Here is a 144,179-nt window from a genome sequence, read left to right as displayed (position 1 = left end):
AAGAGTAGTGCTTCTAATGTCAAAACCAATAGCACATTTATAGTAAGAGTAGTGCTTCTAATGTCATAATTGCGTTGTTAATTAAAGGTAGACTCAGCAATATGACGTAACCATACCAAGGCCCTACACACAAAAAAAAACGGTACGACGCAAATGTGGCTAACAACGTCTGTGACTCCCTATTTCCTACAACGTGCACTACTTTTGACCGGAGTTTACATTTTAACATTAGCATTTTAGTCATTTGGCAGACGCTCTTATCCAGAACGACTAACCATTTTCGTACTTGTTTTTTGTTTTTTCGTACAGGTCCCTCCCGTACGGAACCCATATGGCTCAGTTTTAAAAAATAGTACAATATATAGTGAATAGGATGCCGTCGGGGACGCAGCCATTATTTTCTACCGACAGCCATTGTTTTAGGGTCCTTTTTACCTAATGAGCTTCTAGGATGTATTATGAATAATGGATAACGTACCGTGTTCTATTTGTCTTTCTATCTGGGGGACGCATAACTAATTTAATTACTTTTTGAAGAGACCGGACCCAAGTAATACAATTGCATTTCATAAAACACCCTGAATACTAAGACTGTCACGGCATCTGGCGATCTAATCTGTGACACCGTGGTCTGTGCTTTGAGTGATATTAAAGGCCTTGGTGGTCTAACAGTGAGTAGAATGGTGGGCCCCTGTAGGTGATCTTGGCTGTGTGCGAGTGACCTACAGTAGCATGCATGACCCATTTGTGCCAAAGCAAATAGCAACGCGTCACATCCATCTTTGGACCAGCATATATATTATCACCCGGCAGTCACCTTAAAGTGACCTTTGCTCAGGCTCTCACTTCATCAATATGTTGACTGCATACCAAATAGCACCCTATTCCCTATGTAGTGCTCTACTTTTAACCAATGCCCTATGCGCTCTGGTCAACAGTAGTGCACTACCTAGGGAATAAGGTGCTATTTGGGACGCAAAATCCCTGCGACAGCCAGGAATAGAGCTTTTACACCCAATGTGAAGTCATTCTGAGAGAGTTGTCAGAAGAGCTATAATTTGTGATAAGTTCAGTTACACAACAGGAATTCTTTATTAAAAGGTTAACAAATTCATGGGGAGACCGGTTAGTAACTGGTTTCAATAATGCAAATTTACCAATGTGAGCAAAATGTTTGAATTAAAAGACTTTAAAGTACCATTAAATGACCTGTTCTTGTGGACGATGTTTATAGTGATGTATACGTGTCAATATGACGCTACAGATAAAACAGCTTAATGCTCTGAAGATAGTAGATCTCCAGAAAGATGACGTCACTACATCGAAGATTATGGATCTACTGACAAGATGTCTCTCCGCCCTAACAATAGAAGTTGTTTGTCCACAAAGCGGCACGGCGAGGATGTCTATCTCCCGCCTATCCTTTCTTTGGATTGGTGGATACATATCATTATTGTAATCATTTTTTTATAATATTCTATGAGGGTTGTTGACATTAACCGCTGGTATTAAATAGAGAGAGATGGAATGCTACTAGCCTCATGTCATGAATATGCATAGCCGTTTCTCAAAGTTGCCGGGATGTCACATGTCCTACTTATTTTTTTATTTCACTTGTCAAGTCAGTTAAGAACAAATTTCTATTTGCAATGACGGCCTACCCAGGCCAAACCCTAACCCGGAAGATGCTGGTTCAATTGTGCACCACCCTATGGGACTCCCAATCCCAGCCGGTTGTGATACAGCCTGGAATCGAACCACTGAGACGCAGTGCCTTAAACCACTCGGGCGTAGCGGGTGCAACAATTTAAGCATTACGAAACTTCTATTAGATCAAATAAACCTCACGTAGCAAATGAATCATACATTTTTTTGTAGTTGACCAAATTCAACACTCTCTTATTGACCTCTGTACAAAAACTCCTTGCTTGGTGGAAGAAACAACAAAAAACACCACCTGCTGGATGGAGTTGGGCCTCTCTCTTCCTCTTCCTCTCCGACCACATGATGCTTTGCTATCCTGCCAACATCTGTCACTACACAATCAATCAAATGTGTTTCTGAAGCCTTCTACTTCAGCCGATGTCACAAAGTGCTATACAGAAACCCAGCCTAAAACCCCAAACAGCAAGCAATGCAGATGTAGAAGCACGGTGGCTAGGAAAAACTCCCCTAGAAAGGCCAGAACCTAGGAAGAAACCTAGAGAGGAACCAGGCTCTGAGTCCTCTTCTGGCTGTGACGGGTGGAGATTATAACAGCACATGGCCAAGATGTTCAAACGTTCACAGATGACCAGCAGGGTCAAATTATTAATAATCACAGTAGTTGTAGAGGGTGCAACAGGTCAGCACCTCAGGAGTAAATGTCAGTTGGCTTTTCATAACCGATCATTCAGTTAGAGACAGCAGGTGCAGTAGAGAGAGAGCGTCGAAAACAGCAGGTCCGGGACAAGGTAGCACGTCCGGTGAACAGGTCAGGGTTCCATAGCCACAGGCAGAACAGTTGAAACTGGAGCAGCAGCACGACCAGGTGGACTGGGGACAGCAAGGAGTCATCAGGCCAGATAGTCCTGAGGCATTGTCCTAGGACTCAGGTCCTCCGAGAGAAGAGAAAGGTAAAGAGAGAGAGAGGGAGAATTAGAGGAAGCATACATAAATTCACACAGGACACCGGATAAGACAGGAGAATCACTTCTCCAAGTCAATGCAGTGCAACAGCACTCTGTGTAAACCTTCCATGGTTGTAGCTATGCTAGTACTACAAGTATTTTGCCTTGTTTTTTGTTTTGTTTTTCGCAGCACATGCAGGCGGCGAGGTGAAGGGAGCTCATTTGAATTTGAACCCAAGCCAGGGGGAATTTGATGGGCAGAGACATCCAAACACACTAATGCAGTGTGATAGGTGAGCTTCCAGCAAGATGGGATATGAAGTGGCGTATAAATAACTTATGAGCTCACAGACGCCCAGAGTCTCTCCTATCTTGACATGCACCGGAGCGAACATCTAATACATATTCCCACATATATGCAGACCACGTATTTGAACAAACAGAAAACCACTACGCTGTGTTAGTAGTGCTAATTCACATTCAGTGAGTTTTTTTTTTTTTACATAAGTCTGCATTTCTAAATACATTGGTGTAAACTTATTGTATTGTACATTCTCTGGCCACTCATTGTCTCCACGTGATCTCTGTGTGGTTGTCTGGCTACACATTGTCTCCATGTGATCTCTCTGTGGTTGTCTGGCTACACATTGTCTCCATGTGATCTCTCTGTGGTTGTCTGGCTACACATTGTCTACACGTGATCTCTGTGTGGTTGTCTGGCTACACATTGTCTACACGTGATCTCTGTGTAGTTGTCTGGCTACACATTGTCTCCATATGATCTATGTGTAGTTGTCTGGCTACACATTGTCTACACGTGATCTCTGTGTGGTTGTCTGGCTACACATTGTCTACACGTGATCTCTCTGTGGTTGTCTGGCTACACATTGTCTACACGTGATCTCTCTGTGGTTGTCTGGCTACTCATTGTCTCCATGTGATCTCTCTGTGGTTGTCTGGCTACACATTGTCTACACGTGATCTCTGTGTAGTTGTCTGGCTACACATTGTCTACACGTGATCTCTCTGTGGTTGTCTGGCTACACATTGTCTACACGTGATCTCTGTGTGGTTGTCTGGCTACACATTGTCTACACGTGATCTCTCTGTGGTTGTCTGGCTACACATTGTCTACATGTGATCTCTCTGTGGTTGTCTGGCTACACATTGTCTACACGTGATCTCTGTGTAGTTGTCTGGCTACACATTGTCTACACGTGATCTCTGTGTGGTTGTCTGGCTACACATTGTCTCCATGTGATCTCTGTGTAGTTGTCTGGCTACACATTGTCTACACGTGATCTCTGTGTGGTTGTCTGGCTACACATTGTCTGTGATCATGTGATCTCTGTGTAGTTGTCTGGCTACACATTGTCTACATCGATCTCTGTGTCTGGCTACATGTGATGATCTCTGTGTGGTTGTCTGGCTACACATTGTCTCCATGTGATCTCTGTGTGGTTGTCTGGCTACACATTGTCTCCATGTGATCTCTGTAGTTGTCTGGCTACACATTGTCTCCATGTGATCTCTGTGTGGTTGTCTGGCTACACATTGTCTCCATGTGATCTCTGTGTAGTTGTCTGGCTACACATTGTCTCCATGTGATCTCTGTGTGGTTGTCTGGCTACACATTGTCTCCATGTGATCTCTGTGTAGTTGTCTGGCTACTCATTGTCTCCATGTGATCTCTGTGTGGTTGTCTGGCTACACATTGTCTCCATGTGATCTCTGTGTGGTTGTCTGGCTACACATTGTCTCCATGTGATCTCTGTGTAGTTGTCTGGCTACTCATTGTCTCCATGTGATCTCTGTGTGGTTGTCTGGCTACACATTGTCTCCATGTGATCTCTGTGTGGTTGTCTGGCTACTCATTGTCTCCATGTGATCTCTGTGTGGTTGTCTGGCTACACATTGTCTCCATGTGATCTATGTGTAGTTGTCTGGCTACTCATTGTCTCCATGTGATCTCTGTGTGGTTGTCTGGCTACTCATTGTCTCCATGTGATCTCTGTGTGGTTGTCTGGCTACTCATTGTCTCCATGTGATCTCTGTGTGGTTGTCTGGCTACTCATTGTCTCCATGTGATCTCTGTGTGGTTGTCTGGCTACTCATTGTCTCCATGTGATCTCTGTGTGGTTGTCTGGCTACTCATTGTCTCCATGTGATCTCTGTGTGGTTGTCGGGCTACTCACCTCTTCCCCTTCTTTCTCGTTCTAGGGCTTCCCCTCCTCTCTCTTTTTAGGGCTTCCCCTCCTTTCTCTTTCTAGGGCTTCCCCTCCTCTCTCTTTCTAGGACTTCCCCTCCTCTCTCTTTCTAGGGATTCCCCTCCTCTCTCTTTCTAGGGCTTCCCCTCCTCTCTCTTTCTAGGGCTTCCCCTCCTCTCTCTTTCTAGGGCTTCCCCTCCTCTCTCTTTCTAGGACATCCCCTCCTCTCTCTTTCTAGGGCTTCCCCTCCTCTCTCTTTCTAGGGCTTCCCCACTCTCTGGCTAACAGTGGGAATCAAAGACTGAGCTCATAGATGTCAAATAAACCATGTGATCTGAAGAGAATGGGGTGTATAAGGGCATGAAACGGGAAGCCCTGGAAGGAGAGAGGAGGGGAAGAGACGGAAAGAGAGAGGAGGGGAAGAGACGGAAAGAGAGAGGAGAGGAAGAGACGGAAAGAGAGAGGAGAGGAAGAGACGGAAAGAGAGAGGAGAGGAAGAGACGGAAAGAGAGAGGAGAGGAAGAGACAGAAAGAGAGAGGAGAGGAAGAGACGGAAAGAGAGAGGAGAGGAAGAGACGGAAAGAGAGATGAGAGGAAGAGACGGAAAGAGAGAGGAGAGGAAGAGACGGAAAGAGAGAGGAGAGGAAGAGACGGAAAGAGAGAGGAGAGGAAGAGACGGAAAGAGAGATGAGAGGAAGAGACGGAAAGAGAGAGGAGAGGAAGAGACGGAAAGAGAGATGAGAGGAAGAGTAAAGTAAAATAAAGAAGGACGAGAGAAGTAGAGGCAGTGATGAGAGAGATATAGAGCAAGGGGCAAGGTGAGTGGGGTATGATAAAACACACAGGGACACACAGGAAAGAGAAAAATCTGTAAGAGGGAGGGACAGAGAGAGAATAGAAATAAGAGAAAAACGAAGGGAAAAAATAAAGAAGGATGGCGAGAATAAAATAGTGTGTGTGTGTGTGAGAGAGAGAGAGTGAGAGACAAAGAGACAGAGAATGACTCTAAAGGACGTGTCAATTCATAGACAAACACCCCACTCCCGCACTGGACAGAGGACCACCCCAGAGACCCTCACCAGACCATCACACCACCAAGGAGCCCCAGGCCCCCTCAATGCCACACCAGACCCAGCGCACCCCCAGGCCCCCTCACTGCCACACCAGACCCAGCACACCCCCCAGGCCCCAGGACCAGCAAGCTACCAGAGGACACGCAGACCCAGCTAAAACTATAATTGAGTGTGTCATTGAACCAAATGCACTTCATGGCAGGTGTGGGGTCCACTTGCAAAACAAGATTTCCCCAATGGGACAAACACCCCAATGAAACCCTGCATGCAAAGTTCTGAAAGATTCCCCTACATACAGAGGAAAACTACAAAGAATGCATAGAGGGGCAGAATTAAGCCTATATCCACTAATAATAAAAACTCATGAAAGGGCGATTACGTTTTGGAAACATAAATACATAAAACTCATATCATTACCAAGCCCTGCAATGCCAAAAGCTGAGCAAAGAAAAGAGTCTCCTCATCCAGCTGGTCCTGGGGCAGAGTTCACAAACCCGTTCTACTAACACACTGAAGCCTAACACACAGAACATTCAATCAATCAGAATAAAAACCAAATTACAACACAGTTAAACAAAACTATATTACCTATTAGGAAGCACAAGCACAAAGCAAAATGCAGTGCTAGCTGGCCCTAAATCGACAGTACACCAATGGCAAACTATTTGGCCATGGCTACTGATCCAAGACCCTAGAAAAACCTTGACAAAGTACAAGCTCAGTGAGCAGAGCCTTGCTGGGTAGACATAGGAAAACCTGGCTCCCTGTAGAGGAAAGGCTGTGCAACCACTGCACCAAGCAGAACCCGAGACGGAGCTGCATTTCCTGACAAAATGTAAAAAATACAAAACAATTAGAGAGAGTCATTTTCCAAAGGTTTCAAAGACCTCTCTGATGAGGATAGGCTACCCGTCCTGTTGGGGGAGGACGCAGAGAGCTGTGGGTTGGCAGCGCACTACAGAAAGAGACAAAGAGAGAGAGATACAAAGAGAGAGAGAGAGGAGGAGATGGAGAGAGGCGGGGGGAGAGTGGAAATAAATCTGGAGAAGGAGGGAAAGAAGGATGAGAAGAATGAAAGAAAGACAGAGAAAAAAAGAGGGAGAATGGGATGATGATGGCCACAGGGCCCCCAGCAGAGATCAGTAGCTTTTCATGCTTCATTAGTTTTCAGTCCATTATGAGGAATATTTATCATACTCTCTCTACTCCCGGTTACTTTACAAAGCCACCTGATAAAAATAAGTATCTGACTTCAACATGGAACTAATCCTGGTTGATATTCAGTTGGATAATTTAATAAGTAGGCTTTGATGTTACCGATGGCAACTGTGTGGACCCTCTAGCATTACTGCATAGTTCAGAGATGGAAGGCTTTGACATGGATCGTAGTCAGACAATGACAGGAAGGATATTATGGTTTCTCTAATGAAAGGCGTCATTTCTTTCATCAATCCATGTCACAAAGGGACTGAGCTTTTCTGTTCATCGTGTGTGTGTGTGTGTGTGTGTGTGTGTGTGTGTGTGTGCGTGCGTGTGTGTGTGTGTGTGTGTGTGTGTGTGTGTGTGTGTGTGTGTGTGTGTGTGTGTGCGTGTGTGTGCGTGTGTGGGTGTGTGTGTGGTGTGTGTGTGTGTGTGTGTGTGTGTGTGTGTGTGTGTGTGTGTGTGTGTGCGTGCGTGCGTGCATGTGTGCGTGCGTGTGTGTGTGGGTGCGTGTATACATGTGTGTTCCCTGATAGAAAATTATAATCTTGTCTTTTCACATGTAAATAAATATGTTCACATGTGAAATGTCAAAAGACAACATTGCCGCCACAAACTACTACATGAAGCAATGAGCAGGAATCAAAACACATCTCATGTTTTAATCATCTAAAAGCCTCTGTTACTGTCTCCCCTGGATGGTTAGCAAATTCATCCACCAAATAAATCATCATGACATCATTTGCTTCTGTCCCCATTGATCTATATGATGTAGTGGGACATACTGTAGATGAAGAGACATCATTTGTTCATAGACACATGTATGAGCAGCAATATAACATTTATAACAGTCATAACAGTTATTTATAATTTAATTTATTTTCCCTCTGAGTAGGCTACCATTGCATATTAGAATTGGCATTGTTATACATCGCTCTGGATAAGAGCATTTGCTAAATGACTGAAATGTCAATGTAATGAGCATGTATAACAGTTCTAAGCAACAATGTTTATTAGTGAGCTTATACAACACCTAGCTATCCCATGAAGAGATGTGAAACTCTTGGTGTAATATTCCTTCGAAAGAGATCATGTCCCAGGGACATCTTAGGGACTAATGCTCCGTCACGTTTCAGAGACATCTTAGGGCCTGATGCTCCATCACGTCTCAGGGACATCTTAGGGATAATGGACTGATGTTCAGGGACATCTTAGGGACTGATGTTCCATCACGTCTCAGGGACATCTTAGGGACTGATATTCCGTCACGTCTCAGGGACATCTTAGGGACTGATGTTCCATCGTGTCCCAGAGACATCTTAGGGACTGATGCTCTGTCACGTCTCAGGGACATCTCAGGTACATCTTAGGGACTGATATTCCGTCACGTCTCAGGGACATCTTAGAGACCGATATTCCCATGTCAGGAATTGAGTGTTTGACAGTTCGAAAATAAGTAGTAATTAAATCGTACTTTTTCTCTTTTTACCTCCTTTTTTCTCCCCAATTTCGTAGTATCCAATTGGTAGTTACAGTCTTGTCTTGCAGCAACTCCCATAAGGACTCGGGAGAGACGAAGGTCGAGAGCCATGCGTCCTCCAAAACACAACCAAGCCACACTGCTTCTTGACACAATGCCCATGCAACCCGGAAGCCAGCCGCACCAATGTGTCGGAGGAAACACTGTACACCTGGCGACCTGGTCAGCTTGCAATGCCCCCTCGCCACAGGAGTCGCTGGTGCGCGATGAGACAAGGATGCCGACCAAACCCTCCCTAACCCGGATGACGCTGGGCCAATTGTGCGCCGCCCCATTGGCCTCCCGGTCGCAGCCGGCTGGACTCGAACCCAGGATCTCTGGTGGCACAGCTAGCACTGCGATGTAGTGCCTTGGAACACTGCGCCACCCGTGAGTTTTTCTCTACTTTTTATGTATATTTTATGATGATGAGGATTTTAAGTGTATTCACACAGGGACAGGCAACTTTGGTGCGGTTTGGGGTTTGGGTCCACAAATGTCAATTGATGGATCTGGCAAATTCTGAGCCATTCAGGTGCACATCATGTATTCAGGTAAACAAAAGTACCATGTAATATGTGATATTATCCTATGTAAACATCCTACAGTCCCATTTCCCCCCATAGGGCCCTATAGAGCCACATTTACCCCCATGGAGCCCCATAGAACCGCCTGGAGCTACATTTCCCCCAAAGAGCCCTATAGAGACCCATTTCCCCCATAGAGCCCCATAAATTCCCATTCCCACCTAGAGTCCAAATTGTCCCCCATAGAGTCCCATTTCCCCCATAGAGCCCCATAGAGTCCCATTCCCCATAGAGTCCACATTTCCCCCATGGAGTCCCATTTCCCCCTAGAGTCCCATTTCCCACCCCTTAGAGTCCCATTTCCCCCATAGAGTCCCATTTCCTTCCACAGAGTCCCACAGAGGCCCATAGAGTACCATTTCCCCCATAGAGCCCCATTTCTCCCCCTAGAGTCCAATCCCCCAGAGTCCCATTTCCCCCATAGAGTCCCACCAAGCCCCATAGAGTCCCATTTCCCCCCATAGAGTCCCATTTCCTCCAATAGAGCCCAATTGAGCTCCATTTTCCCCAATAAACCCACATAGAGCCCTATTGTCTCTGAGGTCAAGTTCATGTACCGTTGCACCTCCTCCTTTCCCATAGCTGTTCCCATAGAGATGGAAAAGAATAGGAGAAAGTATGACAGAAAGAGAGAGAAGGTGAGAAAGAGTAACCAATGTTACTCACAACATTCCCTCTTCGAGTCGCTCTTACTTTTATTATGTGGGTCTTATTATGGGGGTTGGATTGAAGATGGTTTAGGGCAACAGGGGCGAGTTTCAGGGGTCAGGGTTGTGGAGATAATGGGGCGAGAGGTAATCCATGTTCTGAGGACCAGATTTGGGTGTCGGGAACAGATACCCTCTGTCACGTTCTGACCTTTATTTCCTTTGTTTTGTCGTTATTTAGTATGGTCAGGGCGTGAGTTGGGGTGGTCAGTCTATGTTTGTTTTTCTATGATTTTAGGATTTCTATGTTTCGGCCTAGTATGGTTCTCAATCAGAGGCAGGTGTCATTAGTTTTCTCTGATTGAGAATCGTACTTAGGTAGCCTGGGTTTCACTGTTTGTTGGTGGGTGTTTGTTTCAGTGTCTGTGTTTGTTCACCACACGGTACCGGTTTCGGTTTCGGTTATTCATGTTACGTTTATTGTTTTTGTATTTTAGTGTTCAGTTTGTCTTTAAAATAAACATCATGAACACGTACCATGCCGCATCTTGGTCCGATCCATGCTATACACCTCCTCTTCCGACGAAGAGGAGGAAAACCTTTACACTCTTTATCCAATGTGAAAGTGGTAGAGATGAAATGTTCAGACAGTGGCAAGTCACGTAGAGGGCAAGTGTCTTCCTAATAACTGTGTGCAGTGTTCCTGAGTAATAGCCAGGAGAGTTCCATGTGTGGAAAACTCTTAGATTGAGGTTGCTTTCAATCTCTCCCTTGTTCAGCAGTGTAGTGTGTTGGGTTAGAGTGGACTACATTTCCCAGATGACACATGTCTTTATTAAACCTTTATTTTACTAGGCAAGTCAGTTAAGAACAAATTCTTATTTACAATGACAGCCTAGGAAGAGTGGGTTAACTGCCTGTTCAGGGGTAGAACGACAGCTTGGGGATTCGATCTAGCGACCGGTTACTGGCCCAAAGCTCTAATCGCTAGGCTACCGGCCACCCTAAATATGGTAACAGACAGAGGTGGTAGGTCAGGGTGGTAACAGACAGGGTTGGTAGGTCAATGTTACAGGGTGGTAACAGACAGGGCTAGTAGGTCAATGTTACAGGGTGGTAGGTCAATGTTACAGGGTGGTAACAGACAGGGGTGGTAGGTCAATGTTACAGGGTGGTAACAGACAGGGGTGGTAGGTCAATGTTACAGGGTGGTAACATACAGGGGTGGTAGGTCAATGTTACAGGGTGGTAACAGACAGGGCTAGAAGTTAAATGTTACAGGGTGGTAACAGACAGGGTGGTATGTCAATGTTACAGGGTGGTAACAGACAGGGGTGGTAGGTCAATGTTACAGGGTGGTAACAGACAGGGGTGGTAGGTCAATGTTACAGGGTGGTAACAGTTGTATTGCACCATACTCAAGCAAGTGGTGTTCATTTTTAAGTATGAATTATGAAGTATGAAACCAATATGATTCCAGGTCCCAGTATGGCTAAACAGAAATCAGTACCATGGAAAGCCTCATCATATTTAGCTTACGTTGATTGGACTAATTCATTTTTGGTATCTTTTAGTTTTCACTGTATTAGACTAAGAATAGATGATTTGGTGATGTTGAAATGTTGAGGTTGAAATGATGCTGCAATAGTGGAGGCAGTTCATGTTTTCTTTGCGACATGCAGTAACTCTCCGTGGTTCTAAATCAATAGTTGTTTAGTAAGCCCAAAAACGTCAGAATCATTAACTTGCTTGACCATACTATAGGTAATGTAAATGGAAAAGATGGAGCCGGAGGAGATGGCAGCTGTCTTATCGGCTCTTAACCAACCATGTTATGTTGCTGCTACCATCTCTTACGACTGAAAAAGAGCTTCTGGACATCAGAACTGCGATTACTCACCTCAGATTAAACAAATATTTTTTCTTCAATGTCGGATGGGAGGGAAATACTACAGATACCCGACCAGGCCCAGATCACCGTCATTCGCTGGAGGAGATCAGGGTGCCTTGTGAAGGCAGGTGACGAGTGACTAATCTGCCTTTGCCTTCCATCCTGCTAGCTAACATTCAATCGCTGGAAAATAAATGGGACGAACTGAAAGCATGGGACACTAAAAACTGTAATATCTTATGTTTCACCGAGTCGTGGCTGAACGACGACATTAAGAACATACAGCTGGTGGGTTATACACTCTATCGACAGGATATAACAACAGCCTCTGGTAAGACACGGGGTGGGGGCCTATGCATATATGTAAACAACAGCTGGTGCACGATATCTAAGGAAGATTCAACATTTTGCTTGCCTGAAATTGAACATCTCATGATAAGCTGTAGAGTTTTCATCTGTATTTTTTGTAGCTGTCTACATACCACAACAGACTGATGCTGGCACTAAAACTGCACTCAATGAGCTGTATTCCGCCATAAGCAAACAGGAAAACGCTCATCCAGAGGCGGCACTCCTAGTGGCTGGGAACTTTATTGCAGGGAAACTTAAATCAGTTTTACCTCATTTCTATCAGCATGCTAAATGTACAACCAGAGGGAAAAAAATTCTAGACCACACACAGAGCAAAGCTCTCCCTCGCCCTCCATTTGGAAAATCTGACCATAACTCTATCCTCCTGATTCATACCTACAAGCAAAAATTAAAGCAGGAAGCACCAGTGACTCGGTCTATAAAAAAGTGGTCAGATGAAGCAGATGCTAAACTACAGGACTGTTTTTCTAGCACAGACTGGAATATGTTCCAGGATTCTTCCGATGGCATTGAGGAGTACACCACATCAGTCACTGGCTTTATCAATAAGAGCATCGAGGACGTCGTCCCCACATAGACCATACTTACATACCCCAACCAGAAGCCATGGATTACAGGCAACATTCGCAACAAGCTAAAGGGTAGAGATGCCGCTTTCAAGGAGTGGGACTCTAACCCGGAGGCTTATAAGAAACCCTGCTATGCCCTCCGACGGACCATCAAACAGGCAAAGCGTCAATACAGGCCTAAGTTTGAATCAAACTACACCGGCTCTGACGCTCGTCGGATGTGGCAGGGCTTGCAAACTATTACACACTACAAAGGGAAGCACAGCCGAGAGCTGCCCAGTGACACAAGCCTACCAGATGAGCTAAATAACTTCTATGCTCGCTTCGAGGCAAGTAACACTGAAACATGCATGAGAGCATCACCTGTTCTGGACGACTGCGTGATCACGCTCTCCGCAGCTGATGTGGGTAAGACCTTTAACAGGTCAACATTCACAAGACCGCAGGGCCAGATGGATTACCAGGATGTGTACTCCGAGCAAGTAACACTGAAACATGCATGAGAGCACCAGTTGTTCTGGAAGACTGTGATCATGGTCTCCGCAGCCGATGTGAGTACGACTTTCAAACAGCTCAACATTCACAAGGCCGCAGGGCCAGACGGATTACCAGGACGTGTGGCAAGTGTCTTCACTGACATTTTCAACCTCTCCCGGTCTGAGTCGCTAATATCAACATGTTTCAAGCAGACCACCATAGTCCCTGTGCCCAAGAACACTAAGGTAACCTGCCTAAATGAGTACCGACCTGTAGCACTCACGCCTGTTGCCACGAAATGCTTTGAAAGGTTGGTCATGGTTCACATCAACACCATTATCCCAGAAACCCTAGACCCACTCCAATTTGCATACCGCACCAACAGATCCACACCTGGACAAAAGGAGCACCTATGTGAGAATGCTATTCATTGACAACAGCTCAGCGTTCAACACCATTGTGCCCTCAAAGCTTATCACTAAGCTAAGGACCCTAGGACTAAACACCTCCCCCTGCAACTGGATCCTGGACTTCCTGACGGGCCGCCCCCAGGTGGTAAGGGTAGCCAACAACACATCCGCCATGGTGATCCTCAACCCAGGGGCCCCTCAGGGCTGCGTGCTCAGTCCCCTTCTGTACTCCCTGTTCAATCATGACTGCACAGCCAGGCACGACTCCAACATCATCATAAATTTAGCTGATGACACAACAATGATGAGACAGCCTATATGGAGGAGGTCAGAGACCTGACCGTATGGTGCCAGGACAACAACCTCTCCCTCAACGTGATCAAGACAAAGGAGATGATTGTGGACTACAGGCAAAGGAGCAACGAGCACGCCCCCATTCTCATCGACGTGGCTGCAGTGTTGCAGATTGAGAGTTTCAAGTTCCTTGGTGTCCACATCACCAACAAACTATCATGGTCCAAGCACACCAAGACAGTCGTGAAGAGGGCACGACAAAACCTATTCCCCCTCGAGAAGATTTGGCATGGGTCCTCAGATCCTCAAAAGGTTTTACAGCTGCACCATCGAGAGCATCCTGACTGGTTGCATCACTGCCTGGTATGGGAACTGCTCAGTCTCCGACTGCAAGGCACTACAGAGGGTAGTGCGTATGGCCCAGTACATCACAGGGGCCAACATCACAGGGGCCAAGCTTCCTGCCATCCAGGACCTCTATACCAGGCGGTCAGAGAAAGGCCCTAAAAATTGTCAAAGACTCCAGCCACCCAAGTCATAGACTGTTCTCTCTGCTACTGCACGGCAATGCTGTGCCGGAGCGCCAAGTCTAGGTCCAAGAGGCTTCTAAAACAGCTTCTACCCCCAAGCCATAAGACTCCTGAACAGGTAAACAAATGGCTACCCAGACTATTTGCATCCCCCCTCCCCCTTTTACGCTGCTGCTACTCTCTGTTATTATAGTCACTTTAATAACTATACCTACATGTACATATTACCTCAATTACCTCGGCACCGGTGCCCCCGCACATTGACTCTGTACCCGTACCCCCTGTATATAGACTAGCTATTGTTATTTACTGCTGCTCTTTAATTAGATGTTATTCTTATCTATTACTTTTTTTAGGTACTTCCTTAAAACTGCGTTGTTGGTTAAGGGCTTGTAAGTAAGCATTTCACTGTACCGTCTGCACCTGTTGAATTCGGCGCATTTGACAAATAACATTTGATTTGATGTAACTGTTTGTTCCATGCAATATGCTTTGTGGACTTCTCCGGTTTTGTGATGAAACAAAGGTGTGGTTGAATTTATTCTGCCACTGTGTCTTCTTAACGTCTCGGGCCTTAGGCCAATATATCACAGTCACAAGGCATATGAACTAACAGGTTATAGAGCAAACAACACAATTATCACAACAGATTGTAATATGGCTTTTATTTCTGGATTGGCATCCCGGTGATTTTATCAACTGGAAATCTGTCCATGTTTGTGGGAAGCCTGACTTAATTTGTCATCCATCCACTGCGAGGGATTGATTCTGTAAAATGGAGTAAGGCTTTGTGTATATCCACTGTTGTTTGTGTGGGGCGTACTCTCACTTCTGATGGATCTGCAGTGCTCTCAAGGCCCACAGTGGGAACGTGATGGACACAACATTATTTTAGTGTAGTTCAGGGGGGGGATAACCATAATGTGGTCCGAATTTTTTAAATATCTTGAACCTAAAAGGGTTCTCGGCTGTCTCAATAGAGACAAGTAGAAGCCCTTTGAGTTCCAGGTAAAGCCCTTTCCACAGAGGGATCTACCTGGAAGCCAAAAGGGTTCTCCCTGGAATCAAAAAGGGTTATACCTGGAACCAAAAAGGGTTTTCCTATGGGGACAGCTGAAGAATCCTTTTAGAACCCTTTTTTCTAAGAGTGTAGTAACTTGTCCCAATAAATTAGCAAATCAGTTTTATGGAATTCTAAATTGAATCCATGTCTGATGTGAATACATTAGAAACTCCAACTCCTATTCCAGTCTGAGGTCTTACAATGAGATATACAGTGCCTTCGGAAAGTATTCAGACCCCTTGACTTTAAAAAAATATATATGTACGTTACAGCCTTATTCTAAAAATTTGATTTAAAAAATAATAATCTCAACAATCTACACACAATGCCCCATCATGACAAAGCGAAAACTGGTTCTTAGAAATGTTTGCTCGTTTATTAAAAATAAGAAACTGAAATATAACATTTACATAATTATTCAGACCCTTTACTCAGTACTTTGTTGAAAGCACCTTTGGCAGCGATTACATCCTCGAGTCTTCTTGGGCATGTTGCTACAAGCTTGGCACACCTGTATTTGTGGAGTTTCTCCCATTCTTCTCTGCAGATCCACTCAAGATCTGTCAGGTTGGATGGGGAGAGTTGCTGGACAGCTATTTCAGGTCTCTCCAGAGATGTTCAATCGGGTTCAAGCCTGGGCAGTGGGTGGGCCCCTCAAGAGCATTCAGAGAATTCTCCTGCTTTGTCTTAGCTGTGTGCTTAGGGTCGTGAAAGTGAACCTTCACCCCAGCCTGAGGTCCTGAGCGCTCTGGAGCAGGTTTTCATCAAGGATCTCTCTCTATACTTTGCTCAGTTCCAAGTAGAACCCTTTTGGGTTCCAGGCAAAACCCTTTCCACAGAGTGTTCTACATGGAACCCCATATGTGGTAGTATATTCAATACCACTGTAATGAATATATTAACACTGTATTGAATAAGCCACACAGGGCTAGACATGAGAAAAAAGGGGAATTGCACACAGTTCGCTGGGTAGTAGGTAAACTTCATTCATCACAGTCAGTGGCATAGGTAAATTAATTAAAGGTAAGTTATTCTTACCTATTATACCCGACAGACACAGAGAATACATCATGGGGAAATGACTTCTGTTGAAACTGCTATTTCACATTTTTAAATTACATTTTTAGCAGACGCTCTTATCCAGAGTAGTAGTTACTATTTAGAGAGAAACAGTTACCATTTTCTAGAGAAGTAGTTTCCATGTAATTTATCCTTTTGGATTTATATTTATTTTGGTCTAAATTAGTGATTGGGTCAAAGTTGTTGGAACTGTTTCGAGAGTAAAATAGTTAAAAACGCAGCACTGAAATTACTATGGCTATTATTATTGTTCAGAGTAATTTTCAATTAAAGATCATAAAAAGGCACAAAGACAACGTACTAATGTGCGTTGATATTAGTTTTTGCTTCATCTGTGGGTTCTCTTGTGTTGTGTCGCCATCTACTGGTACATGGAAACAACTGTACATTCAAAGCAGAAGTAGTTACGTTATCGTGTACAGCATGTATGTATGTACAGTGCATTAGGAAACTATTCAGACCCCTTCCTTTTTCCCACATTTTGTTACGTTACAGCCTTATTCAAAAATGTATTAAATGTATTGTTTTCCTCATCAATCTACACAAAATGCCCCATAATGACAAAGCTAGATTTTAGAATTAAAAATATATATATACACATTAAAAAAATACCTTATTGACATAAGTATTCAGACCATTTGCTATGAGACTCGAAATTGAGGTCAGATACATCCTGTTTCCATTGATCATCCTTGAGATGTTTCTACAACTTGATTGGAGTCCACCTGCGGTAAATTCAATTGATTGGACATGATTTGGAAAGGCACACATCTGTCTATATAAGGTCTCACAGTTGACAGTCCATGTCAGAGCTAAAACCAAGCCATGAGGTTGAAGCAATCATCTGTAGCGCTCCGAGACAGGATTCTGTCGAGGCACAGATCTGGGGAAGGGCACCAAAACATTTCTGCAGCATTGAAGGTCCCCAAAAACATAGTGGCCTCCATCATTCTTAAATGGAGAAGTTGGGAACTACCAAGACTCTTCCTAGAGCTGGCTGCCTGACCAAACTGAGCAATTGGGGAGAAGAGCCTTGGTCAGGGAGGTGACCAATAACCTGATGGTCACTCTGACAAAGCTCCAGAGTTCCTCTGTGGAGATGGGAGAACCTTCCAGAAAGACAACCATCTCTGCAGCACTCAACCAATGAGACTTTTATGGTAGAGTGGCCAGACGGAAGCCACTCCTCAGTAAAAGGCACATGACAGCCCGCTTGGAGTTAGCCAAAAGATACCTAAAGGACTCTCAGACCATGAGAAACAAGATTCTCTGGTCTGATGAAACCAAGACTGAACTCTTTGGCCTGAACGCCAAGTGTCACGTCTGGAGGAAACCTGGCGCCATCCCTATGGTGAAGTATGGTGGTGGAAGCATCATGCTCTGGGGATGTTTTTCAGAGGCAGGGACTGGGAGACAAGTCAGGATCGAGGGAAAGATGAATGGAGCAAAGTACAGAGAGATCCTTGATGAACACGCCCAAGAAGACACAATGCTGTAATCGCTGCCAAAGGTGCTTCAACAAAGTACTGAGTAAAGGGTATGAATACTTATGTAAATGTGAAATTTCATTATGGGGTATTTTGTGTAGAACGATGAGGGGGAAAAAACAATTTATTCCATTTTAGAATAAGGCTGTAACGTAACAAAATGTGGAAAAAGTCAAGGGGTCTGAATACTTTCTGAATGCATGTATGTATGTATGTATGTATGTATGTATGTATGTATGTATGTATGTATGTATGTATAGCATGTATGTTTGTGTAAAACCGTTATGATTGTTAGGTAGAATAGGGAATCGTGTTAGATTAGATAGGTACAACTCAACTTAAATTATCATAAATAAATAACAAATAAATAAAAAAACAAGGACATACAATACTGCAATGTTTGTGAATAAGCATTTAGAAATGGATAATAATGTATAAAGCATATTCAGGAGATTTGCTAAACTTGGTGCATTCAAGAGACTTTGTTAACAAATGCTGTATAGCTTCAAATCATGTTTTTTTAAAGAAATGTTGCTCTCATGGTGTCAATACAAATATAGAAGTGTTATTATGAAATTACATTTGCTCTATAGTTTCCATTGTATTGCTCATTCACTGATAATATCAAATCATCGCATCCTTCAGCAACATTTACAAAACAATTGAGCCTTTTAAGTAGGTGGCATGTAGACTAGCGTTTAAGAGCGTTGGGCTAGTAATCAGGAGTGGCTGCTTTTAATCCCCGAGCCGATTTAGTGGAAAATCTATCAATGTGCCCTTGAGCAAGGCCCTTAAACCTACTTGCTCCTGTAAGTTCCTCTGGAGAAGAATGACTGAAAATGTGTTCTTATTTAAATGTGACACATGGAGCTTTGTACAAGCATTTCGCTACACTCGCATTAACATCTGCTAACCATGTGTATGTGACAAATAAAATTTGATTTGATGATTTATTTGATTTGACATATAGCAATTCATAGTGTGTACACTAGATGGACATGTTGCTCTTTTCTAGGGCTATAACGTTTCAAGAATACTGTAAGCAGCTGTAAACTTCCCAATACACTTTTGCTGTCTATCACCCATTCTTCCAGAAACTCGTATTCAACTGCATGGCTGAATGTCCGGTTATACCCTAGATGTACAGTGTTTATATCATGACAGAGTTACCATACTGGTGACCTCGGAACAGCGAGCTGCAATAAACCACATGCGCAAACCTCCAGAGCTTTGCTGATTTTGTAATCATTTCCATCTCTAAATAAAAGTGTCTTTCATCACGATTCTTCTTCGATGAGTTTGCTGGCAAACACAGTCAACGCTCAACTTCTCCTACCTTCTTCCTGCTACAAGTTCCTGAGGCTTTTTTATTACGAAAACACATATACGCTGCTTTATGAATAAGCCACTCCCCTCTTATAGCTGCAATACATAACTATTTGGGCAAGCCGCAAATACACATAGAAATATTTGTTATAGATCTGTCGTTCTCATTGAAAGCAAGTCTAAGGTTTAGATGGTACAATGATTCTCTACACTATACTTGCTTGTTTTGTCAAGTAAACTGAAATTAGGCAAACTATTCGAATTTTAGCAACCAGGAAATGGCGCAGCGATTTCTGCATAGTGCATCTTTAAGTTGAATGCATAGTGCATCTTTATTTTGCATGTTTCAAAGAGTTTGCTATAACTGTATTCACTTCCTGGTTGAGAAAATGTTTTTCTTTCCGCAAAGTGCGTTTACTATCAGTAAGAGAAGCCTGCTGGGTCGTTGTATGTCACAATGCTCTGACAAAAGTGCTGCACTGAATTTACAAGCAGGGTTTTACCCCTTACCACTGAAAAAAATCTACTATAAATAAGAGTGGGGATTGAAATCAAGTGACCGACAATAGTTCAGAAAAGATTTATGATATACAAAATATGTAAATAACACTTAAATCCAATCCAGTATTCCAATTACTTTAAAGGGATATTTCACCCCTAAAAATATATATGTTTAAACGTATTATCGACTGAATGCACCACTATTACAATTGTTCGTGTTTTTCTTGGTATTTTATAAGGATCCCCATTAGTTGTTGTGATAGCAGCAGCTACTTTTCCTGGGGTCCCACACAAAACATGAAACATGATACAGAACATGAATAGATAAGAACAGCTAAAAAGACAGATCTACATACATTTACAAGTAAAAAATATAACTAAAAGATTCTGCACTGACTCAATACTGAGAAAAAAAATATCAAGAGAGACCTACTATTCTAGGCCTACATTTATCGTTTCAATGTTGATAATTTAAATGTACAGTCAGTAGCATCTATCAGTACATACACACAACATAATTAGGTCGAATAAGTGAGAGGTGTTCTGTGAGGTGTTGCTTTATCTGGGGGGGGTTGCTGTTCACTTGAGCTATTTGAGATGGAAGGGAGTTCTATATAATAATGTATGTTTCCTTTCATTCGTTCTGGATTTGGGGACTGTGAAAAGACCCCTGGCGTCATGTCTGGTGGGGTAAGTGTCAGTGTCAGTGCTGTGTAGACTATTCAAACCATTTGGAATTTTCAGCAAATAAATGTTTCTTTAAAAAAAAAAAAAAGAAGCGATTGCAGTCAGTCTCTCCTCTATTTTTAGCCAAGACTGGCATGCAAAATATTGATATCAGCCCTCTGATTACAGTGAAGAGCAAGACGTCCCACTCTGTTCTGGGCCAGCTGCAGTTTTTTTAGGTCCTTATTTGCAGCACTTAACCATATAACTGGACAAAAAAATCAAGACAATATAAAACTGGAGCCTGCAGGACTTGCTTTGTGGAGTGTGGTGTCAAAAAAGCAGAGCATCTCTAAATTATCTGTACCAAATACAATGCTTTTAGTTTTAGAGATGTACAGGAGCCACCCATTCTAAAAACAAACTGCAACTCTTTGTTTAGGGTTGCAGAGATTTCACTAGCTGTGGTTGCTGATTTGTTTAATGTTGAATCAACAATCCGTGTCCCCCTAGCATTGCTACATGCTCCAAAAATGCTAGCCAGGAGATTCTAGGCGTGGCTAAATAACCAGCCAACAAACTTCAAAACTATTTGGATGAAAACACATCACGTTAGTCAGACAAATCATACACTTTAAAAAAGTGTTAAGGAGCACATCACTCTGTTCTATTTTATACATCCCAGTCTATAAACAAGGACTGCAAAATATAGAACAACAAAGTATACATGTCAACAAACCAAAAGTACGGTGTCCATCGTAGGACATCATACAGCAGCTATTAACTTAAGTACCTTGAGTACCCAAGCCTCTCCATAACCTTTAAGCATGTGTCCTCTATCATTCTGATCTCGTGGATGGGCATTTTTTCTCTCCACACATTGATGCTGACTGGCGATATGTCTCCCTCATACACCAGGTTGTACAGGTTGGTGGAGGTGGCGAACATGAGCTGGTTGAGGGCAGCTGGGGCCACGGGAACCCCGAGAAACGTGTGTATCTTTCCTGCTGTCTCCTCAGGATATTGCACAATGTCCTCAAATTTCACATGGAGGTAAGAGGCGGTGAGGTCGCCGTTGACCTGGAGTGCCGTGGTTGTGTGGGCAAGCCACAGATGGGCCAGTAGCAGCATCGGCTCCATCTCTGGATCAGAGAGGACGCTATGCAATGTCAAGAATTCCTGGGTGAACCCTAGTGGACACTTGCTTCTTCTGCCGTTCCTCTCTTGCTTAAAAATTGCGGCGACATGTTTTTGCACATTCTTGCGAGAATAGAGGCTTGGCTCGCTGTTGTAGAGCATAAGGTAAATCCAAGCTCGAGGATCTCGCACCACGTGCAACGCCCGAAATGAGTGACCGACCACCTCTCGGAAGAACGGGAGTTTCAGGGTCCAGCTCCCGCTGCTCAGGCTGAGGACAGGGCGGGCATTAGGGTACTTCTCCATGTGCCGCCTTAGCTCCCGAATATACTCCCCATCTCTATCTGAACTCCCCCTTGACCCTGACTGCCTACGAATTGGCTTCCTCCTCTTGCCAGAAAGCTCCACCTCAATCTCATTCCAGCTGCCCTCGTTGTGCAACTGAATGTTCTGCAGGTGAAGTCTAGGGTTATAGACCAAGGAATGGAACCAGCCCTGGATGGCCTTGTAGTGACCTCTTTCCGCATCTAGTCTGGACCACACGCAGGCATCCACCAGGGGGTCAAAGTTAAACTCAGTGTCCGGGATGACTAGGTGCTCTGTGGGGACTTGGAGATAAACAAAGTCAGAGCTGTTATAGAAAAGGGGCTTGAGAACTTCAGCCCCAGACCCTGGCAGGGATGAAATTACGACTGTGGGGAGAGGGTTTGGGGGCAGATCGGACACTGATTGGACACAGACAAGCCAATCACAGCTATTGGAGACAAACAGAAACTCAACGACCCACAGCAGGAGAACAAACGTTAAAGTATAGCGCATGATCTTGCGGAAGCAGAAATAAAACGTGCGTTGCAGGATTAAAAACCCAATGGCGAGACACAGTGTCAGCCCTCCCACTATATTAACCATAAACCCAAAGTCATAGACTGGATCCACAGTGTTTTGTTCAGTCATCGTTTGAACTCCCAGACCGAAGTGGATTATCTGATGCCTGCTTTGCATCTTTGCATATCCCCCAAAGCCCAAGTAGCTATATCTGGCGCCAATGTCATTGTAGTTTGTTACGATGGACACAATGGATTCTGTGCCGTTGACGACAATAGAGAGTCGTACTCCATTTTTACTATTGTCGATGAATCTGCAGTTGGAGATTTTGACATTGGGACTGTGCATCAAATAGGCCACTCTGGTGACCGTGCCCTCCATTGGAAAGGTCACGTTGACAAACTGAGTCCATCGTTTCTTAAACTCAGCAGCCTGCTCTGCCTCCTGTATTCTCGCCACTGGACTATTCCCCTGACTGTCAAACCAAAACATTTGGTAGTGAGCATCCCAAACGTCCATCAGTGCCCCATTGTACCTGTCTAATGCCCTGTGAGGGACATATTTAAAATCAATGTCCAAGTTGTGAAAGAAAGCACTCAGAGTACTCAACGGAGACTCCTTGCTTTTTTCCACATGGTCAAACACCAGCAGAGTCTGAGAGTTGAGCAAGACAAGGGCACGGTATACGCTCTTCAGCCCCATCACAGAGGAGTAGGCCGATGCCGCTTCTCCACTAACGAACAGAGAATCCCCATGGGATGCAGCTATAATGACCTCACCGGCTGTGTTGCCGACCTCAGGCTCCGCCCACCGCAGCCACTTGCCGCACTCTCCAAGCTGGCCCTCCCAGGGCTGATTGCACTGGCTTGTGGGAGACGGGGCGAACGTCAAGACATTGTTGAGGTAGCTGTATTTGGGGCCATACAGTGCCTCTGAAACAAATTCCTGTCCATTAGGGGCAAAGGTGAAGGAGTTCTGGTCTGGGTGCTCATGGCCCGGATTGAAATTGCTCCAGCCCTCCAGCCAGGAGTAGGGCTTTGAATGGACGATATCATACACCGCCCTACCGCCCAGCTTCCCCGATTTGAAGGAGACAAATGTGTTGCCTTGACCATATGATAAACCAGCCCCGTAAGTCACCACACCCCAGTTTGAGAACATGTGCAGTACTGCTTTGCCAAACCCGGCTGGTGGTTGCTTGGAGAGCTCACTATCATACCACAGGAACTCAGTGTGTAAGGTGGCCCAGCGCTGGGCTGCTGACTGCTCCATGGGGCCATCTTTGGGACGATGTTTCCGGATCTGCTGGGCCAGCCAGTTTCCGGTGCCATCCCGGAGCACAAATGCATCGAGGAACACCAGCTGACTCTCCGGTCCATAGAACCAGTTGTAGTTGGAGTCAGCGATGCCCACTGTCCTCTGGAAGCCTGGCAGAAGTGTGGAGTGGTAGAACCAGAAGTGCGCCCGCAACCAGTTGTTCTGGGTGTTGTCGATGTCGAAGTGGCGACGCGCCAGGAAAACGTACTGAGTGATGGACTTTGCGGTGTAGCTCCCATAGGCCACACCCTCGTCTAGCGAGCCATCCACTACGTGACTGAGGAGGAACATGGTCTTTTCCATGTAGTTAACGGCCACCTGCTTCCACATCATTGTCTCCGGGTCACTGTGTGCTCCCACCACGAGGGCGCCGGTCAGGATGGCTAAGATGTTGGTAGTCTGATGATTCTGTAAAAACTGCTTCCCCCAACCCCTGTGTTTGGAGAGTTCGTACAGCTCCTCTGTGGCGGCACGTATTTTCTTCATGTAGCGTGCCCTTCGCGATGTGTCCAGGAGAGGGTAGATGAAGTCATAGGCTGTGGCAAATCCTGTGAGGGAGTGAGCCATGGGAACCTCGTCGTTGGGAGCGCTGGTCACTGTCCAGTTAGGGTACACTGCCATCTGGTCCATGTATCTCATTAAGAATTGATGGGCAGCTGTATCTTTGGGGCAGAGCAAACAGTACAGAGCGAGAGAGGGGAGATTGTTGCCATAAATTTCATTCCATTTGCTGGAAAATTCCTCATGCTTAACCGGGGGTAGATAGAGAGCAGTATTGGCGAGCATAGTCCCAACAGCAAGCCGGATAACTTTAAAAATATGTCTATGCGTCGTGGCAGATCTCTGCTGCAGTAAACGTATGTCCACCTGGTGAAAATACAGGTTAGGGTGAAGGTTCGCCGGCCAGTTTTCCGGATGCCCGTTGGTGCTTCCGTCTCCTTGAAATGTGATTTTCTCCAACTCCTCATCAATATGATTTTTGCCTAAAACGTCAGTAATTCCTGAGAAGGAAACTACAACGGCCAAGAGTGAGAATAAAACCACAGACCGTCCTGCGCATTTTTCAGCCATGATTCAAAAACCAGATGTGTTTATTTTTATTTTCCTTTTTTAAAGCATTTTTCTAAGTCTAATCTGAAACACTGTTTGTCTTTTCCAAGTTCCTACTCCCCTGCTATCTGTCGCTTCTCCGTTGCAGTTCATCTTGGGTTACATTCCTTCACTCTTTCCCATGTGTTCTGTTATTGGAAAAAAAGTTTGTTTTTAGTTTTTGGGGGGGAGAAATTCTGTCATAGTAACATCAACCGTAACGTGCGTCATGTAACTTAGTAGACAAAAAAGGGACATCAAGCTGATAGAGAGAAAGAAAGTCAGTTTGATCACCTATTAAATCCACAGGAATGTGAAACAGTGCATGATATTGCTTGGATGGAGAATCATGTGAACATAACTGCATGTGTCTCTTGCGCTATCAACACAGCTCTGTTACCGTCCTTCCAGACTTGTCATCTTCAAGAAAGTACAACAGTACGTTATCCAGAGAGCCTTCATAAGAAATGAAAAGTACTTCCGTGATTGCAGTCCATCTCCATACAGATTGATAACTCCAAGCTTTAGTTCTTCTTGCTTCAATGAAACGCGTCTGCAAACTAAGGATGTTGAAATGGGACCTGCAGCAGCTGTGGTAGCAGATGTGCAATGTAGTCATGTATTGCTTGGAAAAGATTCCTTCAATATGACTCCACATTTACGGCCATAATTTGGTCGAGAGAAAGTTTTTAAAAAATAAAAGAATGTGAGACAACGTGAGACAACCCTTCTGCACTGTGCTGAGCTCTGCTCTTAATTATTCACACAGATAAGATCACTTCAACTGAGCCAACAATTCTACATTAATCATCCATTAGCTAACTCACAAGATTGGAATGCTGGCATCTTTCCATGCTCCCCCAGACCCCAGAACGTCATGCCTAATGTGGTGTCATTTTACAATGCAGTGAAACTGTGAGACTTCATATTAACATCTCCCACAGAACTCTGAAGTTCAAAGGTGTACTGTCTGAGAGGTGGCAGGTCTCTGTTCATGTCAGTACCCAGACCAACAATGCTTCATGATCGTCTCCAGTGGTGTAAAGAAAAAAAAATACTTCAAAAAGTACTACTTAAGTCGTTTTTTGTGGTATCTGTACTTGACTTTACTATTTATATTTTTGCCAACTTTTACTTTTACTTCACTACATTCCTAAAGAAAATAATGTACTTTTTACATTTTCCCTGACACCCAAAAGTGCTTGTTACATTTTGACAGGAAAATGGTCCAATTCACACACTTATCAAGTGTCATCCCTACTGCCTCTGATCTGAAGGACTCTAAACACAAATGCTTCATTTGTAAATTATGTCTGAGTGTCTGAGTGTTTGAGTGTCTGAGTGTCCCCTGGCTAGCCGTCAATAAAAATACATTTTTATTTGTGCCGTCTGGTTTGCTTAATATAAGGAATCCAATTGGTTTATACTTTTACTTTTGTTTACATTTTAGCAATTTCAAGTATATTTAAAACCAAATACTTTTAGACATTTACTGAAGTTGTATTTTATTGGGTGAATTTCACTTTTACTTGAGTAATTATCTATTAAAGTATCTGTACTTTTTCCACCACTGATCTTCTCTAACTTGTCCGCATGACAATAACCTCAGTGATCCCTGTCCCTGTTACTGAGGTCTGCCTGAATACAATGGGCGACGAAGAGGGAAAACCACACCTGAAAAGAATCTTAGACATGCGAAGATGCTAGTTCCTACCACCTCCCATGAGCACAGACTTGAAAGGATGGTGACAAGTGCTCAATGTGGAGGAAGCTCTACTTAGCCTGATGGAGCTCTACTTAACCTGATGGAGCTCTACTTAGCCTGGTGGAGCTCTACTTAGCCTGGTGGAGCTCTACTTAGCCTGGTGGAGCTCTACTTAGCCTGGTGGAGCTCTACTTAGCCTGGTGGAGCTCTACTTAGCCTGATGGAGCTCTACTTAGCCTGGTGGAGCTCTACTTAGCCTGGTGGAGCTCTACTTAGCCTGGTGTAGCTCTACTTAACCTGATGTAGCTCTACTTAGCCTGGTGGAGCTCTACTTAGCCTGGTGTAGCTCTACTTAACCTGATGTAGCTCTACTTAGCCTGGTGGAGCTCCACTTAGCCTGATGGAGCTCTACTTAACCTGATGGAGCTCTACTTAGCCTGGTGGAGCTCTACTTAGCCTGGTGGAGCTCTACTTAGCCTGCTGGAGCTCTACTTATGGAATTGTGTATTGGCGTCTTCAGAGATAATGTGTATTGAATCAGGAAGGCCTGTCGCTTCCTAAAATCCTGGCTTGGGCCCTGCTCCAGTGTTGAGCACATAGACTTCGGCTTCAAGGAAGAAAAACCCAGCCTGATCGTCAAGCTCAACAGAATTGTCAACTTCAGGCCAAGGGTGAATATCCACAGGATATAGCTTGCAGGCCTTGTCAACCAGGTCATATGCAAAGTTAACTTCTTGTGCAAATAAGGCACTCTGATATTTCCTGTGGCCCCTGGTTGATTATTTTCGCATATTTTCCCACAAGTAGTAGTACATATTTGAATGCAAAAGTACACGTAGTTTCTTAGTTGAAAGTGTGACTGTTTTTAGCATCGTGAAGAGTAATTTATAGCCATTTTCAGATATTTTGGTGAATTACCTTTTATTGTTTAAAGAAGTGAAGAAAGAGATTGGTGTTTTCACTGTGAAACACACTGAGAGGTCCCTGTACAGTCAGTACATAAAGGGCCACATTCTGAGATACACAAACCACAACGTTCAATGAAAGAAGCTGAAGTGGTTGAATGGAAGGATGAATGAATGTTGGATGGAAGGATGAGTGAATGTTGGATGGAAGGATGAATAAATTAAACTAAGTACTTTTAAAAACAAATATTGATTAAAATGAACAAAGGTTCAATATTTCATAAAATTTGTGTTCAGGTAATGTTGAGGTATAGAAAGTCAGACGTGTTACTGCTGTAGATACATTCATACAGTGTTTCACAGCGCTTTAATGATGATCCTAAAACACGATCACTAGAGTAGAACAAAGAGAACATTTCAACTGTAAACCCCTCCTGGTTGTAACTCGCTGTGAGGAAAGTTCCAGTTTACATAGGGCCTACAAATTCTCTTCTGCAAAACTGAATTGATATTAATTCATTAATACATTTTTTTAAAGAAAACATTTATAAGATATAAAATAAAACAAATAAAAGAGTTTGTAGTGAAGGGGCACAACCCCAATAATTTCTCAGAAAAGGATCCATGATATAGAAATTAAAGCAGGGGCGCAACTTTGGTTTTAGAAGTGGGGGACACATATATATATTTTATCCAGTCGGATACTGTCCAAACAGCTTGGATCATCCGCATTGTCCTGAAGCACACTGTTGCCTTGTTTTGTATCACATTCCAAATACTTTTTGTTGTTATTGATTTTTAAATTTAATCAGTTAAGAACAAATTCTAATTTACAATGACGTCTTACCCTGGCCAACGCTGTGCCAATTTTGCGCTGCACTATGGGACATCTAGTCACGGCCAGATGTGATGCAGCCTGGATTCAAACCAGGTATTGCAGTGACGCCTCTTGCACTAGGATGCCTTAGACCGCTGCGCCATTTGGGTGGCCTGACACATATAGATAAAAAAAATATATAATGATAAAAAATAATACAAATTAGGTCAGTTAGGATCACCACTTTATTTTAAGAATGTGAAATGTCAGAATAATAGTAGAAATAATTATTTATTTCAGCTTTTATTTCTTTCATCACATTCCCAGTGGGTCAGAAGTTTACATACACTCAATTAGTATTTGTTAGCATTGCCTTTACATTGATTAACTTGGGTCAAACGTTTCAGGTAACCTTCCACAAGCTTCCCACAATAAGTTGGTTGAATTTTGGCCCATCCCTCTTGACAGAGCTGGTGTAATTGAGTCAGGTTTGTAAACCTCCTTGCTCGCACACGCTTTTTCAGTTCTGCCCACAAATGATCTATGGGATTGAGGTCAGGGCTTTGTGATGGCCATTCCAATATCTTGACTTTGTTGTCCTTAAGCCATTTTGCCACAACTTTGGAAGTATGCTTGGGGTCATTGTCCATTTGGAATATCCATTGCGACCAAGCTTTAACTTCCTGACTGATGTCTTGAGATGTTGCTTCAATATATTGTGCTTCACGGTTGGGATGGTGTTCTTTGGCTTGCAAGCCTCTCCCTTTTTCCTCCAAACATAACGATGGTCATTATGGCCAAACAGTTCTATTTTTGTTTCATCAGAATAGAGGACATTTCTCCAAAAAGTACGATCTTTATCCCAATGTGCAGTTGCAAACCATAGTCTGGCTTTTTTATGGTGGTTTGGAGCAGTGGCTACTTCCTTGCTGAGCGGGCTTTCAGGTTATGTCGATATAGGACTCGTTTTACTGTGGGTATAGATACATTTGTACCTGTTTCCTCCAGCATCTTCACAAGGTCCTTTGCTGTTGTTCTGGGATTGATTTGCACATTTCACACCAAAATACGTTCATCTCTAGGACACAGAACGCTTCTCCTTCCTGAGCGGTATGATGGCTGCATGGAAATTGCTCCCAAGGATGAACCAGACTTGTCGAGGTCTACCATTTTCTTCTGAGGTCTTGGCTGATTTTTTTTTAATTTCCCCACGCTGTCAAGCGAAGAGGCACTGAATTTGAAGGTAGGCCTTGAAATACATCCACAGGTACAACTCTAAATTGCATCAAATGATGTCAATTAGCCTATCAGAAGCTTCCAAAGCCATTACATAATTTTCTGGAATTTACCAAGCTGTTTAAAGGCACAGTCAACTTAGGGTATGTAAACTTCTAACCCACTAGAATTGTACAGATACAGTTAAGTTAAATAATCTGTCTGTAAACAATTGTTGGAAAAATGACTTGTGTCATGCACAAAGTAGATGTCCTAACCGACTTGCCAAAACTATAGTTTGTTAACAAGACATTTGTGGAGTGGTTGAAAAACAAGTTTTAATGACTGCAAGTTTGTAAACTTCCGACTTTAACTGTATATAATGTTTTATTTCAGAATGTGGGGGGGACATGTCCCCCTGTCCCCATTGCAGTTGCGCACCTGAATTAAAGTACCGCTGAAAATACTAAGGTAACCACTCAACCTGAATCACGAATTGACCTCCTCCCTAGGCACACCACCCAGCCTATCAGTAGGCAATTCATTACAATTTATTAGACAAGTCATTACAATATTGCTTAAACCAGGGATGGGCAACTGGCGGCCCACGTGCTGCACCTTCTGCAGGTTATTGGATTTTATTTTTCTATTTTTTATTTTTATGGGAGTGGGATCTCAGTCAGGGTCTCAACTTCCTGTTGCGAGTTAGAATAGTATAATACACAAGGTGTAATTTCTAAACTTGGTTGTGGATCAGCAGTGTTCAATCACTGGTAGTCAATCAATTAGATTGCAACAGTAATTTACTTTAGCGGCCAGCTATCTAAAATTGTTACCATGGTCGAAATACCAGCTGGGGGGCCCCCCCATTTATTTGGTTAGGATGTCTCACTCAGATATCATATTAAAAACTGCAAAGATTTCTCTACACCCCATGGCAAAATGAGTAGAATTGCATGGCATTTTTTATAAAATTGCTAAATCTTCTTTCCGCCACATGGCAAAATGTGTAGAATTGCATAAAACTTGCTTTAAACTGCAGAATCTTCTCTACACCCCATGGCAAAAGGTGTATCATTGCTCAAATTGTACTCTAAAACGTAAATACATTATTTCCACTGTCAAGAGGGGGCCACTAAATTATTTTGCTCGTAATGTGGGGGGTGGTACTCAGACCCGCAACCAACTGCGACCCATCATGATGAGCTCAGATTTTTTTGTTGCCCCCCCCATCAAAGTTGCCCATCCCTGGCTTAAACCTATCCAATTCAGGGGTTCCAGGGGTTCAGGGGTTCCTAAACGTTTTTGGACCAAAAACCCCATTTTGATATCTGAAAATTCTCGCGACGCCAACCAACAATTATGAAATGAACAGCCAATGTTTACTTTTTTATTTGGAGCTACGACAGTCAATTGGGAAACATTCTAACAGTATTTCTGATTGTCTTCTCAACTCACCATCACATCGTAGGCCTACTGTTAATGTGGGGCTAATGACAGTCAATTGCAAATTACTCTGACATAATGTATCTTATCTCACCACCACTCATGAGATGGGTGTGTGTTTGATGCATGTATCGTCAGAGTTTCTCAAAGTCGTGGGGACGTGGTGGACAGTGCGCACCTCGTCTCTGCTGTCACATCCAACCTGGATCGATATTTGGTTTTAATGTAGACGAGAGCAATGGACCACAGCTATGAGCTGGCGAAAGGTGACATGAGTTTTATGCTGCTTTCAAGACAACTGGGGAATACTGAAAAATATGAGGTCAAATTATGACGTCAGTGATCTTCAGGTCGGAAAGTCAGAGCTCTAGAAAGAGGTCCGAGATCCCAAGTTGGAATTCCGAGTTGGCTGACCGTTCGAAACTATTTTTTCCCCAGTCGGAGCTAGTTTTTTTTCAGAAGTTCCCAGTTATCGGGAATGCACTGAAGTCGGAATTCTGAGATTTACGAGTTCCCAGGTACAAGTGCCCAGTTGTTTTGAATGTGGCATTAATGCTCAGATGGAGACAGCAGGGTATTCCCTTTAAGTCAGGAACCAAAACTCCTCCGTAGTGACCTGTGCATGCGTTGTCTGCAGTATTCAGTCACATGACAGCTCGATAAGCTGTTCGATTTCACTTACTGGCATGTCAACTGAGCCAGGATCACAGTCAAACAGATTGGGAAGTAGGTCCCCAAGTGTTCTTCCAAGCATTGGAGGTGAACAGTCATCACTCGTATGGGACAATTACTGATGCTATTTTTTGTTGAAAACAAGCACATCTGAGGGAAAGGGGAATGGTTCACTTTTGAAAGAATTTCCAATAAGAATTCTTTCCGAATCCACAGATTCGGTCACTCATCTGTAGAATATTTATTTAGATGTAATCTTCATTTATCCAGTGAGGTCAGAATACCTAGGAAAACCTGGCCAAGAGGGCAACTCAATAGAAAAAGGTCAGCTGTCCGTTTCATACTTACTCTACCATCTTTTCTGCAGTATTTTTCATTTTCGTCTTCTTGTCTCTCCTGGGACCTTTGAGTTGGTTTGGTTCCTCCCTCTCTCCAGTGATTGGTTCCTCATCCTTCATTCCCAATCTCACCATATGGCAGGTCTTGTACAGGACGTAACTGAAAGCGAAAAAGCGAAAAACAAAGACGAGGAAGATGCCCAGAAGGGTAAATATAATCTGAGAGAGAGAGAGAGAGAGAGAAAAAAAGAGAGAGAAAGAAGAGAGAGAAAGGAGAGAGAAAGGAGAGAGAGAGAAGAGAAGAGAGAGAGAAGCGAGATAAAGAAGAGAAGAGAGAAGAGAAGAGAAGAGACATACATACCACAGTGTGCAATCCCATGAGCAAGATTTGTGACCTTCTTTTGAACTATTTTAGTATTTTAACTATTTGCACATTGTTACAACACTGTATACAGACATAATATGACATTTGAACTGTCTTTATTCTTTTGGAACTTTTGTGAGTGTAATGTTTACTGTTCACTTTTTATTGTTTATTTCACAATTGATTATTATCTATTCCACTTGCTTTGGCAATGTAAACATATGTTTCTCATGTCAATAAAGCCCCTTGAATTGAACTGAGAGGGGGAGAGAGAGGGAGAGGGGGGGAGAGAGAGGAGGAGTAGAGGGCGAGAGAGAGGCGAGGGCGAGAGAGAGCAAACCGAACATTGAATACTATACATTGGTCAGGGGTGAAGGCAAAGCCGTACTTTGAGATACAAAATAAAAAATGCATTCCACAATAATAATAAAAAATTATATCGCAAAGCAAAAGTGTAAGCATTTCTTGAGCGTCAACATGTTCTGTGACATACCGTTTTGGTGTTGGACACCATCCTTATAAAGCGTTGATAGAATCCATTCCCCCCCTGGGACTAATGAAACGAGATGAACGTTGGCTATTATAAAGCAAGACATGGACTATTCAAATGTTGTTGGGTGAAACACAACGTTTCAGTGGACACTTACGCATTGCATCAGACGTATCATATTTGAACGTTCTCTGGATTTCAATCCTTTGAATGTTTGTTTGAGCCTCCCTAAAAAAAACAATAACAGGGCCTGCTTTTTTCAGAACTCTTCCAATGGTTCTATTGCCTCAGATAAATTATATAAAAAAATATATATTTCAAAATACTATTTTATCTCAGGTCAGACTTTAACTCAGGCTTAGTTAGACTGACCTTAATCCGGACCTTCAACTCGCCATCGATGAACTTCAACAGCTGGTCCTTTGTCTCCACTTTGTTGGGCGACAAGAAATGCCCATCGTTAGACACATTGAGCACGGTGATAAGGGGACACTTCCCTGGCAACACACATTGGGTTTTTAGGGTTAGTTGTCAACACGCCATGTGTACTGAAGGTACTACTAGGCTGGCCAGGTTCTGGAGAACCATATTTTTCGCCAGAAATAAAGATTCTAATTACGCTTAACTCAACATTTGCGTATATCATTAATTATACACCAATGGCACATTTGTGCCAAAACTTCTGGCTACTTCTAACAACTAAAGAAGGGGAGAATAGAGAAACGATCACTCACTCCATTATGAGGCCATTGATGTACTCGTTTCCGTCCATATGGCCGAACTGGAATTCTCTTGAGAACACCAGGATCATGTTCATTAGGGTACAACGTAGAAAAACATGTTCCAAAAGAAGAAAAAAAAAGTGCATTTTTCATTGGACAAGTTCAGATATTACCTGTACTGTTTCACTCTGTTTCAAACCAACTCCCTTGCTACAGAAGTCCTTGTATTCAGTGGCCACTCTTTTCACCATGGTCTTGTAACTGAGTAGGGTGGAGTATTTGATTAATAAGGATAGACTATTAATATAATGTTTTGAGGATAATATTTGCCACAGGAACAACAGTTGATTTGTAAGGGTGAACTTGGCCATATACAAACTTGAGATCTACAGTAAATGTGTAACTTAAAATGTAGCACAGATAGGAGGTAAATGTGTAATTCAGGTGAACTATCCGTAACATTATATTGGGTTAAAAGAGATACTCATACCAGATGCTCTCCTTAGTGGGGGTTTTCTCCTCCACTACAGCCAGAACCACCAGTTTGCCTATGGTGAGGAATGCATATAAAACACAGAAACATTTCTTATGGTGAGGAATGCATATAACACACCAAAACATTTCCAGACACGGAGGAACACTCATTTAACATCACTTCATACGCATCATTCACAGAGACTTTTATTTCAGCTTGACTCCTTAAAGCCACACTCTGTAAGAATGTATTAGCAATGTGATGCACAAGTCATACACTCACTGAATTTTGGACACTGTTGCCTGCCACCTTGTGGTAGACAAGTAGACACACAGAGACATCTATTCTATAATACTTATCATTCCTGAAAAGTTGTTTACTAGTAAAGCACATCCTCTACTATGTTCGCAGTGTGTGTGTGTGTGTGTGTGTGTGTGTGTGTGTGTGTGTCTGTGAGATGCGTGTGTCCATGAGAGAGTGTAACAAAACAGTATCTCCCATTGCATACAAGGTGTAGCTGTCAATCGGGAGGTAATGGAGGAATCGTTCTCTATTGATCCACGACGTGAGGTCCCCATCCTGATGTTCTAAAAGACAAGACAAAGAACATACAGTATAACAGATAGTTTCTAGTCTGAGAATACTAAGGTTAACCAGAGAGTGAATAAACAACAGGAAAATACACTTAAAAAACGTTATTGATTGATCAAACAACAGCCGAGGTATAGATGGCTTTCGTGACGTTGTCAGTCGAACCGATGTGCGTGCATTCATGGGGCAGAAGTCTGTGTGTTGTTGTGATTCTGGATGGCCAGACAGCTATCAGCAATGACAAGAAATGGCCATGTGGGAGAATCATGACTCGTTTCAGCTACTTTCATCTTGTTCTTGATACCGTGTCTTTTTTTGAGGCGTATCACTGATTTCTTGTCAATGCTAATATGGCAAATCTAGCTAACCAACAACTGTAACGACATACTTGAGAAGCAACAAGTGCTCATTGTACAAATGTATTTATGTTTTCAATAAGCATTGGAGACTAAATATAGTTTACATGTTGTCAACAAGCTAAGCCAACCTGGTCTGTTTTGCCCCATAGTTGTGCACGTATCGGTTTTGTTGCTAAACAACCAACCCGTCTACAATGAACCCTTTTATTTGTGAACAATCCTTTCAACAAAATTGTAGATGACTATGTACTAGGGATGTGGTCCAATTCTATACCCTTCTTATTCGGAAGTGTGCACTCACACACTTTCCTTCATGGATTTAAAATGATTGGATTGAGGTAAGGAATATGGTGAAAACCCTCCGGCCATGGTTGCATCAATCCAATGCTTTTAAATGCATGAGGGGGGAGTGAATGAGTGGTCTGGGTGAAGGGAAAAGAATCCCAAGCGGGAAAAAAAATCATATATTATAAACTGATTGGCTGAACGCCGTGGTATATCCGACCGCATACCACGGGTGTGACAAAATATGTATTGTTAATGCTCTAATTACGTTGGTAACCAGTTTATAATAGCAATAAGGCACCTCTGGGGGTTGTGATATATGGCCAATATACCACGGCTAATGTCAAGACTTCCGCCGAAGTCGGCTCCTCTCCTTGTTCAGGCGGCGGTCGACGTCACCGGCTTTCTAGCCATCGCAGCTCCATTTTTCATGTATCCATTTGTTTTGTCTTGTTCCCTGCACAGCTGGTTTTCATTCCCCAATCAATTTATATGTATTTATTCCTGTGTTCTCCATCATGTCTTTGTGTAGGATTGTTTGTGTTAAGTGTATTTTGTTATTGTGGATATTGTTACGTGCATTACTTTTTGTCTATGTTCCGTGTTTTGGGAACATTTTATGTTATTTATGGTGTTGTCATTTTGACCGGAATAAAAAGTGCGCCTGTTCACTACACTCTGCTCTCCTGCACCTGACTTCGCCTCCGATACACACCCCTAACAGCTAAGGGCCATGTCCTGGCACTCCGCGTTGCGTTGTGCTAAGAACAACCCTTAGCCGTGGTATATTGGCTATATACCACACCCCCTCGGGCCTGCTTAAATATACTTCAAATTCAAGGTGTACTTTTCCAGTATATCTTTAATTATACTATACATATACTATAATTTTACTTTAATTTCATACGCTTTCATTGTCATTTTTAATATTCGTTCAAAATAAACTTGGGAGTTGTTTTTAAGTTGAAGCATTATTTTCTGAAATTCTGTTCGTGATCAAGTACACAATAAGTATTCACTGAGTGTATAAAACATTAAGAACACCTTGCTAATATTGAGTTATTTCATTGCATATTACAATATTTTTTTATGATCATTTATCACCATAATGTAAACAACAAAAGTTTGAAATGACACTGGTGCACAGTTATCAATAACTTTAATTTGAAATTGCCACTCCAGCCACAACTACTTTGTGAGTGGCCTGTTGTAACCGTGGGTAAGAGGATATCTTGCTCAATCAATGTAGCCTTAATATTGCTAATTACAATAGCCAATGTGGTTAATGAATAAAAGTATACTTGTAACACACTTGTACATTTTATTCATAAAGAATATAGAAACTATATCTTCAAATACTATTTAATTGATCATGCTAGTTTACTAATAATATAAGGACGTTGATTGATCATCTACATCAAACTTACATATATAGTGAATTATAATTTTTGTATATTACTAATTTATGAGAAATATACATAAAACATACCAAAAGTGTATTCAAATAATATTTGTTTCGCTCTTTATCTAATATACTAAGAATGTACTTAAGTACACAAAAAGTGTCCTAATTGAGATCATTTAAAATATATTTAATATACTCAAATACTAATAAAACACTTAAGTGGACATTAAAACATATTAAATATATTTACATTTTTTCCAATTTAGATCATTTTAAATATACAAACAAATATTTATCACTGACATACTTCGATAAATTACAAATATATTAAAGTATTTTTTTCCCGCTTGGGACTGTAATTCAACTCTGGTCTCTTACCATCATAAAGGAAGTAAGTGCCATCCTTGAGCACTGCCACAGCAGGTTATTCCTGGAGAGTAACCGCCTGAGAATGACCAGAAATGAGAAACAACACCTCATTCACATTGGGAAGATATGATGAAAGCACAATGTCAAGGCACCTGGAGGCAGTGGTTCAATCCCCCATTCCACCCCTCACTTTCTGCCCTGTGTCCTTATCATTTATCCACCCATATTCTCCTATACCTGTCAATAAAACTACAAAATACCCTAATACAGGGTTTTCCAAACTCAGTCCTGGGGTCAAGTTTTGGAAACCCTGCCCTAATGTATGTATATATATATATATATAAATCCTTCTTTAACCTGTCTCCTCCCCTTCATCTACACTGATTGAAGTGGATTTAACAAGTGACATCAATAAGGGATCATAGCTTTCACCTGGTCAGTCTATGTCATGGAAAGAGCAGGTGTTCTTAATGTTTTGTGCACTTAGTGTATGTCACATATACACACTATGAAAGGTGACATGGCATTCTTCCAGGGTCAGCCCCTTAATCTTTTGAATGGGCTTGCTTGACGATTAATATCACGTTCATGAAAACGCGGGCATTAAAGATATATAAATATATATTTGTGTTTGTGGATTAATTGACTTCTGACAGATGCTTTTTATGAAGTTTTTGCATTATAGACCATTCCGCTATGTTCCACCCATGGAGAGATGATTCTTTAACATTTAATCCCTCTACTGAAAAATAGCCTGAGCGAGAGAGAGAGCGAGAGAGAGAAAGAGAGCGAGAGAGCAAGAGAGAGAGCGAAAGAGAGAGCAAGAGCGAGAGCGAGCAAGAGAGAGAATGAGGGAAAATAGCTAACTTGCATACAGGACCAGATAATTGGGGATTTGAAGATGTAATAACTCACGCTGTTATCCCATCTGGTTGGTATGGCTTACCATGTGTTGCACAAAACACACGTATCCACACACACACACCGTGGAATTTGCTGCAGAGCTTTTAAATCTTCACTAAGCCTATTACTGCCGAACAGACTGGCCTAATTCTGGGCCTGTGGGCCTAAGTTTGACTGGGCTGGTTGCCTTATTGCACATGTGGTAAAGCCTTACTCTATGGTGAACATAAGAAACCTTTTTCAGAGAACCTTTATATCATTGTATAGTATGGGTCAAATGGGGCTAAGTGACAATGTGGGATTGCGGTTTAATTACCTCAGCCTTAAGAATAACTACACAGCCTATATAAAAAAAAGTGCTATACAGATTATACTATTCACTCAACCCAACTAGCTGGGTCAAAATAACCCCATGTGTGTCCTATCCAGTATTTACCCAGCGCTGGGTTACTAAATAAAAGGTCATACTAACTATGAAAACCAATATGTGATGGTACACATCAACATTTCACTAGGTTGGTGTTCCAGTCGGTTTGTGCTTTAGCCCAGTGTTTCCCAAACTCGGCCCTGGGGGCCGGCAGAACTCGGTCCTGGGGGACGGCAGAACAAAGCACAAACAAACTGTTGTACAACCTTGCCACCCTGCTGCATTTGGACATGGAGCTGAGAGACAAAAAAAAAAAAATACATTCTCTTTATTGTAATTTATTTGAAATAGCTTTGAGAACAAAATATATTTAAAAACACACTTTCAATAAATATTTAGATTGCTATAAAATGTATACCACACAATTACAAAAAAAAATATATACATTTGACATGCGCTCTAAATCATCCTCTCCGTCATCCTCATGTTGGGCGTGCTGGGTAAGGCTCTGGTCATCTACGCCTTCTGCCACAGCCATATTTGGTGTTGTATATACTGAAATATCAAAAGTAAATGTAATTACTAAAATACTTAAGTATCAAAAGTATAAATAATTTAAAATAAAAAAGTTACTAAGCAAACCAGAAGGCACAATTATATATAAATTCTCATGTATTGATAGCCAGGGGCGCATTCCAATTTACAAATGAAGTACATTTGTTTAGTGAGTCCCCAGATCAGAGTCAGCAAAGATGACCAGGGATGTTCTGCTAAGCTTTCAAAATGTAAGAACTTTTGGTTGTCAGGGGAAATGTATGGAGTAAAAAGGATATTATTTTGTTTAGGAATGTAGTGAAGTACAAATTGTCAAAAATAAAAATAGTAAAGTACAGATCGCTCCCAAAAAAACTACTTATGTAGTACTTTGAAGTATTTTTACGCCACAGAATTTAGGCTTTTAGCTTAATGACAACTAGTAATGATAAAATATGCAAATTGTTTTTAAAAAACACCTAAAAATACAATTTATTTTACAATAATCATTCTGCAGTTTCATTATATTGAAAATACAGTTCATGGACCTATAAGAAATACAGAACTTAGTAAACCTGTGGTAAAAAAAAAGTATTTATTTAAATCAGGAAGTCCCTTGAGGAATACTCTTAATGGAGATCTTGCCAAGACAGCAGCTTTACAAATGCCTAAAAGTGACATATTAAAAACAGGCAATACAACAAGCAATATATAAATCTACACAATACATAATGCAAATGCTTTAGGCTACTATTAATGCTTGAAAACCAGCAAGTATCTATCTCAGTAAACATTTCTTCAGGTTAGAGCCTGCACGTGGCCAGGTGAGTGAACAACAAAAGCTTACCGCAGTTGATTTAAAAATCTGTCTCCTCATTCCCTTCCACCTGTATTGATTTGGAAGAGACTTGACAGGGGAAAACAATATGCTGGAAGATCCTCATGGACTTTTATCCGAAACAGTTATTTCCGATCAATGCAATGAGAGGTGGTGAGGAGAGGATATACTTGTTAGACAATTGAAAAAGAGCCTAAATTCAGTTACCAGGAAGCAGGACATCTTTGAAAACAAGCCGAAGATCAGCTAACACGGAGCAGGAGATATTTACTAGAGGTGTACCGAGTAGTCGGACAAAATGAGTATTGTAACGAATATCGGTGTCGCGGCCGTCGTCTTGGAAATGACCGGACCAAGGTGCAGCGTGGTGAGCGTACATTTTCCTTTATTTATGTCAATGTTGCCAACAAAACCCCAACCGTGCCGCTTCCTAAGGCTATAGTGCCACTAACCAAGATAACTACCCACAAAATACAAAGGAAAAAATGCTGCCTAAGTATGATTCCCAATCAGAGACAACGATAGACAGCTGTCCCTGATTGAGAACCATACCCGGCCAAAACATAGAAACAGAAAACATAGAAATACAGAAACTAGAATGCCCACCCTAGTCACACCCTGGCCTACCCAAAATAAAGAATAAAAGCCTCTCTATGGCCAGGGCGTGACAATGGGCAAATTTCTGGAAATTACAAAAATGAATTTTCGGGTGTCAGGTGTTTTTCATGTCAATGAGTCAAGAGAGGTGCTACATGGTCTAAATATCTCAACTGGCTAGTTTGCCTGTCTATCAAGGGAAGGGTGGGTTGTACTTTGATCCTGCTACTCTGATTGGATAGAGTGAAGCTGTATTTCTCTGTCCACTCGCTTCATAATTTCACCCGATCACTTTCACTTCTATTTTTCGGTCTGCTGCTGCTTCCTGTTAGCCTGCTAACATGATAAATTAAATGGTAAGGACGTTTGCTATCAATCTATCAATGTGCATAATATCTAACAAGTCGGGGCGACAAAATTGAAAAAATATAAATACGTCGACGAGAATTCTGACTGATATCAAACTTGTCTGCCCGCTGCAAATTGAAGACAGACACAGGTCAAACACAGACACACCCCTCTGCAGCTCATAGTCTAAAGCTTGTTTGTTTAGCAAATTAACACTGGAGTGATAGATGTGCAGATGATGATGTGCAAGTAGAAATACTGGTGCGCAAAAGGGCATAAAAGTAAATAGAAACAATATGGGGATGGGGTAGGTTGATTGGATGGGCTATTTACTGATGGGCTATGTACAGCTGCAGCGATAGGTTAGCTGCTCAGATAGCTGATGTTTAAAGTTAGTGAGGGAAATATAAGTCTCTAGCTTCAGCGATTTTTTGCAATTCATTCCAGTCATTAGCACCAGAGAACTGGAAGGAAAGGAGGCCAAAGGGGGTGTTGGACCTTACAGATAATTGTCGTCTGGTAGAAAGCAGACGAAACCAGGTTTTCCTCTAGGATTTTAAAGTCAATTGAGACTCACATTAGTGATTTAGCTCAATAGTTAATGATTTAACTACAGCTTCATATAGGTGATGAGTCTAAGACTTGACGCCCTTGACCGCTTCATTTCACGCTGGGAACATACAGAAGTAACTTCAAGCCATTACATCACACTCTTTTTGTGTGGATTATTTAACATTTACATTCATGTTTAAAAAAAGAAAAAAAGGTCAATAAATGCATTTTTTGTACCTTTATTTTACTAGGCAAGTCAGTTAAGAACAAATTCTTATTTTCAATGACGGCCTAGGAACAGTGAGTTAAATGCCTGTTCAGGAGCAGAACGCCAGATTTGTACCTTGTCAGCTCAGGGATTTGAACTTGCAACCTTTCGGTTATTAGTCCAACACTCTAACCACTAGGCTACCCTGACGCCCCAGTTCCTTCTTTACCTTTTCCATCATTGATGGTCGAGACATTAGGCAACTCTTTTCATAACAACGCTTAAACCAAAATACTGCACTGTTAATCTAATAAAGGAATTAGATGGTATGATGGTATGATATTAACTCAATTGCAAAATGATCAGGGAACCAACGGAACCAACGGATGCAACATGAAAACAGGCTCTATCTCATTTGGATATTGATTATTGTACTGCAATGTTGAGTGAGCTAGCATACAAGCATTTCATTGCACCTTTTACACTTTCTGCTAATGGTGTATGTGACAAATACAATTACATTTGATTTGAATAGTCTAAAATGGCTTTCTCTACTTGTCTACTTTTTGTAATTTACACTGGTGTAAAATAACTCTATTGGACTGGTCGTAAAGAACTGGATTGGACTAGCTGGCATAATGAACTGGATTGGACTGGCGTAAAGAACTGGATTGGACTAGCTGAAGTAAAGAACTGGATTGGACTAGCTGAAGTAAAGAACTGGATTGGACTAGCTGAAGTAAAGAACCGGATTGGACTAGCTGAAGTAATGAACTGGATTGGACTAGCTGAAGTAATGAACTGGATTGGACTAGCTGAAGTAATGAACTGGATTGGCCTGGCATAAAGAACTGGATTGGACTAGCTGGCGTAAAGAACTGGATTGGACTAGCTGGCGTAAAGAACTGGATTGGACTAGCTGGCGTAAAGAACTGGATTGGACTAGCTGACATAAAGAACTGGATTGGACTGGCTGGCGTAAAGAACTGGATTGGACTGGCTGGCGTAATTAACTGGATTGGACTAGCTGGCGTAAAGAACTGGATTGGACTCACTTCAGAACGTTATTGGACTAAGTATTGTAAAGAACTGTATTGGACTAGGTAAAGAACTGGATTGGACTTGGTAAATAATTGGATTGGACTAGCTGGTGTAAAGAACTGGATTGGATTTAGTAAAGAACTGGATTGGACTACATTAAGAACTGGATTGGACTAGCTGGTGTAAAGAACTGGATTGGACTAGATCTAGTATAGGCTTCACTATGTTCTTTTCACCAGTTTGTTACAGATCAAAACTAGACCACCAGATCAATGCAGATGAAGGAGAGGAGACGAGGAGAGAAAGCCACTATCGAGATGCACCCAAAGAACTGCACCATATCTGGAATGTGCTTTTATCCTTATTGGCCAGTTGGTGGCAGTGTTGTGCAGCTTACATTCTAGACTGGGGAACCAATTCCAATGTGGGCCCCACTCAGGCATGAGATACACAATATACTTACTCTCATTTATGTACCCTTTTCTCACTGTGCATTATGGCGTCAGATTTAATCCTACGGCAATGTGGGCTCCAACAAGATATGCGATGGGGGTACAGATCCATGGAAATGTGGTGGGGTCTGGTCTGGTGGTAGTGCTGCCGCCCGCAGACCACCACATTGCCCCACCACTCCCTTCCTGTGCTATATCCCTCTGATCTCCCCATCCCCAACCAGTATTTATCAACAAAACTTTAACATAGCAGATTCCAGGATGTGAAACCCTAGAATAAGTTGAGTGAAACTTTTTCCTGCATATTGGGAAGACACATCTAGTGATTTAACCTGGAAAAGAATGACACCAGTTTTCACTGCAATGCAATATATTTCGTTTTAATTTATTTTATATTTAACATTTATTTAACTAGGCAAGTCAGTTAATATCTTGTTAAGAGTTAGTATATTGGTATATTGGTTAATAAGTTTGGAGAACGAGTCATTTTTACTCTACCATCATCGTGGCACAAATGTGAAACCATTTGAATCTAGCAGCAGCAGTCTGTAACCTACATCATTTAGACCAGACCAGGTGAGTCTAGCAGCAACAGTCTGTATCCAGGGGTTGGGTAGGTTACTTTCTAAAAGTAATCCGTTACAAGTTACACTACATGGCCAAAAGTACTGTGCCTGTTCAAAATTGTTATCAGTAACGTAACCTTTGGATTACTCAAACTCATTAACGTAATCTGAATGATTTCAGTTACTTTCCTCTTAAGAGGCATTAGAAGACAACAACAACAAAAAAGGATTTGTCAAACACATTGGTGAGTCGTCATAATGGTCGTGGTCAAAACTCACTCAAGTGGAACAAACTTAAACTTGAGCCTTGTTTTTTTTATGCTGAATTGAATTTCATTGAGAAAACAGAAAGGTCTCAATGTATTTTTGCAAAACATAATTTCTGAATTTAAAAGTAATCTAGTTTTTCCAAAAGTATCTTTAATTCGATTACAATATTTTTGCTGGTAACGTAACTTGTTACAGGTACAGTTTTTTGGAGGGGTAATCAGATTACACATAACTGACTACTGTAATCTGTTACTCCCCAACCCTGTCTGTAACCTACATCATTTGGAGCGGACCACTGAAAGTGTAGGTAAACAAGTGAGAACCATACAGACTCAAACAATATGTCCGCCACTGACGTTCATTCCAGAATATCAGTCTCGTAGGTCAGTAGTTGGTAGTACGTCAGATTAGGGAAAGGCGTTTCTTGGTCTTCGGCACTACCATCCGTTGATGCTGTCTCAACGATGTCCAGGGTCTCCTTAAACCCAGATTGGGTATCGTACCTGAAAAACGATGGGGAAAATATGAAAATACTCCAAAGACAAGGCATTGGAGAATGTAGTGTAAGAAAGTTGCAGGCATGTTGATGGCTGGTGACTTGTTCTATGTGAGACAAAGAAACAGAAAATATATATTTTTTTAAAGACAAAAAGGGAAGAATAGACTGAAAAACGATATTGCGTTTTTTTTTCTCCCCCTTCTTCATTCGTCCACTGTTGATACACTCCCGAAATGTTTCGCATGTCAGCAGTCAAGTTTTCAAGATATTGGACTTTAAAGAAGCAAAGTGTCACCTGCCATATCATCATGATAATGAAAAATGCAGTGCAATCTGCCTTTAATTAAAGGGGAAGTTTGTTTCTTTCTGACTATGGATGAACCGGCAGCAAGAGCGACATCATTGATGTATACAGAGAAGAGAGTCGGTCCAAGAATTGAACCCTGTGGCACCCCCATAGAGACTGTCAGAGGTTCGGACAGCAGACCCTCCGATTAGACACACTAAACTCTATCAGAGAAGTAGTTGGTGAACCAGGCAAGGCAATCATTTGAAAAACCAAGGCTGTCGAGTCTGCCGATGAGGATGTGGTGATTGACAGAGTCGAACGCAGGGTAGTTCAAAAGATGTGGATCTTTAATATTCCCACAAAACCAGAGAGACGGTCACGCCACACACACAAGGGCACGGAAAGTCCCGGTCCAACCAAACAGGACGAAACTGATCGGAAAAATGAAACCACAAGAATAATCAAACACCACAAACAGAAAAACAAGCCCGCACAAAAGCCGGCGGGCCTACTGGGTTTAAAAAGCCCACAACCAAACCTAAACACAAAACAGGTGCAACAAATCAGACACAACTAAATGAAACAGAAAAGGGGATCGGTGGCAGCTAGTAGGCCGGCGATGACGACCGCCGCCCGAACAGGAAGAGGCACCATCTTCGGCGGGATCCGTGACACTGACAGTTGTAAAGTTATTTCAACAGTGTTTTTTTAGCAATGTCCAGCATCCCAAGACTAGAATATTTGAAGCAAAGCAATGTTAAAGGAAACGGATAGACCCCGCTATCGGTGTACACATGGGGAAAGACATGTGGAGCGAGGGAAAGTGGATGCTCTTTCCCCATGCTTTTGAGTGTACCGCTACCCGAGTCCATCCATTCCCATTAGCATTGCTACATGCTCTGAAAATGCTAACCAGGAAATGCTGGACGTAATTAGCTAAATAATGACCCAGTGGGCTGAAGACGTTAAAAAACAAAAAGATTACCTTTTCAACCCAAAAAATATTTATTTTCAATGTCTTTTGCTCATAGGGCAACTGTCTAAACGAATTGAGTAAAAAAAAAAAACTTTATTTTAAGTGAACTAATTCTTAAAAAGAACATAATTTATGTATCATAATTTTCTAAACCACAACCAAGACTGTACGTCATTAAAATGGATAGTAGCAAGTGATACAATAAACATGACTGTCCACTAGGGAAAATTTCAGAGTGATTTACACACAGTATGAAATAAAATAATTGTATTTTTTATTTCACCTTTATTTAACCAGGTAGGCAAGTTGAGAACAAGGCAAAAAAAGGCACAAAAAAAACAAGGCAAAAAAAGGCCATGGTGGCAAAGTAAATACAAAATAGCAAGTAAAACACTGGAATGGTAGATTTGCAGTGGAAGAATGTGCAAAGTAGATGTAAAAATAATGGGGTGCAAAGGAGCAAAATAAATTAATTAATTAATTAAATACCGTAGGGAAAGAGGGTAGTTGTTTGGGCTAAATTATAGATGGGCTATGTACAGGTGCAGTAATCTGTGAGCTGCTCTGACAGTTGGTGCTTAAAGCTAGTGAGGGAGATAAGTGTTTCCAGTTTCAGGGATTTTTGTAGTTCATTCCAGTCATTGGCAGCAGAGAACTGGCCAAAGAAAGAATTGGTTTTGGGGGTGACTAGAGAGATATACCTGCTGGAGCGTGTGCTACAGGTGGGAGATGCTATGGTGACCAGCGAGCTGAGATAAGGGGGGACTTTACCTAGCAGGGTCTTGTAGATGACATGGAGCCAGTGGGTTTGGCGACGAGTATGAAGCGAGGTCCAGCCAACGAGAGGGTACAGGTTGCAATGGTGGGTAGCATATGGGGCTTTGGTGACAAAACGGATTGCACTGTGATAGACTGCATCCAATTTGTTGAGTATGGTATTGGAGGCTATTTTGTAAAAAGACATCGCTGAAGTCGAGGATTGGTAGGATGGTCAGTTTTACAAAGGTATGTTTGGCAGCATGAGTGAAGGATGCTTTGTTGCGAAAAAGGAAGCCAATTCTAGATTTAACTTTGGATTGGAGATGTTTGATATGGGTCTGGAAGGAGAGTTTACAGTCTAACCAGACACCTAAGTATTTGTAGTTGTCCACGTATTGTAAGTCAGAGCCGTCCAGAGTAGTGATGTTGGACAGGCGGGCAGGTGCAGGTAGCGATCGGTTGAAGAGCATGCATTTAGTTTGACTTGTATTTAAGAGCAATTGGAGGCCACGGAAGGAGAGTTGTATGGCATTGAAGCTTGCCTGGAGGGTTGTTAACACAGTGTCCAAAGAAGGGCCAGAAGTATACCGAATGGTGTTGTCTGCGTAGAGGTGGATCAGAGACTCACCAGCAGCAAGAGCGACATCATTGATGTATACAGAGAAGAGAGTCGGTCCAAGAATTGAACCCTGTGGCACCCCCATAGAGACTACCAGAGATCCTGACAGCAGACCCTCCGATTTGACACACTGAACTCTATCGGAGAAGTAGTTGGTGAACCAGGCGAGGCAATCGTTTGAAAAACCAAGGCTGTTGAGTCTGCCGATGAGGATGTGGTGATTGACAGAGTCGAACGCCTTGGCCAGATCAATGAATACGGCTGCACAGTAATGTTTCTTATCGATGGCGATTAAGATATCGTTTAGGACCTTGAGCGTGGCTGAGGTGCACCCATGACCAGCTCTGAAACCAGATTGCATAGCAGAGAAGGTATGGTGAGATTCGAAATGGTTGGTAATCTGTTTGTTGACTTGGCTTTCAAAGACCTTAGAAAGGCATGGTAGGATAGATATAGGTCTGTAGCAGTTTGGGTCAAGAGTGTCCCCCCCTTTGAAGAGGGGGATGACCGCAGCTGCTTTCCAATCTTTGGGAATCTCAGACGACACAAAAGAGAGGTTGAACAGGCTAGTAATAGGGGTGGCAACAATTTCGGCAGATCATTTTAGAAAGAAAGGGTCCAGATTGTCTAGCCCAGCTGATTTGTAGGGGTCCAGATTTTGCAGCTCTTTCAGAACATCAGCTGAACGGATTTGGGAGAAGGAGAAATGGGGAAGGCTTGGGCGAATTGCTGTGGGGGGGTGCAGTGCTGTTGACCGGGGTAGGAGTAGCCAGGTGGAAAGCATGGCCAGCTGTAGAAAAATGCTTATTGAAATTCTCAATTCTGGTGGATGATGAAAGGAAGATGACAACTCACCCAAAACCTGCAGACTCTGTACATGTGGACACTGACAGGGCTCTGTGTCTATCCTGTGGTGCACTGTAGTCATAGAAAATGGTCTCAGTGTTAGCTAGACAAAATCCATTGCACCTCATGATATCTGTAAAGCAAAAAGGCACAATATGTTTGTTAATATTCTGATAATGTACAATACTGGGTCATGTTCAGTAGGGTACACCGCAGCAAAGCACTTTCCAACAAACAACTAAAATCTTTGTTGTAGCATTTCCTGTGGCACCTCCTTCATTTTGAAAGGTTCTCTTCTGTTTTGTGCTGAAGAAGACCCAGGTGTTGTCACATAATGTTTTTGCGGAGGGGTGCACGAGTCACTCAGACCCGTGTCAAGTCCCCTCGCTCCGAGGATTAGCACATCCAAGTGCTCAGGGGCTGCTTCTTGATCCGGAGGTTCACGCAAACCCCATTTCCTTCACTCCCTTAAGCATGCTAGCCAATAGCACGGTCCGATTAGAATAACCAAACGACTTAATGCTACGTATCCTAAATGAGAGAACTACAAGAATCTCCACCGTGGGGACGCAAGAATAGCTAGTAAAAGCTAGCTTGCCTTGGCGAGTTAGTCAACCTGGCTAGCACGCTATGCACTGCTCGTTTAGCTAGCCCGGTCTTGAAAGTTCATGTAGGACCAGCTCACGGATGTGGGACCGGACCACTCATCAACAAGTCTGGCAAGAGAGGGAGACACAGGCTGTGCTTGACCAAGGCAGACACAGCCTGCGCGGGGGGTATTCACCGAACCTGGTCACCCTCCGTCTTACAGTAGCCTCCCGTAACCAACAACAGAGTGCACAGGAGTCAAATCAAATCAAATCAAAATGTATTTGTCACATACACATGGTTAGCAGATGTTAATGCGAGTGTAGCGAAATGCTTGTGCTTCTAGTTCCGACAATGCAGTAATAACGAACAAGTAATCTAACTAACAATTCCAAAAAACTACTGTCTTATACACAGTGTAAGGGGATAAAGAATATGTACATAAGGATATATGAATGAGTGATGGTACAGAGCAGCATAGGCAAGATACAGTAGATGATATCGAGTACAGTATATACATATGAGATGAGTATGTAAACAAAGTGGCATAGTTAAAGTGGCTAGTGATACATGTATTACATATGGATGCAGTCGATGATATAGAGTACAGTATATACGTATGCATATGAGATGAATAATATAGGGTAAGTAACATTATATACGGTAGCATTGTTTAAAGTGGCTAGTGATATATTTACATCATTTCCCATCAATTCCCATTATTAAAGTGGCTGGAGTTAAGTCAGTGTCATTGACAGTGTGTTGGCAGCAGCCACTCAATGTTAGTGGTGGCTGTTTAACAGTCTGATGGCCTTGAGATAGAAGCTGTTTTTCAGTCTCTCGGTCCCAGCTTTGATGCACCTGTACTGACCTCGCCTTCTGAATGATAGCGGGGTGAACAGGCAGTGGCTCGGGTGGTTGATGTCCTTGATGATCTTTATGGCCTTCCTGTAGCATCGGGTGGTGTAGGTGTCCTGGAGGGCAGGTAGTTTGCCCCCGGTGATGCGTTGTGCAGACCTCACTACCCTCTGGAGAGCCTTACGGTTGAGGGCGGTGCAGTTGCCATACCAGGCGGTGATACAGCCCGCCAGGATGCTCTCGATTGTGCATCTGTAGAAGTTTGTGAGTGCTTTTGGTGACAAGCCGAATTTCTTCAGCCTCCTGAGGTTGAAGAGGCGCTGCTGCGCCTTCTTCACGATGCTGTCTGTGTGAGTGGACCAATTCAGTTTGTCTGTGATGTGTATGCCGAGGAACTTAAAACTTGCTACCCTCTCCACTACTGTTCCATCGATGTGGATAGGGGGTGTTCCCTCTGCTGTTTCCTGAAGTCCACAATCATCTCCTTAGTTTTGTTGACGTTGAGTGTGAGGTTATTTTCCTGACACCACACTCCGAGGGCCCTCACCTCCTCCCTGTAGGCCGTCTCGTCGTTGTTGGTAATCAAGCCTACCACTGTTGTGTCGTCCGCAAACTTGATGATTGAGTTGGAGGCGTGCGTGGCCACGCAGTCGTGGGTGAACATGGAGTACAGGAGAGGGCTCAGAACGCACCCTTGTGGGGCCCCAGTGTTGAGGATCAGCGGGGAGGAGATGTTGTTGCCAACCCTCACCACCTGGGGGCGGCCCGTCAGGAAGTCCAGTACCCAGTTGCACAGGGCGGGGTCGAGACCCAGGGTCTCGAGCTTGATGACGAGCTTGAAGGGTACTATGGTGTTGAATGCCGAGCTGTAGTCGATGAACAGCATTCTCACATAGGTATTCCTCTTGTCCAGATGGGTTAGGGCAGTGTGCAGTGTGGTTGAGATTGCATCGTCTGTGGACCTATTTGGGCGGTAAGCAAATTGGAGTGGGTCTAGGGTGTCAGGTAGGGTGGAGGTGATATGGTCCTTGACTAGTCTCTCAAAGCACTTCATGATGACGGATGTGAGTGCTACGGGCGGTAGTCGTTTAGCTCAGTTACCTTAGCTTTCTTGGGAACAGGAACAATGGTGGCCCTCTTGAAGCATGTGGGAACAGCAGACTGTTATAGGGATTGATTGAATATGTCCGTAAACACACCGGCCAGCTGGTCTGCGCATGCTCTGAGGGCGCGGCTGGGGATGCCGTCTGGGCCTGCAGCCCTGCGAGGGTTAACACGTTTAAATGTCTTACTCACCTCGGCTGCAGTGAAGGAGAGACCGCATGTTTTCGTTGCAGGCCGTATCAGTGGCACTGTATTGTCCTCAAAGCGGGCAAAAAAGTTATTTAGTCTGCCTGGGAGCAAGACATCCTGGTCCGTGACTGGGCTGGATTTCTTCCTGTAGTCCGTGATTGACTGTAGACCCTGCCACATGCCTCTTGTGTCTGAGCCGTTGAATTGAGATTCTACTTTGTCTCTGTACTCGTGCTTAGCTTGTTTGATAGCCTTGCGGAGGGAATAGCTGCACTGTTTGTATTCGGTCATGTTACCAGACACCTTGCCCTGATTAAAAGCAGTGGTTCGCGCTTTCAGTTTCACACGAATGCTGCCATCAATCCACGGTTTCTGGTTAGGGAATGTTTTAATCGTTGCTATGGGAACGACATCTTCAACGCACGTTCTAATGAACTCGCACACCGAATCAGCGTAATCGTCAATATTGTTATCTGACGCAATACGAAACATCTCCCAGTCCACGTGATGGAAGCAGTCTTGGAGTGTGGAGTCAGCTTGGTCGGACCAGCGTTGGACAGACCTCAGCGTGGGAGCCTCTTGTTTTAGTTTCTGTCTGTAGGCAGGGATCAACAAAATGGAGTCGTGGTCAGCTTTTCCGAAAGGGGGGCGGGGCAGGGCCTTATATGCGTCGCGGAAGTTAGAGTAACAATGGTCCAAGGTCTTTCCACCCCGCAATCGATATGCTGATAAAATTTAGGGAGTCTTGTTTTCAGATTAGCCTTGTTAAAATCCCCAGCTACAATGAATGCAGCCTCCGGATAAATCGTTTCCAGTTTGCAGAGAGTTAAATAAAGTTCGTTCAGAGCCATCGATGTGTCTGCTTGGGGGGGGATATATACGGCTGTGATTATAATCGAAGAGAATTCTCTTGGTAGATAATGCGGTCTACATTTGATTGTGAGGAATTCTAAATCAGGTGAACAGAAGGATTTGAGTTCCTGTATGTTTCTTTCATCACACCATGTCACGTTAGTCATAAGGCATACGCCCCCGCCCCTCTTCTTACCAGAAAGATGTTTGTTTCTGTCGGCGCGATGCGTGGAGAAACCCGCTGGCTGCACCGCTTCGGATAGCGTCTCTCCAGTTAGCCATGTTTCCGTGAAGCAGAGAACGTTACAGTCTCTGATGTCCCTCTGGAATGCTACCCTTGCTCGGATTTCATCAACCTTGTTGTCAAGAGACTGGACATTGGCAAGAAGAATGCTAGGGAGTGGTGCACGGTGTGCCCGTCTCCGGAGTCTGACCAGAAGACCGCCTCGTTTCCCTCTTTTTCGGAGTCGTTTTTTTGGGTCGCTGCATAGGATCCACTCCGTTGTCCTGTTTGTAAGGCAGAACACAGGATCCGCGTCGCGAAAAACATATTCTTGGTCGTACTGATGGTGAGTTGACGCTGATCTTATATTCAGTAGTTCTTCTCGACTGTATGTAATGAAACCTAAGATGACCTGGGGTACTAATGTAAGAAATAACACGTAAAAAAACAAAAAACTGCATAGTTTCCTAGGAACGCGAAGCGAGGCGGCCATCTCTGTCGGCGCCGGTAGTAGATGAGTTGAGCGCAGGCAGGCACAAGGCAGAAAATACATTTTCTCAGACCACCTAATCCCTCTCCGCATCCTGCTCTTCGGGTCCCAGCCGAGGTACCTGTATCCAGGAAAGGAAAAGTAGAAATCGGTAATTCCAAGCTTTCTCAAGAATGCTGATTAAACAGCATGATCATTACACAGGTGCACCTTGTACTGGGGACAATAATAGGCCACTTTTAAAATGTACCGTTTTTCACACAACACAATGCCACGTCTCACATTTTGAGGGAGCGTGCAATTGGAATTCTGACTGCAGGAATGACCACCAGAACTGTTGCCAGATGATTTAATGTTCATTTCTCTAACATAAGCTACAGCCAACATTGTTTTAGAGAATTTACATCCAACCGGCTTCACAACCGCAGACCACGTGTAACCACGCCAGGTCAGGACCTCCACATCTTCACCAGCGGGATCGTCTGAGGAGGTGTGGGAGGGGTGCTGAGGAGTATTTCTGTCTGTAATAAAGCCTATTTGTGGTTAAAAACTAATTCTGATTGACTAGGCCTGGCTGCCAATTGGGTGGGCCTATGCCCTCTTAGGCCCACCTATGACTGCAACCCTGCCCAGTCATGTGAAATCCATAGATTGCATTTCTTTTAATTGACTGATTTCCTTTTTTGAACTTTAACTCAGTAAAATCTTTGAAATTGTTGCATGTTGCATTTATATTTTTGCTCAGTGCACTTGATGTTGCTTTAATTGGGCAGCACATTCGTTTGACCTCCAGAAACTGGAATGTGGACTGTGAAATTAGCTAAACAATAAATCAGACACTTGTTTGCAGTAAAAACATGGTCATTAAATAAATTGCTAGATACATTCAGACCTGATATTGTTACTGGACTCTGGTAGTATGGCTCCATGTTGTTGATGTTGTTTTCTCTTATCATCAGGTCCAGCGGAGATTGCTCAAAGAACGTGAGCACTGCTTCTGACCGTGAATACTGTAGACGAAAAGGTTGAAGATGAGAGTGGAACACAACTACCTTTTGGGTGAATCTCAAAAGTATTTTCCTCGACTGCTTGTTTCCTCTCTCCTCGTCACCTTCTCTACGGAAAGGAGGAGAGTGTTGGAAGAAAATAACCCAGGAGAAAATCTCCTCCAATGCTCACCTCGCTTCTCTCTGACGTTTTGAGGAGGCGAGGAGAGAGGATGTAAGGAATCACCCCGACTAGGGGAAACATTTTCAGGGAATACAGCCCAAGTACTCCCTTCCAAGGCTCAGAAATAAATGACTTCATAAGCAATATTATTCAACCTCAGAAGGGATAAGTATAAGATACAGCACCACTCAAAATTGTGGACACACCTACTCATTTATTTGCACTATTTTCTACATTGTAGAATAATGGTGAAGACATCAAAACTATGAAAACTATGAAATAACACATACGGAATCATGTACTAACCAAAAAAGTGCTAAATAAATCAAAATATATTTGAGATTCTTCAAAGTAGCCACCCCTTTGCCTTGATGACAGCTTTGCGCACTCTTGGCATTCTCTCAACCAGCTTCACCTGGAAATGCTTTTCCAACCGTCTTGAAGGAGACACATAAATTGTCATTTGAGTCCACGCTGTATTATTTAATACCACGTCAACTAGTGGCCTGTTGAAATAGCCAGAGGGTTATTATGAAGAGTCATAACTGTATATCGATATGCATTGCTAGATGTAAATAACTATAGGCCACTCTACCTTCATTGGCAAGGTAACGACCCTCCTGAGGAGTTTTTCCACCTCTTGCAATCGAATCTCAATATCATTGGCCTCTGCAGCGTCTCTTATTCGCACAAGTCCTGGTGGGGAAAAACCATAGACAGGAACTATTTCAATACAAGTCGTATTTTAAAGTATTTCAGAATATAAATACAGTCAAGATATTTTAAATACTGTATTTATACTGTAGACTATAGGTTTACAATTTGTATAGGCTTTCAATGATGCATTTGTAATATGTCTTTGCAAGATTTTGTCCATGTAAGAATGACATGTCATCTTGGTGTTTTTATATAAACTAGGTTTGTACACTTTCACATGACAGTATCCATCAATGTAGGCTGTACTTTGAATTATTATTGTGGGCCTGTACATTTTAGGCTTATTTCCACATGAAATGGTCTATTCAACTTTTCATCCATATAGGACATAGAATAATATAGTTCTGATTCTGTGAGTTGTTTATCATGGGTCATGTATTTATAACGGGCTACCTACCATCTAGGAGCGCTGACTGTGTAGGAGTTGCTCTATCCTCTGGGAAAGCATCCATGAGTCTCTTTAGAAGGCTTCCGAGATCGCGGTCCGTTCTGTGCAAATAGAGAACGCTCCTGTCCGATAACTCGGTCCGGACTTCAATGAATTCTTCCTCTCCGCGTTGACTAATTATTCGCTGTGTGCCAACAACCCAACAGTTTTGTACAAACATGTTCATGAGCGAAGTTCCCTCAAAAGCAAAAGTTGCCATTTCCACTGCTTAATGCCCAGTCGATGACAGGCTATAATTGTTAGTTTGACTTCGGGAAGTCTAAATATCTGCAATTTGATTCCTTTCCCCAATCTTCATCATGCATAGGCAAACGGTCGGGAAAGGATTTTTTTTCTCTAACGTTTTCAGAAATATAAAGTGCCGTTTCGATTATCCTAAATGGCTTGTATGATGTCCAGTTGGATCAAAATTCCACAAGTACCATACCCGCTGATGGAAGCGACTCCTCTCTCACTGGCAGAAGTGACTTGAAGAAGGTTGCCAGGTTGGAAGTTTAGCTGATTATTTATGCTCCGCTCCCGCACACCACTTGATGCTATGCAGCCGGGGATGCCCAAACCCCAAACCACACTAACGACGCAATATAGCATGACTACAAAACCATCTGCAACAGCAAGTTTTGCAAACCTAGAAAACACTTTAGAGCTAAGAAAGCCAGTGATTTCAAATCAATGTTGATGTACTGGCAATTAAATACCTGCCGTTTAGTTGATGGTCCATTCAGGATAGTGGATGCTAGCGGAACTGGTGCTGTGTTTATTTTTAACAACAAAGGTGGGATAATCCAATCCGGGGGATTGAGAGGTGGGATTTGCTTCACAGCACGGTGTTTACTATGTCAAATGAGGCACAGGTCTTGTAGGCTAGGGTTAGCCTAGTACAGTATTTAAACAATAACCGCGGTATGTTCAGTACACAGCACATCCAACCTGAGTTAAACATTTTTTTTAAATATATTCAACTACAGTGAAGTTATAACAAATCTTTACTTACAATGACAGCCTGGGAACCGTGGGTTAACTGCCTTGTTCAGGGGTAAAAGGACAGATTCTTACTTTGTCAGCTCAGGGATTTGATCTAGCAACAGTCTGGTTACTGGCCCAATGCTCTAACCACTAGGCTACCTGCCGAGTCCAGCTACAGTAAGGGACTTGAAATGAAAAAATAAATAAAAAAGTGCCATCTAGCTAAATCTGGTGCAATTGCATGTTATTTATGGTCCCTGAAAAATAAACAAAACAACAACAAAAAACTACGTGCAATCTATCAAATACTTTGAGCATTTGCCTGCCTAAAGTGCCAGGTGGGCGTTGTTTGCAGGTGCGGATTGGCCATCTGGCAATTCTGTCAAATGCCAGATGGGCCGGACCATTTTTTTGTTGGGTGGGCTGGTCAAAATGGACATACACAAAAATAAAAATGGTAAAAAAAAGAAGAAGAAGAAGTAAAACAATGAAAAAGATGACATGGCCGGTGGTCCATTGGCCTGTTCATTGATCTGTTATTCTAGTCTATAATGATCCTTAGCTGATCAGTGGGCCATGCCGGCCTGGTTTTCAAGGTCACGCAAACTCACATTCAAAGTCATACGCGGAATCAGCAAAGAGTCCTGCTCTGACTCTCACTCTGTCATCAGTTAGCATCACGCATACAACTTCAACATAGCCTAATATACTGTACATGCAAATAACTTCTCTGAATCTTCCTGTGCTGAATAACAAAGATTTGAATTTCTACATGAATCCACACAGACAGACAACCATTCCCCATGCTGTGCTGTTGCTGCTAAATAACAGTGGTTAAAGAGAAACTTATGGGATGGGGGGGAATTCCAGCCACAGTCAGTCCCTCAACCCCACATTATTATGTAACACGACCAGCGTCCCCTTGGATACTAGCTCTAATGAGAGAGTGTGTTGGAATTGTTTCCAAATCATTTTGGCAATGTCAGCATTTCTCTCTGTTAGAAGAAGCACAGCAAACTATGGGAGAAATATTTGGTCCCCTGTGTTATTGGTTGTTTGCCATCGGTATACCAACAGTATACTATAAAACTACAGAATAGTTTTGGGTACTGGGAAATCCTACCACTACTAGTACTACCACATTACCTGGTAAACTACTACTAGTACTACCACAGTACCAAGTAAACTACAACTACTACTATTACTAGTACTACCACTATTACTAGTACTACCACAGTACCTGATCAACTAGTACTACCACAGTACCTGATAAACTACTACTAGTACTACCACAGTACCTGCTATACTACTACTAGGACTACCACAGTACCTGATGAAGTACTACTAGTACTACCACAGTACCTGATAAACCACTACTAGTACTACCACAGTACCTGATAAAGTACTACTAGTACTACCACGGAACCTGATAAACAACTACTAGTACTACCACAGTACCTGGTAAACTACTACTGGGGTGGCAGGGTAGCCTAGTGGTTAGAGCGTTGGACTAGTAACCGGAAGATTGCGAGCTCAAACCCCCGAGCTGACAAGGTACAAATCTGTTGTTCTGCCCCTGAACAGGCAGTTAACCCACTGTTCCTAGGCTGTTATTGAAAATAAGAATTTGTTCTTAACTGACTTGCCTGTTTAAATAATAAAATTACTAGTACTACCATAGTACCTGATATACTACTACTAGGACTGCCACAGTACCTGATAAAGTACTACTAGTACTGTAACTGGTAAACTACTAGTACTACCACATACCTTGTTAAACAACTGCACTAGGACTACCACAGTATCTGATAAAGTTGCTCTCTTCAGGTAGAGGCTTACAGATTTCAGAGAAAAGTATGCACGCACAGGGCAGTTATAAAAAAAGTAATGCATTTTCTAATATTTTAAATTCTGTTTATAATGTCAAAGGTACTGCTCATCTCTCTTGTAACTGTAAGCAGTGGTTACAGTATACACAGTTATACACCTTATAGCCACTCTTTTGATGGGCATTGGATATACTCACTTCTTAATCCCCACGATGCGTAAATCAAAGTAGTGTAGTAGAGTTAGGCTATACGCCATATCAATCAATGAGGCTGATGTAACATATCAGAATGTTGAGCTTAAAACATTGATCAAATTTGAGGGAAAACACATTTTCTAAAATGTGCGCTACACATGCGAATGGTTTCCCATGGACAGAGATGGAAATATCCATTAGGAATTTAGATGCATGAATTTCATGACTAGGATACTGGCTTTGGCTGGTGGCAATGAAAGAGTTAATTTGAAAAACAATAGAAAATAATTGCCTCCACGTTTCTATGGCAGGATTTTGTCAAAAGGCTACTTTGAAGCTAGTAAGACATCATATTATGAACTGTGTATCATATCTACATAGTCACTTTAACTATACATTCATGTACATACTACTTCAATTAGCCTGACTAACCGGTGTCCCCACACATTGGCTACCCGGACTATCTGCATTGTGTCCCGCCACCCTCCACCCCGTCAACTCCTCTTCATCGCTACTGCTACTCTCTGTTTATCATCTATGCATAGTCACTTTAACCATACCTACATGTACATACTACCTCAATTAGCCTGACTAACCGGTGCCTGTATATAGCCTCTCTACTGTATATAGCCCCTCTACTGTATATAACCTCTCTACTGTATATAGCCTCTACTGTATATAGTCTCGCTACTGTTATTTTCACTCTCTTTTTACTGTTGTTTTAATTTCTTTACTTATCTATTGTTCACCTAATACCTTTTTTTTACTTAAAAATTGCACTTTTGGTTAGGGCTTGTAAGTAAGCATTTCACTGTAAGGTCTACTACACCTGTTGTATTCGGCACACGTGACAAATAAACTTTGATTTGATTTGATAAAACATCCAGGTTTCAAACAATTAAGGAACAGGAAAAATATAGCGATGCTAATGACTGGCCTACTTCTACTGGTAGATGGAAAGGCTTTCGCAAAAACCTTTTCAATTAAATGTTAACTACAACGTAGCCTATATATGCCTACCTGGCAGAATGATATCATGATTATTTGCATCAATCCAATGGCCATTTGTTCTGCTTTGATTTAACGAATCTGAAGAAAAAAAACTTCATAGAAAATGAATAGGTTAATACTGTGTAATGACCATTTTTACCATGTCATTTCTTAATAAAAGTAGTATCAAGTAGTACGTGGTGTCGTAAAATGTTTAATAAGATTGTTTAATAAGATTCATTACATATTTACATACAAGACCAGGGTCATGTTCATTTGGCCACGCAACAGAAAAAGGAAAATAAGCGTTTCTTATTGGACACATCCAGGGTAGTCCCTCCCTACATCAGTCAATTTTCTTTGGCTTGGTGCCTACTGAAAACAGCTCAATGAAAGGCCTTTGTCAGGATTGCTGGGCCCTTCCTGCCAAGGGTAGAGGATTTGGAGCGTTTGGGTGTCCTTGGTCCTAATACGGGGGACGATCTAGAGTGGTGGTGCATTGCGCACGTGGCTACTGGTCCGGCGTAGCGTACGGACAGAGGTGTCAGGGGAAAGACTCGCCTTTGAGGTGGCGCCGTGCGTGGAGGTCCAAGCTCTTTTTCTGGATGCTACAGAAAGAGAGAAAGAGAGAGCAAGAAAAAGAGAGCGAGGAAGAGAGAGAGAGAGATGGCAAGAGAGAGAGAGATGGAGAGAGAGAGAGCTTTCTTACAGTGAGCTAGTGTATGGGAGACTGTTGAGGTAGACAGAGGCTACCATTGAGGAGTAGAGAGACTTTGCAAACGATTAACATGAACTCTAAAGAGCTATTTGTGTGTGTGTGTGTGTGTGTGTGTGAGAGAGAGAGAGAGAGAGAGAGAGAGAGAGAGAGCGAGAGAGAGAGTGTTTGTGCGTGTGTGTGTGTGTGTGTGTGTGTGTGTGTGTGTGTGTGTGTGTGTGTGTGTGTGTGTGTGTGTGTGTGTGTGTGTGTGTGTGTGTGTGTGTGTGTGTGTGTGTGTGTGTGTGTGTGTGTGTGTGTGTTTACCTGTGTGTAGTTTACCTGTTGTAGTACATGGCCAAGATGTTCAAACGTTCATAAATGACCAACAGGGTCAAATAATAATAATCACTGTGGTTGTTGAGGGTGCAACAGGTCAGCACCTCAGGAGTAAATGTCAGTTGGCTTTTCATAGCCGAGCATTCAGAGTTCGAGACAACAGGTCTGGTAGAGAGAGAGAGAGTGAGAGAGAGTCGAAAAACAGCAAGTCCGGGACGAGGTACACTAGCACGTCCGGTGAACAGGTCAGGTTTCCATAGCCGCAAGCAGAACAGTTGAACGTGTTTGATTTTTACTAGTCTCTCTCTTTAAAGCAAAGTTAAACAATGTGACTGTGGCCCTCAAGGACAGGTTGGGAACTCTGCACTCCAGGAATTGTAGGAAAACCCTTTTTAAACCCAAAGCTAACTTTTAAACCCAAAGCTAACCCAAAGCTAACCAAAGATCACTTTTTTATTTGGCCAGAGTAGGTAGCTACTTAATAATGGGGTTTCAATGCCAGACTTGGTTGCTCCCGAGTGGCGCAGCAGTCTAAAGCACTGCATATCAGTGCTTGAGGCATCACTACAGACACCCTGGTTTGACTCCAGGCTGTATCACAACTAGCTGTGATTGGGAGTCCCATAGGGTGGCACACAATTGGCCCAGCGTCGTCTGGGTAGGCCGTGTGACGACCCTTCCACTCTGTCTGCAGTATTCTCTTTGTTCTTGTTTCCTTATTAGGATGCCGGTGGGCGGAGTTGGGAGGGTCGTCAGCTTCATGGGAAACACCTGGGCCAGGTGTCTTCCATGATAAATAGACCTCTTCCACATTCATGGAAGAGACTCTCTCCATGCAGACACCTTTGTAGATGCTTTTGTGGTTCTTGGTGGCCTTTTGTTTGTTTGTTTGCTTTGGCACCTTTCAACACCCTGCATTATCACATTCATGCATGCAAAACACTCACTTATACTACTGATTACTGATTACACACACCATTGTATATTTTCCTTAGTTGCTTTAGTTAATAAATATATATTTTGTTACTCCTTATCTCCACGTTGTCTCCCTTTGTTACGGGCTTTGAGCCGGTTCGTGACAGCCGTCATTGTAAATAACATTTTGTTCTTAATTGACTTGCCTGGTTAAATAAATAACATAAAAATGCTGCTCTGATCCTCTTGGTCACATGATAAGTAGTGTATAAAAAGAGCACCTATTATGGGGTTCAGTAGCTTCCCAACAATCAACGACAAACATTTTTGTTCAGAAACAAAACTGCGTATCTCATATTACTTGCTCTGTTGCCCATTGCATCCCAATTCCTAAAGGAAATGTCAACAATATATTGTAAACATTGGTGTCAGCTTTCCTGCAAGTTTCTCGAGGGGGCCTGGCCCCACTTTAGGGAAAATATCTAGGAAAAACAATGCATTCTACTAAATATTGTGTTTTTTGATGTTCATATCATGTCAGTGGAAAGGAACATTGGCCTATATGGGATGAACATTCCAGTCTTCAACCCCATGGCATATTATGTAACCTCCCTGATGTTACCATGGCCACACAGCTCTCAAAGCACTTGCTGAGACAGAATGTGTGGGAAAGGTTCTGTAATAAAATTGGGCCACAGCGACATCCCCCCTCCCCCGGTAAGAACCAGCGAACAACGGGGAATTGAGGGTCCAGTTACCCCTCTGACGGTGGTTTTTGCATGTCCAGCTTTTCTGTAAAAAAATAAATAAATAAAACTACATTAAACGTCTAACACATAATTTCTTAAACAGAGACGTCTGATATCTACAAGCCACACACACAGTACTGTGCCTTACTACTACTTGCGTCATGAATAACACTAGTACCTGTGTGTGTGTGTGTGTGTGTGTGTGTGTGTGTGTGTGTGTGTGTGTGTGTGTGTGTGTGTGTGTGTGTGTGTGTGTGTGTGTGTGTGTTGTGTGTGTGTGTGTGTGTGTGTGTGTGTGTGTGTGTGTGTGTGTGTGTGTGTGTGTGTGTATCACTCTGGATAAGAGCATCTGCTAAATGACACAACATGTATTAAAATGTGTACGTGTACGTGTATGTATCCTTGTGCTGCCTACAGTACCCGTTACTGTAGGACGATTGGCCATGGTATAAAAACATGACCTGTGTGAACACGGAGGTGCTGTACCAGTGAAGCCTTGTTTTTTTTACAATTACATTGTCTACAAAAAAAATGGGGGGGAAAAATGATATGTTGGTTGCTGATTGGATATGACAGTTGCTAAGATCATGAGGCATTTTTATAAGTTATATTCTTTAAAAATCAATGGGTATATTACTTTAAATGTCCAAAATGGAAGTACCAATCACAGATTGCCCCTTTAATATTCAAAAACGTATAATTTGATATAATTAACTGATTCAACTGTGTTAAAACACCAACTTGTGAAAATTCATCAGAATAGATTTGATACAGTAGCTAACCGGAGCCCTGTTCAAATTATTTAGAAGTGCATCTTTCCTGAAAGCCATGTGGTTGAGCCCTTGTGTCGTCTAATCAGTGATTACTTCACAGATGGATTTTTACTGAATTCAAATAGGGCCTATGTCCAGACCAAATGCTTATAAATATTTTGGGTGCACACAATGAGAAGGTTGGTTTGGTGCTTTGGGGCTATGGTGCAGGGAGGGGCTATGGTGCAGGGAGGGGCTATGGTGCAGGGAGGGGCTATGATGCAGGGAGGGGCTATGATGCAGGGAGGGAACAGGTAAGCCACCTAGACAACATCGGTACTCAGTCCACCCGCATCTGTCAGTCAGTCTGTCCCCAAAGGCTTTAAGTTCTGAAAGAACATGTTTGTGCAGCAGATCTGGAAGACAGACATGGGGACAAGGGGGTAAAACTTAAACATTTATGGAATCTATATTAGTGTAAATGTATATGTGTTCCTCTGAACAATGTCAGGTGGAATATAGACAGTGGGGTAAAATTGTGATAAAACTGGTGCAGGCTCTCAGCAATGTAGTGGCAGTTGAACTGATCCAAAATGGCTCCCCAGGCTAAAACCTGGAGGATGACCTCCATTCTGGCTCAAAGGATGCTGATGCTGACCAGATAGATCATATGGGCTTGGAGCTTGGAGTATGTATGACATACATACCTGACAGGACAGGTTGATGGAGCCGGCAGCGTCCAATAGGAACACACTCTCCTTACTAGTCCACCATTCTATCCTCTTGACCTTAATTTTCACTGTATCTGAAACACGAGTCCCCCCCTAAAAAACATTTATCTTACCTCACAGGTCTATGCAACGTGTAGGCTCACATCCGAGTTGGAGCTCAGGGCCATGTCACATGACCCGGGATTGATATTGGGCAGTATGCCATACATGGACAGCAGGAAGGACATGTGCTCCAAGCCCATATGATCTATCTGGTCATCATCAGCATCCTTTGAGCTAGAATGGAGGTCATCCTCCAGGTTTTAGCCTGGGGAGCCATTTTGGATCAGTTCAACTCCAACCCCTACATCCACCTCTAGGCTATGGACCTTCTCAAGACAGGGTCTCCTAAGTCGTGCCTCTCCAGTACGTGTGTGTGGATGCTGGCGAACTGGCACACTCTGCAGCTGTACACTTCGACCAGGTCTTATTAGCATGGGCGGGACTTCCAATTTTATTGTGATGTGGAACAGGAGACAGGAGCCAGAGTCAGTGAGATGATAAACTGCAGTGAGATGATAAACAGCGTCAAGCAGGGAAACAGGTACAGCAGGGTAACAGGATCTTGAATAATCATAATAATGGTTCGAAGCATAAACTGACTGAGCAGAGATTACGATCTGGTGGAAGTGGCAGAACTGAGTATTTGTAGAGGCCTTGATAATGGAACTTGTTGCAGCTCACATGTCTCCAAACACACAATCACACACAAACAGAAGGGGAGGGGAGGGGAGGGGAGAGAGAGAGAGAGAGAGAGAGAGAGAGAGAGAGAGAGAGAGTGTTAATTTTTAATGTTTATTTCACTTTATATATTATCTACCTCATTTGCTTTGGCAATGTTAACACATGTTTCCCATGCCAATAAAGCCCCTTGAATTGAATTGATTGAGTGAGTGAGTGAGTGAGTACTGGAGGAATGGCTGCAGGTCAAGCAGACACTGGATGACCACTAGGGGGTGTGGCAGGAGCAGATGTGACACTTCAAAATGGAGATTGTCTCGATGACACTGCCCACGCGCTCACAGACGTCATGATGGGATCTACATAGGGATGCTTTCTCTATGATTCTCTATGGACAGTCTAGACAGCGCAGGTGAGTTCAGGTAAGGTAGGCAGAGCAGGTGAGTTCAGGTAGGGTAGACAGAGCAGGTGAGTTCAGGTAGGGTAGACAGAGCAGGTGAGTTCAGGTAGGGTAGACAGAGCAGGTGAGTTCAGGTAGGGTAGACAGAGCAGGTGAGTTCAGATAGGGTAGACAGAGCAGGTGAGTTCAGGTAGGGTAGACAGAGCAGGTGTTTGGTGGTTGCAGCTTTGTCCCACTTTATGTTAATATATTAAGGTTTGCAAATACACCCAGTGTATTTATGCAAATGAGGAGCATATCATTTTCTTTATTTTAACAAAGAAAAAAAAGGAAATTCCTGATAAAAGAAGAACATTTATATATGAGTGCACTCTTAAGAAAAAATAGTGACGTTTGACAATAAATGTAATACCTGAATTCACACCAAAATCCATGAACTCATTATTTCTGAAGTTGGAGACTTTTATCTCCCTCACCAACTTTAAACATCTGTTATCTGAGCAGCTAACCGATCGCTGCCCATCGGTATATAGCCCTCCCAATTGACCTACCTCATCCCCATACTGTTTTTATTTTATTTACTTTTCTGCCCTTTTTTCACACCAGTATCTCTACCTGCACATGTTCATCTGCTCATTTATCACTCCAGTGTTAATCTGCTAAATTGTAATTATTCACTCCTATGGCCTATTTATTGTCTACCTCCTCATGCCTTTTGCACACAATGTATATAGACTTTCTTTTTTTTATACTGTGTTATTGACTTGTTTATGGTTTACTCCATGTGTAACTCTGTGTTGTTGTCTGTTCACACTGCTTTGCTTTATCTTGGCCAGGTCGCAGTTGCAAATGAGAACTTGTTCTCAACTGGCTTACCTGGTTAAATAGAGGTCAAATAAAATACAAATTTGTCTGTGGCAGTAAAATGTTTTATGTGCTATAACTCACACAAACTGGGTGGTTCGAGTCCTTAATGCTGATTGGCTGAAATATTTAAGCAATAAGGCCCGAGGGTGTGTTGTATATGGCCAATATACCACAGCTAAGGGCTGCTCTTAAGCACGAGGCAGCGTGGAGTGCCTGGATACAGCCCTTAGCTGTGGTATATTGGCCATATACCACAAACCCCCGAGGTGCCTTATTGCTATTATAAACTGGTTACCAACGTAATTAGAGCTGTAAAAATAATTATTTTGTCATACCCGTGGTATACAGTCTGATATACCACGTATTTCAGCCAATCAGCCTTCAGGGCTCGAACCACCCAATTTATAACAGATCATATACCAGGGGTATCCTCTAATTATGTTATAACCAGTTTATAATAGCAATAATGCACCTTTGGGGTTTGTGATATACTGTATGGCCAATATACCACGGCTATGGGCTGTATGTAAACACTGAATGTGCAACCACTAACTTTACATTTGTTAAAACATCTTGTCAGTCATCACCAGAAGTTTCAGGTAGCTAGCTAGCCAGCAAATGTTAACATAGACCTTACAGTCCATAGCTAGTTAGATTATCCGACAATGATGTCCCCGTTATGTCAGCCATGATTATATGCTTACAGTATGAAATGTAAACATTTACGATTCCCGAAACTGTAAGAAACTGGATCCAAGCATGCAAATGAGCCAACCCATGCTGACCTTTTAGGGACCACTGTCAACGGTATGCTTAGTTTCTGTGCAGTAAATTACTTATTGTCTTGTTGAAACATTTGATGTAATAAGTCATTGTATAATAGTTTGTAAAAATCAAAGTATACGCAAAAGGAAGATGAATTATTTCGAAATCTCTCATATAGAGGATACAGACGGAAAATAATTTAAAGACAACGCTTTGGTTTGTCTCGCTTTCCTATCCATTGCGCATGTCCAAAGTAAACGATGTGCCTATTCGATTACGCTGAACTCCGGGGCACTGGGTAGGAGCTCCATTTCACCTCGAACAATAATCTGTGTCGCTCGCTCATTTTGTCAACAATGTAACATGGTGCATCGTCCATAAACATCTATTTTCCATACATTTTGGGGGGAATTTCCCATGCAATCACATCTGCATGGGAAATCACAGAGTCCTCCTACTAATTACAACACGTGCTAAATTACAACATATTTGTTTTTAGCCAACTTCGTCACGGGCTTTGAACGGGGCACCTGGCTCACGCCCGGGAGGCAGACAGTCCCACATTGAATGCCATCAATTTTTAGCCTAATGCGAAACACGCTGAAACGGGCGCCTGGACGAGATTAATCGAATCCCCTCACTGAAAATGGCTGCCATTGACTTTATAACGTTAACTGGTGACAGCGAGAAAAAACAAGCGTAAGATATTTTTTAAATTGTGTTTTAGGTAGCTAAAATGTATAGTTTTCCATATGGGTTATTCTGCGTGTGGTCATAACCAGTTATTGTTTTGAAAAAAATCGTCTTATATACGCGTTGTTAGGTGCTAGCCAGAGTCTGTTTCGCTTCTAGCTAGCTAGCTTACAAGCCAATGTTATGGAAATGAAACTAGGATAAATACTGGACAAGGTTAGCCGAGACCCCCAGCCGTTTGCTATAATCAATAGCTAGACCATCTGATTCAACTTGCCAATCATCAAGCCCCTGACTAGCTAATTGAATCAGGTGGGCTTGTTCAAGCTGCAACAAAATTGTGTAACGACTGGGGGTCCCCAAGGAAAGGTCTGAGAAACACTCAAGTTGCACAACTAGTTGTTGTATATTAAACCAGCAATAGTTGTCAAATGAACCGATTACCATGGAGCATTCCAGTTGATTAATCATTACATTACTCCGTCCCATGTCCTGTCATGTGCAGGGGAGAGAAAGCTGAGAGTGGCAATGAAGAGGAAAACCAGGACCTGTCAGAGGAGGAAGGAGGCGCAGGGAAGGCAGAGGCCAGTTCGTCGACACTCATGCTCGCCGTGACCTCAGCTAAGACCAAGAAAAAGAAACACAGGCACCGCAGCAAACACAAGAGACACAAGCAGTCTTCGCCTGAGGACAAGGAGCGACGCCACAAGCACCGGCACAAGCACAAAAAGCACAAGCGTAAAGACGGCCCCTTGACTGACGGCTTCCCCACCGGTGGCGACGACGACGACACCGCTTTCCCATACTCTTCCTCCGCCAAGCCGCCGAGACTGGAAGACGATGAGATGGCGCTTCTGGAGGAGCTGGAGAAACAGAGGGCCCTGATCCAAGCCGAGCTAGACAGTGAAATGACTGAGGGTGGCAGGGGGGTACAGTCGGGCATGGCTCTCATACTCCAGGGATACCACTCTGGGGTGGAGGAGGATGGGGAGATTCAGGGGGAGAGGATGTGCAACGGGCAGCACTTCCGGAAAGGGGCAACGGGGCACGTGGCAGGCTCAGGCTCGCAGACTGCTAAAGACACCGGTAGAGTCCAGCGAGAGTCGACAGACACCGGCAAAGCTAAGCAGAACAATCCCAATAAAAACGGCAGGAAGAGAAAGATGGACGGCAAGACCAAGGATCAGATGAGAGGACTGAGCACGTCCAGGGATAGAGACAACAGGAGACATTCCAGGAGTGCAGATTGCTTCAAGGAAAGGGCACAGGCGTCCAAGTCTCCTCCTGGCACTAGCAAGCAGCCTTCCCTGCCGGCTCAAAGCAGAGAGGCACAAAGCCAGGACAAACACAAGAAGGCGATCAAGTCCCCCGCCAAGGACGCTTCCTCTGGGAATGGGAACTGCTCTCCTGGCCTACGAGGGAGGCCGCCAGGTCCTGCCTCCCAGCTGCAGCGCAGCAAGTCCCCATCACAGTGCCGGGACCTCCGGGCCTCCACCGGAGCCGAGCGAAGGGCCAGGTCACCGCCACCACTCAGAGGGGTCCACCCGAGCCCCCCAGAGAGTCAAAGGAGAGAGGTGGACCGACTGAGACTCTCACCTGGCAGGTCAAGACATTGTTTGGCCTCATGCCGATTCCACACACACACGCATCACAAAAAAAAAAACATCCAAGTTGATGAGTTAAGAAAGTTGGCCTTTTGTGTTTAATACCGATAAACAGGCAATTTTGTTTTCACTGAGGAGATGCATCTTCTCCAATATCTTCTCCACAAATTAATTTACTGTTAACATATTGTGACAAACTATTAGGTTCAGGGTTTCCACTCTCCCGCTGGAATAGACCATGAGCATTGTGGGCTGTATTCATTAGTTCACACTGTAGCGAAACAGTTTACAATGAATAGTAGTGTTTCTTATGGGGTAAATGTAGCTTAGTCCCTCTCCGTTTCAGCTGGTCGCTTCCGTTTGGTTTCTAGTGAATACGATGGTGTTAGACACCACACCGAGGATGGTTAAGGGGCCGGGCTCACATTTTAAAACTACATCTCATTTAAAATAATAACAAGATGTTGTATCGTCACATACACCGGATAGATTCAGTGAAATGTGTTTTACAGGGTCAGCCGTAGCAGTATGATAGGTGCAGTAAAATGTGTTGTTTTACAAGGTCAGCCATAGTAGTACAGCGCCCCTGGAGCAAATTAGGGTTAAGTTCTTTGCTCAAGAGCACCTCAACCTCAACCTTGTCTACTTGGGTATTCAAAACCGGTGACTTTTCAGTTACTAGCCCAGCTCTCTAATTGCAAGTAGACAGCTGCTTTAGCCAGTATTGATTTGATTTATTTAAGCTTTATTTAACTAGGCAAGTCAGTTAAGAATAAATTCTCATTTACAATGATGGGCTACCAAAAGGCCTCCTGCTGGGATGGGGGCCTGGGATAAAAATAATAATAAATAAATACAATATAAATATAGGGCAAAACACACATCACAACAAGAGAGACACAATACTACATAAAGAGAGACCTAAGACGACAACATAACACAGCATGGTAGCAACATGACATGGTAGCGGCACAAAAACATGGTAAAAAACATTATTGGGTAAAGTCAACAGCACAAAGGTCAAGAAGTTAGAGACAACAATACACCATACAAAGCAGCCACAACTGTCAGTAAGCGTGTCCATGATTGAGTCTTTGTAAGGGTCTATCGGCAGAATCTGAAGCAGATAAAATCCGCGAAGAAGAAGGGAGTGTTGACGTAAAACCAGTACTTAATTGCCATGTGGAAGATGGCATGTGTCATCATGCCATGATATTCCCATCCAAACATAGTCCAGTTTACGTCATCCACACATTGAATCGTGTCCAAATCAAATCACACCCCCTTTTTTTAGGTAATGCATGGAGAACATTGAATGTGTAACCCCTTGAATGTGTCCTGTTGCTGCGTGACCTTCAGGATTCGGAGCCAGGACGAAGCGGGGGGCCGTAGGGATGCCAGCGCAGCTCTAGGTGCCCGGCGACGGCTCAGCCGCTCACCATTCAGGCGGAGGTGTTGCTCTCCCAGGAGACGCAGCAGGTCTCCATTCAGGAGGAGGTGGGTGGAGGTACTTTTGTCCCAATATGTCTGATAACTGTACTGTCCCCGCCTGTGTTGTGTATATGTGTGTGAGTCTAAAAATACACAAGTCATTCTATCCCGATTCTCTGTCCGATGGTCTACTTGGACCGAAACGTCATTCTTTATTTTAATCTTTACTCACAATAAAAAAAAAATATATATATAATGGGGAGTGTTGCAACTTACCTATTTTGGGGTTATCATAGTTCTTCTAATTGTATTGTCACGTAACCGGATAGGTGCAGTGAGGTATGTTTTTTTACAGGAGCAGTTCAGTGACGTGTGGTGTTTTACAGGTTCAGTTCAGTGACGTGTGGTGTTTTACAGGATCGGTTCAGTGACGTGTGGTGTTTTACAGGTTCAGTTCAGTGAAGTGTGTAGTAGTACGGCACCACTGGAGCAAGTTAGGGTTATTTGCCTTGCTCAAGGGCACATTGACAGATTCTTCACCTTGTTGGCTCGGGTATTCGAACCATCAACCGTTCGGTTACTGGCCCAATGCTCTAACTGCTAATTTACCTGCCGTCCTAATCATGTTTTTCTTCAAGGTTCAATAGTTTTATACCGTGCATTCGGAAAGTATTCAGACACCTTGACTTTTTCCACATTTTGTTACACCCTTATTCTACAATGGATCAAATAAAATACATGTTTGCACATTTATATAAATATTCAGACCCTTTCACTCAGTATTTTGTTGAAGCACCTTGGCAGTGATTACATCCTCAAATCTTCTTTGATATGACGCTACAAGCTTGGCACACCTCTATTTGGTGAGTTTCTCTCATTCTTCTCTGCAGATCCTCTCAAGCTTTGTCAGGTTGGATGGGGAGTGTCGTTGCACAGCTATTTTCAGGTCTCTCCAGAGATGTTCAGGGAGATCGGGGTTCAAGTCCAGGCTCTGGCTGGGTTACTCAAGGACATTCAGAGACTTGTCCTGAAGCCACTCTTGCGTTGTCTTGGCTGTGTGCTTAGGGTCATTATCCTGTCTGAAGGTGAACCTTCGCCCCAGTCTGAGGTCCTGAGCTCTCTGGAACAGGTTTTCTTCAAGGATGTCTCTGTATGTTGCTCCGTTCATCTCTCCCTCAAACCTGGCTAGTCTCCCAGTCCCTCCCGCTGAAAAACCCACAGCATGATGCTGCCACCACAATGCTTCATCGTAGGGATGGTGCCTGGTTTCCTCCAGACATGACGCTTGGCATTCAGGCCAAAGAGTTCAATCTTGGTTTCATCAGACCAGATAATCTTGTTTCCCATGGTCTTAGAGTCCTTTAGGTGCCTTTGGTAAACTCCAAGTGGGCTGTCATGTGCCTCTTACTGAGGAGTGGCTTGATTGGTTGAGTGCTGCAGAGATGGTTGTCCTCCTGGAATGTTCTCCCATCTCCACAGAGGAACTCAGGGGCTCTATCAGAGTGACCACAGAGTTCTTGGTCATCTCCCTGTCCAAGACCCTTCTCCCCTGATTTCTCAGTTTGGCCGGGAAGCCAGCTCTAGGAAGAGTCTTGGTAGTTACACAGGCCACTGTGTTCTGAGGGACCTTCAATGTTGCAGAAATAGTTTGGTACCCTTCCCCAGATCTTTGCCTTGACACAATCCTGTCTCGGAGCTCTACAGACAATTCCTTCGACCTCATGGCATGGTTTTTGCTCTGACATGAACTATCAACTGTGTACCAGGCAAAAGTTTGGACACCTACTCATTCCAGAGTTTCTTTATTTGTACAGTTTTCTACATTGTAGAATAATAGTGAAGACATTAAAACTATGAATTAACACGCATGGATGTAGTAATCAAAAAGTGTTAAATAAATCAAAAATATATATTTGATTATTTTACCCCTTTTTCTCCCCAATTTTGTGATATCTAATTGTCCCATTGCTGCAACTCCCGCATGGACTCGGGAGAGGCGAAGGTCGAGAGCTGTGCGTCCTCCGAAACACAACCCAGTCAAGCTGCACTTGTTCTTGACACAGTGTGTGCTTTGCGCAGGCCCGACACAGGAGTCGCTAGTGGGCGATGGGACAAGAACATCCCAGCCGGCCAAACCCTCCCCTAACCCCAGCCGGCTGCGACAGCCTGGACTCGAACCAGGATCACTAGTGACACAGCTAGCACTACCTTAAACCACTGCGCCACTTGGGAGGCCCTTCAAAAGATGTTTTATATTTACGGTTCTTTAAAGTAGCCACCCTTTGCCTTGACAGCTTTGCACACACTTGGCATTCTCTCAAGTAGCTTCATGAGGTAGTCACCCAGAATGCATTTCAATTAACAGGTGTCTTGTTAATTTGTGGAATTTCTTTCCTTCTTAATGTGTTTGTCCCAATCAGTTGTGTTGTGACAAGGTAGGGGTGGTATACAGAAGATGGCCCTATTTGGTAAAAGACCAAGTCCAAGAACAGCTCAAAAAAGCAAAGAGAGTCCGTCATTACTTTAAAACATGAAGGTCAGTCAATCCGGAAAATTTCAAGATTGTATTTTTTTTCAAGTTTCTTCAAGTACAGTCGCAAAAACCATCAAGAGCTATGATGAAACTAGCTCTAATGAGGACCGCCACAGGAAAGGAAGACCCAGAGTTACCTCTGCTGCAGAAGACAAGTTAATTTATAGTTACCAGCCTCAGAAATCGGCAATTAACTGCACCTCAGGTTGCAGCCCAAATAAATGCTCCACGGAGTTCAAGTAACAGACACATCTCAATATCAACTGTTCAGAGACTGCGTGAATCAGGCCTTCATGGTCAAATTGCTGCAAAGAAACCACTATTAAAGGACACCAATAAGAAGAGACTTGCTTGGGCCAAGAAACATGAGCAATGGAAATCCGAGTCCAAATTTGAGATTTTTGTTTCCAACCGTCTTGTCCACCACTTGGTCTTTTAGAATTCAAGGCACACTTAACCAGCATGGCTACCATAGCATTCATTCTGCAGCGATACGCCATCCCATCTGGTTTGCGCTTGGTGGGACTATATCATTTGTATTTCAGCCGTACAATGACCCAAAACACACCTCCAGGCTGTGTAAGGGCTATTTGACCAAGAAGGATTGCTGCATCGGATGACCTGGCCTCCACAATCACCCGACCTCAACCCAATTGAGATGGTTTGGGATGAGTTGGACCCCAGAGTGAAGGAAAAGCAGCCAACAAGTGCTCAACATATGTGGAAACTCCTTCAAAACTGTTGGAAAAGCATTCCAGGTGACTTCCTCATGAAGCTGGTTGAGAGAATGCCGAGTGGGCGCAATGCAATGGTTGGCTACTTTGAAGAGTCTCAAATATAAAATATTTTGATTTAAAACTTTTTTGGGGGGGTTTCTACTTGATTCCATATGTGTTATTTCATAGTTTTGATGTCGTCACTATTATTCTACAATGTCAAAAATGGTAAAAATGAGTCGGTATGTCCTTACTTTTGATTGGTTGTGTGTGTGTGCCTTTCCAAATCATGTCCAATCAATTGAATTTACCACAGGTGGACTCCAATCAAGTTGTGAAAACAGGATGCACCTGAGCTCAATTTCGTGTCTCATAGCAAAGGGTCTGAATACTTATGTAAATAAGGTATTTCTGTTTTTTTTGTTTTTTTTTAAATGTGCTTGCTAAAATGTGTAAACCTGTTTTCACTTTGTCATTATGGGGTATTGTGTGTAGATTGATGAGGATTTTTATATACATTTTAGAATAAGGCTGTATCGTAACAAAATTTGGAAAAAGGGGAAGGGGTCTGAATACTTTCCGAATGCACTGTATATCATTAATTGAAATGACCGTTGGAACATCGGGAAGTCTTACATATTGCACCTGGCTTTTGCTTTTCTTTCCTGCGACTCTTCTACGTAGGTCATTGGATCGGGACAGGATGGGACGGAGGCCGCAGTGGGGTTCCAGATCCCAGGAGGGGAGGCAGAGACTGAGCCGGGACAGAGAGGACAAGTTCAAGGGCAGCCTCTCGGAGGGAATGAAGGTCGACAAGGAGGACTCTGAAGATGAAGTGTAGGCAGTTCACTTGGGATTTTAATTTGATTTGCTTACTGTTTACCTCCGATGTGTTGAATGGATGGATCATACACAAATGATACAACATTAATCCATTTCAATGTCATTAATTAAATCACACACCATTTTTATTTTATTTTATTTTTTTAAGCAATATAAGCTTTTGTCAATGGTTGTGGGGTGGACGACCACATTGTATGTGTGTGTTGACGTGGTTTGTCCTGTAATAGGCTGGAAGATTATGATGTGGATGAGGACGACGAGGAGGCTCTCATCGAACAGCGGAGGCTACAGCGTCTGGCCATCGTCCGGGTGGGTAAAAAGACGTATGACGTCAATCATCATCATCCCCTCTGCGCCGACCTAACTTAACCAGAGCCACACAGCCATGTTGCTACAATATGTATTTTAAACTTTCTTTATTGGCTATTGTCATGCACGGCATGCAAACATGACACGCACAGCTGTTTGATTGTTAGTTCAACAATTGGAATGGTCGTTGGACACTGTGTGCAGTGCCAATACTCTGGCCACACCCCTAATCCCAGGTTTTGTGTTGCTTAGTGCCAAGGGAGTCACTCAAAAGCTTAATGGCACGCCCAACTTTTTGATTGGCTGATCGGGTCCTGGTGTGTTGATCACATTAGTTTCTGATTGTTGTGTAAGATGACTACATCGGTAGGCAGGAAGAAGGCTGGGCTGAGCGACAGAGAGGGAGGGAGGGCAGTGTATTCTGTATTCCTGGAAAATGTAACCCCCCTTACTCTCCCTGTCCACCAACCCTGCTCTCCCTGTCCACCAACCTCCCTCTCTCGCTCTCTGCCTATCCACAAACCTCCCTCTCTCGCTCTCTCTCTCCACCAACAACCAGAATTCCTGTAGGCCCTCCCAGCACACCACTAAGAATACCAATAATTGTGACCATATAGAGATGATTTTGTATGCACAATTTTAATTTTTTATTTAGAAAAGGGTGCACATTTTAAAATGTATCATGTTTATAATCACTAGAGAATAAACTGGATGAGCTCCGATTGTGACTATTCTATCAACGTGATCTGTGGTACTGTAATATCCTATGTGGTGTGTCTCTGTCATATTAAGGAAGTCTTGGCATTCTGCTCGACTTTTATAAATATTGTCTGTTTTTATACATATTCTCGTGCCTGTGCTTGCATATTTTTGCTGACGTGTGTGTGTTTTATTTTTCTGTGAACAGAAGTACAAGGGAGGGAACGAGGACAGTAACATGTCGGAGCCCGGCAGCCCGCAGAGCAGCCAGCGCAGCCGCTCGCCTTCGCCGGACGACATCCTGGAGCGTGTGACGGCCGACGTCAAAGAGTACGAGCGGGAAAACATGGACACCTTTGAAGAAAACATCAAGGCTAAGCACAACCTCATCGAACAGGAGAAAGATGGTAAACATATGTGCTGTATATAAGTGTGTGTACATCAGACCTGTCAACTAAGACATAGACCTATGACAAATACTTTCAACTAATTGATCTTCGCTTGGTACATTATGGAAACCATAGAATACTCTGTTGTTAAATACTATGAAGTGTCTGACCCAGGTGGGTGTTTGTCTGATACAGTAGTAGTAGTAACAGCAGCACTCGGTATGTTTTGTTTGTCTGATACAGTAGTAGAAGTAACAGCAGCAATCAGGATGTTTGTTTGTCTCATGCAGTAGTAGTAGTAACAGCAGCACTCGGCATGTTTGTTTTGTTTGTCTGATACAGTAGTAGCAGAAACAGCAGCACTCGGGATGTTTGTCTGATACAGTAGTAGCAGAAACTGCAGCACTCGGGATGTTTGTCTGATACAGTAGTAGCAGAAACTGCAGCACTCGGCATGTTTGTCTGATACAGTAGTAGCAGCAACCGCAGCACTCAGGATGTTTGTCTGATACAGTAGTAGCAGAAACAGCAGCACTCGGGATGTTTGTCTGATACAGTAGTAGCAGAAACAGCAGCACTCGGGATGTTTGTCTGATGCAGTAGTAGTAGTAACAGCAGCACTCGGCATGTTTTGTTTGTCTGATGCAGTAGTAGTAGTCAGCTTAGTAATAGTAGTAGTAGTAGTGGTAGTGGTAGTAGTCAGCTTAGTAGTAGTAGTAGTCAGCTTAGTAGTAGTAGTAGTCAGCTTAGTAGTAGTAGTGGTAGTGGTAGTAGTCAGCTTGGTAGTGGTAGTAGTCAGCTTGGTAGTGGTAGTAGTCAGCTTGGTAGTAGTAGTCAGCTTAGTAGTAGTGGTAGTAGTCAGCTTAGTAGTAGTGGTAGTAGTCAGCTTAGTAGTAGTAGTCAGCTTAGTAGTAGTGGTAGTAGTCAGCTTAGTAGTAGTCGTCAGCTTAGTAGTAGTAGTCAGTTTAGTAGTAGTAGTAGTCAGCTTAGTAGTAGTAGTCAGTTTAGTAGTAGTGATTCAGAAGTGGAAAGGGGATACCTAGTCAGTTGTACAGGGAAAGGGGGGGATACCTAGTCAGTTGTACAACTGAATGCATTCAACTGAAATGTGTCTTAAGCATTTAACCCAACCTCTCTGAATCAGAGAGGTGCGGGGGGGGGGGCTGCCTTTATCCACATCCACGTCTTTGGCACCCGGGGAACAGTGGGTTAACTGCCTTGCTTAGGGACAGAACAACAGATTATTTTTTACCTTGTCAGCTTGGGGATTTGATCCAGCAATCTTTCGGTTACTGGCCCAACGCTCCTACCCACCAGACTTCCTGGACATTGATTGATTTTTCAAATATAGTTAATAAGTCTATTACTCAATTACTTATTAATATGATGTTAATTTCTCATGTACTCTTGACTTCTTAATCAATTAAATATATATATATTAAAAAAAAATATATTTTTTTTAAGTTATATTGACATCAGCAGTTGTCAAGATGCTTTTACAGATAAACAGTGCTTGATCTTAAACTTGAGCCCATTTCTTTCCTAGAAGGAACCAACCCCAAAAAACCTTCCGGCCCCGACATGTTTACTGAATCGGATGACATGTTCGCCGCCTACTTTGACGTGAGTACTCCTCCCGTTGCTTTGATTCCATTGCTTTGTTTGGAATCTGACCACCATGACTTGTGCCAATGTGTCTTTTTTTTTATTTTATTTTTTTATTTTTTATAAATGAAGTTGTCTATGGAATAGGATCCTGTCAGATAGGGTTGCTAAGAGTGGTGTCCGTGTCTCGGGGCGCCCTTGTTATTATTACTGTCCAAAACACGCGTCTGTCAGCGGGTAACTTTAGACCGGGCCACAGCGTTTTCTCTGGTGACCTTTCTGTGAGGCTACTGAGAACTGCTTGTCCGATTTTTTTTTTTGTTTTTTTTTTTTGAGTCGGGATAAGCTCGCAAGTTGGGACTTTTAAGCGTAAATCATTTGTTAATGTCAGTGCGGGGCCAAAAGTTTGGCGCGTCAATCTCAAGTCAGAATACCACCTCAACTGTGGTTTTGTATTGTAGCCTGACAGTCAGACCTTGGTTCAAATGAGCGTTTAAATGGGCCTGCATGGGGTGCCAGATGGACAGCATTTGCACTTTTGGGACTGTTCCTTTGGTTCCATTGCTCCAGGCAAGCTCAATCAAGCACATATTCCCATCAGAATAATAACTGATTTCTTGAAAGGGGAAAAAAACTAACATTGGGAAAAACCATTGGTTTCCCGTCATACTAACACTAAGTGATTTGTGGCCACTGCAGAGTGCAAGGTTTCGAGCAGCAGGTATCGGGAAGGACTTCAAGGAGAACCCCAACCTCCGAGACAACTGGACAGACGCAGAGGGATACTACCGTAAGTCCCATTTGGAATTAAAGCTCCTTCCTTATTTTGTTCCTTCATTTGTTTGTTAGCTCATTCATTCATTAATCACTACTGAACAAAAAATATAAAACGCAACATGCAACAATTTTGAAGATTTTACTGAGTTACAGTTCATATAAGGAAATCAGTCAATTGAAATTAATTCCTTAGTCCCTAATCTATGGATTTCACATGACTGGGCAGGGGTGCAGCCGTGGGTGGGCCTTGGAGGGCACCCACTGAGGGGCCAGGCTCAGCCAATCAGAATGAGTTTTTCCCTACAAAAGGGCTTTATTACAGACAGAAATACTCCTCAGCACCCTATCCAAATAAGATTTTTGTTCAGATGGAATATTTCTGAGATCTTTTATTTCAGCTCATTAAACATGGAACTAACACTTTACATGTAGCGTTTTAATATTTTATGTTGGATGTTTATTTATATTCCAGTCTCTGACATTGCGTGTTTTGATATTTCTTAATGTCCGTGTGTTTTTATTTTATATTTTTTACTGCTAGATATTACTTTCAGAGCTAGAGGAACAAGCATTTCGCTGCAGCTGCTTTCACATCTGTGTACGTGACCAATAAACTTTGATTTGCCCGAAAATGTGAAGATGGTTGTTTACTTGCAAAATTGCCATTTCTTGTTGGTCACTAATTCAAACAACAAGGAGGATCAGACAATCTGTTTTACTCGCCTGCTACCTCGGACGCGTAACTTTTGCTTAGCGTGAGACGCTCCTGTTCAGTTCAACAAGTCCTGAGCGTAACCGTGCCGGCTCTGTTTTGAGCATAATATTCAGTTCTGGTTCTATTTTCAAGATTTCGACACGCAGCTCACGCCTGAGAGCAAAAGGATATTGTGGCTAGCATTCTGCTCGCATTGTCTAAAAGTTACTCTTCCAGTGTAGCAAAAAATAGTGTGTTACTGGAAATATGTTTTTAAATTTTTATTCTTCCTAATGGCGCAACCATAGAGCAAGCTCACTTGCCCGGCTGCCATAAATCCCATAAATTGTCTTTCACCTAAACAATGGGAATGAACCATAAAGATCTGTTTTAGGCCTACTGGAATTCTTTGCCGTTTTTGTTTACTTGCAACAGGGAAACGCTTAAGGTCAATCCCTACTTATTCATAACCAATTAGCTAATACATTCAATGTCTTTTGCTATTTGACAGGACTCAATATCGGGGAGAAACTGGACAAGCGGTACAGTGTGTACGGCTACACTGGGCAGGGCGTGTTCAGCAACGTCATCCGAGCCCGTGACGTGGCCCGCGCCAGCCAGGAGGTTGCTATTAAGATCATTCGGAACAACGAGCTCATGTGAGTGTCGTTTACCAATAGCTAGTCTTGGACCCGGTTCTGTAGGCAGAAAACATTTTGAAACTGGGGAGATACTACCTGGTGTTCATTGACTACAGCTCAGCGTTAAACACCAAGCTCATCACTAAGCTAAGGACCCTGGGATTAAAACGCCTCCCTCTGCATCTGGATTCTGGACTTCCTGACGAGCCGCCCCCAGGTTGTTTATTTGATTTAGGATCCCCATTAGCTGACGCCAATGGCGACAGCTAGTCTTCCTGGGGTCTGACACATTACGAAAAATACCTTAGAGAAAGTGGTGAGGGTAGGCGACAACACATCCACCACGGGGGCCCCTCAGGGGTCCGTGCTTAGTCCCCTCCTGTACTCCCTGTTCACCCACTACTGCATGGCCACGCAAAACACCCAACACCATTAAGTTTACCGATGACACGATAGTGGTAGGCCTGATCACAGATGATGAGCTGGCATATTGGGAGGAGGTCAGAGACCTGGCAGTGTGGTGCCTGGACAACAACATCTCCCTCAACGTCAGCAAGACAAAGGAGCTGATCGTGGACTACAGGAAACAGAACGTGCTCCCATTTACATCGACGTGGCTGTAGTGGAGCGGGTCGAGAGCTTCAAGTTACTGTGTCCACATCACAAAGGATCGATCATGGTCCACATACGCCAACAGTCGTGAAGAGGGCATGACAACAGGCCCTCAGATCCTCAAAAGGTTCTACAGCTGCGCCATTGAGAGCATCTTGACTGGCTGCATCACCGCCTGGTATGGCAACTGCTTAGCATCCGACCACAAGGCGCCACCGAGGGTAGAGTGTACAGCCCAGTACAGTGCTCCTTGCCATCCAGGACCTCCTATACCAGGGGAAGGCCCTAAAAATTGTCAGACTCCAGCCACCCATGTCCTAGACTATTCTCTCTGCTACCGCACGGCAAGCAGTACCGATGCACCGAGTCTGGAACCAACTGTTCCCTGAACAGCTTCTTCTACCCCCAAGCCATAAGACTGGTTAATAATTAGTTTGGTTTGGTTAACTATTTAACTATCTGCGTTGACCATTTTTTATTTTGCACTCATTTTTTTTGACTCATCACTTACACTGCTGTTACTGTATCTGTCACTGTGTTCCTAGTTACATACCTACCTCAGTTACTATTGTGGGTAGATATTGTACAGGCTTTTTATTATAGCCCTGCTCGAACACACCATATTCCACTAACCTGTACTTATTATTATCTGAGTCAGGTGTGTCAGAGCAGGGCTGGAACCAAAACTCTGTCCACCCAATAGCTCTCCAGGGGGACCTGTACTACTGTCACACCAGTGTGTCCATGACTTTAGACTCATCGAAGTGGTCTCTTTGTCCCAAAAGGCAGAAGACTGGGCTCAAGGAGCTGGAGTTCCTGAAGAAACTCAATGATGCCGACCCTGACGACAAGTTCCACTGCCTGCGCCTCTTCCGACACTTCTACCACAAGCAGCACCTCTGCCTGGTCTTCGAGCCTCTCAGGTACCACCCTCCAGGTTACTGGCACCCCTAGATTGAGTACAGTGTTTCCCTTCTCATTGTATAGGCAGGGTGGGCCTAGGGCTGTTGCGGTCACGAAAGGTTGTCAGCCGGTGATTGTCAAGCAAATGGCTGTCGGTTTCATGGTAATTGGCTTAATTAATGAACACATTTAGCATCTCCTGGCTTCAAGCCATTGATGCAGATCTTTTGAACGTCTACATTTTAAAAAGTCTAATCAATTCATTTAATATAGCCTACACCTTCACAATAAAGCCATTTAATTTATTTTCGACCGGTTTTAAGAAGCGTGATTTGAAGAACATGTAGTCTATTTCAGAACAGAATAGCATACTCTGAGTTGTCCTGATGTGGCTATGCCAAAAGGCTGTGGGCTACGCTAGTTCATTTAGCAGACAAGATTTGCTTAGAATTCCGGCATTATTTTATAGTAGTTAAGAATAAAATTGAACAAAGCTGAATAAAATAAAGGATATTTTCTCCAAACGATTGGAGGGAATGCTGAGTTGTGTTGAGCGGTTAACAAAGAAATAGGTATTCTTATACATTAATAACTCTAAATTAAGCATAATTTTAGTTGTTCTACAAATGTCGGGCTATATGTTTTGATTTTTAATAAATTTTAATGCTGCATGATCCTCTTTTTAGTAGAGGCCATCACTCTGTTTTCTTGCACAGTTGCATAGCCTGTAGAGATGTTGCGCAACATAAGCTCATGGGCTCTTATTAAGTGTTTAATTAGATGTTCTATTACATTTACATTGATGTCAGAGTGATTAGAGGGACAATAGAGTGCTTGGGTACCAGGCAGTTTGCAAGTTTGGTAGGCTACTAATGACCAACAGCAGCATCAGAGCTTGGAGAAGCCTAATTACCTTGACTCAACAAATCAAATCAAATCAAATTTATTTGTCACATACAATAAGGTAATTACCGCCGGTGTGGCGGCAATACGGTCACCCCAACACCCCAAGGTGGGTCCCTTGCGCATAGGTTTGCTCTCCCTGTGTTAATGAATGTGGTTTCAATTGATCATTTTTTGTTGTAAAAGCCTTAGCTGCTGGAGATGGAGTCTGAAAAGAGGTGGTCTTATTGACGCAAAGAGGCTGTTTTGAAGTCTGAGGGAGTCTGCTGCTCTCTGTCCTGGGGATGGGGGAAATCAATATGGAATGGTGGTATTATTTTTGCCCATTTTATATCAATACTGTGACTCCCAAGTATTGATTTTTCTTTTTGCTGGGCAGTTTAACGTTAGCTAGCACTAGTCGGCTGTACTTGCAAAAATACTTCCAGTATTTCTCATCCTATAGCTTGTTCTTTTTAAACACTAGAACCGCCTGGCCTTTCATCCTACAGGTACCCGCTAGAGAACGTTGCCGGTCATCTCCTTTAGCATCAGATGCATATCAACCCACAAGGTGCTGAAACATAAGCGCCAACGCATGATAAATAGTGCATCAACTATTGTAAAGGATTAGTTGCATGAAGAGATATTTGTGGAACTATATCAATTTTAAACAAAAAATAACAACAATAGTTATTTGTTTTTTTATAGTCATGGATATGTTTTGTCCTAGAAAAAAAAAGCATAGGCCTATAGCCTATTTTAGTTTCCCTTAAAATGGATTACAGTAATGTTTTTAATTGTATCAACTTTATTTTGTAATTACATTTTGTAGATTAAATTAGTAATAGAGTTATAGTAATTAATAAAGTCCAGTTACAGCTGCTTTTGACAAAGTAGAAAATAAAAAAGATAATATAACCAGCTAGGTGCTCAGGTGAAATTATTTGCTATATATTCCTTAACAAAGGCACCAGTGCATGAACAATTGTAAAGGATAAATTGCCTAAATAAATAGCATATTTTTAAGTTTAATGTTATTTGTTTTTGCTTAGTAGCCAAAGCAATGCTGCTGCGTGGGGGTGTGTCATGTGCTGAATACAGGGACCGCACGTATATTCTTTGAAAATGTGACATTTGGAAATAGAGCTGCACCTCTTGAATCATGAGAGTTATTTGACAGAGGTAAATGTCATAGAAACTGCAGAATATGCTCTTTCTGATACTGTATAGAAATCAAAATGTGTTTTTTGCTGCATGTGACTCTGAAGAAGGATTTGTCATTCTCCATTCTATGCATTTGTAAATGACAAGATTGGCCCGTTTTCTTCATGTACAATTTGACAGCTGATAGGCCTAATATTGTCACTCGTCAGAGTATTGTCAAATGAATCTTGTCTATAGGCTAACTGTCATGTGTGAAATTAGTTTCGGTATCGTTGAGGTGTAGTTTCGATGGGCCAGCTGTGCCGTCTGACTGGCATCGTTTTTACTTCCTGTTCATCAACTTAGAGTCCAGGATATGTTTTTGCATTATTCTAAAGGCCTACTGCAACAAACAGCATTTCATGTAATTTCCCTGACAATTAATTTGATTAGTAATAGAGTTATAGTAAATCAAATGTAAAAGCTTTTTATTTTTTAAAATTGTTTACATAAAATAGGTCAAATTATTAACATGAGTGCCAACGCTGATCAATAGGCATAACACACACTCATTATTACACTATAGTTGTTCCAAATCAACCTCGTCATCCAGTTATTTGAGAGAGAGAGAGAGAGAGAGAGAGAGAGAGAGAGAGAGAGAGATATTCTAGCTCCAACAGTGCAGTAATATCTAACAACAACACACACATCTAAAAGAATGGAATTAAGAATATATAAATATTTGGACGAGCAATGTCGGCAGTATTTAGTGAATAGGGTGTCATTTTGTGACTCACCCCTAATATTGTATGTGGTGTCTCTCTACTCTCTCTCCTCCTCAGTATGAACCTGCGCGAGGTGCTGAAGAAGTATGGCAAAGACGTGGGCCTCCACATCAAGGCGGTGCGCTCCTACAGCCAGCAGCTCTTCCTGGCCCTGAAGCTGCTCAAACGCTGCAACATCCTTCACGCCGACATCAAACCTGACAATATCCTGGTACGTCACCTGTAACCCACCGTAGCCCCAGAGACAGTCACCTCTAACCCACCGTAGCCCCCAGAGAGACAGTCACCTCTAACCCACCGTAGCCCCAGAGAGAGACAGTCACCTGTAATCCACCGTAGCCCCCAGTCAGAGAGAGAGAGACAGTCACCTCTAACCCACCGTAGCCCCAGAGAGAGACAGTCACCTGTAATCCACCGTAGCCCCAGAGAGAGACAGTCACCTGTAATCCACCGAGAAACAGTCACCTCTAACCCACCGTAGCCCCAGAGAGAGACAGTCACCTGTAATCCACCGTAGCCCCCAGAGAGAGACAGTCACCTCTAACCCACCGTAGCCCCAGAGAGAGACAGTCACCTGTAATCCACCATAGCCCCCAGAGAGAGACAGTCACCTCTAACCCACCGTAGCCCCAGAGAGAGACAGTCACCTGTAATCCACCGTAGCCCCCAGAGAGAAGATTTTAACAAACATTTAATGGAGAATTAACGTTTTAATAGAATGTTGTAAATTTCCAAATGATCCATCATGATATGATGCCTTGTTGGTATTATGACCCGCTTGCGGAGATAACTGTCAGTTTTGATCAGGGCACTCTACCCTTACCAGTTTCTCCCGGTCACATGACGGGAGTGGACCTCAGTTCAGTCTAATTGAACCCACCCAGTGTGAACAATATGCTGTTTGACAGAGCTAATTGAACCCACCCAGTGTAAACAATATGCTATTTCACGGTGCTAATTGAACCCACCCAGTGTGAACAATATGCTGTTTGACAGAGCTAATTGAACCCACCCAGTGTGAACAATGTGCTGTTTGACGGAGCTTTGATGTCACCTTTGATCTTTTTAAACCTGTTGGCTGGAGTTTTTATATAGGTCAAGTGATATATATTTTTTTATTTTTTATTTTTTTATTGGTTTGTTTTCAACAGGTGAACGAGTCGAAAACCATCCTCAAGCTCTGCGACTTTGGTTCAGCGTCGCATGTGGCAGAGAATGACGTCACTCCCTACCTGGTTAGCCGGTTCTACAGGGCGCCGGAGATTAGTGAGACTCCTCTCTTCTTGTCTTTTCCTACTCTTCTCTTTTTGTGTTCTTCTCCTCCTGTTCTTTTTTTTTTTTATCCTTTCACGACCCTTGACCTGGAGAGCTACTGGGTTCAGGCTTTTTCTCCAGCCCAGTTATATTCAACTAATCACCTGCTCATCAAGTCCTTGATTGGTTGAATTAGTGCAGCAGCTCTCCGCGACCAGTTGGAGAACACTGCTGTAGGTCTTAACTTGAAGGGAAAATATTCAAGTGTCATGTTTAGTACTCGCCAAACGGAATGAAAAACTGCGTAAAATAGGGAGGGGGGCTACTCCCCCCCCATTATAAAACATTTTAAATCTTTTTGAAAACAGTGTGCCCTTATGAACACAACGCTCGTCAAACATACTAATTTTCCATAGTTTGACCCAAGTCTCCTAAAGCCTTTATCTGTCCTTGCAGTCATCGGGAAGCTTTATGACCACGGCATCGACATGTGGTCCGTTGGCTGCACTCTGTATGAGCTGTACACGGGCAAGATCCTTTTCCCAGGGAAAACCAACAACCACATGATTAAGCTCGCCATGGACCTCAAGGGCAAGATGCCCAACAAGGTTAGACCAAAATCCACCAACCACAGAAACTCTCCCTTCACCCTGCTACGGGACATTTAACTGTACTGTAGGGTCCATCCAGAAACTCTCCCTTCACCCTGCTACGGGACATTTTACAGCAGAAAAACAATTTATTCAGAAGTGTTGTTATTGAAATTCCAATTTTTTAAAATCTGAAGAATCTAAACTCTGAGTTTCTGGTTAGTTCCTGAATGGAATCATTTGAAATGGAATTGACCCCCAACTATTATCTTTCTATCCTGCACAGATGATCAGGAAAGGCGTGTTCAAGGACCAGCACTTTGACCAGAACCTCAACTTCCTGTACACCGAAGTAGACAGAGTTACTGAAAGGGTAGGAGGTTGTTGTTTTCTCTCATATTGTCTCAGTGGGAATGTTAATGGAGGATAGTAAGCTAAGCCATGTGTCTATTTTTAAGGACCCTACTTTTCTGAGGATGACTCGAAAACCTTGTGATCTGCAAAAAAGTAAAACGAACCCCAAATGATGTGATGTATCGATTTATGTCCATCTCTATGGTGTCATTGCTCTTGCCTTCTGTCCTTACTCCTTTTCCACACAAACTCCCCCTCTTTCTCCCACTCTTTTTCTCCCTCTTTCTCTCCCCCTCTTTTCATTCTCCATTTCCTCCTATTCCAACCCCCCCTTCCATATCTCTGCTAATTTTCTCTCTACTATCTTTGTTTTCTTCACTCATTTCTCCTTTTATAACCATTTTGTTTTCCTCTCTGGGTCTTTTTCGACTCTGATCTCTTGCCCCGCCCCATCCAACTCCACACCACTTATCTGTTCTGCTTCTCATCCCAACTCTTTCTCTCTCTCACTCTACCTCCTGCCCTCCCTCCATCACTCTCCCCCCTCCCCCACTTGTTCTTCTTCTGTCCCACCCATTCACAGGAGAAGGTGACAGTGATGAGCACCATCAACCCCACCAAGGAGCTGCTGGCTGACATGGTGGGCTGCCAGCGTCTGCCCGAGGACCAACGCAAGAAGGTGGCCCAGCTCAAGGACCTGCTGGACCAGACACTTATGCTGGACCCGGCCAAGAGGATCAGCATCAACCAGGCCCTGCAGCACCCCTACATCCAGGAGAAGATCTTCTGACCACTTCGTACTGTATCCACTCACAGTCATGCATTGATTGCTGCAACCAGTACTGAGTCCTTAGTTTGACTATGGTTGGACCCCCATCCCATCTGGCACTGCTGATGGAAAGGAAGTAGTATTATCTTTCTTCCCCTGTTTGAACCACACACACACACTATCTCTCCCGTTTTTCATCGATCTTCTGGATTGTATAAATAACCGTAGTAGGGCTCCAAGCAGAATGCCTGCTGCATAGCATATGTTCAGTTTCAGCCTACCTGCAAGTCAGATAGTTCTGTCTCATTATAAGCCCTCTATCTCATGGACAGTAAGCCACTCGAGTTGGACTTTCATCCAATCAGATCTTCCGTTTTTTGATTGGCCCCTTGCAGGTGACTGAAGGTGGATGAAATGTTTTGCTGTAAAATAAAATAAAATAAGTGAATTCTGATTGGGTTAAGTAAAATGTAAATTCTGATTTATTGGGGAGGGTTAGTCAAATGTTCATTCTGATTGGGTTAAGTCAAATGTTAATTCTGATTGGGTTAAGTCAAATGTAAATTCTGATTGTTGGGAAGGGTTTTTGAGTTAACGGTCATTCATGAGTTACCAAGGCAGTGACAAGCAGGGAGGGTAACCCAATACCCTTACCCTTTTGAATGGGATGTTTGTACAGTGGGTTGACTAAACTCCTGCAACCTTGGCAGCTCCTTTGACTTACTGTTACCTGTGATGTGGTGCAGGGCCAGCATAAATGATGTCTATATCCGCGTCTCCCCCAGGTATTGAAAGCCCCCATCCACCCTGTCCCCACATCCTGGTGTCTGTGCAGGCCCTGGTCCGCATGCCCGTTCTGCTGCTGCCTGTAGGTCTGTCAGTGCCGAAAACCCAAACGGTTGGGGGGGGGTCCTTGGGTTCTACCTGCAGGGATGGCCCCTCATGTTTAAAGCAGGTTGTATACCACTTACAGTACATTGAAGGTAAGCTATCTCCCCCACCCGCCTAAACAAAAAACTAAGCTCATCAACTTCAACTGGTTATTACCTCCATGTTTTATTTTTTTTTATATATTACACATGGTTTTAGCCAGATGTCCCTGTAGACATGGTTATGTCAAGAAATATGGTTTCTATAAGACAACTATATATTTCTTAAACATAATTCAAATCACTGTGGCAAAGATTGGATTTTTAAAAAAAGAATCCAAATCGGTCATGCATCTAAATTGTAGAGAAAATTGTGGGGGGGGGGCTTATCCAACAAGCTGTCACCTTCAGTGTACTAATCTTAATGCAACAGCTGTTTTATTTGCTCTACTGTGTAATGAATACCTTTTTTTTTTTTTTTTTCTGTGCTCCCTCTACGGTGTTACGATGTTAGAAACTGTGAGGATAGCAGTCTTGCTATGTACACAAAAGCATGTGTTAATTGTTTCTAGGTGTGTTCTCTTAAAAAAAAAAAAAAAAAAATAGAATAAGGCTATGTAAGTGTTTTGTTTCCATCTGTTATCTGTCATTGGTTTTCATGTTTTGTATGACCATGGTGTCTTTTGATACAGGGATATTCCTGCACTGAGCTTTGAGTCTGCTTGTTATGAGCGGTAATTGCCTCTACTTTATTTGGTGTTATATATATATATATATATATAATGATGATCTTATAGGACCAAAACAGAAATAAAACAGCCTAAATGAGTAGCTAATGCAGTATGTATGCCTTTTCCATAAAATGTCTTCCCTACATACAAATGCCAATGTTCAGGCCCCATAAAGTGTCAACAATGAACTGAAATGCGTTCTTTTTAAAGCTAATTCACCAAACCTAAACTAAGAATACTTTGGTGTTCAGCAACTTTTAGGCTGGAATCCAAACTTGAGATCTGTGCGCCAAAACTTGACACGTACAGATCGAAAGTTAGAATTCGGCCCTCACGTGCTAGATTTAGTTCAAACCAAAGGAGCAGAAGAAGACAACATTTTGTGTGCTGTTTCACTGACGCTGATGTTTGTGCTGTTTTTCCCCACAATGATGTTTCCTGTGGTGGCTGAGAGCGAGACAAGAGTCCAGCACTTCCTTCTCCAGGCCGGGCTCCCCTTTCAGAGAGACAAGACCTCCACAAGGCCACTTATCAAGGTCATTTCTGATGGCATGTGTAGATACTAAAAGCCGTAAAGCTATAGAAATAAATAGTCGCAAACTCGTATAACTCCCAGCGACTCTATTTAGTTGTATAGCTTCCAGTTAATTTGCCGATAGTCAGCACCTCTACACTAATGTTCCCTGGGGATGCTCCAACTTGTTATTAGATACTAGAAGCCAAACAACACTGGGGGTGATGTAAAATACAATATGGCGAATTCATTTTGCTTACTGTTTTCCGGGAAGGCATTTGTCATAGACGCTCACCCACACTCGACCATTAAAAAGTTGTGGTTCCAAATGTTTCCTCTGTTAAGGATTTATCGTTCTATTCGTCTACACATGACAGACACTTTTTGGTTAACAAAGTGTCATTACAAGCTGCACATGTACCTGAGTGTGTTTTGGTTACGCATATGGCTCTAAACTGGTTCCAGATTGCCACAAGGCGTCAGGTAGCTTGACTTGTAACTGTCAAAGTTGAACCACCAGGCGTCCGGTAGCTTGACTTGTAACTGTAAAGTTGAACCACCAGGCGTCAGGTAGCTTGACTTGTAACTGTCAAAGTTGAACCACAAGGCGTGGTAACCACAAGGCCACCAGGCGTCAGGTAGCTTGACTTGTAACTGTCAAAGTTGAACCACCAGGCGTCAGGTAGCTTGACTTGTAACTGTCAAAGTTGAACCACCAGGCGTCAGGTAGCTTGACTTGTAACTGTCAAAGTTGAACCACCAGGCGTCCGGTAGCTTGACTTGTAACTGTCAAAGTTGAACCACCAGGCGTCAGGTAGCTTGACTTGTAACTGTCAAAGTTGAACCACCAGGCGTCCGGTAGCTTGACTTGTAACTGTCAAAGTTGAACCACCAGGCGTCAGGTAGCTTGACTTGTAACTGTCAAAGTTGAACCAAGATACTTGTTCATTTGTTCTCTATATGTTCTAGGTGCCGCCCTTTTAGAGAAGAGTCTCGCAAGGAACCTCCTCTGGACAAAGGTTTCTGTTCTGGAGAGAGTTACTGTATTTGTAAAGGTGGACTCATCAATATGACAACATCATACAAAGCGGGGGAAATTCCTGCATACAGAAATCAACAACAGCATTCAAATCTTCTGAGACTGACGCTTGTGGCTTTTCCCCATGTGGGCAAAGCTCACGGGAGGGCGCAAATGTCGCAGTCTTGGCAGATTTTTATTCTATCGTTGATGTCTAAGCAGGAAGACGGGGGGCATTGTATGATGGTGCCATTTTGCTAAGTCAATTATTAGTAGACATGTCATGACCTGACATTTTTCAAATATGTTATCAGTAACTACTTCAGTTATTATAATGAGTCGGTGTTAGACACGTTGTTACCGTAATGAGTCGGTGTTAGACACGTTGTTACCGTAATGAGTCGGTGTTAGACACGTTATCATAATGAGTCACTATTACACGTTGTTATCGTAATGAGTCACTATTACACGTCGTTACCGTAATGAGTCGGTGTTAGACACGTTATCGCAATGAGTCACTATTACACGTTATCATCGCAATGAGTCACTATTACATGTTGTTATCGTAATGAGTCAGTATTACACGTTATCATAATGAGTCACTATTACACGTTATCGTAATGAGTCACTATTACACGTTGTTACCGTAATGAGTCGGTGTTAGACACGTTATCATAATGAGTCACTATTACACGTTGTTATCGTAATGAGTCACTATTACACGTTGTTACCGTAATGAGTCGGTGTTAGACACGTTATCGCAATGAGTCACTATTACACGATATCATCGTAATGAGTCACTATTACACGTTATCATCGTAATGAGTCAGTATTACACGTTGTTATCGTAATGAGTCAGTAATACACGTTGTTATCGTAATGAGTCAGTATTACACGTTGTTATCGTAATGAGTCAGTATTACACGTTGTTATCGTAATGAGTCAGTATTACACGTTGTTATCGTAATGAGTCAGTATTACACGTTGTTATCGTAATGAGTCAGTATTACACGTTGTTATCGTAATGAGTCAGTATTACACGTTATCGTAATGAGTCAGTATTACACGTTGTTATCGTAATGAGTCAGTATTACACGTTGTTATCGCAATGAGTCAGTATTACACGTTGTTATCGTAATGAGTCAGTTTTACACGTTGTTATCGTAATGAGTCAGTATTACACGTTGTTATCGTAATGAGTCAGCATTAGACACATTGGGTGACATTCTGGACCCATTAGACTGAGATTTGTTCATGAACTCGGATGTTTTGCTTATGGATTCTGAGAAAGTATATGGAAATCATGATAAATTGTATTTAGTTCGATTGAACTTTGGTTATAATGTGGCTAAATCTATGCCAAAGTGATCAACAATGAAGGTAATACTTTTTCTTGTTATTGATAAATATGGCCAGATTCATGTTATCACTGGTAACATTGCAATTTTGTGATTTGTTTTTCAGGGTAAGTCAGAACTTCTCTTCCCTGCCTTGGTTCCTTCAGTCTCCTCTTTCTGCTTTGGTGCCCATGTAAGACTGGAGACCAGGGAAGATGTTCAACGAATGAGCCCCTGTGGATATTTCTCAAATAGAAAATGTAATGTTATGTAACACATTTGTCTACATCCTTCACTTTATTCAATGTAATCTTGTACACTACTGTTTCCTTATGATATAACATCAATGTGCATGCTTTGTCCTTAATTGAGAACATAACGTGTTCATTTTTCATTTGGCGTATTAATATAATAAACATAGGCACAGACTATCTGAAGATTTTGAGTTTCTTTGGTAACCGTTTACTTGGACGCTGCCATAGCCTACATTAATCGCGTTGCCATAATGACAAGATGTCACAAAAACAATCATGACTTAGCCTGTCTGCTTAATGACAACTGACTTAAAACAAACATGACTCAACCATGGTTTGAATTTAAGGGGTGCTAGAATATGAACTTAAACAGTCAGTGAGGACACCCCAAAGAGTTTGTATAATTTGAACCCTGAACAGAGTGTTATTTAGGCATGCTAACTCCCACGAGTCAACTAGCTTCCAGTACCTACGTAGATAACATTGCCTGAACTTTGACATGTTATATCGTCATGACACCAAAGGGTTCAGGTAAGGTCAAACGAGATATGTTGTACATTCATTGACTGGTACACTAGTTCACTTTTAGCTGTCATGTTCTACTTTGAGAACATTGTGCAGCGATCAGGAACACCCTGTCAAAGGAAAAGGCTTTCCGAATGCACAGTCTGTGTAATCCCCAATTTGTTAAGCTTTTCTCAAGTCCCTTGCTTTAGTTCTCTTTGCAGAGCTTGGTGGTGACACTCTGTGGGAGGTCAATGTACCTTTCTTGCTAGCTTTGGCTTTTCTGATTTTGGTGCAACCTGTAGGTTTTGGTGTTGATCCCTCACCCCAAGACTGGACCTGGACAAGGGTCTCTGTCCTGTTTAGTTTGGCTGAGCTGGAACAGGGCCTCTTAAAGACTGTATGTGGCCTTGCACCCACCCTGATGCAATTCTGTTTGTAAGGAGCACAAGTCGGCCTAGTGCGTGAGTCTCGAGACCGGCTCAGTTCCGTAACACTGGACACAACTGAATCTGCTTTCCTCAAGCGAGAAGTGCTCCTGGTCAAGCTGATGGCCGTAGCCGGCCGACACCGTCCCGTTTTGGTCAGCTCTCGCTGTACTGTGGCCGCCTGCAGATCCTCCATCTCAGATAGTCTGCTTACGATGGCAACCAATGAAGGCTCTCGCATGTGCAGGCTCTGGCGACTTTCCCAATCGGCCGTGCTAGGCAGACTCCGGGTCAGATCCAGCACTTTCAGAGATGCTGGGAGCACCTCCGCAAATGGTGACTGGGCCTCCGAAGACTCCGAGAAGTGCAAGTCGGAGTCCAGGTCTAAGTCGAAAGGTTCAGGCCTCAACCGGAGCTCTACTTCGGGCGTGACCCACTCGTGGGCCTGGGCGCCCCCTTTCTCTTGGTCGGATAGATCGCTGGCGTCAGAGTGGATGTCTGCCGGTGTGCTGCTACCGTTTTGCTTTGACCCATCGGTGATGGTTCCTGACCCAAGCCCTGCTCTGTCATTCATTGGGCCCCAACAGTAGAATGTCTTTACCCTCCTCTCCCCATTGTACCTTCTCCTGTCCCTCGAATTGATAGTGTAAGCCGCCTGGACAGGTGTGATTTTCAACAGAGACTCACTGGAGCTTGTGTCCCGGCCCTCCCCTTGGTTATGTTTGGTGAAACTCGGGTGCCGTAGCCTGCTGTTGAGATGATGGATGTTGATTGTTGGACGTCTGTGGATCATCCTGAACTGGGCTCTCTGTGATTGGCTCTGGCTAAAGATAAGAGGGAATAAAAATAAGTAGTATGGCGATCTTAATAAATAATGTCATAAAACACGTATTTTAATTTCAAACTCCATAAACCTGAAAGGTGTTTTCATTTACACCTTTGGTAATACTGACAACCACGTGGTGTTTTTAAAGTAGTTTATCGAAGCAAAACGGATACCTAAAATCTGTCCTAGTGGATTGACTATAGCCAAGGTAAATGGTAAATCATGTTTGGTTATATTTTGAGTGGAATATTCCTTTTTGATAATCAAGAAATGGGGTTGAAGTAACCTAATATTTGAGTTTGGATACACAACATTTTTTTTTTAAGTTTTTTTTTTTTATTGATTCCAATGAAAAGCAATTTAAAGTTCGGTATTTTGGCGACGGCAGAACAAACATGACACCAAATTCTGTCAGACAGGCTGGCATACATTTCTGATTGATTTTCCCTCCATCAAGGTAATGGCTGGCCCATTGTTTAATATCCCATTGTCCTCTATACAGGTGACTGGTATACAGAGGGGTAATATTCCCACACTGAAGATCTCATTCAGCCCGTGAATAGCCCAGCTGTCACCAAGTTAGGGTAGTAAAGCAGGCATTTAAAATATTTATCTACTTACACTGATGTAGACTCTGATGGGCTATGGCAGGTGGTCAGGTAGATACTTGAATTGAGTGTTGATGGAAATATCTAAGAAATTAAAAAGATGATTGTATTAAATTAATTTTAAAGTCATTTGTATTATTGAAGGCATTAAAAACAACAGTACGCTAAAAGAAAGGAATTTGTTGAAATGGTCACACACAACCGGTAACAATTCCTTGTCTAGAAACATCCAGAACAGTTCAAGTACATCTAAATGCTCTAAACTATAGTAAGTACTTTTACAGTTATCACCTTCTGTGCTCTGACGCCACTTGACATGTCCAAGTCCTCAAGTTGACGAATCAGATGAGAGATATAGAAGTCCTATGGGACGGCAATAAACAGTTCATTTCATTCTTTTCTTAATTAAAGCTGACAGTTGGTTAGACTTTGTCCATTTGAATTCGGGAGCAAGATCTGAGAAATAATAACTATTCATTCTTATTATTTTATAAAGCCCTACTTTAAATATGAGATTAGCATTAGATAAGTTTGGACAGCTGTTGTGCAATAGAAAAAGCATGTTAAGTAAAGACTGACATATTATACAAGTTTTAATTAAGGTCTCCAATGAGTTTTTCTCTAATTAATTAAACCATGTGATCTTTTTTCCCCATTTAGCTGAATATGCAATGGGGGAAGTTTCTCAAGGCAATGTACCTATCTATATAGGTTATGGAAAGCTACAATCACACTTTAGTAGCACTTCATTAACCTAGAAGGTAGGTATAATGACATAGTCAAATTGTAATTACACACAAAGTATGCCATTGTTTGTTTTTCTTTTGGTAGCCTTTAGGATACATAGGCTACAAACAGCTCTTGTGTTTACAGGAGCACGGAGAGAAAACAAATATATAAATAAAATGGAAAGTCCATCACACTGATGTTGGATGCGCCACAAACTAAGATAGCACACCACCGTTTCAGTCAAGAGACCTTTATTGTTCTTTGGATCTAAACATTTGTGAGATCCCTTTAATTGTTTGTGGAGCATCTCATACCTTTTATATATATATTACTGGCAACATTTTGGCTACCAGTTTGCATCCTAATTTTGCACCCTAATTGTTAGCACACTGAGAAAATACTTATCAGAATGAAGATTGAATTGTTTAAGATTAACGTTACACTGCCTTTAATTTGCTTTTATTGAAAAAGCGGTGTGATGAGCCTGTTTGTCACTCACTTGGTGTATTTGGCCAGATACAGCTCCTAGAAAAATGAAAGCGCAACATTTCAGTTAAGACGGGCATAAGTCGGGTGAAAATAATTATTTCATGAAAATAAAGATAGGTTTAACCTACCTGGCGTCGAGAGATGCGTCTCCGCTAAACCGTGCCTACGAGCTGTTGACATGGACCGGTTTGACATGTTGAGGTTTGGCGTTTTGTCGGGCTCTTGCCGTTTGATAATTGCAGTGAAACTGTTGGATTCCAGACGTCGTTAATATTTATTTGGACATGCACTTGACACGGACATGATCAGATATCCTCTTTCTCTCCATTATCATTTTACAGCACAGTATATCAATTCATATATCTCTCTACCTGTAACAATAGGAGCTCGTTTTCTCTACTACACTCTCTGTCCTCGTAGCGTCATAGGTATAGCCTATTGACTTGTATATTTCCCGAAAGATTTAGCCAGATACAATGTTACAACGCGTGCCCAAAAGTTATCTTAAATTATCTAAGATGTGTGTTTTGTCTTTCTGTCATATGCGACACAGATGGGCTCCATTAGCTTGCTTCATGTCTCAAAAACGAAAATGGTGACTGAAACCATGGTAACACATGAACTATGGTAACTTCCCAGTCCTGGAAATGTAGCCTGTTTACTCCAGCCTCAAATAGATTAAAACCCCATTGGTGGTGTTGGAGGGCAAGTAGGAGCCACCCTTTCCTCTGCTCTAAAAAAAAATATATATCCCAAATGCCCCATGGCAATGATTGGGGACATTGCCCTGTGTAGGGTTCTGTCTTTCGGATTGAGACGTTAAACGGGTGTCCTGATTCTCTGTGGTCACTAAAGATCCCATGGCACTTATAGTAAGAGTAGGGGTGTTAACCCCGGTGTCCTGGCTAAATTCCCAAATCTGGCCCTCATACCATCACGGTCAGCCAGTCATCCCCAGTTTATACAATTGGCTCATTCATCCCCCCTCCTCTCCCCTGTAAATATTCCCCAGGTCATTGCTGTAAATGAGAATGTGTTCTCAGTCAATTTACCTGGTAAAATAAGGGTAAAATAAAGATATAAAGATAGTTGTGTGGCTAAACGGAATAGCCTATCCATACATTTTTCACATTTGTGTTTTTCTTCAGAAATGAATGAGTAGAATCCTTAATGATATTATATTAAAGCGGACACCCCGCCTGTGTTTTGATGAAAAGCTTAGGGATGAGCCTGGAGATTTTTTTAATTATTAGTAGTATTTTTTTTAAACACTTTAGTAATTTAGCAGACAGTCTTATTCAGAGCAATTTACAGGAGCAATTAGGGCTAAGTGCCTTGCGCAAGGGCACATTGACAGATTTTTTAACCTAGTCGACCGTGTTACGTTCCCGCGTTTCTGTATTGTTTTGGGTTTATATGTGTGTATTTCAGGAAATGGCTTTCTGGATTCTAAGCAGCTTATTTGTCGGCCCCTCGATGATTGAACCCTCCGTCTTGTCAGGGGAAACAGCAGTTTTCAATTACAAACTCCTTCTGCAGCTTGAAAAGCCAGTGTTCCTTTGTTAGGAGAGAGAGCTTCTTTGTGTGTCCTGTGTTTTGTTGTGGGTCTGTATAATTTGTTGTAAAGTGTTTTGTAGCCGGTCCTGCAGAAGTATGTTTATGTCAAAAGGACTGGTTTTGATTATTGAAATTACTCACTTTACATTAGTAATTATTCTGATTTTGTTCCCGGGGGAAGGGGAAGGCACCTTAAGAGTGCTTAGCACACTAGGTAAGACCTGGGTGGACCACCCCCTGTATTTTGGTTAGCACGCCAGGTGGCATTAAGAATAGGTAAAATAAGAGAGGGGGCTCTTTAACTTTTACTTTCTTTGCTTTGGTTCCATCCAGCCCATTTCCCCCAAATTACTGTGTAAAGGAAGAATAAATTCCCTGTTAAAGGTAATTGTTACGGATACAAGTATCCTGTGTGTGTTTCTTTTCTCTCCTTCTCCCCTCACAGGTGAACATCATCACTCCCCAATCAGTCAACAATCAATCATCAATCAGAAGACACACCTCCTCCTGTTTCCTACCCTATCACAGTTCCTTTCCCTTGGTTTAAAAACCCCATCATTTGTTTGCTCTAGAGCTCAATCTCTCTCTGTAAATGCCATGTATGTAGATCTCTTTGTGTCTTAACCTCTCTTTGTGTCTTAACCTCTCTTTGTGTCTTAACCTCTCTTTGTGTCTTAACCTCTCTTTGTGTCTTAACCTCTCTTTGTGTCTTAACCTCTCTTTGTGTCTTAACCTCTCTTTGTGTCTTAACCTCTCTTTGTGTCTTAACCTCTTTGTCTTAACCTCTTTGTCTTAACCTCTCTTTGTGTCTCAACCTCTCTTTGTGTCTCAACCTCTCTGTGTCTCAACCTCTCTTTGTGTCTCAACCTCTCTTTGTGTCTCAACCTCTCTGTGTGTCTCAACCTCTCTGTGTGTCTCAACCTCTCTGTGTGTCTCAACCTCTCTTTGTGTCTCAACCTCTCTTTGTGTCTCAACCTCTCTTTGTGTCTCAACCTCTCTGTGTGTCTCAACCTCTCTGTGTGTCTCAACCTCTCTGTGTGTCTCAACCTCTCTGTGTGTCTCAACCTCTCTGTGTGTCTCAACCTCTCTGTGTCTTACTCTCTCTTTTGTTTGAGCACCTCCAAATCACTTTGTCATCTCCTGTGAGTATTGTTTTTGGTTATGGTGTTTGATTGCTGGTGGGAAAAGGGGAAACCAAGACAAGTCGCCCATGGGCATACACTACCCGTAGGTAGACTTTGTTAAAAACACTAGTTAGAACTGGGCGGACCACCCACTGTATTTTTGGTTAGTTGTTGTTAAAATAGGCTAGTCTAGCTTAGGGGTGTTTTGGATGCTTATTGTTTCTTTCCTTGGGTCCAGCTCAGCCCCTTTTCCTGCTCCCCCCATTACCGTGTGTTTTACAATAAACCCTGAGTTTGACGGTATAATTTCAGTTAGCGTGGTTATTTCTTTCACACTTTTACTTTGTCACAATTATAATTTGCATGAGTTATGTTACGGGTCTCATTAGCATCCCCCGTAGACTGTCGGGCCAAAAGGGATTCATAACAGTAATATTCTCATCCTCTGTCATCTTTACCCGCACCTACAGTCACATACCTCTCTACCTCCACCTACAGTCACATACCTCCACCTACAGTCCCATATCTCTTTACCTCCACCTACAGTCACATACCTCCACCTACAGTCACATATCTCTTTACCTCCACCTACAGTCACATATCTCTTTACCTCCACCTACAGTCACATATCTCTTTACCTCCACCTACAGTCACATATCTCTTTACCTCCACCTACAGTCACATATCTCTTTACCTCCACCTACAGTCACATATCTCTTTACCTCCACCTACAGTCACATATCTCTTTACCTCCACCTACAGTCACATATCTCTTTACCTCCACCTACAGTCACATATCTCTTTACCTCCACCTACAGTCACATATCTCTTTACCTCCACCTACAGTCACATATCTCTTTACCTCCACCTACAGTCACATATCTCTTTACCTCCACCTACAGTCACATATCTCTTTACCTCCACCTACAGTCACATATCTCTTTACCTCCACCTACAGTCACATATCTCTTTACCTCCACCTACAGTCACATATCTCTTTACCTCCACTGACAGTCACATACCTCTTTACCTCCACCTACAGTCACATACCTCTTTCACTCCACTGGGAGTTGAGTGTAGCGGGGTGTTGTGTTCCCTCCAAGAGGCTTAAGTAACATGATTCAAATCATCAACTGTTCAGTTATTGGCCCAATGCTCTTAACTGCTAGGATACCTGCCACTCAAATTCATAGACTGCTATGGATGTAGAACTGACTGTCCATGATATCAAAATTATAGTTTTAACCATGTGTTGAGGCTATAGCATACAGTGTTTGTTGACATTTATATTGTTCAAACATTTGTAGTAAAACAAAGCTTGTATTTTCGGTTCTGATGGGATACTACTACAGTTGAACTAAGCTCATGAGCCGTTTCTTCAAGAATCTATTTATTTTGGGTAACAGAGACAACAAAATGTACCATGTCTACGTCAGTGGATATCACTTGAAAGTATTAATTGAAAGCTTGTATCCAACGTGGTCCTCGGTGGTAAAAACAATAACACAAAGGCAAAACCAAAATAACAAACAACCATAAATACATTAATTTATTTTGACATTCTAATAAGTGTCACTATTCACTGTACTTCTCCCTAACCTTAAATCAACCATTAATTTCAAATCATACAGATCCTTCAAATAAATACACCAGACCAGCAGTAGGGGGTGCAAGAGGTATTAGAGTGGTTTCTCTTACTTAGACCACCTTTTCCTGCTTTATAAAAGCTATTTCTACTTTTTCATTTGCTTGATCTCCAAAGGTAGGCTATTCCACCAGACAAATACATGTTTACTCTTGGGATTTTCCTTGACATAACACTAGCTCTGGTATTGTAACTGGGTTGGTTATAGACCATATCAATGTGGTTTTTCAAATAACCTGGAGCACAATCATTTAAGATGACAAGCATATGATTAGGTATAAGTTGGTCCACTCTGGACTCCAAAGGCAACAAGCCCACCTCCCGGAACTCCTGTACCCCTATGTGGGTCCTAGGGGGGACATTCAGCTTATACCTGATAACATTATGTGGGTCCTAGGGGGGACATTCAGCATATACCTGATAAAATAACATTATTTTGCATGACCTGCATTCTCTTTTTCAGCTTATTTGATAGCCCAATATACCAAGCAGAGCAGGCATAATCAAAATGACACTGAATCAAGGTTGAGACGAGCGGTTTCTTAACTTTGATGTTAAAATATCCAGTGTTACGATTTGTTCACCATTTTAGAATGAATTTTAACAGCTATCAGGTCTCCAGAAAGGGATTAATCTAGGGACAAACACCAATATAAATTACGCTTGTTTTAGATTCAATATCCTTCCCTGTACAGTTTGTCTTGTCAGCCCTAAGCAATCTACATTTTGTTCCAAACAAAATCAGTTTTTCTCAAATGTAGCGACAATTGGTTGTCAGTCAATCAATCTCTAACAAAATGCAATTCCATACTCAGGACCTCCTCTGTTATCTGTATCCTTCCCTGATACCAGTATGAGTCAAAGCACTGAACTGTATTATTGACTGTATGTTTGTTTTGTTTGCGTCGCACTGTTTTGCTTTATCTTGGGCCACAGTTGTAAATGAGAACTTGTTCTCAACTAGCCTACCTGGTTAAATAAAAGTAAAATGTAAAATACTATCTGGCATATCATTAACGTATATATGAAATTAGAGTGGCCCTAAAATGGATCCCTGCGGTACTCCACAGGATATTTCTTTGGCCTCTGACAGAACATCACCAACATTACATACTTGTGTTCTGTTGGTCAGATAAGACCTAAACCAATTCACTGCTAAATGCCGACCATATTATCTCCCAAGAGAATTCTCCTCTGTCATCGCCACGACCATTTACATCCCACCTAAAGCCGAAACCTCGACGGCCCTCAAAGAACTTAACTGGACTTTATGCAAACTGGAAACCACATCTCCCGAGGCTGCATTTATTGTATCTGTGGATTTTAACAAGGCAAATCTGAGGCTGCCGAAGTTCTATCAATATATTGACTGTCCTCCTTGTGCTATGAACTCTCAACTATTGCTATTCAAACTTCCAGAATGCTTACAAGGACCTCCCCCGCCCTCCTTTCGGCAAATCTGACCACGACTCCATCTTGCTCCTCCCGTCCTATAGGCAGAAACTCAAACAAGAAGTGCCCATGTTTCGTACGATTCAACGCTGGTCTGACCAATCGGAATCCACGTTTCAGGATTGTTTTGATCAATTGGACTGAGATATGTTCCGGGTAGCTTGCAAAATTAATCAAGACGCGTACACGGATACTGTGACAGAGTTTATTAGGAAGTGTGTAGGAGATGTAGTACCCAATGTAACCAGAAACCGTGGAGAACCTCTTTAACCTCAGGAAGCTAAATAACTTTGTCTTGTCACCTAAAACACTCACATACTTTTACAGATACACAATTGAAAGCATCCTGTCGGGCTGTATCACCGCCTGGTTTGGCAACTGCACCGCCTGCAACTGCAAGGCTCTCCAGAAGGTGGTGTGGTCTGCCCAACGCGTTACCGGGGGCAAACTACTAAATAATCTGTCTGTACACAAATGTTGGAAAAATTACTTGTGTCATGCACAAAGTAGATGTCCTTATTGACTTGCTAAAACTATAGTTTGTTAACAAGAAATTTGTGGAGTGGTGGAAAAACGAGTTTTAATGACTCCAACCTAAGTGTTTGTAAACTTCTGACTTCAACTGTATCTGGCATTATTCATCTCATATGTATATACTGTATTGTATCTTAGTCACTTAATACTGTTAACATATCTTTCATTACTCATCTCATTTTTTTACTTCACGTTTATTTAACCAGGTAGGCTAGTTGAGAACAAGTTCTCATTTGCAACTGCGACCTGGCCAAGATAAAGCATAGCAGTGTAAACAGACAACACTGTAAGGGTTTTCCTCCGCTTTGTCTGAGGAGGTGTAGCAGGGATCGGACCAAAACACAGCGTGGTATGTGTCCATATCGTTTTTAATAACAAAAGCACTGAACACTATGAAATACAAAAACAATAAACAAATACGTGAAATGACAAAACCGAAACAGTACCGTGTGGTGAAAAACACAGACACGGAAACAAACACCCACAAACAAACAGTGAAACCCAGGCTACCTAAGTATGATTCTCAATCAGAGACAACTAACGACACCTGCCTCCGATTGAGAAACATACTAGGCCGAAACATAGAAATCCCAAAATCATAGAAAAACAGACTGCCCTCCCCAACTCATGCCCTGACCCTACTAAATAACGACAAAATAAAGGAAATAAAGGTCCAAACGTGACAAACACAGAGTTACATATGGAGTAAACAATAAACAAGTCAATAACATAGTAGAAAAAAAATAATATATGTACATTGTGTGCAAAAGGTATGAGGAGGTAGGCAATAAATAGGCCATAGGAGTGAATAATTACAATTTAGCAGATTAACACTGGAGTGATAAATGAGCAGATGAACATGTGCAGGTAGAGATACTGGTGTGAAAAAAGGGCAGAAAACTAAACTGAACTAAAAACAGTATGGGGATGAGGTAGGTAAATTCAGTGGGCTATATACCGATGGACTATGTACAGCTGCAGCGATCGGTTAGCTGCCCACCAGTTCTGGTTTGTGTGGAAGCAACCAGGTCAAGATGTATTATGTAGAGTTAGGGGTTCAGTTTGTATATTAACGATATGAAAGATGCTTGTTCTTGCCGCGGATGACTCTACACTTCTCACAAAAGTAAAACTATGTTGGAGAGCATACTTAGCACAGAGCTTACTAACATTAACAAATGGCTTGGAGTGTAACGGCTCTCGTTTGTAGAATGAAGAGTGGACCAAGACGCAGCGTGGTAGGCGTACATCGTAACTTTATTGATGACACCAAACAAATTAACAAAGTCAAAAAAAACGTAAGCGCACAGTTCTGTCAGGCTACAGAAACTAGACAGAAAACAAGATCCCACAAACTCAGTTGGAAAACAGGCTGCCTAAGTATGATTCCCAATCAGAGACAACGATAGACAGCTGCCTCTAATTGGGAACCATACCCGGCCAACAAAGAAATCGAAAACTAGAATGCCCACCCAAATCACGCCCTGACCTAACCAAGTAGAGAAATAAACAGTCTCTCTAAGGTCAGGGCGTGACATGGAGATAATAAGCTATCTCTGCACTTTGGGAAAACTGAAGCAATTATTTTTGGATCCAGACCTAAATTGTGTAGGTCGTCTGAAATCAGGGTGGAGTTAGGGGGTGAGGTGCTGACTACTAAAACCTTTGATAGCTACTTGGGACGTATCCTTGATGGAAGCTTGGGAGGTGTGAGCATGGCAAATAAGGTGCCAGGGAAGGTTAATTACAGGATTAAGTTTTGGGCTAAAGTCCAAGATGCTTGATAAGGACTCCATGAAAGTGCCAGCTACTGCCCTCATTCGATGCCATTTTGACTATGCTAGTATATCCGGGTTTGGGGGCTTATCTAAACTTATGAAGGAGAAGTTCCAGATAGCCCAGAATAAGCTGATCAGGGTAGTATTGAAGGTGAGTCCACGTACTCACATAGGCAGGAGCTGCTTTCAGGAACTAAACTGTCTGTTACGGAGTCTAGTTACAGTGGAGGAACACACCCACCGAAAACATGGACAGCAGCCCAGCACAACGCCTTCTGTCCAGACGTCTGAAGACTGCCATCTCCGTAGCTAACAAGCTACTTGAGCCCTGGTCACGGACAAATTGCGTCACAGAAAGCAGCTCGCTAAGTGCTTCTACGACCGGACTGCTCGAAGCCTACCAGAGCTGGAGGTGGGTGAAACGATAAGGATGAAACCGCTGCCGGGAGACCACACAGGACTTTGGAGGCTGGGCACATGCCTGCAGAGAGTTGCACCACGTTCTTACCTGTTGGATGTTGGTGGCTCCCTCTATCGTCGCAATCGGGTGGATCTGCGCGTAGCAGAGCAGACAAACCAGAACACGCCATACACTCACCTAGATGAGCTGGATCACAGTCCAGGCCTAAGGGTAAGGGGCGCAGAATTGGGACATGGGCCAACTGAAGGTGAGGCTTCTACCCCACCAAGCTCTCCAGCTCGTGCCCCTAATCCTACCCCTGTCAGAGCCAATACTTACTCACGGGTGGGTCGGCTGTGCAAGCCACCGGACAGGCTTACTCTGTAAGCAAGGGACTGTTAACTTGCCCTCGGTTAATTAAAATATATATTTTTTCTTAAATAATTAAATTAAATTAAAAAAGGAAGATGACAACTGAAGTAAAAAGAAAATGTAATGCCTTTTCTATTGTTATGACCTGACTGTTAAGAACTTAATGTTATGCCTTTATGTTTGCACTTTCTATTGAAAAGGATGATGTTACGGAGTCTAGTTGATAGGTAATCGACTAGCCGGACTGTTCCCCGGACTCCAGTTGTATGGATTTGTACAATGCACAAACAAGGCTATTGAACCTGACATTGGTGTCTGTCTTTATTCCTTTATCCAACATATCATACTGAAACACTGTCTGCCTGTTGAGGCTAGGGTGTCCCAGATTAGACGAGGTCTGGTTTACAATAGTATTTATGGTCCTGCTTCCAGATATCTAAGTGATTACTTTCCTCGTGTTAGGGATGCACACAATCACAGCACCAGATCAGGTGTTGCTGAGGTGTGCTTATACAGGTTCAGGAGTAATGCTAGGAAAGGTACTTTCTTGTATACTGGAGCCTCAGAATGGAATGAGTTGCCTCTGCCTATAAAAACAACATCCTCTCTGGACAGCTTTAAAAATAAAGTAAAAATATGTTTGATGTCTTCTGTGCCCATATGAATAACCCTTATGATGTAACTGGAATGATGAGATAGATGTTCTTCTCTGTTTTTGATGAGATATGTGTTCTTCTTCTATGTTTTTGTTTTATTATTTCACTGCCATACTGTGTTCGATCTTGTCGAGCCATTCCACCATTTTAAAAAACAAGCGCACATAAAACTTAAAAGCCATACATGCACATGAATAAAATCATAGAGGATAACACACAAAGTCTGGGACTTATTTCCAATGACACATCAAGAGGACCACAATGGAAATAAGTCCCAGACTTTATTGTGTGTTATCCCCTCATAATACTAGGCTGTGCCATGCCCGTCTCTGTTTGGGTGCACTACTCAAACAGGGCAATGAATGAATGGGAAGCACTGGGATCCATTCTAAATCTATGGGTTCAACCTATTGCCCATCTCTAAACTGTCAAGGCTGCTTCAGCCCCTCACTCTGATGCAGCATCCTTAAGTCTTATAGTGGATGTTAACTAAAGTATCATCTATTCGTGGCATGTTGTCCCAACCTGCACATATCCATTTAGGGATTGAATTGAGTTTAACTCATTTGAAGTGCATTACTTACTGTCTGTCTACATAGTAAGTGAATAGTTGTGGTAAATGTATAGGCCTATAGCTGCATGAGGAATCACAATAAGAGAGACACTTGTTGAATCACCAGTTTAGAAACAGAGCCAGGTCGTGGACAAAATGGATGACAAAATTCATTTTTTATTTGCTAACCAAGCAATGCGTAATGTCTCATCTTTCAAACAACTGAAGCAATATCAACACCATTCATCCAGAAAATGGATAGGGTTATGTTGTTTTCTGACAAAATATAGCATTCTCAAATGCAATGTGTTTAGAATATTCAAATACAACCATTATCAGAAATTCATACATTGGGTGGATTGAAACTGACTGTAATGTGGAAATCTTTAATCCAACAAAGGCTTTGTCTTTGAGCCATGGGTTTTCTCTAACATTTTACAGGGTCCTGGTGATGTCTGAGACTAAAGCTATATAAGGCAAAGCGTATCTGACAGGTGTATATACTACTCATCTGTCAACGGCTTCAACTGAGACACCTCAGGCTCCAATCTATCGGTAGCTTCCACTCTTAGATGGCCTCCGTCAGGTTTAAAGGCACACACAAAGAAGTTTTTCTGGCTACATGGTTTATCATTCCATTTGCCGGTTTCTGAGAAGATGAATAGAGATGGAGACATTAAATGAATACTATTCTTAGAATATGTCATATGTCAGAAACAAAAATTAAAATGAAGCATTTTCTTGCCTCCCAACCCCACAACAACTTTTGGAATAAAATAAAATGTCCCAGAATATTCTAGAAGTGCCAGCACTCAAGCAGTATAAATTTAAGGGTTTCACCAGCACAATTCCAACTACAATTCCAACCACAGCCAGTTATCCCTTGCTTACCAAGCCAGTTCATCTCCATGCAACGTCCGTCACCGGATGGTTGCTTGGGTTCCTGAATCCAGGCATAGAAATTCATGTCGGACCCATCGACCCAGAGGAAGTTGCTAGCCTGTGGGAGAGAGAGAGCAGGACATATAACTGACCAAGCGAGGGGGTATAAATGGTGATGCTCACCTCATTTTCCTAATGATGTCCAATTTGAACAGTGAACACTACTTGTTTTGAGATTCATTTTAGTCCGTTCATATTAGTGATGGGCACCGATAGGAAAAAGTTGATGTCAATACAGTTGCATTTTTCCCCCAAACAATATTGATATACAATGAGTGTACAAAACATTAGGAATACCTGCTCTTTCCATGACATAGACTGACCTTAAATCTTATAGTGGATGTTAACTAAAGTATCATCTATTCATGTTAAGTTGTCCCAATCAGCACATATCAAAACAAATCAAAATTGATTTGTTAAATGCGCCGAATACAACAGGTGTAGCCCTTAGCGTGAAATGCTTACTTACGAAGCCAACAATGCAGTTCAAGAAATAGAGTAAAGAAAATATTTACTAAATAAACTCAATTAAAAAATAAAAATAAAAAGTAACACAATAAAATAACAATATAGAGGCTATATGGAGGGGGGTACCGGTACCGAGTCAATGTGTGGGGGTCTAGGTAAGTTGAGGTCATTTGTACATGTAGGTAGGGGTAAATTGACTATGCATAGATAATAACAACAAGTAGCAGCAGTGTAAAAACAAATCGATCGGGTGGCCATTTGATTAATTGTTCAGCAGTCTTATGGCTTAGGGGTAGAAGCTGTTAAGGAGCCTTTTGGACCTAGACTTGGCGCTTGCCTTGCGGTAGCAGAGAGAACAGTCTATGACTTGGGTGTCTTTTTGACAATGTTTTGGTCTTTCCTCTGACACCGCTTAGTATATAGGTCCTGGATGGCAGGAAGATTGGTCCCAGTGATGTACTGGGCTTTACGCACTACCCTCTGCAGCACCTTATGTCGAATGTCGAGCAGTTGCAGTACCAGGTGTTGATGCAACTGGTCAGGATGCTCTCAATGGTGCAATTGTAGATTTTTTTATAGGATCTGGGGACCCATGCCAAATCTTTTCAGTCTCCTGAGGGGGAAAAGGTGTTGTCGTGTCCTCTTCAAGACTGTCTTGGTGTGTTTGGAACGTGATAGCTTGTTGGTGATGTGGACACCAAGGAACTTGAAACTCTCCAGCTGCTCCACTACAGCCCAGTCGATGTGAATAGTAGGACCCCAGTTTGTACCAAGTAACATGGCCAGGGCATTGCTCAAATACAAAAACATTGCTTAGTTCAACTGTTGCCTGATCTAAAAGAGGGAGAACAAGGAAGATAGGAGAGAGAAAACAAGTGACATTTAGGAAGAGGTCCTCATTTCATGGAGTCTGTGAAGGAAGAAACCACATGGAAAAAGTGTTAGTTCCAAAAAACAGATTTTCACAAAGTCAAAAAAATGCATTTTGTTATAGGTTTCATCCAATCCAAAGTAGATCATTTTAAGACTGTTTCATACATTAGTTGGGGTTTCTATAAGCTACAATATGAGGTCCTAAACCTAGCATGAAAGTGCATCCCTGTAGCTGTGCGAGCTAATACAGTCAAAATGGTTGGGGTAATTGTGTAATTTGGCCAGGTGCAAGTTCAGCCAATAGCTCAGTACATTGACAAACAAGAAAACAAACATGTTACTGTGAGAAAGAGAGGCTTTGATAGACTAGCAGAGGAACACAATGTGTTTCTGCTGACATGGAGTCTGATCTTATTAAACATGTCAAGAATCCGGCAGACATTTCCATGGGCTTAGTAGACTCAAATGTAGAGAACTTACCTATGAATTGGCACAACATCCCTGTTCAAGACAACTGTCGGCTCAATTTACCCATTCCCTAATCTCAATTTACCCCATACCCTGAGACCACTTTTTTGGACAAGCTATGTTTTCAAAACTGTTATGTTTACATGAATTATGATTATTTCCAGGGATACACAACCTCTCGAAATATATGTAGATATACAGTGGGGAGAACAAGTATTTGATACACTGCAGATTTTGCAGGTTTCCTACATACAAAGCATGTAGAAGTCTGTAATTTTTAATCATAGGTACACTTCAACTGTGAGAGACGGAATCTAAAACAAAAATCCAGAAAATCACATTGTATGATTTTTAAGTAATTCATTTGCATTTTATTGCATGACATAAGTATTTGATACATCAGAAAAGCAGAACTTAATATTTGGTAGAGAAACCTTTGTTTGCAATTACAGAGATCATATGTTTCCTGTAGTTCTTGACCAGGTTTGCACACACACTGCAGCAGGGATTTTGTCCCACTCCTCCATACAGACCTTCTCCTGATCCTTCAGGTGTCGGGGCTGTCGCTGGGCAATACGGACTTTCAGCTCCCTCCAAAGATTTTCTATTGGGTTCAGACCTTGAGATGCTTCTTACGGAGCCACTCCTTAGTTTCCCTGGCTGTGTGTTTCGGGTCGTTGTCATGCTGGAAGACCCAGCCACGACCCATCTTCAATGCTCTTACTGAGGGAAGGAGGTTGTTGGCCAAGATCTCGCAATACATGGCCCCATCCATCCTCCCCTCAATACGGTGCAGTCGTCCTGTCCCCTTTGCAGAAAAGCATCCCCAAAGAATGATGTTTCCACCTCCATGCTTCACGGTTGGAATGGTGTTCTTGGGGTTGTACTCATCCTTCTTCTTCCTCCAAACACGGCGAGTAGTGTTTAGACCAAAAAGCTATATTTTTGTCTCATCAGACCACATGACCTTCTCCCATTCCTCCTCTGGATCATCCAGATGGTCATTAGCAAACTTCAGACGGGCCTGGACATGCGCTGGCTTGAGCAGGGGGACCTTGCGTGCACTGCAGGATTTTAATCCATGACGGCGTAGTGTGTTACTAATGGTTTTCTTTGAGACTGTGGTCCCAGCTCTCTTCAGGTCATTGACCAGGTCCTGCCGTGTAGTTCTGGGCGGATCCCTCACCTTCCTCATGATCATTGATGCCCCACGAGGTGAGATCTTGCATGGAGCCACAGTGATTGATCGTCATCTTGAATTTCTTCCATTTTCTAATGATTGCGCCAACAGTTGTTGCCTTCTCACCAAGCTGCATGCCTATTGGCCTGTAGCCCATCCCAGCCTTGTGCAGGTCTACAATTTTATCCCTGAGGTTGGAGTCTGTTTGATTGAGTGTGTGGACAGGTGTCTTTTATACAGGTCACGAGTTCAAACAGGTGCAGTTAATACAGGTAAGGAGTGGAGAACAGGAGGGCTTCTTAAAGAAAAACTAACAGGTCTGTGAGAGCCAGAATTCTTATTGGTTGGTAGGTGATCAAATACTTATGTCATGCAATAAAATGCAAGCTAATTACTTAAAAATCATACAATATGATTTTCTGGATTTTTGTTTTAGATTCTGTCTCTCACAGTTGAAGTGTACCTATGATAAAAATTACAGACCTCTAAAATTGGCAGTGTATCAAATACTTGTTCTCCCCACTGTATTTGTTAGAAAGAATACTACACTGCTCAAAAAAATAACGGGAACACTAAAATAACACATCCTTGATCTGAATGAATTAAATATTCTTATTAAATACTTTTTCTTTACATAGTTGAATGTGCTGACAACAAAATCACACAAAAATGATCAATGGAAATCAAATGTATCAACCCATGGAGGTCTGGATTTGGAGTCCACACTACAGGCTGATCCAACTTTGATGTAATGTCCTTAAAACAAGTCAAAATGAGGCTCAGTAGTGTGTGTGTGGCCTCCACATGCCTGTATGACCTCCCTACAATGCCTGGGCATGCTCTTGATGAGGTGGTGGATGGTCTCCTGAGGGATCTCCTCCCAGACCTGGACTAAAGCATCCGCCAACTCCTGGACAGTCTGTGGTGCAACGTGGCATTGGTGGATGGAGCGAGACATGATGTCCCAGATGTGCTCAATTGGATTCAGGTCTGGGGAACGGGCGGACCAGTCCATAGCATCAATGCCTTCCTCTTGCAGGAACTGCTGACACACTCCAGCCACATGCGGTCTAGCAATGTCCTGCATTAGGAGGAACCCAGTGCTAACCGCACCAGCATATGGTCTTACAAGGGGTCTGAGGATCTCATCTCGGTACCTAATGGAAGTCATGCTACCTCTGGCGAGCACATGGAGGGCTGTGCGGCTCCCCAAAGAAATGCCACCCCACACCATGACTGACCCACCGCCAAACCGGTCATGCTGGAGGATGTTGCAGGCAGCAGAACGTTCTCTACGGCATCTCCAGACTCTGTCACGTCTGTCACATGTGCTCAGTGTGAACCTGCTTTCATCTGTGAAGAGTACAGGGCGCCAGTGGGGAATTTGCCAATCTTGGTGTTCTCTGGCAAATGCCAAACGTCCTGCACGGTGTTGTGCTGTAAGCACAACCCCCACCTGTGGACGTCGGGCCCTCATACCACCCTCATGGAGTCTGTTTCTGACCGTTTGAGCAGACACATGCACATTTGTGGCCTGCTGGAGGTCATTTTGCAGGGCTCTGGCAGTGCTCCTCCTGCTCCTCCTTGCACAACGGCGGAGGTAGCGGTCCTGCTGCTGGGTTGCTGCCCTCCTACGGCCTCCTCCACATCTCCTGATGTACTGGCCTGTGTCCTGGTAGCGCCTCCATGCTCTGGACACTACGCTGACAGACACAGCAAACCTTCTTGCCACAGCTCGCATTGATGTACCATCCTGGATGAGCTGCACTACCTGAGCCGCTTGTGTGGGTTGTAGACTCCGTCTCATGCTACCACTAGAGTGAAAGCACCGCCAGCATTCAAAAGTGACTAAAACGTCAGCCAGGAAGCATAGGAACTGAGAAGTGGTCTGTGGTCACCACCTGCAGAACCACTCCTTTATTGGGGGTGTCTTGCTAATTGCCTATAATTTCCACCTGTTGTCTATTCCATTTCCACAACAGCATGTTGAAATTTATTGTCAATCAGTGTTGCTTCCTAAGTGGACAGTTTCACAGAAGTGTGATTGACTTGGAGTTACATTGTGTTGTTTATTGTTTGGCCAATAAAAATATAAGATTAAGATGAGCAATAGAACACAGACACTGGACAGAGGAACTCTGCCTAGAAGGCCAGCATCCCGGAGTCGCCTCTTTACTGTTGATGTTGAGACTGGTGTTTTACAGGTACTATTTAATGAAGCTGCCAGTTGAGGACTTGTGAGGCATCCGTTTCTCAAACTAGACACTCTAATGTACTTGTCCACTTGCTCAGTTGTGTAGCGATGTCTCCCACTCCTCTTTCTATTCTGATTAGAGCCCATTTGCCCTGTTCTGTGAAGGGAGAGGTACACAGCGTTGTACCAGATCTTCAGTTTCTTTGCATGGAATAGACACTATTTCTCTGAACAAGAATAGACTGATGACTTTCAGAAGAAATCTTGTTAGGGAAAGGGAGCAGCATTGGGAAGCTTGAATGAAGGAGGTGCCCAATGTAAACTGCCTGTTACTCAGGCCCAGAAGCTAGGATATGCATATAATTGTTAGTATTGGGTAGAAACACTCTAAAGTTTCCAAACTGTTAAAATAATGTCTGTGAGTATAGCAGAACTGATATGGCAGGTGAAAACCTGAGACAAATCCATCCAGGAAGTTGATTTTTTTTTGATGTGGCTGTTTTTCAATTCAATGCCTATACAGAATGTAATGGGTAGGAGCCAGATTGAAGTTCCTATGGCTTCCACTAGATGTCAACAATCTTTAGACATGCTTTCAGGCTTTTATTTTGAAAAACAACGAGTAAAAATACCTTTTGGTCAGTGGACAGGCTGAAGCAGGCAGAGCTGGATTGGGCGCGTGACCGTGAGTGCGCTGTTCACTGTTTTTCCTTTCTATTGAAAATGCTATTGTCCGGTTGAAATGTTATTGATTATTTAGACAATAGACAACCTGAGGATTAATTATAAACATCGTTTGACACGTTTCAACGAACTTTACCGGTACAATTAGGATGTATTCGTCTGCCTGTTGTGACCGCCTTTGAGTTTTTTGGATATGAAGAGGGACTTTCTTGTGAGAGCAACCAGATGAAGATTATCAAAGGCAAGTGATTAATTTTATCGCTATTTCCGACTTGCGTGACTCCTCTACTGAAAAATGTTTGTATGCTTTTGAAGCGGGGCGCTGTCCAAAGATAATCACATGGTATGCTTTCGCCTTAAAGCCTTTTTGAAATCTGACACAGCGGCTGGAATAACAAGAGGTAAATCTTTAAACTGATGTATAACACTTGTATCATTTTGAATGTTTATTATTACTATTTCTGTAACTTGAAATTGGCGCTCTGCAATTTCACCGGATGTTGTCTTCCCCAGAGAGGTTATTTGTTTCTGGCCATTTTGAGCCTGTAATCGAACCCACAAATCCACCCTACCTCCACCCTACCTGACACCCTAGACCCACTCCAATTTGCTTACCGCCCCAATAGGTCCACAGACGACGCAAGTGTAATCACACTGGAAACTTCAGGAAACAGCAGAGGGAGCACAACCCATCCACATCTGACGATGGGACAGTAGTGGAGAAGGTGGAAAGTTGTTTAAGTTCCTCGGCGTACACATCACAGACAAACTGAAATGGTCCACCCACATAGATAGTGTGGTGAAGAAGGAGCAACAGCGCCTGTCACCATAAACACTCACAAACTTTTACAGATGCACAATCGAGAGCATCCTTTCGGGCTGTATCAACGCCTGGTATGGCAACTGCTCCGCCCACAACCGTAAGGCTCTCCAGAGGGTAGTGAGGTCTGCACAACGCATCACCGGGGCAAAATACCTGCCTTCCAGGACACCTACACCACCCGATGTCACAGGAAGGCCAAAAAGATCATCAAGGACAACAATCACCCGAGCCACTGCCTGTTCACCCCACTACCATCCAGAAGGTGAGGTCAGTACAGGTGCATCAAAGCTGGGACCGAGAGACTGAAAAACAGCTTCTATCTCAAGGCCATCAGACTGTTAAACAGCCATCACTAACATTGAGTGGCTGCTGCCAACATACTGGCTCAATCTCTAGCCACTTTAATAACAAAAAATTCTATGTCATAAATGTATCACAATTCACTAAAACAATGCCACTTCATATGATGTTTACATACCCTACATTACATACCCTACATCTCATATGTATATACTGTACTCTATACCATTTAATGCATCTTGCCTACGCAGCACGGCCATCGTTCATCCATATATTTATATGTACATTTTCTTATTCATTCCTTTACACTCGTGTGTATAAGGTAGTTGTTGTGAAATTGTTAGATATTACTGCATGGTCGGAACTAGAAGCACAAGCATTTCGCTACCCTCGCATTAACATCTGCTAACCATGTGTTTGATGCTCCAGATACTCAACTAGTCTAAAGAAGGCCAGTTTTATTGCTACTTTAATCAGAACAGTTCTCAGATATGCTAACATAATTAGAAAATAGTTTTCTAATGATCAATTAGCCTTTTAAAATGATAAACTTGGGTTAGCTAACACAGGAGTGATTGTTGCTGATAATGGGCCTCTTTATGCCTATGTCGATATTCCATAAAGAATCTGCCGTTTCCAGCTACAATAGTCATTTACAACATTAACAATGTCTACACTGTATTTCTGATCGAATTCATGTTTATTTTGATGGACAAAAAACTGTGCTTTTCTTTCAAAGTGATCCCAAATTTTTGAATGGTAGTGTATTTGCTTGATGTTAGGTTGTTGACCTAGAGTAGAAGACAGGTTCACAGGGATCATGTCAACATTTAACATATTTTTTATGAAACCATTTAATCAGGCAACTGAGTTGTGCAATGACGACCTTGGGAGAGACAAAAGGCCTCCTGTGCGGACAAGGGCTGAAATTACTTTAACGTTGAGTTTAATGTTGAGCTATTTCATGTAGAGCAACAATTCTTATTTTCAGATCCTCCGAGAGTTCTTTGCCAAGAGGTGCCATGTTGAACTTCCAGTGACCAGTCAGTATGAGGGAGTGTGACACCAAATTTAACACACCTGCTCCCGATTCACACCTGTCACCTGTAACACTAACGAGTCACATGACACCAGGGAGGGAAAATGGCTAATTGGGCCCAATTTGGACATTTTCACTTAGGGGTGTACTCACTTTTGTTGCCAGCGGTTTAGACATTAATGGCTGTGTGTTGAGATATTTTGAGGGGACAGCTAATTTACACTGTTATACAAGCTGTACACTCACTACTTGACATTGAAGCAAAGTGTCATTTCTTCAGTGTTGTCACATGAAAAGATATACTCAAATATTTACAAAAATGTGAAGGGTGTACTCACTTTTGTGATATACTGTACATATGAGGTGAGTCATGCAAGATATGTAAATATTAGACTAATATGTGCCATTTAGCAGACACTTTTATCCAAAACAACTTAGTCATGCGTGAATACATTTTACGTATGGGTGGTCCCAGGGATCAAACCCACTACCCTGGCATTACAAGCACCCTGCTCTACCAACCGAGCAATTTTGAAAGACGTGCACCCTTAGGCTGTGCCATGCCAGTCTCTGTTTGGGTGTACTACTCCAACAGGGCAATGAATGAATGGGAAGGTATGGGATCCATTCTAAATCTATGGGTTCAACCTATTGCCCATCTCTAAACTGTTAAGGCTGCTTCAGCCCCTCACTCTGATGCAGCATCCTTAAGTCTTATAATGGATGTTAACTAAAGTATCATCTATTCGTGGCATGTTGTCCCAACCTGCACATATCCATTTGGGGATTGAATTGGGTTTAACTCATTTGAAGTGCATTACTTACTGTCTGTCTACATAGTAAGTGAATAGTTGTGGTAAATGTATAGGCCTATAGCTGCATGAGGAATCACAATAAGAGAGACACTTGTTGAATCACCAGTTTAGAAACAGAGCCAGGTCGTGGACAAAATGGATGACAAAATTCATTTTTTATTTGCTAACCAAGCAATGCGTAATGTCTCATCTTTCAAACAACTGAAACAATATCAACACCATTCATCCAGAAAATGGATAGGGTTATGTTGTTTTCTGACAAAATATAGCATTCTCAAATGCAATGTGTTTAGAATATTCAAATACAACCATTATCAGAAATTCGTACATTGGGTGGATTGAAACTGACTGTAATGTGGAAATCTTTAATCCAACAAAGGCTCTGTCTTTGAGCCATGGGTTTTCTCTAACATTTTACAAGGTCCTGGTGTCGTTGTGATGTCTGAGACTAAAGCTATATAAGGCAAAGTGTATCTGACAGGTGTATATACTACTCATCTGTCAATGGCTTCAACTGAGACACCTCAGGCTCCAATTTATCGGTAGCTTCCACTCTTAGATGGCCTCCGTCAGATTTAAAGGCACACACAAAGAAGTTTTTCTGGCTACATGGTTTATCATTCCATTTGCCGGTTTCTGAGAAGATGAATAGAGATGGAGACATTAAATGAATAGTATTCTTAGAATATGTCATCATATGTCAGAAACAAAAATAAAATGAAACATTTTCTGCCTCCCAACCCCACAGCACCTTTTGGAATAAAATAAAAGGTCCCAGAATATTCTAGAAGTGCCAGTACTCAAGCAGTAGAAATGTAAGGGTTTCACCAGCACAATTCCAACCACAATTCCAACCACAGCCAGTTATCCCTTGCTTACCAAGCCAGTTCATCTCCATGCAACGTCCGTCACCGGATGGTTGCTTGGGTTCCTGAATCCAGGCATAGAAATTCATATCGGACCCATCGGCCCAGAGGAAGTTGCTATCCTGTGGGAGAGAGAGAGCAGGACATATAACTGACCAAGCGAGGGGGTATAACTGGTGTTGCTCACCTGCTTTTGCTAATGATGGCCAATTTGAACAGTGAACACTACTTGTTTTGAGATTCATTTTAGTCAGTTCATATTAGTTATGGGTACCGATAGGAAAAAGTTGATGTCAATACAGTTGCATTTTTCCCCCAAACAATATTGATATTGTGGGTGAAATTATATACATGATCTTGGTAACACAAGAGAGAAAGATACAATTATGGGTTCATTTTCTGTTCTGGTAAAATACATTGCCTATTGTATAGGACAGGAAGCCAGAGTGGGGCCATGGGAGAGGGCAACACATAGACGCCTAGGGCAGCTGGACATACAAAGGTCAGAGGGATATACAAAGGAGGGGGTCAGCCAAATGACCAACTGATGGATTATAGACATGACTCACATATCCTTAGGACATGAAGACGCTGAAGGAATGACAGGGGAGACCCACAGTCTGCTGACCCTAGATAACACACAAACAGGAGAACGCATTAAGCTGAGTGAAGGGACAAAGCAAGGGTCTTGTCATCATTAGGATCTAATGGACTCATGGATTGTGTGTATAAAAAGTCAGAGCGAGTGCTCTGAAAAAGGTGTGTGTTCCGCGGACCGCTCCGGCTTATGATACTGTTGTATTAAAAGTCTATATTGATTTTCACAAAGTTCTTGGTTGTGTCATATTTGAACCGATTTGCCACCACAATATACAATGAGTGTTCAAAACATTAGGAATACCTGCTCTTTCCATGACATAGACTGACCAGGTGAATCCAGGTTAAAGTTATGATCCCTTATCGATATCACTAGTTAAATATTCTTAAATCTGTATAGATGAAGGAAGGGAGACAGGCTAAAGAAGGATTTTTAAGCCTTGAGACAATTGAGTCATGGATTGTGTATATGTGCCATTCAGAGGGTGAATGGGCAAGACAAAATATTTAGGTGCCTTTGAACAAGGTATGGTCGTAGGTGGCAGGTGCACCGGTTTGAGAGTGTGAAGAAAAGTAACACTGCTTGGTTTTTCATGCTCAACAGTTTCCCGTGTGTATCAAGAATTGTCCATCTCCCAAAGGACATCCAGCCAACTTGACACAACTGTGGGAAGCATTGGAGTCAACATTTCCCTTGCCAGCATCCCTGTAGAATGCTTTCAAAACCAATATTAGGAAGGTGTTCCTAATGTTTTGTACGCTCAGTGTATTTCCTGGCTTTATGACAACCTTGCAACCACATGAATGTTAGACAACGGCTTGCTGATTGCCCATTGGGCCAGATGTGAATGTTCTAGAAGCCTAAACCCACTCAACCAGTTTCCATCCATTGTCGATGGCCCAATAACAGGCAATTATGTATGCTCAGTGTAGAGCCTGTGAAGGTCTGTGAGGCACAATCTTTATGTCTTTTTACATAAAACTGTATGTTAACAGGAAGGGATAAACCAATATCACGATATGCCTTGCTCATATTGATACATCAAGCGATATCGATATCATGGATTTTGGTGCCCAACGCTAGTTATTATGATTATTAACACCTGTGAAGGGTCAGTTACTGCATGACCACCGAGCCAGATGCGAGGGTTATGTCGGCTGCTCCACTGACTGAATTCATCCACGGCATTGTTGTCCTCAGCATTGTGGATTGATACCAGATGAGCACCAGACTTCACAGATTTGCAGTGATTCTATATGATGTAGACATTAAGGAAACAAAGACAACACATTTAGAGTTGGATTAATATGGATGGTGCTTTGAGAGTTACTTATGGAGGTAAAATCACACAGCTTACAGTAGATATAGACCCAGTGGGCACACACTTGTTAAATCAAATCAAAGTTGTTACCATGTCATTTCAATCAGAAATCAATGTTTTTCCTTCTGATGACATTGAATCAATGTGGAAAACTGGTTGGATTATGAAAAAGTCATCAACGTACAGTATAGGAATTTAGGATTTTTATCACCCAAAGTTTAACCTAAATCCAATGACATGGTTCAAAATGTTGTTTATTTCACTTTGAATTCACGTTAGTTGACAACTCAATCAATCAAAGCTAGATGTGGTGAGGTACACTACTGTATGTCTACCTTTAACTGAGACATCATGGATATGTGGGAACCTGAGAGAAGTCTGAATTTACCTCAGCTGACGTATAGTCCAACATCTGGTTGATGTGCTTAACATAGTAGGAGCCCAATTTGTACCAAGCAACATGACCAGTGCATGGCTCAATAGCATAATTCATTCATAGTTCAAATGTTGAATTATCTAGGAGAGAGAAAACAAATGATACAAGCAGACAGAGCTAATAATACAGCAAGTAAAACAGGTAAGGCTGTAGGGGAGAGTGGGGTATGTTGTGCCAATGGGTTAGTTGAGCAACACCTTGTTTCTAGGAAACCATACACAACATTAATTAAATGAATGTGATCAAACATTTAGGAAGTGGTCATCATTTCATGAAGGAAGAAACATGGAGAAAGTGTTGCTAGTTCCAAAAACGGATTTCCACAAAGTCAGATAAATGTATTGTGTTATAGGTTTCATGGTGCTTGTATCTAAAACAAAATAGGTTATTTTAAGAATCTTTCATATATCAGTTGGGGTCTCTATAAGCTACAATATGAGGTCCTCAACCTAGCATGAAAGTGCATCCCTGCAGCTGTGTGAGCTAATACAGTCAAAATGGATGCTTTGGGGTAAATTGTGTCATTTGGCCAGGGTTCAAGTTGAGCCAATAGCTCAACACACCCCATACAAATGCTAATTACATTTAGTCAGTTTTATACATAATATGCATAGTATTTTTTCCATATGAACTCAAGATAGTGTCTGCTCTGTATCAATAAAAATGCACTATCATGCGCCGTGTACACAAATGTAAAACAAGCAGGGGTCCAGCCTCCCTTGAGGTTCTTGAAAGAGCAGCCAAGGAAGTGAGAGAAGGGAAAAAGTCCATTCAAGTAACAGTTAGGGAGGAAAAATAGACAGAGTGACACTGAAGAGGAACATTGACAAACAAGAAAATAAACATGATCCTGTGAGAAGGAGAGGCTTTGATACCAGAGGAACACAAGGTGTTTGTGATGACATGAAGTCTGATCTTATTAAACATGTCAAGAATCCGGCAGACATTTTCATGGGCTTAGTAGACTCAAATGTAAAGAACTTACCTATGAATTGGCACAACATCCCTGTTCAAGACAACTGGCGACTCAATTTACCCATTCCCTATTCTCAATTCCATACCCTGAGACCACTTTTTTTGGACAAGCTGTTTTCAAAACTGTTACCTTTACATGAATTCTGACTATTTCCAGGGAAACACAACATCTTGAAATATATGTAGATATATTTGTTAGAAAGAATACTATATTTCCCCTGACGTAGTGATGCTGATGCTGAACTTAAAAAATGACTCAACATACCGCAATGCCCCCTACCACTTCTGAGTAGTTTTCATTTTTAAAATGATAAACTTGGGTTAGCTAACACAGGAGTGATTGTTGCTGATAATGGGCCTCTTTATGCCTATGTCGATATTCCATAAAGAATCTGCCGTTTCCAGCTACAATAGTCATTTACAACATTAACAATGTCTACACTGTATTTCTGATTGAATTCATGTTATTTTAATGGACAAAAAACAGTGCTTTTCTTTCAAAGTGATGCCAAACTTTTGAATGGTAGTGTATTTGCTTGATGTTAGGTTGTTGACCTACAGTAGAAGACAGGTTCACAGGGATCATGTAAACATTTAACATATTTTTTATGTAATTATTTAACCAGGCAACTGAGTTGTGCAATGATGACCTTGGGAGAGACAAAATGCCTCCCGTGAGGACAAGGGCTGAAATTACTTTAATGTTGAGTTTAATGTTGAGCTATTTTATGTAGAACAACAATTCTTATTTTCAGATCCTCCGAGAATTCTTTGACATGAGGTGGTTAAAATAATTTATTACAATCAATACCATTCATACTATTACAAAATCATAATTCTCATTCATTCTTAATTAATTCTATTTACAAAAACATCAAACAAAAACAAACCTCAGGGGAGCATCGTCCCTCCCCGTCATACCTAACCAATACCTAACCCTTTCCCTATCTCCCCTTCCCTAATTACCAAACTCACTCTAACACTCCCAGCCCTAAACCCCCTTTCCACCTCTCCCGTGCCGCATGCTTCCCCCACTTCCTCTCCTCCCTCTTCATCTTCCCCCTCAAATCACCTTCCACCCTTCTCACTATCCCTTCCACCCCCAATCTCTCCCTGTCTTGACTAAATTCTGCCTGGCTTCCCACAGTCCCCTTTTAAAGAGACTCATGAGAAGCCAGAGCAGAAACCTGTCCCTATCCGTTCCCTTTGCTCTCCCTACGCCTCTCTCTAGCCTAGCCCATGTCAAAACAAAATCACTCCTAACCACACCTAGCATCACCCGTGCCCTAGCCCAGACTAGTCCGGCAAAGGCACAGTCCCAGAAGGCATGGCGCACAGTCTCCTCCCTGCCACAAGAGGATCTTGGACAGGTGGGGGATTGCACCAAACTATACCGGTACAAGATGGCACGTACCGGCAAGCGCTTATGGAGGCCCAACCAATTCAGGTCCTTGAGCCTGTTGTCCAGGCCCCGCGCCTGCACTCCCTCCCAGACCACTGACGAGATGCCCGCTGCAGGCGCAGGACTCCCTGCCTGCCTGACCTCCTCGTACAGGTGCCTGTGGTCTAAACCTACTCGGGCAACTTCAACCTCGGGGTGCGCACGCAGCCACTTGGCCGCATGGCCAAAGTGCCACGGCAGCTGTTCCGCCCGAGGACCCGCGTTAGACCACACCATTACGCTTCTCGCCTTATACGAGAAGAACACCCGCAGGAGGTAACCGGACGGGTGTATAACCGGACGAGCAAGCTCCGTCAACAAGAAAGAAACAAAAATGGCGTCCAGCTTGAGGGGGAAATGTGGTACCCCCTACCTCCCTCCCCGATGGGACAGATCATGCGTGCCCTGGCGACCCACTCGCACCTGCCACTCCACATAAACTGAAACACAAGCCTCACTAGAGGCCTCCTCAGACAAGGGTAGATGTATGCCAAATACAAAAGGCAATGGGTAGATGTGGATTGCTAGCTTCCTCTGTACCACTGCGATACGCATGTTCCAGTTTAGCTGCGTCAAAATCTTAACACGCAGCCCACTTCGCTTCCTTTGCAGGGATCAACAAGCCTTCCACCCCTGTGTCTGCCCTAATGGCAGCCCCCAGAGCTCCAGCTCCATGTACAGAACGAAGAGGAGGAAGACCTTGCACAACAGCAAGGAAGTGTCGTCGGCGTACTGCGTCATCTTAACACGCAGCCCACCGCTTCCAGGGATCAACAAGCCTTCCACCCCTGTGTCTGCCCTAGCCGAGAGTGGGCATCCCTGCCTGACCCCAGACGAGAGGTCAAAAATGTCACCTAAGTGACTATTTACACGAACTCGACACCCCGCTCCGACATATAAAGTACGGATCCATCCTATAAAACTTCTCCCCAAATCCTAATCTACCTAACGCCCTGAATAGAAAAGATCTATTCACGCGATCAAAAGCTTTCGCCTGATCTAGCGCTGCTACCATTAAAGGCAGCCCTCTATCTTCAACCCAAGCGATGGAATCCCTGATCAACTGTAGGTTCCATCTTATAGAGCGGCCCTCTACCCCGCACGTCTGATCCTCGTGGACGACGTAGGGAAGGGCTGTGCGCAACCGGTCTGCTAAAACCTTTGCAAGAATCTTGTAATCTACGCACAGCATGGTCAATGGCCGCCAGTTGCCAAGGTCAGTTGCTTCCCCCTTCTTATAAAGAAGTGACAGCACACCAACAGCCATTGATCCCCCCGGGACCCCCGTCTCAAGGATGGCCTTCAAGACTTTGAGAACCACTGGTCCAAGTATACCCCAAAACGTGAGGTAAAACTCAGCCGGCAGCCCATCCATCCCAGGCACCTTCCCTTTTCCCATCCTCCTAAGAGCTCTCTCAACCTCTTCTAGTGAGATCTGGGCCTCCATCACGTCTCTAATGTCCTCTGGCAACCGCCGGGACAAGTGTTCTAAAAACACGTTTCCCTGCTCTACATCTATTTCCCTTTCCTTAAATAAACCTTGGAAATGATCAGTTGTCACCCTGACCATTTCCTCTGGTTTACTTACTATACTACCATTTTCTTCCCTAACTCCCTGCATTACCTTCCTACTCTGTCTGGCCCTAACCGACTTAAAGAACATAGCGGAACAAGTCTCATTATGTTCTAGAAAGCCACTATGCGCACGCTCCAGGAAAGCTAGAGCCTTCTGCTCCTGCAGCTCCCTGAGCTGCGCCTTTAGGGCTGCGAATCTCTCCCAGTCAATCGACCCGCCGAGGTTGCCTGCCTCGTACTCGAGTTCAATTAACCTTTGGATACGATCCACCTCCCTCCTTTCCTCCCTTTTTTTCCTTCTACAATATCCTATTATAAAAGCCCTTATCCTCCCCTTGACTAAATCCCAACACTCTAACACCCCCTCGCACATGGACCGGAGGCCGTCAAGCCTCCGAAAGAAACAAAAAAATGCGTCAACGAAAGCCTGCTCCTCCAGTATATCCCGATCTAACTTCCAGTACCCCCTACCGAAGAGGCAGACTGGCGACCCCACCTGCAGGAACACCCCGTCGTGATCCGTGAAGAAAACAGGCAACAGCCGCCCAGACAACTGACCCAAAGACCTGGATACAAAAATATAGTCGAGCCTCCGCGCAACCCCCCTGGAGTTGTGCCATGTAGGACCGACCATTGCCGGAGTAGTGTGCAGGCCACCATCAACCAGACCATGGCAAGCCATTAGCCCAGAGATGGCACCTGCACTGCTATCACCGCCTACCCCTAAATCTATATTAAAGTCTCATCAGGCAACTGAGTTGTGCAATGACGACCTTGGGAGAGACAAAAGGCCTCCTGTGCGGACAAGGGCTGAAATTACTTTAACGTTGAGTTTAATGTTGAGCTATTTCATGTAGAGCAAGAATTCTTATTTTCAGATCCTCCGAGAGTTCTTTGCCAAGAGGTGGTGGTTAAAATAATTTATTACAATCAAAACCATTCATACTATTACAAAATCATAATTCTCATTCATTCTTAATAAAATTCTATTTACAAAAACATCAAACAAAAACAAACCTCAGGGGAGCATCGTCCCTCCCCGTCATACCTAACCAATACCTAACCCTTTCCCTATCTCCCCTTCCCTAATCTATCCCCTTACCAAACTCACTCTAACACTCCCAGCCCTAAACCCCCTTTCCACCTCTCCCGTGCCGCATGCTTCCCCCACTTCCTCTCCTCCCTCTTCATCCTCCCCCTCAAATCACCTTCCACCCTTCTCACTATCCCTTCCACCCCCCCAATCTCTCCCTGTCTTGACTAAATTCTTCCTGGCTTCCCACAGTCCCTTTTTAAAGAGACTCATGAGAAGCCAGAGCAGAAACCTGTCCCTATCCGTTCCCTTTGCTCTCCCTACGCCTCTCTCTAGCCTAGCCCATGTCAAAACAAAATCACTCCTAACCACACCTAGCATCACCCGTGCCCTAGCCCATACTAGTCCGGCAAAGGCACAGTCCCAGAAGGCATGGCGCACAGTCTCCTCCCTGCCACAAGCAGATCTTGGACAGGTGGGGGATCGCACCAAACTATACCGGTACAAGATGGAAAGTACCGGCAAACGCTTATGAAGGCTCAACCAATTCAGGTCCTTGAGCCCGTTGTCCAGGCCCCGCGCCTGCACTCCCTCCCAGACCACTGACGAGATGCCCGCTACGGGCGCAGGACTCCCTGCCTGCCTGACCTCCTCGTACAGGTGCCTGTGGTCTAAACCTACTCGGGCAACTTCAACCTCGGGGTGCGCACGCAGCCACTTGGCCGCATGACCAAAGTGCCACGGCAGCTGTTCCGCCCGAGGACCCGTGTTAGACCACACCATTGCGCTTCTCGCCTGATACGAGAAGAACACCCGCAGGAGGTAACCGGACGGGTGTATCACTGGCTGAGCAAGCTCCGCTAACAAGAAAGAAACAAAAATTGAGTCCAGCTTGAGGGGGAAATGTGGTACCCCCCTACCTCCCTCCCCGATGGGACAGATCATGCGTGCCCTGGCGACCCACTCGCACCTGCCACTCCACATAAACTGAAACACAAGCCTCACTAGAGGCCTCCTCAGACAAGCCGGCAATGGGTAGATATATGCCAAATACAAAAGAGACGGCAACACATCCACCTTTAGGACCAGGACTTTGCCCATAAAAGACAAATACCTAGCCTTCCACATTGCTAGCTTCCTCTGTACCACTGCGATACGCATGTTCCAGTTTAGCGTCGCTGAGCCGGAGGTCTCAAAATGAACCCCGAGAATCCTCAGGGCCCCTTCACAGAGAGATAACCCCCCAGGCACATCCGTTCTACCGCGCCATCTTCCGAAAAACTTGACGGAAGACTTTGCATGGTTCAGAACTGCTCCCGACGCTCGGGTGAAATCCCCAAAGATGGCAAGGGACCTTGTCAGGCACGAGTCCTTGCACAACAGCAAGGAAGTGTCGTCGGCGTACTGCGTCATCTTAACACGCAGCCCACCACTTCCAGGGATCAACAAGCCTTCCACCCCTGTGTCTGCCCTAATGGCAGCCCCCAGAGGCTCCATGTACAGAACGAAGAGGAGAGCCGAGAGTGGGCATCCCTGCCTGACCCCAGACGAGAGGTCAAAAACGTCACCTAAGTGACTATTTACACTAACTCGACACCCCGCTCCGACATATAAAGTACGGATCCATCCTATAAACTTCTCCCCAAATCCTAATCTACCTAACACCCTGAATAGAAAAGATCTATTCACGCGATCAAAAGCTTTCGCCTGATCTAGCGCTGCTACCATTAAAGGCAGCCCTCTATCTTCAACCCAAGCGATGGAATCCCTGATCAACTGTAGGTTCCATCTTATAGAGCGGCCCTCTACCCCGCACGTCTGATCCTCGTGGACGACGTAGGGAAGGGCTGTGCGCAACCGGTCTGCTAAAACCTTTGCAAGAATCTTGTAATCTACGCACAGCATGGTCAATGGCCGCCAGTTGCCAAGGTCAGTTGCTTCCCCCTTCTTATAAAGAAGTGACAGCACACCAACAGCCATTGATCCCCCCGGGACCCCCGTCTCAAGGATGGCCTTCAAGACTTCGAGAACCACTGGTCCAAGTATACCCCAAAACGTGAGGTAAAACTCAGCCGGCAGCCCATCCATCCCAGGCACCTTCCCTTTTCCCATCCTCCTAAGAGCTCTCTCAACCTCTTCTAGTGAGATCTGGGCCTCCATCACGTCTCTAATGTCCTCTGGCAACCGCCGGGACAAGTGTTCTAAAAACACGTTTCCCTGCTCTACATCTATTTCCCTTTCCTTAAATAAACCTTGGAAATGATCAGTTGTCACCCTGACCATTTCCTCTGGTTTACTTACTATACTACCATTTTCTTCCCTAACTCCCTGCATTACCTTCCTACTCTGTCTGGCCCTAACCGACTTAAAGAACATAGCGGAACAAGTCTCATTATGTTCTAGAAAGCCACTATGCGCACGCTCCAGGAAAGCTAGAGCCTTCTGCTCCTGCAGCTCCCTGAGCTGCGCCTTTAGGGCTGCGAATCTCTCCCAGTCAATCGACCCGCCGAGGTTGCCTGCCTCGTACTCGAGTTCAATTAACCTTTGGATACGATCCACCTCCCTCCTTTCCTCCCTTTTTTTTTTCCTTCTACAATATCCTATTATAAAAGCCCTTATCCTCCCCTTGACTAAATCCCACCACTCTAACACCCCCTCGCACATGGACCGGAGGCCGTCAAGCCTCCGAAAGAAACAAAAATGCGTCAACGAAAGCCTGCTCCTCCAGTATATCCCGATCTAACTTCCAGTACCCCCTACCGAAGAGGCAGACTGGCGACCCCACCTGCAGGAACACCCCGTCGTGATCCGTGAAGAAAACAGGCAACAGCCGCCCAGACAACTGACCCAAAGACCTGGATACAAAAATGTAGTCGAGCCTCCGCGCAACCCCCCTGGAGTTGTGCCATGTAGGACCGACCATTGCCGGAGTAGTGTGCAGGCCACCATCAACCAGACCATGGCAAGCCATTAGCCCAGAGATGGCACCTGCACTGCTATCACCGCCTACCCCTAAATCTATATTAAAGTCTCATCAGGCAACTGAGTTGTGCAATGACGACCTTGGGAGAGACAAAAGGCCTCCTGTGCGGACAAGGGCTGAAATTACTTTAACGTTGAGTTTAATGTTGAGCTATTTCATGTAGAGCAACAATTCTTATTTTCAGATCCTCCGAGAGTTCTTTGCCAAGAGGTGCCATGTTGAACTTCCAGTGACCAGTCAGTATGAGGGAGTGTGAGAGCGATGACACCAAATTTAGCACACCTGCTCCCGATTCACACCTGTCACCTGTAACACTAACGAGTCACATGACACCAGGGAGGGAAAATGGCTAATTGGGCTCAATTTGGACATTTTCACTTAGGGGTGTACTGTAATTTACACTGTTATACAAGCTGTACACTCACTACTTGACATTGAAGCAAAGTGTCATTTCTTCACTGTTGTCACATGAAAAGATATACTCAAATATTTACAAAAATGTGAGGGGTGTACTCACTTTTGTGATATACTGTACATATGAGGTGAGTCATGCAAGATATGTAAATATTAGACTAATATGTGCCATTTAGCAGACACTTTTATCCAAAACAACTTAGTCATGCGTGAATACATTTTACGTATGGGTGGTCCCAGGGATCAAACCCACTACCCTGGCATTACAAGCACCCTGCTCTACCAACCGAGCAATTTTGAAAGACGTGCACCCTTAGGCTGTGCCATGCCAGTCTCTGTTTGGGTGTACTACTCCAACAGGGCAATGAATGAATGGGAAGGTATGGGATCCATTCTAAATCTATGGGTTCAACCTATTGCCCATCTCTAAACTGTCAAGGCTGCTTCAGCCCCTCACTCTGATGCAGCATCCTTAAGTCTTATAATGGATGTTAACTAAAGTATCATCTATTCGTGGCATGTTGTCCCAACCTGCACATATCCATTTGGGTTTAACTCATTTGAAGTGCATTACTTACTGTCTGTCTACATAGTAAGTGAATAGTTGTGGTAAATGTATAGGCCTATAGCTGCATGAGGAATCACAATAAGAGAGACACTTGTTGAATCACCAGTTTAGAAACAGAGCCAGGTCGTGGACAAAATGGATGACAAAATTCATTTTTTATTTGCAAACCAAGCAATGCGTAATGTCTCATCTTTCAAACAACTGAAACAATATCAACACCATTCATCCAGAAAATGGATAGGGTTATGTTGTTTTCTGACAAAATATAGCATTCTCAAATGCAATGTGTTTAGAATATTCAAATACAACCATTATCAGAAATTCGTACATTGGGTGGATTGAAACTGACTGTAATGTGGAAATCTTTAATCCAACAAAGGCTCTGTCTTTGAGCCATGGGTTTTCTCTAACATTTTACAAGGTCCTGGTGTCGTTGTGATGTCTGAGACTAAAGCTATATAAGGCAAAGCGTATCTGACAGGTATATACTACTCATCTGTCAATGGCTTCAACTGAGACACCTCAGGCTCCAATTTATCGGTAGCTTCCACTCTTAGATGGCCTCCGTCAGGTTTAAAGGCACACACAAATAAGTTTTTCTGGCTACATGGTTTATCATTCCATTTGCCGGTTTCTGAGAAGATGAATAGAGATGGAGACATTAAATGAATAGTATTCTTAGAATATGTCATCATATGTCATATACAAAAATAAAATGAAACATTTTCTTGCCTCCCAACCCCACAGCACCTTTTGGAATAAAATAAAAGGTCCCAGAATATTCTAGAAGTGCCAGTACTCAAGCAGTAGAAATGTAAGGGTTTCATCAGCACAATTCCAACCACAATTCCAACCACAGCCAGTTATCCCTTGCTTACCAAGCCAGTTCATCTCCATGCAACGTCCGTCACCGGATGGTTGCTTGGGTTCCTGAATCCAGGCATAGAAATTCATATCGGACCCATCGACCCAGAGGAAGTTGCTAGCCTGTGGGAGAGAGAGAGCAGGACATATAACTGACCAAGCGAGGGGGTATAACTGGTGTTGCTCACCTGCTTTTGCTAATGATGGCCAATTTGAACAGTGAACACTACTTGTTTTGAGATTCATTTTAGTCAGTTCGTATTAGTTATGGGTACCGATAGGAAAAAGTTGATGTCAATACAGTTGCATTTTTCCCCCAAACAATATTGATATACAATGAGTGTACAAAACATCAGGAATACCTGCTCTTTCCATGACATAGACTGACCAGGTGAATCCAGGTTAAAGCTATGATCCCTCCCTTATCGATATCACTAGTTAAATATTCTTAAATCTGTATAGATGGAGGAAGGGAGACAGGCTAAAGAAGGATTTTTAAGCCTTGAGACAATTGAGTCATGGATTGTGTATATGTGCCATTCAGAGGGTGAATGGGCAAGACAAAATATTTAGGTGCCTTTGAACAAGGTATGGTCGTAGGTGGCAGGTGCACCGGTTTGAGAGTGTGAAGAAAAGTAACACTGCTTGGTTTTTCATGCTCAACAGTTTCCCGTGTGTATCAAGAATTGTCCATCTCCCAAAGGACATCCAGCCAACTTGACACAACTGTGGGAAGCATTGGAGTCAACATTTCCCTTGCCAGCATCCCTGTAGAATGCTTTCAAAACCAATATTAGGAAGGTGTTCCTAATGTTTTGTACGCTCAGTGTATTTCCTGGCTTTATGACAACCTTGCAACCACATGAATGTTCACTTTTCTGTTGACTTCCACGGTTCTATGAAGTCTACACAACGGCTTGCTGATTGCCCATTGGGCCAGGTGTGAATGTTCTAGAAGCCTAAACCCACTCAACCAGTTTCCATCCATTGTCGATGGCCCAATAACAGGCAATTATGTATGCTCAGTGTAGAGCCTGTGAAGGTCTGTGAGGCACAATCTTTATGTCTTTTTACATAAAACTGTATGTTAACAGGAAGGGATAAACCAATATCACGATATGCCTTGCTCATATTGATACATCAAGCGATATCGATATCATGGATTTTAGTGCCCAACGCTAGTTATTATGATTATTAACACCTGTGAAGGGTCATTTACTGCATGACCACCGAGCCAGATGCGAGGGTCATGTCGGCTGCTCCACTGACTGAATTCATCCACGGCATTGTTGTCCTCAGCATTGTGGATTGATACCAGATGAGCACCAGACTTCACAGATTTGCAGTGATTCTATGTGATGTAGAAATTAAGGAAACAAAGACAACACATTTAGAGTTGGATTAATATGGATGGTGCTTTGGGAGTTACTTGTGGAGGTAAAATCACACAGCATACAGCAGATATAGACCCAGTGGGCACACACTTGTTAAATCAAATCAAAGTTGTTACCATGTCATTTCAATCAGAAATCAATGTTTTTCCTTCTGATGACATTGAATCAATGTGGAAAACTGGTTGGATTATGAAAAAGTCATCAACGTACAGTATAGGAATTTAGGATTTTTATCACCCAAAGTTTAACCTAAATCCAATGACATGGTTCAAAATGTTGTTTATTTCACTTTGAATTCACGTTAGTTGACAACTCAATCAATCAAAGCTAGATGTGACGTCTGTGCCCAGTGCTGATGTACACTACTGTATGTCTACCTTTAACTGAGACATCATGGATATGTGGGAACCTGAGAGAAGTCTGAATTTACCTCAGCTGACGTATAGTCCAACATCTGGTTGATGTGCTTAACACAGTAGGAGCCCAATTTGTACCAAGCAACATGACCAGTGCATGGCTCAATAGCATAATTCAATCGTAGTTCAAATGTTGAATTATCTAGGAGAGAGAAAACAAGTGACACAAGCAGACAGAGCTAATAATACAGCAAGTAAAACAGGTAAGGCTGTAGGGGAGAGTGGGGTATGTTGTGCCAACGGGTTAGTTGAGCAACACCTTGTTTCTAGGAAACCATACACAACATTACCATACCATACCCTGAGACCACTTTTTTTGGACAAGCTATGTTTTCAAAACTGTTACGTTTACATGAATTCTGATTATTTCCAGGGATACACAACATCTTGAAATATATGTAGATATATTTGTTAGAAAAAAATACTATATTTCCCCTGAAATAGTGATGCTGAATGTAAAAAATGACTCAACATACCGCAATGCCCCCTACCACTTCTGAGTAGTTTTCATTAGAAATATGTTACACTGTGACTTTATTCAAATCCTTATAAACAAACTATCTTAACTGTAAATGTTTAACCAACATCTTTCATAAGTTGGTTATTTTACCCCTGAAGACAATTAAAACTGAAAACAACACCACTTCCAAACTCAAAGTCTAGAGTAGCCACTCTGGGTTTGACATGATCATGATTGTATTGATGCTCACCTGCACGGGTCTTCGGGCAGAGGTGGGCAGAGGCCCCGAGGAACATCATCACCAGAACGAGTAGGGCCTTCATCTTGTCTTCTGTCCGTCTCTCTCTCTATCTGTTTGTTTGTTTGTATAGATTAACACAGGCAAAAGAGCATAAGTTAGCTAAAGGAGAAAAATAAAAGATTGATGTAAAAAATGGATACAAGAAGTAAAACAATTGTCTTACCAAAGTGTGAACTCTTTCTTTTCTATTCTTTTGACTTTCTAATTCTTTCGCTCACCGCTCTCTGCTTTTATAGTGTATCTGTCTCATACCCCTCCTCTACCTCCTCTTCACCTCTGCATGCCTCCTTGTTTGTCTCTATCCTTATAAGGTCTGTTGTTTTGGTTGGTTATTAATTCAGTACCTTATGAGTACAATTAACCATTTCAAAGCATTTCAGAAGATATGACAAAATGTCATAACAAGGAAGAAAGTTCATCATATTTTATCATCTTAAAATGTAGTAGCCTATTGTGCATATTTGAAGTTAGGCTTATCATGAAGTGGAGTTGTGCATTCCAACACAATATTGACCCGCTAGAGAGAAGAGATGTGTCAATTATAATTTTATGTTGGTATATTTATTTGACGTTAGATTGCTGACATAGAAGACAGGTTCACTGCCAGTTACTGGGTTCATGTCAACGTTTAACTTATTTTTTATGTAACCTTCATTTAACCAGGCAACTGAATTGTGCAATGACGACCTTGGAAGAGACAAAAGGCCTCCTGTGCAGACAAGGGCTGGAATTAAAAATGTAAAAACACAATATAAGACAAAACGGACAACACAGACAGACGACACTGGCAACAGTGCAAAAACAACAACATAATCAAATCATAGTCAAATTACATACAAGTGTTTTAATTGACACGTTCCCATTTTTAAACCTAAGATTAAAGGGATAGTTCACCCAAATTACAACATTATATATTGGTTTATTGACTTGTTAAATGTATTTTTTATTTTTTTATTTTTTTATTTCACCTTTATTTAACCAGGTAGGCTAGTTGAGAACAAGTTCTCATTTGCAACTGCGACCTGGCCAAGATAAAGCATAGCAGTGTGAACAGACAACACAGAGTTACACATGGAGTAAACAATTAATGCACTTGTGAGCTCCGGACAACACAAAATCGTCCCGAACAAAAGACTAACATGTCAGAATTTTCTGTCATAGCTCTGCACTTTTTGTGCTGTGTGAATACCTCTACAAGGGAGATTCTACACAATTGTTGTCTGGGGCCAATAGAAACATGACATGTAGAACAGATTAATCAATTAGTTCATCTTTTTACAGCACAATAAGTTTATCCTACATTCAGGCTGTTTATGTGTATATTTCACACTGTTTTGTGAAAACAGCCAAATATATCCACATCGGATTTAATTAACCACATTGTAGGCCAAATAGAACACATAGATTCTGAAGGATTTGACAAATAAGCTAATTGTTTTGCATTCTATTATGAATTACATTTTCAAACCAAACTTTATTTACACAACGTTAGCATTTGGAGACAGTGGGCAGGTCAACAAAAGCATGGATTGCAGTCTTAGACTGCTTACAGGGTAAGGAAACCAATATTACATTATGTAATTTGAGTGAACTATCCCTTTAAGACAGAGTTGAGTTGGGATATTTACTCAGTCATGGCATCATTGGACCGTCCTGTATTTTTGTTTTTTCATCTTTATGCTCTGCATAGGCCTATGGCACCTGGTAACCCTAGACCTTGACCTGAGTAGTTCACAACAGATGTGTGTGGGGTTTGAAAAGAACAGGGAAAAATGCACAATAGTACAGATTGATTTGGTCTGTGAAACTATTAATATGCCAACTCAACTCTGTCTTAATCTTAGATATCAAATGGACACGTCATCAACCCAATGACTGCCAGTAAAACCTGTCTCCTGTGCCAGCCTCCCATTCCCAACATTGTCTGTTTACTTTACTTGTCCTTGTTTCGTCCCTGCACCCACTCCATCCTCTTAATTCATTACATAGAGACATCAGTAGGAGTACACTATCAGTTCATTGGTCTGCAATCACTATGTCAATACATACACAACACATGCTCTGCACATAATAATGTGCCAGTTAGCAGACGCTTTTATCCAAAGCGCCTTACAGTCATGCGTGAATACATTTTACATGAGTGTTAAGGGATTTTTTATCAATAATGACTAATTATGTATACATTTCAATCAGGACTGACTAATCAGAATACTATTATGTTGCTGTATAAATGTATGAATTTTCTTTTAATCCTAGTACTGAATATAATGTGTGTAAATATAATCAAGTATTAGAACAATGACTGTCTGTTCCTTGGTAGAAATGAATGAACTTATCGCTAGACTGGCTAGAATGCTTATCTACACAGGCAGACCTTGGCTCGGTCGTAAATTATCTAAATTAGGAGAGACGATGTGGGAAGGCTTGAGAACAATACAGCCTTTGTACCAAGGTGAAGAAGAGACGGGACAGTTCGAAAACTAATGACGTCATTTTCAGTTTATAACCTGTGGTAAACTGTATCATGTTCAGTACTCTCGAGAATAAACGCTGCTGGTTGATTTTGAGACTGGTCTCTGTCCATTTTATGCAAATAAGAGTCTTACAAATTCTTAGGAATTGACAGAGTGTTTAATTTTAATTGGGTATTAAAACATATAGGAATTTAATCCCTGTAACAATTGGTCCTTCGAGCCGGATCTAAATACCCGTCTCTGCCATCTGAAGGTCGTACGCCAAAAATCATGCACGAGCGGGTCTGGTCCCGTTATTTAAGACCTGGCCTCTGAATTGAGGTTAAAGGAAGCCTCCGGAGGGGTGTCGTGGGGATGGCATCCGCCAGGGGACCAGGAACCACCGGCCTGAGAAGAGAAACATGAAAAAATATTGAGATCCGGCAGTTAGTGGGGAGCTGCAATCTATATGTCACCTCACTGACCCTCTGGAGGACCTTGAACGGTCCCAAAAACCCGGGGCTCAGCTTCATACAGGACAGACGGAGTGATAGGTTCCTGGTGGAGAGCCAGACGTGATCACAAGGATGGAACACGGGAGCCTCACTGACAAAACACACACATATCACCCATGTCACACCCTGACCTAACCAAAAGTACAGTACCCCCCCCAAAGGTGCGGACTCCAGCCGCAAAACCTAATCTAAAGGGGAGGGTCCGGGTGGGCCTCTTTTTCACGGCGGCAGCTCGGGTGATGGACGTGGACACCACTCCACCATAGTCTTAGTCCACTTTTGTAGCCTCTTTGGAACGGCTACCCTTGCCGCCAACCTAGGACTGGCAACCCGACTGAAGGGCCCCACTGGACTGAGGGGCAGCTCCGGACTGACTGACGGCTCTGGCAGCTCCTGGCTGGCTGACGGCTCTGTCAGCTCCTGGCTGACAGACGGGAGACTCTGTCAGCTCCTGGCTGACAGACGGGAGACTCTGGCAGATCCTGGCTGACAGACGGGAGACTCTGGCAGATCCTGGCTGACAGACGGGAGACTCTGGCAGATCCTGGCTGACAGACGGGAGACTCTGGCAGATCCTGGCTGACAGACGGGAGACTCTGGCAGATCCTGGCTGACAGACGGGAGACTCTGGCAGATCCTGGCTGACAGACGGGAGACTCTGGCAGATCCTGGCTGACAGACGGGAGACTCTGGCAGATCCTGGCTGACAGACGGGAGACTCTGGCAGCTCTCGACAGACGGGAGACTCTGGCAGCTCTCGACAGACGGGAGACTCTGGCAGCTCTCGACAGACGGGAGACTCTGGCAGCTCTCGACAGACGGGAGACTCTGGCAGCTCTCGACAGACGGGAGACTCTGGCAGCTCTCGACAGACGGGAGCACCTGTAGGGATGAGACGGAGAGACAGCCTGGTGCGGGGGGCTGCCACCGGAGGGCTGGTGCGTGGAGGTGGCACTGGATAGACCGGAACGTGCAGGCGCACTGAAGCTCTTGAGCACCGAGCCTGCCCAACCTTATCTGGTTGAATGCTCCCGGTCGCAACGCCAGTGCGGCAAGGTGGAATAGCCCGCACTGGGCTGTGCTGGCGAACCAGGGACACCATGCGTAAGGCTGGTGCCATGCACGCCGGCCCGAGGAGACGCACTGGAGACCAGATGCGTAAAGCCGGCTTCATGGCACCTGGCTCGATGCCCACTCTAGCCTAGCCGATACGAGGAGCTGGAATGTACTGCACCGGGCTATGCACCCGCACCGGGGACACTGTGCCCTCCACAGCATAACATGGTGCCTGCCCGGTCCCTCTTGCTCTCCGGTAAGCACAGGAAGTTGGCGCAGGTCTCCTACCTGGCTTCGCCACACTCCCTGTGTGCCACCCCCCATGACATTTTTGGGGCTGCCTATCGGGCTTCCTTGCCAGTCGCGTTCCCTCGTATCGTTGGCTCCTCTCTCCTAGCTGCCTCCACCTGTTCCCATGGTAGGCGATACCTACCAGCCAGGATCTCCTCCCATTTGTAGCAACCCTTGCCGTCCAAAACGTCATCCCATGTCCAGGAGTCCTGACATTGCTGCTGCTGCTGCCCGTTACCACGCCGCTTGGTCCTTTTATGGTGGGTTATTCTGTCACGATCGTAAGGAGGGGACCAAAGCGCAACGTGGTGTGAATATACTTTTAATAAAGGACGAAAAAACACGAAGAACACTTAAACAAAAAACGAACGTGACGCTATGACGAGTGCAGACACAGGCAACTACACATAGACAATAGATAATAACCCACAAAATACCCAAAGCAGATGGCTGCCTAAATATGGTTCCCAATCAGAGACAACAATAAACACCTGCCTCTAATTGAGAACCAATCTAGGCAACCATAGACCTACATAAACACCTAGATGGAATGTAGGATAAAACCTGAAAGAAGTCTGAATTTACCTCAGCTGATGTATAGTCCAACCTCTGGTTGAAGTGTTTAACAAGTAACATGGCCAGGGCATTGCTCAAATACATGTTGCTTGGTTCAACTGTTGCCTGATCTAAAAGAGTGAGAACAAGGGAGATAGGAGAAAGAAAATAAGTGATATTTAGGTAGAGGTCATCATTTCATGGAGTCTGTGAAGGAAGAAACCACATGGAAAAAGTGTTGTTAGTTCCAAAAAACAGATTTTCACAAAGTCAAATAAATGTAGTGTGTTGTGGGTTTCATGGTGCTTGTATCCAAACCAATACACCATACATTAGTTGGGGTCTCTATAAGCTACAATATGAGGACCTGAACCTAGCATGAACCTAGCATGAAAGTATATCCCTGTAGCTGTGCGAGCTAATACAGTCAAAATGTTTGCTTTGGGGTATTGTGTCATTTGGCCAGGGGCAAGTTAAGCCAATAGCTCAGTACATTGACAAACAAGAAAAAAATCATGTTGTTGTGAGAAAGAGAGGCTTTGATGGAGTCTGACAGTCATGACATGGAGTCTGATCTTATTAAACATATCAAGAATCCGGCAGACATTTTCATGGGCTTAGTAGACTCAAATGTAGAGAACTTGCCTATGAATTGGCACAACATCCCTGTTCAAGACAACTGGCGGCTCAATTTACCCATTCCCTAATCTCAATTTACCCCATACATTGAGACCACTTTTTTGGACAAGCTATGCTTTCAAAACTGTTATGTTTACATGAATTATGATAATTTCCAGGAATACACAACATCTTGAAATATATGTAGATATATTTGTTAGAAAGAATTCTATATTTCCCCTGACATAGTGATGCTAAATGTAAAAAATAGTTCAACATTAAAGTGAATAGGTGACTCCGGGATGCTGGCTTTCTAGGCAGTGTTGCAAAGAAAAAGCCATATCTCAGACTGGCCAATAAAAATATAAGATTAAGATCGGCAAAAGAACTCAGACATTGGACAGAGGAACTCTGTCTAGAAGGCCAGCATCCCGGATTCACCTCTTCACTGTTGATGCTGAGACTAGTGTTTTACAGGTACTATTTAATGAAGCTGCCAGTTGAGGACTTGTGAGGCATCTGTTTCTCAAACTAGACACTCTAATGTACTTGTCCTCTTGCTCAGTTGTGTAGCGATGCCTCCCACTCCTCTTTCTATTCTGATTAGAGCATGTTTGCCCTGTTCTGTGAAGGGAGAGGTACACAGCGTTGTACCAGATCTTCAGTTTCTTTGCATGGAATAGACATTATTTCTCTGAACAAGAATAGACTGACGACTTTCAGAAGAAATCTTGTTAGGGAAAGGGAGCAGCATTGGGAAGCTTGAATGAAGGAGGTGCCCAATGTAAACTGCCTATTACTCAGGCCCAGAAGCTAGGATATGCATATAATTGTTAGTATTGGGTAGAAACACTCTAAAGTTTCCAAACTGTTAAAATAATGTCTGTGAGTATAGCAGAACTGATATGGCAGGTGAAAACCTGAGACAAATCCATCCAGGAAGTTGATTTTTTTTTGATGTGGCTGTTTTTCAATTCAATGCCTATACAGAATGTAATGGGTAGGAGCCAGATTGAAGTTCCTATGGCTTCCACTAGATGTCAACAATCTTTAGACATGCTTTCAGGCTTTTATTTTGAAAAACAACGAGTAAAAATACCTTTTGGTCAGTGGACAGGCTGAAGCAGGCAGAGCTGGATTGGGCGCGTGACCGTGAGTGCGCTGTTCACTGTTTTTCCTTTCTATTGAAAATGCTATTGTCCAGTTGAAATGTTATTATTTAGACAATAGACAACCTGAGGATTAATTATAAACATCGTTTGACACGTTTCGACGAACTTTACCGGTACAATTAGGATGTATTCGTCTGCCTGTTGTGACCGCCTTTGAGTTTTTTGGATATGAAGAGGGACTTTCTTGTGAGAGCAACCAGATGAAGATTATCAAAGGCAAGTGATTAATTTTATCGCTATTTCCGACTTGCGTGACTCCTCTACTGAAAAATGTTTGTATGCTTTTGAAGCGGGGCGCTGTCCAAAGATAATCACATGGTATGCTTTCGCCTTAAAGCCTTTTTGAAATCTGACACAGCGGCTGGATTAACAAGAGGTAAATCTTTAAACTGATGTATAACACTTGTATCATTTTGAATGTTTATTATTACTATTTCTGTAACTTGAATTTGGCGCTCTGCAATTTCACCGGATGTTGTCTTCCCCAGAGAGGTTATTTGTTTCTGGCCATTTTGAGCCTGTAATCGAACCCACAAATCCACCCTACCTCCACCCTACCTGACACCCTAGACCCACTCCAATTTGCTTACCGCCCCAATAGGTCCACAGACGACGCAAGTGTAATCACACTGGAAACTTCAGGAAACAGCAGAGGGAGCACAACCCATCCACATTGACGATGGGACAGTAGTGGAGAAGGTGGAAAGTTGTTTAAGTTCCTCGGCGTACACATCACAGACAAACTGAAATGGTCCACCCACATAGATAGTGTGGTGAAGAAGGAGCAACAGCGCCTGTCACCATAAACACTCACAAACTTTTACAAATGCACAATCGAGAGCATCCTTTCGGGCTGTATCACCGCCTGGTATGGCAACTGCTCCGCCCACAACCGTAAGGCTCTCCAGAGGGTAGTGAGGTCTGCACAACGCATCACCGGGGGCAAAATACCTGCCTTCCAGGACACCTACACCACCCGATGTCACAGGAAGGCCAAAAAGATCATCAAGGACAACAATCACCCGAGCCACTGCCTGTTCACCCCACTACCATCCAGAAGGTGAGGTCAGTACAGGTGCATCAAAGCTGGGACCGAGAGACTGAAAAACAGCTTCTATCTCAAGGCCATCAGACTGTTAAACAGCCATCACTAACATTGAGTGGCTGCTGCCAACATACTGGCTCAATATCTAGCCACTTTAATAACAAAAAATTCTATGTCATAAATGTATCACAATTCACTAAAACAATGCCACTTCATATGATGTTTACATACCCTACATTACTCATCTCATATGTATATACTGTACTCTATACCATTTACTGCATCTTGCCTACGCAGCACGGCCATCGTTCATCCATATATTTATATGTACATTTTCTTATTCATTCCTTTACACTCGTGTGTATAAGGTAGTTGTTGTGAAATTGTTAGATATTACTGCATGGTCGGAACTAGAAGCACAAGCATTTCGCTACCCTCGCATTAACATCTGCTAACCATGTGTATGTCTGCTAACATCTGCTAACCATGTGTTTGATGATCCAGATACTCAACTAGTCTAAAGAAGGCCAGTTTTATTGCTACTTTAATCAGAACAGTTCTCAGATATGCTAACATAATTAGAAAATAGTTTTCTAATGATCAATTAGCCTTTTAAAATGATAAACTTGGGTTAGCTAACACAGGAGTGATTGTTGCTGATAATGGGCCTCTTTATGCCTATGTCGATATTCCATAAAGAATCTGCTGTTTCCAGCTACAATAGTCATTTACAACATTAACAATGTCTACACTGTATTTCTGATCGAATTCATGTTTATTTTGATGGACAAAAAACGGTGCTTTTCTTTCAAAGTGATCCCAAATTTTTGAATGGTAGTGTATTTGCTTGATGTTAGGTTGTTGACCTAGAGTAGAAGACAGGTTCACAGGGATCATGTCAACATTTAGCGTATTTTTTATGTAACCATTTAATCAGGCAACTGAGTTGTGCAATGACGACCTTGGGAGAGACAAAAGGCCTCCTGTGCGGACAAGGGCTGAAATTACTTTAACGTTGAGTTTAATGTTGAGCTATTTCATGTAGAGCAACAATTCTTATTTTCAGATCCTCCGAGAGTTCTTTGCCAAGAGGTACCATGTTGAACTTCCAGTGACCAGTCAGTATGAGGGAGTGTGACACCAAATTTAACACACCTGCTCCCGATTCACACCTGTCACCTGTAACACTAACGAGTCACATGACACCAGGGAGGGAAAATGGCTAATTGGGCCCAATTTGGACATTTTCACTTAGGGGTGTACTCACTTTTGTTGCCAGCGGTTTAGACATTAATGGCTGTGTGTTGAGATATTTTGAGGGGACAGCTAATTTACACTGTTATACAAACTGTACACTCACTACTTGTCATTGAAGCAAAGTGTCATTTCTTCAGTGTTGTCACATGAAAAGATATACTCAAATATTTACAAAAATGTGAGGGGTGTACTCACTTTTGTGATATACTGTACATATGAGGTGAGTCATGCAAGATATGTAAATATTAGACTAATATGTGCCATTTAGCAGACACTTTTATCCAAAACAACTTAGTCATGCGTGAATACATTTTACGTATGGGTGGTCCCAGGGATCAAACCCACTACCCTGGCATTACAAGCACCCTGCTCTACCAACCGAGCAATTTTGAAAGACGTGCACCCTTAGGCTGTGCCATGCCAGTCTCTGTTTGGGTGTACTACTCCAACAGGGCAATGAATGAATGGGAAGGTATGGGATCCATTCTAAATCTATGGGTTCAACCTATTGCCCATCTCTAAACTGTCAAGGCTGCTTCAGCCCCTCACTCTGATGCAGCATCCTTAAGTCTTATAATGGATGTTAACTAAAGTATCATCTATTCGTGGCATGTTGTCCCAACCTGCACATATCCATTTGGGGATTGAATTGGGTTTAACTCATTTGAAGTGCATTACTTACTGTCTGTCTACATAGTAAGTGAATAGTTGTGGTAAATGTATAGGCCTATAGCTGCATGAGGAATCACAATAAGAGAGACACTTGTTGAATCACCAGTTTAGAAACAGAGCCAGGTCGTGGACAAAATGGATGACAAAATTCATTTATTATTTGCAAACCAAGCAATGCGTAATGTCTCATCTTTCAAACAACTGAAACAATATCAACACCATTCATCCAGAAAATGGATAGGGTTATGTTGTTTTCTGACAAAATATAGCATTCTCAAATGCAATGTGTTTAGAATATTCAAATACAACCATTATCAGAAATTCGTACATTGGGTGGATTGAAACTGACTGTAATGTATGTCATCATATGTCAGAAACAAAAATAAAATGAAACATTTTCTGCCTCCCAACCCCACAGCACCTTTTGGAATAAAATAAAAGGTCCCAGAATATTCTAGAAGTGCCAGTACTCAAGCAGTAGAAATGTAAGGGTTTCACCAGCACAATTCCAACCACAATTCCAACCACAGCCAGTTATCCCTTGCTTACCAAGCCAGTTCATCTCCATGCAACGTCCGTCACCGGATGGTTGCTTGGGTTCCTGAATCCAGGCATAGAAATTCATATCGGACCCATCGGCCCAGAGGAAGTTGCTATCCTGTGGGAGAGAGAGAGCAGGACATATAACTGACCAAGCGAGGGGGTATAACTGGTGTTGCTCACCTGCTTTTGCTAATGATGGCCAATTTGAACAGTGAACACTACTTGTTTTGAGATTCATTTTAGTCAGTTCATATTAGTTATGGGTACCGATAGGAAAAAGTTGATGTCAATACAGTTGCATTTTTCCCCCAAACAATATTGATATTGTGGGTGAAATTATATACATGATCTTGGTAACACAAGAGAGAAAGATACAATTATGGGTTCATTTTCTGTTCTGGTAAAATACATTGCCTATTGTATAGGACAGGAAGCCAGAGTGGGGCCATGGGAGAGGGCAACACATAGACGCCTAGGGCAGCTGGACATACAAAGGTCAGAGGGATATACAAAGGAGGGGGTCAGCCAAATGACCAACTGATGGATTATAGACATGACTCACATATCCTTAGGACATGAAGACGCTGAAGGAATGACAGGGGAGACCCACAGTCTGCTGACCCTAGATAACACACAAACAGGAGAACGCATTAAGCTGAGTGAAGGGACAAAGCAAGGGTCTTGTCATCATTAGGATCTAATGGAAAGCAGATGTGGGCATTATTGGGCTGAACAAGCAGGATGCACGAAGTAGGATGGACTCATGGATTGTGTGTATAAAAAGTCAGAGCGAGTGCTCTGAAAAAGGTGTGTGTTCCGCGGACCGCTCCGGCTTATGATACTGTTGTATTAAAAGTCTATATTGATTTTCACAAAGTTCTTGGTTGTGTCATATTTGAACCGATTTGCCACCACAATATACAATGAGTGTACAAAACATTAGGAATACCTGCTCTTTCCATGACATAGACTGACCAGGTGAATCCAGGTTAAAGCTATGATCCCTTATCGATATCACTAGTTAAATATTCTTAAATCTGTATAGATGAAGGAAGGGAGACAGGCTAAAGAAGGATTTTTAAGCCTTGAGACAATTGAGTCATGGATTGTGTATATGTGCCATTCAGAGGGTGAATGGGCAAGACAAAATATTTAGGTGCCTTTGAACAAGGTATGGTCGTAGGTGGCAGGTGCACCGGTTTGAGAGTGTGAAGAAAAGTAACACTGCTTGGTTTTTCATGCTCAACAGTTTCCCGTGTGTATCAAGAATTGTCCATCTCCCAAAGGACATCCAGCCAACTTGACACAACTGTGGGAAGCATTGGAGTCAACATTTCCCTTGCCAGCATCCCTGTAGAATGCTTTCAAAACCAATATTAGGAAGGTGTTCCTAATGTTTTGTACGCTCAGTGTATTTCCTGGCTTTATGACAACCTTGCAACCACATGAATGTTCACTTTTCTGTTGACTTCCACGGTTCTATGAAGTCTAGACAACGGCTTGCTGATTGCCCATTGGGCCAGATGTGAATGTTCTAGAAGCCTAAACCCACTCAACCAGTTTCCATCCATTGTCGATGGCCCAATAACAGGCAATTATGTATGCTCAGTGTAGAGCCTGTGAAGGTCTGTGAGGCACAATCTTTATGTCTTTTTACATAAAACTGTATGTTAACAGGAAGGGATAAACCAATATCACGATATGCCTTGCTCATATTGATACATCAAGCGATATCGATATCATGGATTTTGGTGCCCAACGCTAGTTATTATGATTATTAACACCTGTGAAGGGTCATTTACTGCATGACCACCGAGCCAGATGCGAGGGTTATGTCGGCTGCTCCACTGACTGAATTCATCCACGGCATTGTTGTCCTCAGCATTGTGGATTGATACCAGATGAGCACCAGACTTCACAGATTTGCAGTGATTCTATATGATGTAGACATTAAGGAAACAAAGACAACACATTTAGAGTTGGATTAATATGGATGGTGCTTTGAGAGTTACTTATGGAGGTAAAATCACACAGCATACAGTAGATATAGACCCAGTGGGCACACACTTGTTAAATCAAATCAAAGTTGTTACCATGTCATTTCAATCAGAAATCAATGTTTTTCCTTCTGATGACATTGAATCAATGTGGAAAACTGGTTGGATTATGAAAAAGTCATCAACGTACAGTATCGGAATTTAGGATTTTATCACCCAAAGTTTAACCTAAATCCAATGACATGGTTCAAAATGTTGTTTATTTCACTTTGAATTCACGTTAGTTGACAACTCAATCAATCAAAGCTAGATGTGGTGAGGTACACTACTGTATGTCTACCTTTAACTGAGACATCATGGATATGTGGGAACCTGAGAGAAGTCTGAATTTACCTCAGCTGACGTATAGTCCAACATCTGGTTGATGTGCTTAACATAGTAGGAGCCCAATTTGTACCAAGCAACATGACCAGTGCATGGCTCAATAGCATAATTCATTCATAGTTCAAATGTTGAATTATCTAGGAGAGAGAAAACAAATGATACAAGCAGACAGAGCTAATAATACAGCAAGTAAAACAGGTAAGGCTGTAGGGGAGAGTGGGGTATGTTGTGCCAATGGGTTAGTTGAGCAACACCTTGTTTCTAGGAAACCATACACAACATTAATTAAATGAATGTGATCAAACATTTAGGAAGTGGTCATCATTTCATGAAGGAAGAAACATGGAGAAAGTGTTGCTAGTTCCAAAAACGGATTTCCACAAAGTCAGATAAATGTATTGTGTTATAGGTTTCATGGTGCTTGTATCTAAAACAAAATAGGTTATTTTAAGAATCTTTCATATATCAGTTGGGGTCTCTATAAGCTACAATATGAGGTCCTCAACCTAGCATGAAAGTGCATCCCTGCAGCTGTGTGAGCTAATACAGTCAAAATGGATGCTTTGGGGTAAATTGTGTCATCAGTTTTATACATAATATGCATAGTATTTTTTCCATATGAACTCAAGATAGTGTCTGCTCTGTATCAATAAAAATGCACTATCATGCGCCGTGTACACAAATGTAAAACAAGCAGGGGTCCAGCCTCCCTTGAGGTTCTTGAAAGAGCAGCCAAGGAAGTGAGAGAAGGGAAAAAGTCCATTCAAGTAACAGTTAGGGAGGAAAAATAGACAGAGTGACACTGAAGAGGAACATTGACAAACAAGAAAATAAACATGATCCTGTGAGAAGGAGAGGCTTTGATACCAGAGGAACACAAGGTGTTTGTGATGACATGGAGTCTGATCTTATTAAACATGTCAAGAATCCGGCAGACATTTTCATGGGCTTAGTAGACTCAAATGTAAAGAACTTACCTATGAATTGGCACAACATCCCTGTTCAAGACAACTGGCGACTCAATTTACCCATTCCCTATTCTCAATTTACCCCATACCCTGAGACCACTTTTTTTGGACAAGCTGTTTTCAAAACTGTTACCTTTACATGAATTCTGACTATTTCCAGGGATACACAACATCTTGAAATATATGTAGATATATTTGTTAGAAAGAATACTATATTTCCCCTGACGTAGTGATGCTGATGCTGAACTTAAAAAATGACTCAACATACCGCAATGCCCCCTACCACTTCTGAGTAGTTTTCATTTTTAAAATGATAAACTTGGGTTAGCTAACACAGGAGTGATTGTTGCTGATAATGGGCCTCTTTATGCCTATGTCGATATTCCATAAAGAATCTGCCGTTTCCAGCTACAATAGTCATTTACAACATTAACAATGTCTACACTGTATTTCTGATTGAATTCATGTTATTTTAATGGACAAAAAACAGTGCTTTTCTTTCAAAGTGATGCCAAACTTTTGAATGGTAGTGTATTTGCTTGATGTTAGGTTGTTGACCTACAGTAGAAGACAGGTTCACAGGGATCATGTCAACATTTAACATATTTTTTATGTAATTATTTAACCAGGCAACTGAGTTGTGCAATGATGACCTTGGGAGAGACAAAATGCCTCCCGTGAGGACAAGGGCTGAAATTACTTTAATGTTGAGTTTAATGTTGAGCTATTTTATGTAGAACAACAATTCTTATTTTCAGATCCTCCGAGAATTCTTTGACATGAGGTGGTTAAAATAATTTATTACAATCAATACCATTCATACTATTACAAAATCATAATTCTCATTCATTCTTAATTAATTCTATTTACAAAAACATCAAACAAAAACAAACCTCAGGGGAGCATCGTCCCTCCCCGTCATACCTAACCAATACCTAACCCTTTCCCTATCCCCTTACCAAACTCACTCCCAGCCCTAAACCCCCTTTCCACCTCTCCCGTGCCGCATGCTTCCCCCACTTCCTCTCCTCCCTCTTCATCTTCCCCCTCAAATCACCTTCCACCCTTCTCACTATCCCTTCCACCCCCAATCTCTCCCTGTCTTGACTAAATTCTGCCTGGCTTCCCACAGTCCCCTTTTTAAAGAGACTCATGAGAAGCCAGAGCAGAAACCTGTCCCTATCCGTTCCCTTTGCTCTCCCTACGCCTCTCTCTAGCCTAGCCCATGTCAAAACAAAATCACTCCTAACCACACCTAGCATCACCCGTGCCCTAGCCCAGACTAGTCCGGCAAAGGCACAGTCCCAGAAGGCATGGCGCACAGTCTCCTCCCTGTCACAAGAGGATCTTGGAGATCCTCCTCACAA

General features: G+C 42.8%; 7 protein-coding genes and 2 long non-coding RNA genes across 12 annotated transcripts in view; 1 reads left to right on the top strand and 8 right to left on the bottom strand.

The window, feature by feature from the left end:
- Window positions 1-19,897: 19,897 nt before the first annotated feature.
- On the bottom strand, window positions 19,898-25,627 carry dsela (dermatan sulfate epimerase like a). Its single transcript, XM_024415380.2, has 2 exons — window positions 25,171-25,627; window positions 19,898-25,025 (listed from the first exon to the last, which is right to left on the bottom strand). The coding sequence occupies exon 2, from the start codon at window positions 24,856-24,858 to the stop codon at window positions 21,289-21,291; it is 3,570 nt and encodes a 1,189-aa protein (XP_024271148.1). The 5' UTR covers window positions 24,859-25,025; window positions 25,171-25,627; the 3' UTR covers window positions 19,898-21,288.
- Window positions 25,628-38,278: 12,651 nt separating this feature from the next.
- On the bottom strand, window positions 38,279-40,233 carry LOC121841206. The gene is made up of 2 exons (XR_006080228.1): window positions 39,686-40,233; window positions 38,279-38,859 (listed from the first exon to the last, which is right to left on the bottom strand). It is a non-coding gene; the product is annotated as an uncharacterized LOC121841206 (long non-coding RNA).
- Window positions 40,234-43,213: 2,980 nt separating this feature from the next.
- LOC112246860 (PX domain-containing protein 1-like) lies at window positions 43,214-55,373 on the bottom strand. The gene is made up of 5 exons (XM_024415434.2): window positions 54,287-55,373; window positions 53,768-53,868; window positions 52,895-53,012; window positions 47,708-47,831; window positions 43,214-44,213 (listed from the first exon to the last, which is right to left on the bottom strand). The coding sequence occupies exons 1-5, from the start codon at window positions 54,534-54,536 to the stop codon at window positions 44,069-44,071; spliced, it is 738 nt and encodes a 245-aa protein (XP_024271202.1). The 5' UTR covers window positions 54,537-55,373; the 3' UTR covers window positions 43,214-44,068.
- A 10,420-nt stretch (window positions 55,374-65,793) lies between these two features.
- Window positions 65,794-90,377, top strand: LOC112234173 (serine/threonine-protein kinase PRP4 homolog). 2 transcript variants are annotated; one of them, XM_042307641.1, is made up of 17 exons: window positions 65,794-65,947; window positions 66,447-67,544; window positions 68,905-69,042; window positions 72,910-73,062; window positions 73,296-73,377; window positions 74,285-74,483; window positions 76,012-76,088; window positions 76,770-76,860; window positions 78,053-78,200; window positions 79,580-79,717; window positions 82,568-82,721; window positions 83,662-83,776; window positions 84,221-84,372; window positions 84,641-84,727; window positions 85,292-88,118; window positions 88,230-88,610; window positions 90,074-90,377. In XM_042307641.1, exons 1-15 carry the CDS (start codon window positions 65,895-65,897, stop codon window positions 85,496-85,498), a joined length of 2,892 nt encoding a protein of 963 aa, XP_042163575.1. In that variant the 5' UTR covers window positions 65,794-65,894; the 3' UTR covers window positions 85,499-88,118; window positions 88,230-88,610; window positions 90,074-90,377. The 2 variants fall into 2 exon arrangements, with proteins under 2 accessions (XP_042163575.1, XP_042163576.1); XM_042307642.1 differs by lacking the exons at window positions 88,230-88,610; window positions 90,074-90,377 and having other exon boundaries at window positions 76,015-76,088; window positions 85,292-87,182.
- A 131-nt stretch (window positions 90,378-90,508) lies between these two features.
- Window positions 90,509-94,588, bottom strand: LOC112246864. Its single transcript, XM_024415438.2, has 5 exons — window positions 93,913-94,588; window positions 93,795-93,820; window positions 92,858-92,929; window positions 92,580-92,650; window positions 90,509-91,956 (listed from the first exon to the last, which is right to left on the bottom strand). The coding sequence occupies exons 1-5, from the start codon at window positions 93,977-93,979 to the stop codon at window positions 90,888-90,890; spliced, it is 1,305 nt and encodes a 434-aa protein (XP_024271206.1). The 5' UTR covers window positions 93,980-94,588; the 3' UTR covers window positions 90,509-90,887.
- Window positions 94,589-104,343: 9,755 nt separating this feature from the next.
- LOC112234186 (lectin-like) lies at window positions 104,344-116,941 on the bottom strand. Of its 2 annotated transcripts, none has more exons than XM_042308101.1 (4): window positions 116,815-116,941; window positions 116,208-116,357; window positions 104,747-104,855; window positions 104,344-104,504 (listed from the first exon to the last, which is right to left on the bottom strand). In XM_042308101.1, the coding sequence occupies exons 1-4, from the start codon at window positions 116,917-116,919 to the stop codon at window positions 104,359-104,361; spliced, it is 510 nt and encodes a 169-aa protein (XP_042164035.1). In that variant the 5' UTR covers window positions 116,920-116,941; the 3' UTR covers window positions 104,344-104,358. The 2 variants fall into 2 exon arrangements, with proteins under 2 accessions (XP_042164035.1, XP_042164034.1); XM_042308100.1 differs by lacking the exons at window positions 104,344-104,504; window positions 104,747-104,855 and adding exons at window positions 113,778-114,277; window positions 114,521-114,629.
- A 9,046-nt stretch (window positions 116,942-125,987) lies between these two features.
- LOC121841191 (C-type lectin lectoxin-Thr1-like) lies at window positions 125,988-129,564 on the bottom strand. The gene is made up of 6 exons (XM_042308099.1): window positions 129,450-129,564; window positions 129,236-129,336; window positions 128,540-128,667; window positions 127,917-128,066; window positions 126,730-126,838; window positions 125,988-126,485 (listed from the first exon to the last, which is right to left on the bottom strand). Exons 2-6 carry the CDS (start codon window positions 129,306-129,308, stop codon window positions 126,340-126,342), a joined length of 606 nt encoding a protein of 201 aa, XP_042164033.1. The 5' UTR covers window positions 129,309-129,336; window positions 129,450-129,564; the 3' UTR covers window positions 125,988-126,339.
- Window positions 129,565-139,056: 9,492 nt separating this feature from the next.
- On the bottom strand, window positions 139,057-141,963 carry LOC121841192. Of its 2 annotated transcripts, XR_006080206.1 has the most exons (4): window positions 141,854-141,963; window positions 141,248-141,397; window positions 140,429-140,433; window positions 139,057-139,573 (listed from the first exon to the last, which is right to left on the bottom strand). It is a non-coding gene; the product is annotated as an uncharacterized LOC121841192 (long non-coding RNA). The 2 variants fall into 2 exon arrangements; XR_006080205.1 differs by lacking the exon at window positions 140,429-140,433 and having other exon boundaries at window positions 139,057-139,578.
- Window positions 141,964-144,054: 2,091 nt separating this feature from the next.
- Window positions 144,055-144,179, bottom strand: part of LOC112246823 (C-C chemokine receptor type 9-like) — a 4,513-nt gene continuing 4,388 nt past the window's right edge. Inside the window, exon 3 of the mRNA XM_024415379.2 lies at window positions 144,055-144,179. This exon is cut by the window's right edge and continues 2,076 nt beyond it. The gene's annotated coding sequence lies outside the window, so the exon portion shown is untranslated.

This window comes from Oncorhynchus tshawytscha, linkage group LG28, assembly GCF_018296145.1.
Source record: "Oncorhynchus tshawytscha isolate Ot180627B linkage group LG28, Otsh_v2.0, whole genome shotgun sequence".
Taxonomy (NCBI): domain Eukaryota; kingdom Metazoa; phylum Chordata; class Actinopteri; order Salmoniformes; family Salmonidae; genus Oncorhynchus; species Oncorhynchus tshawytscha.
Note: the sequence above shows the minus strand (reverse complement) of the source record. Positions and strands in the feature narration are given on the sequence as shown.

What these genes read in the sequence shown, in the direction of transcription:
- dsela (XM_024415380.2), bottom strand. Translation starts at nt 24,858, where the DNA reads ATGGCTGAAAAATGCGCAGGACGGTCTGTGGTTTTATTCTCACTCTTG.
- LOC112246860 (XM_024415434.2), bottom strand. Translation starts at nt 54,536, where the DNA reads ATGGCAACTTTTGCTTTTGAGGGAACTTCGCTCATGAACATGTTTGTA. An exon ending in ACAGTCAGCGCTCCTAGATG is followed by an intron (nt 53,869 to 54,286) that starts GTAGGTAGCCCG and finishes TTTCCCCACCAG; the next exon opens with GACTTGTGCGAATAAGAGAC. An exon ending in TCGTTACCTTGCCAATGAAG is followed by an intron (nt 53,013 to 53,767) that starts GTAGAGTGGCCT and finishes TTTCGTCTACAG; the next exon opens with TATTCACGGTCAGAAGCAGT.
- LOC112234173 (XM_042307641.1), top strand. Translation starts at nt 65,895, where the DNA reads ATGGCTGCCATTGACTTTATAACGTTAACTGGTGACAGCGAGAAAAAA. An exon ending in AGGTCTCCATTCAGGAGGAG is followed by an intron (nt 69,043 to 72,909) that starts GTGGGTGGAGGT and finishes TCTTCTACGTAG; the next exon opens with GTCATTGGATCGGGACAGGA. An exon ending in GAGGACTCTGAAGATGAAGT is followed by an intron (nt 73,063 to 73,295) that starts GTAGGCAGTTCA and finishes GTCCTGTAATAG; the next exon opens with GCTGGAAGATTATGATGTGG.
- LOC112246864 (XM_024415438.2), bottom strand. Translation starts at nt 93,979, where the DNA reads ATGTCAAACCGGTCCATGTCAACAGCTCGTAGGCACGGTTTAGCGGAG. An exon ending in GACGCATCTCTCGACGCCAG is followed by an intron (nt 93,821 to 93,912) that starts GTAGGTTAAACC and finishes TCATTTTTCTAG; the next exon opens with GAGCTGTATCTGGCCAAATA. An exon ending in CCATCAGAGTCTACATCAGT is followed by an intron (nt 91,957 to 92,579) that starts GTAAGTAGATAA and finishes TCTTATCTTTAG; the next exon opens with CCAGAGCCAATCACAGAGAG.
- LOC112234186 (XM_042308101.1), bottom strand. Translation starts at nt 116,919, where the DNA reads ATGAATTATGCTATTGAGCCATGCACTGGTCATGTTGCTTGGTACAAA. An exon ending in CAGTAACTGACCCTTCACAG is followed by an intron (nt 104,856 to 116,207) that starts GTGTTAATAATC and finishes TCTCTCCCACAG; the next exon opens with GCTAGCAACTTCCTCTGGGT. An exon ending in CATGGAGATGAACTGGCTTG is followed by an intron (nt 104,505 to 104,746) that starts GTAAGCAAGGGA and finishes TCATCTTCTCAG; the next exon opens with AAACCGGCAAATGGAATGAT.
- LOC121841191 (XM_042308099.1), bottom strand. Translation starts at nt 129,308, where the DNA reads ATGAAGGCCCTACTCGTTCTGGTGATGATGTTCCTCGGGGCCTCTGCC. An exon ending in CTGCCCGAAGACCCGTGCAG is followed by an intron (nt 128,668 to 129,235) that starts GTGAGCATCAAT and finishes TCTCTCTCCTAG; the next exon opens with ATAATTCAACATTTGAACTA. An exon ending in TGGACTATACGTCAGCTGAG is followed by an intron (nt 128,067 to 128,539) that starts GTAAATTCAGAC and finishes TACATCACATAG; the next exon opens with AATCACTGCAAATCTGTGAA.